Here is a 142066-nt window from a genome sequence, read left to right on the forward strand (position 1 = left end):
GTGTGTGTGTGTGTGTGTGTGTGTGTGTGTGTGTGTGTGTGTGTGTGTGTGTGTGTGTGTGTGTGTGTGGCCTGGCTCACTTTCTCACCCCACCCGGCCGTCACTGCTTCCTAATCCAGGAAGGCGACCATGAACTAATAACAGCGCTCACCCACATGCAGCCATATACACACAAACTCATCCCAGGTGGGTGACAGCTGCTGATGAACTGCGTTAAAAATACACATAGAGAGAAAAGCAAAAGAAAAAAATTCAAATGAACAAACGCCCCTCCAATCTCCTGTTTTGATTTCATCTGGCCCGTCACAGCTGGAACGCTCACTTCCTGTGAGATTTCAGTCAAAACTATCAAAATTCTTTTCCAGTTTTTAAATTAGTATTTTTAACGTTATGAGACGCAGACCTCCAGGCCTGCGGCACTCCCCGCTCCTCCTCCCGTCTGCTTAGTGCAACACCAGGCATGAGGTCAGCGTCTTAAATATTATAAACAAGAGGGATGGAGGCCTGTATAGCAGCAGAAGATGCAGGAGGCTGAATTAATGGATTTTCAGCTGAACCCTGACAAAAGTGAGAGTTTCCAGCGTGGGAAAACCCAGCGTGCCTCGCTATAAAACACTGTAATGAGATCTGCGAAGGACAGAGGAGTGTGAAGGGGCTGTCCGCGCCGCAGGCCGTCTCGACGGGCTGTTAGAAAGACGAGAACGGGTCTGCACCACGGGTCCACAAGTGGAAAGCATGTGTGTGTGGGGGTGGGGGGGAAAAGAGTGCATGTGTGTGTTCACAAACAGCTAGTGTGTGACGGCGAGAAACTTCCTTTATTTTAATGAAAACAACATTGACCACCTTTCAAGTTACAGGTGGGAAAACAGTGTAGCTATTTGTTTTTACTTTCCATGATGGCGTAAACGCCAATAAAGCGACCTCCAGGTTTGATTTGGAACATGCACCCGAGCGAACACACACACGCAGCGCTGCGTTAGAGTTTAATCAGTTCATCTTTTAAAAGTTTACTATTTAAATTAGTTTAAAAAGGTTAGAAAACCCATCAGATTATTTTGAGGTGTTGACTTGCAGCCTTTCACTCCTGTTTGAGAGCAGAGAACTGCTTGCGTTGTGTCATTGATTGACTTTTCAGCAATCCCTCATACTGAGAGGAAAAACTCCCCTTCAACAGGAAGAAGCAGAACCAGAACCTGGCTCAGTACAAGTGGCCATCTGCCATGGCCGGCTGGGGATTTGAAAGCACAGGAAGACGCAGAAGAACTGATCCAGGAGTACTTTCTATGTTAATGAAAAGCAAGAAGTTAACAGCATGATAGGGAGAATAATTAGTCGATGGCAGCACGTCTGTGTCCTCGTCTCCAGGAAGGCACCACAGCTAAACAGAAGTCCTTATGTTGTTTATGAGTTGTTGTTGTTGTGGAGGAGTTTAAACTGCAGTTAGCTTCGAAAACAATACATCAAGCCTTGAGTACTTCACTGAGCTCTGTTCAGTCCATCCTCTGTAAAGGAAGGAGGATGGCGCAGCAAAGAGCGGACACAAGGACAGGAATAATCAGAGAAGCAGGCAGAAGACTGATGGCGCATGTCGTTTCTGAACACATCACACCTGTAATGAAACATAACGGGGGAACATCCTGCCGTCTGGTTGCTTTTCTTGAGCTGGGACAGAGAACCTAGTCAGAGGCGACTAGAAGATGGACGGAGCTAAACCAAGAGAAGCTCTGGAAGATAACAAAAGATTCACCTTCCATCAGGACAACACCCCTAAACATTCAGCTAGAGCTACAAAGAGCATTCATGTGCTAGAATGGTACTTTTATTTCATAATAACGTGATGGACTGAGTACGTAGAACCCTTTCCATCAGATTTCCTTCAGGCTATTTCCCTCCTTGATTTTGTCAGGCGGACGTGGTCGTTCGTCTTATAGTTGATGGAACCAGTTTGGATCTTTTTTAACCACTGAGTTTGAATGGTGTGTTTAAGTATTATGTATTTATCTGGTTCATTTATTGCCCACCTTTTTAGTCTTACCAGCACTTTTGATGTATAAGTTTTGTGTTCTGTTGGTTGAAGCAGTGGGCTCAGTGAAGATCTGTTTAGTGCCACGCCCTCTGGTTAAACATTACTTGTTGGTGTTGTTGTTTTTATTTGTGACTTGCTGTAAAATTAATTCAAGGTCTGAACTGCAAAGACCCAAAACTTTGTCTTGTGATTGGTGGTGTGCGTCGCACGACCGTTGACGCACGTTTGATTCCATAAACTGAAAATATGGTTTTGTGGTTGTAGCAAGAGGATTGAACAAGTTCAAATGGTGCGAATACTTTTGGAAGGCACTGTATATATATTTGTGTATGGATTCACCCACAGAGGGAACACCAGAGTTCCTCCATCGGGATCGCGGTTCCGTCCCAGAGGCTGTTTACTCGGTCTTGGCCAGAGCCACATAAACACACACCGACTCACAAGGACATTAAAGTTTGCAGCTCGGCGATATTAAGAGGTCATTCAAGTGACGGCTGACGCAGGGTACGAAACAAGGCTGTTGCTACAGTCCAAACAGAGGGATCAAATACAAAGCAGGCATTGCTGTCTAAGTCTGGAGAATGCTGTGAAAAGGCTGCAAAGTTAGTAATAAGCTCACGCTACAACAAATGGCTGTCTAAACAGGATCTGTAGTGTAACACGTATGGCATGCTGTAAAACCTCCTGTTAGCATGCAGCTCTGTTTGCTCTTTGGCATGAAAGGGAACGGCAGGGCGAGATGAAGCCGCCTAGATGGCTATCGGCTTGTTTGTTATAGCGCTGTGTCTGCGTGCACTTCAACATCGGGAAGCACTTGGACTCTGATCCGTCGGAGTTCAAACGTGTCGTATCTGTGGGATTCTGTTCCTAATCCGCAACGTGTAAAAAGTTTAAACACGTCCCGCGCGATTCCATCTTCTACAAATTATGTTTGCTATTCATACTGCTCCCACGACGCAGGCGGGTCGGACAAGTTCTGCTGCCGAGTGTAAAGCCGGGTCGCTGATGGCACCGTCCACTTGTGTTTCGTCCACCATTACCCTCCCAACAATGTACAGATGGTTTTCATACATCGGGGCTTCGTTCACTCAAAAAACAATGAAACACCTTACTTTGAAACCTAATCCGACTGGGGTGTGTTCTGCATCACTGTTTGCCAGAAAAGGAAAGAATCTCCATTACAGTTCTAGAGTTATAAATCACCTTTATTGACTGTACTGTATTATGGTCCTCAGTCGTAAATGCATATCACATATACAGATTTATTAGACGTTATTATAAATAAACCACCTCAAAGTTTAGAAACGGCACGTTAAAAAAGTCAACTGTTGTTTCTACAGCAATGGCAGGCAACAAAATTCACAGACATCAGCAATAGTGATTACTTGTAAAAACGTAGAAGGTGTTCTGGTTTGCTGTTTCGGGTCATCAGGGGTTCAGGCGAGAAAAAAAGGCAATGGCAATGACCTTAAACAATTGATGCCAAATGATGTGGGAAGGTTTAAATGCAAACTCCCAACAGTCGTAAACCCATCATACCACAGTAAGAGAAATCGCTCACATGTGGTGAAACTTTTAAGACAGTTGCCAATCTTCTCAGCAGGAAATACTTTATCAGTTCAAACAGTGAAACGCTCTGACAAAACAAACCGTAGCTCCAACTCAGACTCTCTAAACCATCCTCAGAGAATGTTGAATATCAAAGCTGATGACGGTACAATAAAAAAAAAGGAAAAAGAAAAAGACAATCAAGTATGGACTGTTTAGAGGAGTTGGCTGGAGAAGGTCTGCGTTCTTCTAAGCAGAATGTGTCAACAAAAGTTATATTTAAAACATTTGAAGAAACCAACAAAAGCATCTGGATCGAGAAATTTGGACAGTGAGATGCTTAGCCATAAACGTACACTTCCATGTTTGGTCAAAACCAATCGGGTTATCGTGCCAAAAACATTTTCTACCATCTGCTAAGCATAGCGGTGGGGTGATAATGGAGATGTGGGCTTGTTTTGAAGCCACTAATCCTGGACACCTTGCAGTCATTGAGACGTTACTTTACATCTACCGTTTTGCATCTTGACTTTTTGAGAATAAAGTAGTTATATACCACAGGACGTTGTGTACAGACCGTCATTGTGGAATGATGGTCTGTCTTTGAAACACGTCTGTGGATGTGCCGCTCTGCCTCTCTGTTTGCCTAGATGTTTAGAAAAATGTCAAATTATTTTATGACTATCACCTCAGCTCACAAAAATGTCCAACTCAAATGTGTAAGACGTGGTTAACGGAGCAGAGCGAAACAGTAGGTACAAAGGATGCAAAATGTTTTTTTTTTTTTTTTTTTTTTTTTTTTTACAAAATGATAGGAAGAGATGAAAAGGCAACACAGGTGTACAAAATGAGGGTGCAAAATGCTAATGGGGTAGAGTAACACAATAGCTTAACTAAACTTGATCAAGAAAAGGACGTGCTTATATGACTCGAATAAAAAATATCCACCAGAATGTCACTGGGAGTCGGTAAAACACGAGTTCATGATCTATTATAGAAGAATCAACAGGGCCTGTCAGTGATCAGAACCGATATTAAAGAGAATAGTGTGTAATGCAAAGAGTTCAGATAAAAATAAACCTGATATTTGAACATGTCTGTGTTCATTGATCTCCACCATTTGTCAAAATACTTAAGTTGATTAAGAAATAGACTGGTATGTAATGGTTTATATTATGCATGTGAACATTAACACGTGCGATTAAGCTGAAAAGCTTAAAACGTTAAAACTACCTCGTCACTAGCAGGGCCCCCAAAAACGGGTCCGTCCTGCAGCACTTCTGCTAACAAGATCAGTCTAAGCACATGTTGCACAATAACCAATATAGGCTTAATTGCATATCCATGTAACGGGCAAAAGCTCATCTGCCTCAACAACACCCAGCTCCAACACTAATCAGCTTTAGGGAAAAAAAACCTTAACCAAAGGCTAATTAGACGCTAACGACTCACGCCTGGTAAACACGCAGCAACACGGTCCTGAATATGAAGACCTGGGAAACATTTCAAGCTTAAAAAGTTAAGCATGGTGTTAAGTCGTTATTAATCATATTTGATTAACAGCAGTAGTGAAAATGTGTGCAGGTATGAAATGGACAGACCCAAAGCCAGCTCAAACACATTAGCAAATGAATGGCCTGAGAGGAACAATCAAACCTGAGAACTGCACGGATTTTATGGTGGAAACTCAGTCAGGTATGAACACAAACAGTCCCCAGAGGTGTACTACAAGTGTAATTATTTTTAAGAATAAATGTCAGGAGAATCATAAAACTAGATGAGAATCTGCTTCCTTTTTTTTTTTTACCATAATTGACACCATTTTTTCATAAGATGTCTGATCTGTGAACGGAGGCAATTGTTTTCAGCCTCTCATTACAGGAGCATAACTATTCCTCACAAACAAAAGACCCTCTAAGTGTCAACGCTTATAAAACACCAAATTCCTTTTCAACGCTGTCATCCACTGGCAGTGCATTTTATAGATTTTTCCCGCTCCAGATTTTCAGAGCCAATCCCTGTCTCCTCCATTACACTCCCAATGTGCTCCCTTGTATTCGGTGTTTTTACTGAGAGAAAAACGTTGACCTCGTCTGCCTGCAGGTTGGCAGTATGCTCAAATACCATAAAGTCAATCAGAGCGAATGGTTCGTTCACGTGCCACTGAAAATGTCAGGATTTCTAGCTGTCAGCATGAAACTGGAAAATGAACGATATCCGGCTGCAGAAGGTGGAATAAAAATATATTGGAGCATAATTATCTGGAGATTAATTCAGCCTTCTGCTTTTAGTCTCTTGGGGCAGGGCAAACTGGCTTATTATTGGTCTATAAAGTTAATGTGACAAGTTTTGGCCAGAAGTATGCCCAATATTCTTCTTAGTTTGGTTTTGGTTTTGACGGACTTCACTGGAAAATACTTGGCTGTCTTGCTCTGGTATGCTACATCGCAGTATTTTAACCTCTGTGGTTGCACGGTTAGGAAACTGACCAAGGTCAACACAAGAAAACCACAGGAACCACCAGGTGTTCAATGCTTTAAAATCCAGTTGGAGATGGGAACATGCTCGGCTCAGACCGGCCGGGTCAGACTTTCCCGGTTGAACCTTTGGAAAACATTTGCCATCTTTCAGCACGACAACGTGCTCAATTTCAAAGTAGACCAAAGCACGGCGTAATTCTTTAATTTTTTGAAAGAGAGGGAAAAAAAAGAAGTATTATTTCTGGTTTTAAGGTTCAAATGTCTCCGACTCAGAGTTTCCTTGAATGTTATCTTTGTGTTGATGTTAACTTGGGTCATCACTTTCATTTTGTGAACAATAAATGTTTTAGAAACAGTTTAAATATTTAAAGAACACAGGTTTTTCTTGGTCAATTTTTCAACGTCTCCAACTCTGCTTTGTTCCAAATTGTGATTGTAGAGAAAATATGTAAAAAAAAAAAGAAAAGAAAAAAGGATTTTAAGCTGAACATGTATATTGTTTTTAGATTTAATCATTTTATTTTGTAAACCCCTGTTACGGCCTGTTCTAAGCTTGTTAAAAAGGACATTGTTTTTTTATTTTTTTTTTATTTAAATAAATCAGTTGTAAAACTGTCAGCCATAACTGTTGCTAGTATAAAGACAACTTTATTTTCTTTATACCAATAAACATTTAGCAAAAAAGGTTACACCAATAAAAATTGTTGCTGTAAAAAATACTAAAGCATGTTGTCACCCTATTACCGTGACAATATATTTTATTAATTTATTTTAATCACGCTCCGTTCCTCTGCAGCATGTCTCTGCTTTGTAATATTGTCTCTCTGAAGCTGCTCTCTGTGGTTTTCCTCTTTTAGCTCCTGCTAAAGGTCTGTCCTCATGTCTGTCCTTTTTGTTCTGCAGGAAAAAGAAGAAGAGGTCCCCGCACGTGACCTGCAGCGGTGTCTGAAATAGACCAGGCATGCCTTTGTTTGACCAAAGAAGGAGTCTCGAGTAATAAAGAGCGCACGTGGCCTTTTTCAGGAAGGTGTTGAAATGTACTCTTGTGCAGTTGTTAAAGTTTCTCTTTTAGAGTTTAATAGTGATATTCCATTCTGGCTGTTCAATCAAAGCCTAAATTGGCCTCGCCCTCGCGTTTGCTTTTTTTTTGACAACTGCAGCTTAAGAATTGCCAGGAGCAACAAATGCAGCGCTGAGAAAACATATTTCTCCTCCGACGGACTCCGTCTGCTTTTGCTTTTAGTCTCATTTAAATGTTTCAGATCATCAAAAATGATTCTAACTGTCAGAAAAGGAAAACCTGAGGAAATGCAAACCTCTGTTTTCAATGAAGATTTCTTTCATTCATGAAGAAGAAAAGGCTGTCTAAGTCAACCTGTAAAAATAAATAAAATAATAATGTTCCTGAAACCCGATAACTGGTTTACTGGATGGAATGATTGTCGTCAAGCTTCACTGAGGAGGTAGTGAGTCTCAAAGTTAATTCAATCACAATGGAGGGTTATCATACGTGAGCAACCAACTTTCATGTGGAAGTTTGGATTGAACCAACTCTCAGGTAAAAGGGGGTTGAACAAAAAATATAGAAATAGTTTAAAATGTCTTTTGCCCCATATATGGGGGAGCAGAAATATATGGGACAATTTGACCCTGCAAGGAATAAGCAAGTGGAGAAAACGGTTGGATGTTGAATGAGGAAGCAGCTGAAATATCAAACTATGCTCTCTTAGGGCCTGGTCTGCACAGATCCCAAATAAGGATGGGGACGTTTCGTGAAAGAAAAACAATCGGCATGCGCAGTAAGTGGGTGTGTTGCACGCGATCCACAAAGATTGGCTGCACCATCGATGAGAGCAGCAACAGTCGTTGCAGATCGACCCCCGATTTGAATGAGGACTTTGCGTGAGTCACTGTCTGTCGTCATGGAGAGCGTCGGAAAGCAGAAAGCCAATATGCTGGAGGTATAATAGTGATTATAATAATAATATTATTATAAGTAATAGGAAGAATACACTTAATTTAAATTAGTGCACAACGTACTGTGGGCACAGCAGTAGAAACATGCAGCGATCCATCAAAAGAAAGATCAAGATGTGCATTGCTGGAGGATATTTCTCCTTTTTTTTTTTACTATTTTTATTTCATATTCTTTGACCACAGAGACACAAGTCACACCTACTTGTCAAAAGTGTTAAATATAGACACAAAAACAGATCTAGCAGTCTGGTTCAGGGCTAGTAAATCACATTCACAAACTCATTACATTTGCATATGTAGCCATAGCGACCCGTATTGTATTCTATAGTATTGCTTTATTAATTTAAGATCAACAGTTCAGCAAGTCGTTTCGTGATTAAACACATTGCTGTTGGGGAAGATTTCACGGTCTTGGACAGAAACGTGAGCTCACTCCTTTGGACGAGGAACAACCTCCACACATGGCTCATATCAGGAGCATCACTGTTGGCACAACACGGGCCTCACGGGATCTCTCACCTTTTCTGTTCTGAACGAGACATTTTCCAGATGGCCCAAACGACGAGAGGGAGGATTCAACCAACAAAATACAGTGACTTCTATCCACGTTCCTGCCGTCCGTCCTTCGACCTTTCCTTGATGTTTGTCTTGGACAGAAGTGACTTTTTTATGTGTGTGTGTCTGTTGTTCAAAAGTCTGCCAGCGTTGAACAAGCTCTGCCACGGTGGCAAAATGACTCTGGTCTGGATCTATGATTACAGGTGAGGGGTGGAATATAGATCGCCCCTCACTGTATCTCTATCTCCACCACAAAAAACAGCCGAAGCTGTGTTTGTTTTCATTCGGCCATGCTTGCGAAAGTGATTTTGGTTTCAGAGTGCTGCCTTAAAGCTGCAGTATGTAACTTCTACATATTTGTTGAAATTGTCTCTATGCCGTGACAGTTTGGCATGAGACAAATAGTCTGTGAAAAAAATAATTGAGCTCCTCTGCCTTTTCCCAGTGCTCCCAGAAATAACCAATCAGAGCCAGGAGGCGAGTCTTAGCGCTCTCAATCATCCTCTGTGTTCTGCTGCTCATTTGCCCTTTTTTTTCCCACCTTGTTGTCTGCCTGTGGTGAAGGCTCAGGCTAGTTAGCATAGCCACAGATGACTAATGTTTTTCTTATGACTGCAAGTTGTTTCTTCTGCTATTAGCACGTTTAGGACGGAATAAATTAGCTTGACTGAAAGCAGTGAGATCTTCCTCCTGGCTCTGATTGGTTGTTTTTGGCCGGGAGCGGTGCCTTTCGTCAGGCAACACTAGTAGCTCAGGGAGGAGGTGGAGGAGATTGATCTAATCTATCTGTGATTAGATATTAGATATTATAGCAAAATATCTACCCCATAACTTTCTGTCACAACAAGGTGACAGTTTTAACAAATATGTAGACACCGGCTTCCTACATGCGAGATGCTTCACAATCAGGCATTCATGAGATGCTTGATGCGAAACGATGATGGCTGCACTTCTCTTTTAACTGAAATCTGACTCATTCAGCTTTAAAACACATTGAACAGTCTAGTGTTCCTCCACCAGAGTGGTTCCCATTCAATTTAACGGGGATAAATCAGGCTATTAACAATTATGCAGCATGCTCAGCACCAAAAATAAACCCTCAGCTGACAGATTTTGACCAGAAAAACAGGCAGCGTTTAGCGGGTACATGTTGAATTAAGACATTCCTTCAGTTAATTCCTGCATGGGGGTCTAAAGGAATCTGGATTAAAATGCTACGCCGCAGAATGGAAACATCTCATGCGCACCACCAATATAGAAAATATTTTAATTCGGAACCCCAACACTTCAATTTCAAATTAAATATTTGACTGGGGGAACTTTTAAAGGTCCTCCTTTAATTAAACATCTGAAGGATGTAGAATGGAAAAGTGGCTGTTGGGAGACCTGCTTTGTTTTAAATGTGCAGCAGAACCCTGCGGCCTGCCGTATTCTCAAACAAAACCTTGTAAATTTAAATGCAAGCTTTTTAAATAAAAAAACAAAAACAAAGCAGCAATGAAATCTGAAGTCCAAACAGGCTCTGCAGTGTCGCTCCGAAACCACTCGGCAGTCGGCTCTGGTTTTACTTTTCCCACCTACCGATGCGAACAGAGGCCTGTGAGACATCAAAGAGCACCGAATGCTCCTGCAGGGGCCAAAACATATCTGAGTTCAGGCAGCATTTCACCCAAACAAATCACCACCTGATTGTGTCCGTCTTATCATTATCCAATCTGTCAATCACTTCTTGAACAGGGGAGAGACGACGACGAGGTCAGAGTTGCCCTGGAGAAGCGAAGCTATCAGCTCTGAATGCTCTGCAGAGCAAAGAAAAGGCCTAAATAAGCCCCCAGATATCTGTTTGTTGACTTAATTCAGGTCATGGTTTGTATGCCTGCTTCTGGTCAGCACAAGTCAAATATGAGGTGAGCGTATTTTAAAGCTGCGACCTCCATTTCAGTCATCCCCGAACGGCGACGGAGCGCTCTGATGCTAAATAAACAGATTTCTGCCCCCGTTGCCTTAACGCGCTCACTGTTACGTTTGGTGACATAAGTTGTGATCTTAATAAGCGTGGAGGGGAGACGGCCTGTGTGAAAACATTTGTCCAAGCACACGGCAAGGCGTGTGGTTCCACCTGCGGTCGGGGGAGGAGAAGCCAGCTTCGACTTTTATTTTAGTCTCCTGGCTGCTCCACAGCAGGACAGTGGGAGCATTTATTGGAAGAGCTGCAGTCTTTAGTCCCGGCAGACGACTTGCTGCATATTCTGTGGATTCCTACCTGGAAGTAGAGTGAACCCTTGTCCCCAAATACACCCCGACGAGTTCATTCGCTGTTTAGTTTTATCTTGACCTGCAATTTCTTAAAGTTGCAGTATTTTTTATTTTTTTTAAACATGTTTTTATATACCGGTACATATTTGTTAAAGCTATCACCATGTTGTGTCAGTGAGAAGATTTTATCTCCTCCACCTCTTTCTTGAAAAATGCACCGCTCCCGACCAAAAGCAACCAATCAGAGCAAGGAGGAGGGTCTTAGCGCTGTCAATTAAGCTCATGAACTCGCTCCTCAAAGTTCCTTGTTTCTCCTTGTTGGGAGCTCTGAGGCCTCGTTATCATCCTGCTGACTCCTGCTCAAGTCATTCCTCTGTCTGCCAACCTCAGCTGTGCCACCGGTCCAACTATAGTGCCAAATTATTCCTCAATCTGCATTTATCCTCTCTGGTTAAGAGCAAATTGAGCGCTTCTTCCAATCCGCTGCCAGGTCAGTCGGGTTTTGGTCGCTACACAAGCACATCTATCTTCATATGTGTGAGACACAAGTTTGGGGCTTTTTGCGTGGAACCGTGTCTGTGCACTGCAGAAGTGCTGAAACCTGTGCCAGACCCAAACCTCTTGAGTGTTTTCTAGACAAATGGGAAAAAAGAAAAGAATTGACAGTGAAGCCTCTAGAATAAAGAGAAAATAAAATCAATCTTTGATCAGAAATCATAAACTGTTGGAAGAAATCTTTATCCTAACTTTAAATTTTTTTTGAAAAAACTGCAAAAAGTATTGTGTAATGAAACGTCCCAACAGCTGTTTTGCTTTTCAAAAAATTGTCTTCATTCTTATTGGTTTCGCTATATTTTCTTGTCACGGATCATCAGACCCTGACATCTAGCTAAACATTGAAGAAAAGCTGCGGTAACTCCGGCATCGGGACAACTCACAATTTACTCGACGCCTGTTTGAAAGCACAATGAGCGGAGGAGAAACAGCGACTCGCAGCTCTGGCAGTTATTAGCCATAAACCCAAGACCAATCACCCTGACAGGCTGTGTTTAATCAGTTATTAGGTTTGTCAGAAAAATCCATCCCAGCATTATCTGCAAATTAAACCTCTTACTACAGCGCATGGAAAAAAGGACAGAATGGAAATGAAAAACACACAAGGTTTCTCCAAGTAAACACACACACACACACGCACACGCGCACACACATACACACACACACAAAAAGAAAAAAAAATCTAGAAAAAACAACAGCTCCTTTTCTTTTGGCTCAACTGTGCTGCAGCCTGCGTGGTCTTTCTGAAAATGGGAAATGTTAAACCAAAGCAAACAAAGCCGAGAAAGAGAAAGCCCGAGATGTTTCACCCAGCTGTCTGCTCGTTTTAACTCGCCCTCCCTGGGAATGAGCTGAACATTAAGACCAAATGGGAATTTTTGGACCTGTTAAACGTCTACAAGGACACAAAGTGTTTTGATATTTGATGCTCTTGTCCTGCTACAAAGAACCGGCACCGCAGTTTCACGCATCACTGATTGAAGAATTCTGGTTTATTGTCACAAGTAGTGTCTTTTTTTTTTTTTTTCTCCAAGTTGGAAATTGTTAGCAGATTTTCTTCTTCTCTTTCAATGTCCAAACAAAGACATGAGAGGCAAAGTACTTTTGTGAGAATAACAGAAAAATTAAAATCAATGCCACAGAAAAAAAAAAAAAAAATCTACATGGCCACCATCTGTCGTACGTAACGTCTTTGGGTCTTGTTAGGCAACTCTCTGCTATCTTTTTGAAGTTAGCAGATGAGAAATCAACACAGAAAATTGGTTACTTCAACGCTTTAGAAAGTGCAAAAAAGAAAAAAGGATTATACTTTCTGGGAGATTATATGTACATTAGATAATGCAATAGGGACACTTTTAAACTTAGTTGTTAAACATCTAGAGTGTGATAAGACTGCACCGATTACTATTTATTTACTTTGGCTTTTATCTTAATATCTTAGCTTTGAACTGTGTGCTGCAGGCTAAGGAATTTTTAAAATATTGACTCCGGTTTTACTTCCTGGTTCATGTAATAAAAAAAAAAAAGTGAGCACAACTGGTTGGGGAAAATAAGGGTTTCATCTGAGTCCCTCTTCTCCTGTTGTTGCACCTGGCAGTTACCTGCTTTTTAAAACAGTACAAAACTCAATTTTTAAACATAAATGTGGATGAGATGAAAGTAATGTCTGTTGACTTAATTTGAATCATGCTAGTTGTGATCAATAACCAAACGTTTCAGCTGTAGCTGTCTTGCACATAACCCAAAAACGGTAAGTTTGTTTTCTAGTTTCACATTATAACATTTTGGCATTCATCTCACTGAGGATTACAGGAGATTTGCAGATACTTTCAGCACACAGTGCAGAGACGTTCTGAAAATCTTTTGATTAGAACAAGATCAAGCCAAACTAGTGCATACGGTTTACTTTAATAACCAATCAGTGGCTCTCTAAAGTGTGCACACCCCTGTTAAAGTGCTGCTTTTGCAACATCATAATAAAGAGACAATAAAACTTCTTCCACGTCTTATGTGATATTTATCCTGCACAGTTCGACTGAAAGAATCTGCCTTAAGATCAAATACCGCAATAACCCAGGTGCATGAACTAATGCATCTTTTGATTTAGTTTTCAGCCTCAGGTGACTCCACATACTGTCTGCTGGATTTGGACCTGGACTTTGTCTGGGTCCTAAAATGTTATTTTTCTCTGATGGAGTCGTTGTTTTGTTCATTTGGCGGTATACGCTCGGTGTCACAGTGAGTCCTGAAAGACAAAAACTCTTCATCTTCAGATTTTTAGGCACCCGAAACGTTTGGGTCGTACTGGTATTCAGAAGTGCTCATATGAGACCATAATGGCGCATTATGGTTTCAGTTCTGGGACCATTTGCGACCCTTGGAATAATTTTGGTATTGTGCTTATGTTTCATATTTGGGTCTTCAGAAAAACCAATGCAGATGGACACTTTTTGTAATTACCGTTGCAATTTCAGTCAAATTTATTTATCTTAAAGTGGAAAATATTGGGTATAACAGAAAGCATTTTTATAATTCTTTCCATGTTTAGGGGATTTTTTAAAATGTTGTTTTATTTTAACATCATGGGACATTTTACAGGCAACCCAAAAATTAACCAGAATGTACCTTTCTTTTCATAAGTGAAATGTCTGAGACTCTTTTCAGACTTACAGTAATTGATTTTCTTCTTTGTTACATGAAAAGAAAAATGCATTTTTAATTAAGGCAGATAAAAAGAAAAATACAAAGTATTTGCAAAAACATTATCTTTTTTCCCAAATTAATGGGGGGAACAGCATGGCTGTCAACTCTGCACCAAGTTTGGACATCGGCGTTGCACCGTCAAAATCGTTTAGATTTTGCTGGATTGGAGCAGGTTTGCTTTATATTTGTGTGTCAAGCGGGTGAAATCACTCCACATCTGAGTCAGTCCTGTCATCATCACAGCAGACAATCAGCAGCAGCAGCTAGCTACCCACTTTCACAGAACATCAAATCAAAGCCTCAATTACAGAAGTTAATCTGTTTCCTGCAATGCTGTGGTTCAGAGGAGGCATGAGTAGCACCAAAGGGAGTCATGTCATGTTGGGCGCTGACAAACAACTCCTTAATGGGGCTTGATAATCCCATGCAGCTCTCCTACTTTGCTTCGCTGGGATCCATTATTCTGAGGACTTTGCTTGCTAGCAGCAGGAGGCGTTCGGCGGCAGAATGGACCACGGAATCCCGACTGAGGTGGTTGCAAATGTAATCCGCAGTAGCTCAGAGCTCTGATTGACTCTAGGCAGATAAGGCTATCTTCAGGCTAACGACAGGTCACAGCAGGTACCTGACCCATCCATTTCCCCGCAATAAAGCCGAGCTCAGAGCACTGCTCCCCCGAGGCTTCAAAGGAAAAGTCCACCTAAACGGGGTGACTCTGCTGGAAGCCACAGGACTGTGAGGGCCAACAAAGTCGCAAAGCACGAAGACGGCTGACCGCCAGGCTGCCTGGTCGTCCATCTCTCTGTTAACGTAGCCTCAGCTCAATCACTCAGCACGAGGCGCTCAAGAGGTCAAAGAGGAATGTCAGAAGTCCCTCTACCTTCTGACCCCCCTCCAATCACCAGAGGAGGGCAGGGTGCCATTCAGGTCCTGGCAGCGTGTGTCCACGCTCTGAACCGAAACAAAAGTCAAAGGTCGGAGGTCGTTAGTAGGCACCGGCTCACTGTGTCGAGCACAGGGAGTCTTCTGTTCGTCCACGTGGAACTGGAAATGAGACGGCAGCAAAAAAAATTTAAAAAATGGCTAGCTTCTCATCGTGACAAGGAATGACGTCAAATCCAGCCAGTAGGGGGTCTATGTCAGGTTTTGGGGTTTCATTATTAGTCTGTGTTCTTTAGGCTCTTTCTTTGATTAGGTATTGTTTAGTTCAGTTATTCTTTAATGTTTAGATTCATTTCCTGGTCCGCAGCCTCCTCTCTCACCTGTGTCACAACCCCTCCTCCTGTTCACCGACTGGCCCGGTTTAAGGAGCGCTGAAGGGAGATGAGAATCGAGTGGCATTGCTTAAGAAAGTCATGCTTCAGTTAGTGTGAGGTGGTCTTTCTTACAGGAAACGTCAGTTTGTGAAGTCCGACGTCAGGATTCACAGAAATGAAGACAAACACGGACATGTTTGTTAGAAACTGCGCAGCATGCAGCACTGAAAAACCCAACCTGCCATCCGAACCACATTACAAATAACTGAATCAGGCGAGTCTTCATTTATTATCATTTGGCTTGAACCGTTTGTTGTACTTTTGCCCAAAATAGAAATCCATCAAACTGATGTGGAATAAATTCTTTGATTTGCCGATTTTAATTTTAGATCATATTGAAAGATAGTCTGTTCATTTCCTCCTTCCAGATTCAGTTTTCTCAGTATTTTTAGTGGATATGCTACAATGACATTTAGTGCAGCGGTTTTATAAACAGATTTCAGTGAGCTCACAATCTCTCAATGATCTTTTTGTTGAATAGTGTTAATAATTAAGCTGCAACAGTTACTGGTTGAGAATGTGGAGTTCAAGCAGCGAAACACCCAGAGTAAACAAACAACAACAGCAACAACAACAAAAGAAACACACATGCTTATAGGAAGAATGAACAAATCTTCTAGCTGTGATTTCACAGAGCTTGCACCAATCCACAGTCCTGTAATCCTGAAAATATGATTAGATACAAGTACACAGTAAAAAGGGAGCTAATTGTACACAGTTTCTTGTATCAAAGCAAACAGACATTTCTTAATTTTGTTCTCCAAATGTTGTATTTTTTCATTAAAACCGATAAATGTTATTTATACATGTCCTACCCATCTAGTAAATTGTAAAGAAGGACTCAAGACAGGAAATAAACAAGATATTGTGGGATTTTTAATAACACATATCAAAGACGCAGCATAATAAATAAGCAATTTTCCATTTTCAACACGCCATTTATTGATTCTTATTTATTTTTGTCTGCATTGTTCTAATATGTTCAAAATAAATAAAATTAAGATTTTTCTCTTTTACATTTCTATCCGAAACATTAAGAGAAACGGGGTGTTCTTAACCATGACGGGTTTCTCGTGTAGATTTATGACTAAAAGAAAACTTGAAAGTTGCTCGCACTGTTTGATCTCTGCTTGGTATGTAGCCAGCTTTTCAATTTGCAGCCAAAAAAAGAAATTCTCCATCAACAGTGTGGCAACATGGCAATAACAACATAAAATTATAATGTATTATTGCTCAGAAAAATAAACAGAGAAAAAACACACATACACATACACACACACACACGCACACATGCAGACCATAATTACCCAAATGTTCAGTGGCAGAGGATGCCAGTCAGACTGGAGTCCCTTCAAAGCCCTATTTGCGCTCACAGGCTCCTGTATCATTGTACGGCCCAACTGTCCTCCTGTGATGTGATTTACAGCCTCTCATTTGGAGCGTACAATTAGGACCTGTAAAAGTTGCTCCCAAAACGCTGAGCGCTTGTGTCTGTGCGCAGTTTCACCCCAGACCGAGCCGGATCTGTGTGCTAATAGCGGCAGCTCCCCCAGAGAGGCGCTGGATGCTGGCATGCAACACAACACACGCGTACAACGCGGCACGACGACCTCCTGCTTTGCTGATCAGGAGGAATCAAGTCGCAACAGCTCCGGGAAAAATTCACACTCACACTCAGAGGTAGCAATCGGTGGACAGTCTGGGGCCGAGCGGTGGAGCGTAACTTGCACCGATGGGGAAACCAATGTTTCACGGTCCCTCTGATAACTGCGCTGGATTTTATGATTGTAATTTTTTTTTTTTTACAGGTTTGCTTATATCTGTGATATCATTTCATTAGGGAGCTGTAAAAATAACCAAAGTTTGCACAAGCTCTCCCACGGTTACCACCTCATCATCCTGCTCTCTATTGCAGTGGAGACGAAAGAAATAAAGGAGGATCTAATCCTGCTCATTTGAAGATCTATTACAGACAATAGTCACACTTAGTCGGTGTGATTAGAAACAATCTGACCTGTCATTTTGGAAAAGTTTTCAAAGAAAAAACACAAGATTAAAGGTTTAAAAAAGAAACAGCTGTGTTTCCATTACAAACGTGTGCAAAACCTTGTCAATATTCCACTAATGTTGACAAAACACCATTTTGCAATTGCATTGTTTCCATTAAATAAGAAACACAATTTTTTTAAAAAACAAAATAAATATGTTTTTTTTTTACATGATAAATCATGCGGTCAACGGAACCACAGTCGGTACGCACCTGCCGGATTCGGTTCTATTTCGGATGCTCACCGTCTCTCTCTTTCTCTCTCTCAGTGAGTGAAGGCATTTGACCTCATTCTCTGATCACAGCAAGCTAAACAAATCATCCCTAACTAACAGCTGTGGGTGTTCTGGGCTCACAACATCCCCGCAGTGCTTTGCTAATAAGTGACCTAACAGATGGAAAGAAAGAGGACGTTTGAGAGCAAATGAGCCAGTTGAAAAAAGGAAACTGCATTAAAAGAAGATAAAGTGCTATTGAGCATTTTAACTGGAACTGCTCCCACATGTGAAGTTCTTTTAATTATGATGTCATGGAGAGAGAGAAAGAGAAAAAGAGAAATTTGGGAAAAACAGAGCTAAATGCTTACAGGGTACCAGTACGATAGATACAGAGAAAGTCCTGGATACTAAAGGGACATTTGTTGATATTAGCGGTGTTTGCTACCTGAAGTTAGTGCTTATTTTCACGTAATTAACCCTTTCATGCATAGTGGTCACTACAGTGGACATCTATCTAAAAGCCAATTTCTTGTGCTTCTTGTGGATTTTTATGTTATAAATGCACACAGACCACTGAAGTGGACACTATTGCATCATAAAAAACACCATCAACTACTGGCCATCAGCTGCAAATGCAAGATATTATTTTCGTTAAATTCAATATGGCCGACACACAAAAAAGCATGCTAACAGACACGGTCCCTCCTCCTACTGCAGGCGACTCTTGCAGGTAAAAAAACATATTGTGACATCAGATAACCCCTAAAGAACAATACTACTGATGTATTTTTAAAATAACTTTGTATTTGGAGAAAATTACATTTGATCACCTAAAAAAAAAAATTGTTTTACAAAAAAAAAATGTCCTACCTTTTTATTATGCCTCAAGAAAATTAAAAAAATTGGAAAGAAATCCTGACACCCATCCATCCATCCATCCATTTTCTTCCGCTTATCCGGGGTCGGGTCGCGGGGGCAGCAGCTTACGAAGGGAGGCCCAGACTTCCCTCTCCCCAGCCACTTCTTCCAGCTCCTCCGGGGGAATCCCAAGGCGTTCCCAGGCCAGCCGAGAGACGTAATCCCTCCAGCGTGTCCTGGGTCTTCCCCGAGGCCTCCTCCCGGTGGGACGTGCCCGGAACACCTCACCAGGGAGGCGTCCAGGAGGCATCCTGACCAGATGCCCGAGCCACCTCAACTGGCTCCTCTCGACGTGGAGGAGCAGCGGCTCTACTCTGAGTCCCTCCCCGATGACCGAGCTTCTCACCCTATCTCTAAGGGAGAGCCCAGCCACCCTGCGGAGGAAACCCATTTCGGCCGCTTGTACCCGTGATCTCGTTCTTTCAGTCATGACCCAAAGCTCATGACCATAGATGATCACAAAGGATCATAATTGAAAGGTTAAATAAAAAAATTTATATTTTATTGCAAATACTGAGAAGTATATTTTAAAGTAATTTACAGAAGAGTTTCCTGTAAATCAAATCGCTGTAGGTAGCTTGTAAAAAAAAACCATTGAGTAAGTTACCATAGCACCCTGTATTTCATACTCTGTGAGTAAACAGAGATCTTGCCTAGAGTAGCACTGTAATACTCTCTGGTGGCATGTAGGTACAATTCACTTCATAAAAAGTCTCATCCCTGTAGGAACCCGGCAAGTATCACTATAGACACATTTATTACTTTTTCACCAAAACCCAAACATGATATTGACTTCCAGGATGTCAAATACAAATCAGTGACCGTAACGTCTCTGAATCGCACTCATCTCTCAGGTGTAGTTCAAAAGCAAGGCCAGACGTGGCTACAGAGGAATGCTGTAGGGGGCAGGGGCCATCAGCCCAGCCCTGCTTGACCTCAGCGACTCTCTGCAGCAGGCAGATAGACCTTCACCCTGTAATCCCACCACAACAGGGAGCAGCGGGGACGGCTCTGGTAGCTCGGCCTCTTGAAAGAGAAGAAACTCCCTGCAGGGACGGACTCCAATAAAATGCCTTTGTTCCCCAGGGAGTGCTACATCTTAGGTCCTCATCAATGCTCTGGTTTGGGATTTCAAGAGAAACTAAACACCCCGTGGCTGCGTTTGTCTCATGCTCTCAGTGAAGGGAAAGATTAGAGTGTGTAGATTTATTAGGCTGCTCAGAGAGTTCTTACTGAGTTTATTAAGGGAGAGCTGAGTGATAACTTGTTAAAGAGCACAGGCGCAGGACGCCGCCGAGTTCACTTCCATCCCTTAGATTCAGGATTTTTACAAGTGCTGCGGTCGTGTTGGGGGCATTTAATTTAAAGCAGTTTTTAGTCTTATAAAAAGAGAACCATTCTGCTTATTCCTCGTGTGAAAACAACCATCACACATTTTCAAAGCCTGACACAAAACGCTTTGGACGCCTGAAGTGAATTATTTTGTTTTTCATCCAATATTGTCAGTTGTGCATCCAAACCTTTAGAGTTGGTGTTGGTCCAGTACACACACACTATATTGTTGCTTTTGTTCAAATAAACACCATAGAGAGTAAAGGCTCTCCCATATATCACTGAAAGCCAAACAGTCGATGAGCGGTCAAGCAGAGACACATCTCTAAGTTTCAGGTCAGCAGAGTTTGAGACCCAGGGTGTGTAAGGATCAGTCAGTATTACCAGTGTTTCATTGGGTCGCTGTAGGTTTGTATGAGCCCTGGTGGTAGGATGGTGCAATTGCCCAGCATGTGCTGGGTACTTATAACAACGTGATTCATGATTACACAACTTGTGGGGACGTCAGTTCCAACATCTGGTCACAGTGACGTCCTTAGTTTCCTCAGTTGTACGATATGACCGCTATGTCTCACGCTAGACCAAAATATCACCACGATCAAATCTGTCATTTGTAGAGAAACATTTAGGGTCTCATCAAAGAGACGGCTGTCTCACACGGATCAATATGATGTCAACATGAAGAGGTACAACGGACCCCAGCATTCAAGGGGGTTAGGATCAGCGAACATCCAGAATCCATGAATTCTCGAGACTCCGTCTAAATACATTTATTACTGCCTATTTTAGTAGTTCAAATATACCTTAATACACTCAATGGAAACTGTCTTAGCAGTAGTGAAGAAGCTACCGAATAAGCTAATATCTACACCCCTCCCTGCCATCATCCATCCGTTATCGTCCACTTAACCCAGGACTACTTGGGTCAGCTCCTCCGGACAAATCCCTAGGCGTTTCCAGAGCAACCATGAGTCTTCTTAAGGGTTTCCTGGACCACTTCACCAGGAAAGCCAAGGATACGACGACAGAGGCAGGCAGAGTTGACCAAACCAGTGGTCTATTGGTTCGATCGCATGGTGGCAGTTTTAACAATTACGTTAATTATTTCAGCTGCATTTTGGGAGGTTAGGTGAATGTCGTCACTAAAACAGTAAATCAAGACTGAACGTTTCTCAACTCAACGTTGTCCACTGCAAAGACCTACGGATGTCCTTTCTGAATTACCAAACGCAGTGAATGTTTGCTGAGGACACAGCAAACACAAAACGTATGCAGATATATGAAACGGTGCAGGTAACTTGGGATTCGGTTTTATAAACTAGCCCTGCTGTTAAATGTTTCCCCAACGTTCTCCCTGATGTTTCGGCTGTATCCCTTGATCTTTGCGTCACTGTTTGTTTTTTAACAAAGCTCGGTTGCGAGGCTTTCATATTAAAGTTGTAGAGAATTTTCTTTTTCTCGTCTCTTGTTTTCCAGTGTCACCGAAGCAGCTGGAGTCATGAATAAAGGGCGACGTGGAATAAAAATCTCAACAGTTTCCAGCTGTCAGATCTCTGTTTGCATGCTTGCATTGGCCAGTGTACACACAGTTTCACAAATCAAAGGTGGAACTTGTCCTCTTGCTAGTTTCTGTGCTCAGACGCTTCCCAGTTATAAGTTTTTTTAAATTTCAGTCCTTTAACAGTTCAGATGATTGAACCACATTCAATCATCTGTTGTTCAAAGTCTAAAACATAGAACTGATCAATTCTGCACTGAACAGAGACCCCCTTAAAAAACAGCTCAAGATTCGCAAAAGGAATGTTATTTAACCCTTTTTGGTAACGAGAACACACTAAAATAAAAAATAAGGAAAAATAAAATCTTCTGGATTGAATTACTCTGCACTAATTAGAGAGGCTTTTAAACTCATGTTGGGATTTATGAAACCGTTCACCTTAGTTTTGAAGCCAAAGAAATTGTGGTTTTAACTTTTTCCAAATCTCTTTCTGTCATCTCATCCCATCTCATTCTTGTGAACCAGCAACATCCTGCGTTGCGACGTCTCTGGATGCATGTCAGCCATTTGCAGTAAATCACAGTGGGACCGGACTGTTCGTTCCGGGTTCATTACTAATATGACAGACTTTTTCGGTGTTCAGCACACATGCACATTATGCATGGAGACGTGATCTGACTCATTTGCACATTCCTTGGATCTATTTGTAGTGAATGCACATTATTTTCTGTTACAGTCTTGTACAGTACACTATCATTATTATTATTATTATTATTATTATTATTATTCCCACTGCTACTACTGTTATTTTTGTTGCAATTTATTTTTTTCTATATTGTTTTTAACACTTAAAGAACCTTTTTTGCATGAATCTTTACCCCTTAAGCTACTGTAACACCTGAATATCCCCTCTGCATGACAGTAAACACTGTTTCTATTCTACTCTATCCATCTTAACAATAATAGAGTTGGGTGTAAACAAAAAGAATCTGTTTATTTCCGTATTATAAAAACAGCAATGAATTAAAACCCTTAATGTTGACTGAGAGGGGAAACAAATAGTGTACAACACAAAATGTGTCATTTCAATAATACACATTCAAATGATTGTAATCAACAGTCAATCCAGTTTAAAACTTAGTCAAAATTATTATTATTTGATAGAAAAAAAATCCTCTTTCATCACATAGCACGAATAGCTTCGTAATAACAGTAGATGTGCTTCAAACCATTCATTTCTTTTTTGAGGTCACTCAGAAGTCAAAAAGCGTTGCATACCATTTTTGCCATGAATACCCAATAAACATAATAGTAGTCGTTTAAAGTCTTTGTTTGGACTAAATTATTAGGTGCTAACAACTGCTCCCGTTTGACTCCTGTCACGTTTTTATTCTTTACAATAAAATGTCTCCCTGCAGGCAGAATGACAAATAATCACGACATACGTAATTGTGTATTATTATGGAAAATTGTGACTTCCCCCCTTTTTTTAAAATGCAATTTTTAAAGTATGTTTGGTTTCGTCGCCTTGGAGACGACCGAGGAGCTTCTGCAGGTGAATGCAGTTCTTCTTTTTATCAGATTCTGCGTTTCAGTAGGCAAGCAGCTGAAACCATCTAATTATCACCTCTTCCTCTTTGGTAAAGAGCTCAGAAGAGCAGAGAGGAGTTTCGTTCGCCAGCAGAAACTGCAATAATATTTGTTCTGCTCCCGCCGCATTAGCCCTGCAAGTCTGAATCCGCTCTGCTCGTTTATCTCTCTATCACAGGCTGACAGTGGTCTAAGCTTCATTAAGCCGAAAGGACAAACACAGAGGAAACTACCATAAAAAACTGCCAGATTGCATTTGTTAATGATTCGTCATATGGGCCTGTTTACATCTAATGAATACATCAGCTTGTGAAAGAGGGGAGGCCACCAGGAGAACAATAGCGAGAGTAAATATTTGATCCATCTTTCATCTACTCAGTGTCCAGCTGTCAGTCCGAGTGGAGGATGGCGGGACGAGGGGGGTGGGGGGGGATTTGGAACAATGCGTGCCGTATAACGACTCAGAAACAGCTCGTGTGAGAAATGAAATATGGTTTTAATTGGAGTCTAAATGTTTATTCCTATATGCAAGACACATCAAAGCCACGGCCGAGGCTCTGTGTACAGCTGCGGTCGCTATCAGAGACGGCTAATAGTGTTTACCTTCAGCTGATGAGCAAATTTTCATTGTTGAATCCTTCAAGCAAACAAACACATCTTGTTCAATGGCTGTCTGTCAGCAGGGGGGTGCTCTCGGCAGCCACTTTTCATTACTCGGCTCGGTTTCCGCTGAGGAGGGGGGACACTTGTAGAGTCCAGATATTGGGCCCAGAGGAGCCGGTTAGCTGGGAGCATCGGTGAGTCGTGGCGGCCTCGGCCTGCAGCGAAAACCGAGCCGGATCGCTCAGAAACAAACCGCTTTTGTTCTGTTTGTGCTTCTGCGTGTGCTTCATTCTTAATCCTTAAAGTCCAGCATCACTTTAAATTAGACTCTGTTCTCCTATGACTTCATTCTGGGCTGCAATGAAAGTCATCCAAACCTCCCGCGTTAGCTAGCTGAACGAGCACACACTTAAAACATTATTTTCAATTATACTATAACATTAATATTTATTTTAAATTAGAAGAATACACATTCTTGACCCAATTTGAATGAATAAAAATGTCTCATCCATTTTATTCAACTCAATTGATCACAATGACTTCTGCTCAGAAGCATTTAATTTGAACACAACGTGAGAGGACAGTGTCTTCAACCAGTGTAAACTGTTTTACAATGAATATTTGCCTTGAAAACACACGAGAGAGGTCAGTGTAACCCACTTCCACCTCACACGGTGCAACACGGGATACAGAAAACTGAGCCAGTTCTCACTCCCGCCTTTTTCTTTCAGTTATTTTTAGTGCTAACTTAAAAACCCTTGTTTACTCAACTCTTAGAGACATATTAATAAAAAGGTAACACAACTTACTACTCTGTCAGTTTATCGTTCGCAAATTCACACATTTAAGTTCAAAATCTAAAACTTGCAAGATTTATCTGATTTAAAGAGTAGAAGTGAGTAGACACAACTAAATGCTTTCTTCTATTTTTTAGACATACAATGTGAGTCAATAGAACCTAATTTTGCTGAAGTTACAGCTGCTCTTTTGCAGGATGTGTCAGTTTTGCACATCTGGGAAATTACCTTTCTTTTGGAAGAAGAAGGAGAGCGTCTGTAAATCCTTAATTCTTATTTGAATTTAGGCCTAGACTTTGACTGGGCCATCCTAACAGCTGACTGTGCTTTAATCTACCATTCCATTGTAACTCCATTGTCCCAGGAAGGTAAACATTTGCCCCGGTCTCGACTTTTTATCAGCCTCTAACAGGTTCAAGTATTGCCCCTGTATGAAGCGCAAACCATCTTCCTACCGTATCCCCCGCATTTAAACATGGGCCTTGTACCTTTAGGTTGTGACGTGCCACACTTTTCAGATTACTAGATGCAAAAAGATCATTGTGAAAAGCCTACTATAATTTTCCTTCCTCTTTATAATTGTGTTCCTTTTTTGTGTGTTTTGCTTAAAATCACTACAAAATACCTTTTTTTCCCCAGCCATGGAAATTGAAATGCAAAAGTTTTGAAAACAAGAAATCAATTTAAAAACAGGATTTCTTGAATGTATTTTGACTTGCGTGTCTTTGCGACTGCAATGTGAGTCACGTGAAGAAATGACAGTAAGCTAGTGTCAAGGCATTAAGCAACAAAGTGCTTTAACTATTATTATTTTAATGTCACAGTACATTTTGTTCTCCCTCAGCCTGGGCCTTTATAATGTGTGCAGGGTGTGGTTTTATTCTGTCGGGTTCAAAAGTTAATGGATGTCCTGAAAAATATGTAATCATGCTTTGCTTTGAAAACCCTTGTTCTGTTTCTGCTTTATTCCCACCATCCTCGGTAATTCCTAAAATTAAAATGACAGACAATATAAATTAACCACCCAGTAAAATTACAGGACCTGCCTTTTGGAGTCGCTGCTGATAGCTGTCTGAAGGGTCCTCTTCATGTTTTGTCCAGAATGTGTCTTCCGTTAAAATGCAGCGTTATCTGACCACACTCCACTGCTCTACTGTGTGATTTGGGCACATGTATGATTTATTTAAATGATGTGTGCTTCAAGGGGTGCATTTTATCTAACGGAAGAAACTATCAAAGTCACATTTACAGAAAGAAGTATTGAGAGTCAATCCAGACAAAATCTGATTAATAAATAAACTATCTTTATGATATTATAGTTATCTATGTCTGTCATAACTGCAACCCTTAGAGAAACAAATTACTTTCTTTCTATGCATTCCCACATGCCACTTATTTGTTGAATACTCCGTTTATTCGCATAGCATCTCTTATAACTAATGTTGTTCCAATACACTTTACAGGGCAAACGTGTAAAGTGAATATTCAGAAATATAAAGTCCTTTCTGTCCAATTATGTAGACAGATTCCTGCCATGTGTGTTGGTAGAATAAAAAAAAACATATTTAGTGGCTCTAAAAATGATATAAATAATGAGACATTTATGGACCATAACGCCCTGTCATGCCTTCAAAGTATGTGATTAAAATAGTGCGTGTATGCTGGCGTCAACAGCGTGGAGTGCCTTAATTTTACAGTGACGTCACCCAATAATTGTTTTTTCTCTTAATTGACCATCTGGGAATTAAATTTGAAATCTTCTGAGTGTCCCTAATTGGCCACTATTATAGGTATTCTCCAAATTAATCCTAAACTAAGTCAAGCCATCACTTTCAATTTCAAGCATCTGGCATCTCGAGGTGAGTGAATCTTCAACAGCACAGAGGAAAATGTTGAAACATGGAATTTGTGAGCTGCAAAAGCTTTTGTCTAAAAAATGCAGCACAATAACTTTTGTGGCAATCATTTTATTTATTCAAAATGATCAAATGTGATGGAGCTGAGTCGTTCTTTACCGAATGCATCATAAGTTAGACGAGCAATAGAGTGATGGTCTGTAATATCTGGTTGCATAGCAACCGACTAACCCAACCAGAGGCAGTATTAGCCATGTCCACTGATTTTCATAGGTCATCAGATAAGTGACGATGAATTTATGGTTAGGTTGTTACATATATACCAAAAAAAACATCTATTTTGGAAATAAAATGTATATAAATTTTATATTTATATATATTTATATAAATAATAATTAATTAAATGTTGATACATTTAAATAATTGCCTATTTATTTATTAAAAATGTTCACTTCTGTATCCAGAGCGGTTAGATTGGTTAGTTTTTTGGGTTTTTTTCTCGGTTGTTTCACTGTGTGCTGAACTGGCCTCAGCTGGGTTCACGTAAAAAGCCTCGCCTACTGGACCCATGAAATTACACCGCTGGGTTATTACAAAGTCTGAATATTTTCTGTGAGAACTCGTATGAAAGAACGAGTAGATTCAATCTCAAAACATACTTCAGGAAGGTAATTGCATTTTTTGTATGACAAAATAAGTTGAGCTAAACCTAACAGTGCGATATTTTTATTGTGCAACTATGTCACGGCAATTATCTGAGTAATTTATTGCACTCGTTTTATTAAGTAAATACTTGAAGAAGTGCAGTGCTCAGAGTGTGTGTCAGTCGCTGACACAGTTAAAAGAGAAAAAAAAATTAAACATACAAAAGAAATGTTGATTTATTAATTAGCTTGAACCTGTAATTATCACACACACATCATACTATTGGCATTCCTGCAAGAAGTAAGGAGATGTCCAAATACGAAACGGGTTATCAAATGTATGTTAGTATGTCCTGAAGGTTTTACAATTAATATAATATCTGATGATGGGGTGAGCGGGTTTGGATTAGATTTAAAAACAGCAGGGCTTCATCAGTTCCCAGCAAAGCACTGGTTGTGGCTCACCACACTGTCAGTCAGGCAGAGACAGTTTCGCCTGAGAAACCGTCATGTCACACAAATCAATACAGCCACATTGCTCCAGAAATACCAAGAAAAACCACCGACCCAGCGCAGTTTGTCATCTTCTACAAAACTTTAAGCTGCATTAGGTGAGAAGAAAGTCAAACAATCAATGCAGGAAAAGCTCTATTTTCAACCTTATTTCGTCTTTTCAGCTTTGTTTGTTTTTTGGGTGAAATAATAAGGATGCAGGTTTGAACGTGCTAAAGATTAGAAAGGAAGAGAGCCTGAACTTGTATTGGCAAGGTGTGCAAACAGCAGCAGTGGTGGTACGGGGATGTAAACTTCTATGTGTTTGACGAGACTTTTGAAAGAACGGTGGATATTCAGAGGCCTGAGGGAAATGGGTCGCTGGGTCCAGTCAGATTTGCAAACCAGGGAAGCAGGAAGTCATGGAAGACTAATTTAAAGCTGATTCTAAAAATATATATATCTTGTTTCTTCTTTTTTTTTCCCTACACTTAATAAATATAACAAGTTAAATGGTAGATTTTCTTCTTTAAAAAAATAAAGCACTGCTTTAAGTGGTTAAAGATCCCAACGCTGCCGTCCAAAGTTAGACTCCAGTCTTTGGTTCCTTTCCACATGTTTTACCTCCTTTTATTCTGTCAGTTTACTGTCATAAAAAAGCCAAAAAAATTATTTGAAACCCCCACAAAACATTTGATGCGCTGCGTTAGTACAGAGGCCTCGTCTTTGATGCAGCAGTCAGCGGTTTGAGTAAAAAGCTCAATGATCTTTCCACTTTTCTCACAACTCACTTTGCTGTTTCACAAATAAAGGCCACCGGAGCTAATAAAACTATAAAAACACCGAAGAGTTTTCCCTCTGAATTTGTCTTTTTAAATATGTTTACAAGACGTTGAAGACAGATTGCCAAAATAAGAACTACAATAACAATCTCATGAAATCAGCAAACTTTAATAAATGAATAAATACAGCTGAGTAAACCGCATAAAAAAATATATCATTTACAGATCTTAAAACCCAAATGACTGACGATCATCTATTTTTTTAAAGCATCGCTATCGCGTCGACAGATTAGAAAATTGCGTATCTCCCTCTCTGTGCAGCTTGGCCATTTGTTAGATCTCATGGCATAAGCCGAGGTTGTACGTTTCCCCAGAACCGTAGTTATTTCCAGGAGAATGTGGAGAACCACAAAAACGCTCTGATTACAATTTGTAGTCATATCTCAATTTGTCAGTCCACTTAAAAAGAAATTCCAAAGTGAAAATGACATGAAAGACATGAATTTCACTAAACATGGCTGTGGTTGAGTAAATATAATTTGCACGCTGACAGATTATTTCTGTTGCACGAGTTATTAATGATCCGGCGGGTTCAGAAATCTCAATCAGGGGGTTTAGCATACATCCCACGGATGTACACTGTACAAATAATTTTGAACCGTACGTGATGTATTATTCTTATTATTTCATTTCGGCCCCAGGCGTCTTCTGGGAGCAGAAGGTGCAACTGATTAATGTTTCTCCTGACTCTGTGAACATGTGTTTTAGCTATCCTCCTTGGGCAGCGGCTGCATGGAGTAAACTGGACTGTTTGTCCGACCATGCGTTGGATTATGATGGACGAGGGAAGTGTGGGTGTCATTAGATGCTTTGGAAATAGTTTTTATCTCACCAAGACAAATTCTTAATTTTTTTTTTCCTAGAAAGTACTTTATGTGAAATATATGACAGTTTTCCTACCCCCTGTTTCATGACAGCAAATGACTGAATGCACGTTTTTTTTCTTTTTTTTTTTCTTGTTGGCAGGCGGTAAGCAGACAGAGTTCAGCTAAGGGGATTAGAGCTGCTATCAGGCAGACGGGGCCAGGAGGGTCCACAGGAAATGATCGCGGCCTCATGCAGGCAGGTTAGGGGCCAGAGTCACCAGACTCGCTGCTGCAACCAGGAGAACAAGAGGAGAAACGCTGGGAAGAGAAATAACATGAGTGCTTAAGAAGTCACAAAAGGAAAACCTTGACACAGTGGGAGAGGAAAAGTTGGTTTAAAGAAGGAAGGAACTATGGTAAATACTGGAATCCTTTTCAAGCACATGACATACATCTACTGGGGAGCCTAATGTTGAGGTTTGACCCCTTGATTTATTAGGTTTCCTTGTTCTGGAGGTTTCTTGGGGTCAGGCAGGGGGTAGTGGTTCATAAGTGCTGATAAATCTCTCCGGTTTGGCTGCTCACACACATTGCTCAGGCATGTGGAGACAGAGGAAGTAAACCAGTTTGATTCCTCAGCACATCACTCCCCGTCCAGCCGAGGTGTTTTCTGACTCACTGAGCTTTCATGAGCAGCGGCCAGCGCCCGTAGAACGGGAACCGCTTCCTGCAGGAGGAATCGGGCTCACTGTTGGACCGGCGTGTGCAAAGTGTTTCCACCCCTTCAGCTTTTGACCACACACCAACCAGAAACGCTGACTATCTCGTAGATATTTAATGACAAAACACAAATGGTGCTCTGATCAGATGATGCCAAACCCGTGGCAGGAAGCTAACACAATCCCCACCATCATACATGGTAGTGGTAGTATCATAATATGGGAATGTGTACAGGGAAGCATACACCAATAGCTCCAGTGGAATGGTTTGGACCAATGCATACGAATCTCTTAATATTTAGATTAAACCTGTATTAATTGTAATTAAAGTTTTTAGTGATTGACTAAACATTCACGTTTGGTTAAAATGTTGTCTCATTAATTAATCAAATTAATTTACTTTAATGTTCTACAAAAATGCAGAATATAAAGATCCAGTTGTACAAAGATAACTAAGGGGTTGCTTTTAAGCGAGGGGGCGGAGCCTATTCAAACTTAGCCCTGCAAGTTCAACCATAGCTCTGAGTTTTTCAATTTTCAAGAAATTCCTTTGAGCACAATATATATACATATATAATAAAAATATAAAACTGATACTGGGTCACAACGCATGATGTGTCAGTGACGTGTGTCATCAGTCAAAATTTAACAGTTTTATGATTCGACGTTAATTACTATATTACCAAAGGGGGAACTAATGTTTATGATTAGATCTTTAGGGTCCCTTAATGGTTACTATATAAACAAAATATTATAAGTAGCTTTAAATAATGTTATACTGGTAATTTACTTAATGTGACCATGTAGGTTTACCTTAAAATAGTACTATTATGCGAAGAAATTTCTGTGAGCTAAACCGTTTTCGGTAAAGACTGATAAATGTGTTTGCTACAAAGTTACCACAGCTAAACCTGCTTAGTTCCATCTTTGTGTAAAAACTAGAATGGTTTGAGGCAACGTGTTCGCATGCAGTTTTCTAGTAAAGTCAACAAACTCGGGTTAAGAGTGTATGGTCTAGTCAAAGTTCAAACCGAAATCTAAATTAGAATCAGTAGCTTTAAAATTGTACTGTTCTGAGACACCTTCCATTAAATCTGACTGAAACTAAGCTATTTTGTAAAAAAGAGTTGGCAAAAAAAACTTTAGTTTAAAGCTGAAGGAAACATACCCGAAATACCCATAAGCTGAGATAGGGGGCGACGTAGCAATGCACAGCACATTTTTCGGATTAAAATGTGCAAATGAATTCGAAGGCCCATTTTTCTATGCTGATAAGAGCAACAAAAGTCAAAACTTTCTTCCCAGAAATTGAGAAGTTTGCCCTCGACCTGTTTAAATTTAACTGAGTAGGCAACACTCAGAGCAACTTAGCACAAGCTGACTATCATCTATCAAAACAAGAGCAGAAAATAACAAACAGAGAGGGAACCTGAGATTCCAGACATGCATGCAGGATCCCCTCAAGACGGGTCTGAATCAAAAAGCCACACAGTCACAATGTGGCCCCCCTTCAACTTCCACAAATGCGGCACATCTCTCACACTGACAAGATAGTTAGATAATTTCTTCCTCCACACCCTCAGGTCAACAGTTTAAGCTCGCAACTTAAAGTGTCGTTGGAAATAATTAGCCTCCTTCTTTATTCTGAGCGGTGCCACAGCTAACAGACCTTAGCAAACCCCCGGGCGTCGCTTGGCAGAGAGCAAAGGACAAATCTGAGAGCTATTGAGGTCACAGCGTTTTCCAGAATTAGGCACCCAAGAAAGATTCCCCGGACCTTCTTCCCGTAATCTATTTACCTTCGGCAACAATCTCTAACTGGCAGTTAAGAAAGAATGGCTCCCATTGCCAAGGTTTCAGACACAGATGTTTGAATCTAATTTAAATCCTGGAAGGAATGCAGACTGACAGAGCTGAAGCTGAAACGGTACAGAAGGGGCGTTCAGGAACATGTACTGTACTCACAGTAACAACTCGCCCCTTTTTGCAGCCCTGTTGACGAATTCAAAGGGCGAAGAACTGGTTCCCCTTTCCTTTCGGTGTTGTAAACAATCCTCTGTTTGTCATCTCTGGATCAGCATCTGCTGTAGTTGTTTAAATGGCATCACCGCTTTGACCTCCGACCGGTTTGTAAACTGTACCAGTGTGTGTTTGACCAGACAGCTCCTCTCTGACCAGCACAGGCTCAGCAGTCTAAATACGAAGTCAACCCAATTCGGTCTGATAGACTCAAGGCGTATCTGTGAAATATCACTGGGATGACTGGTTTCGAGAGCCATGCCACAGTCCTCATCAAAGCGCTCTCAGGAACGCCAGCCAAAACAGAGCCGGGCTCACAGCTGCAGCTGGTTGGGGAGTTGGCTTGATTTAATCTGAGCTAAACATGATCTGATTTAGAGTTAATTTGGCCCTGGTGTGGCTGAAGTTTGGTACGACAGACGAGCCGACAAGAAAAAGTGACCTCTGACGAGGTAAAGAACTTCGCAAAGGTCTTTAAAGGGATAAAAGTGCACTCCTGTCTGCAGCTGCAAACAAAAAGCAGGTACAACACTTTAGTCTCATCTCCCAGAGAAGCACTCAATGTTTAAGTGGAACCTCCACATTAGCAGTTCACCCCTGGCCCTGCGTCCACCTGTCACAGCGCAGCAGTGATCGAAACTCGCTGGCACGAGAGCACACAGGAAATCCCTCCAACAAAACGCCCGACAGGCTGGAATGTTGGCACCGTGTTGGTACACAAATCAAATGGCCCGTTCGACTCAGACTGAGCTCAGCGGCGGCCATGTGACACCAAGAGGAATGCTGCTGGAGTCTGATGTCGGGTCGGAGGGGTTCAGCCAGACGTGTGTGTGTTTGGAGTACACAGGTGGAGAACCAACAAGTTTAGCAGAGGTTTTTAAAAGGGGGGATTTGGGGAGCAGCAGCTGAGGCTGAGGTGCTAATTCCAAACTGTTCGGCCGGAGAGAAGTGTGAAGGTCTCAGTGTTGAGGACGCCAGCTGAATCTGAAACTTTGTGTCCTCAATGTCTAGAATATTAACCAGGTAAAAAGTAAGTAATATAATATAATTTTGCATTGTTTTGTTAGAAAAAAATCAGTTAAATTGTTGGTTAAAACCAGTTAAGTCAGTTATTTTGCTAGCCTAGCATGTATCGTAAAAAAGTTATAATATCTAAGACTTTTATTGACAATCATTTGAATTTGAATAATAAAATTCATATTTAAAACAAATAGTGAAGCCTAAAATTATTATTAAATAACTTATTAAAATAAGTTATTTTTTACTCAAATAAAACAATTATTTTTGAAAGAAAATTATATATAATATAATGATCTATTTTAAAATATGTATTTATCAAGAGAAAAATCTTTATGGGCGTTACATGCCATAAACCCTTTAGCAAGCTAGTGTTGCCAAACAGCATGCTAACTGGCATTAGTGAGGTAGCCCAAATCTCTGAGGCCGTCCTCCTTCCCATCTCCCTAATCTTTTGCTCTCTCCACAGATTTTCTATCAGCTTAAGTCAAGACTCTGACGTAAGTGTACACTTTGTAAACTACTGTTTTTTTTCATTAACTTTTTGATGCAAATGAATGCTAAACTAAGCTAGCGCTAGCTTGTGCTAGCTACTCAGCAAACACAACCCAGTGCTAGCTTAGGATGTCAAATAAAATGTCTCTATGTCATTTTAAGTGAATAAACTCATTCTTTATTGTGAACTAAAGTCCTTAATTCAACCCCACTGATGGATTTTGTTGTAGTGAATCATTTTAACATCTTACCTTTTACTTTTTCACTCTGGCGCAGAAGAACGCTGAAGTTTGATCAGATCTGTGTGCGGTTTTATTTCACATAATGCTTCTGTAAAGTTAAACATTAACTACCATATATTTACGATGGTGCAATGCTGCATTATTTGTTGAGGAAAATGTTCTTTGTGTCATCCTTAACGTTTCAAATGAAAAAAAATGTAAATTTTTATTCGATTGTTTTAGTTTTATTCAACGGCATTAAGAGCTGTCATCAGAAAGGATCTGCTGGAAGCCACGCGTGTTCCACTGGAATCTCAGATCGCGGGATGCTGAACCAGCACAGCTGTGAATTGTGTTGAGCTGCGGAGTGAAGATTGTGATGCAAATGCTTCAGGGAGCAGAGTCGTGTAGGAATGCACCGCTGTCCAATCCTCCCAGCCATGCTGTGTTTTCTGCTGCAGATCAGGGTGGAAAGGAGATGAAAGAGAGAAGAAATCTGCCATGAATCTGCAGCGGGCATGCAGCACGGAGAACCGGGGATTCTGCTGCTCTGGACACGACTATGTCACTTTTAGAGCATACTTAGGTGTTAAAGAACATCCTGAAAAGCGTGCAGTTTCCGCCGCTTGTGTTTATAAAAACCTCTTTGGAGAGAAAATGGAGGAGGAGGTGGCATTTTACCTGCAGGGACATTCACGTCTCAGTGCTGAGCGACAGCAGCGATTGGCTCGGCGCAGAGCGAGAACAAAAACGTGTCATCCTCTGAGCTGTGCTGCAGTTTGAATTATTTTAACTCGGGCGCAGAGATCTGTGACGATACCCCGACACGACCCATTAGAAGGAATCTCTCTCTCACACACACACGCACACGCTCATGCAAGGGCTCCTGCGCCTTTCAGTAATGCAAGACTCTGAAAAAAGGACAATTGTTTATTTCCCTTCTGGAGATCTAATGAGATCATTAGTTCCTGCCACCTCCAGCATCCTGCACACATGCACCACTCCATGCTTCTGCTTGGCCTCAGCTCAAAAACAAAAGATGTAAATATTAGGTTTTGGCCATTAAAAACGAGTTGGAAATGTGGAAAGAGCAGCAGGGCCACGAGAGGGAGAAGAAGGACAAGTGAGGAGAGCTGGGAGCCGTGGCAGAAAATCTGAGATACACACGATTTTTTACTTCTGAGCTCTCAATAATGATGAGCTGTGGGACAAAATGTTGCCTTCACCTATTCAATACTCGCACATTCAATATCCACAGTATACTTATGATTGCTATTCTCATATGCAATTGTTTTAAAAAAAGAAAGTAAAATAAGCCAATAAGAAAAGTGGCAGAGTGTCTTTCCCCAGTAATTTTTATGAACGATTTGTATATTTCAACATTTACAGCCGCAGTAAAAAAAAATACCCAAAACAAGCTTCCATGCAGCTCACCGCGTGTAGTTTTGTTACATGTCTTAACAAAATTTGGATTACCAATAATATGAATTAATTGAAGATTTAATTAACGATTAAAGACAAATTGTGATATCAAGATTGTTAAATGCTGAAAGGAATAAAAAAAAATGTTTTCTGTACATAAAGACATCAAATCGCCGTGGTTTTGTTGAGAAGTAAAGAAATCTCTTGCAATTCTAACAGCTAAGGAGACAGACAAACTTGTTTAAGAAAAATATTGGAGCCGAAAACGACTCAGACAGAAAAAGTACATATTTGTGTGATGCAGTTAGAGGATGATGCCCTATAGGCCTTCGTTGCTGCTGAACAATTTCCTTGTTACGAGGAAAATGCTGAATAAATTTTGGAGCGTGCTGCCATTAGTGTAACTTTGGCTGGATCAGGACAAATGCACACGGGATCAGGACTAAACTTAGCAAAGTGTTGAGAGTCAATGGCAAAAATGCTTTTTTTTTTGTTCTCCATCAGACATTAACATTTTCTGTTTGATGTGTTTAAATCACCTAAAGCAGCCGATTTGTCAGGATTTGCTCACTTTTCCTACAAACTCACAACATCTGTTCACCACTACTAAAGAAACTCATTCTGATAATGAGCTTAACCTCACCTCGCTTTAGAAAACCCGAGCTACCCCTAACCACTCGATTACATTTTGTTTTTGCCTTTTTTTTTTTTTCTACCTTTAATGGCAACCCTATCGTTTAATTTAGAGCATTGATCGGGACAATTACATGAGCTAATGCGGGGCAGTAAATGCCCCCGGCTTCCCCGGCTGCTCCGGTGCGTTCACACTTTCCAGCTGCTCGGTTATCATTTCATCAAGAGGTCCAAACAAGACCACACAGACTGCTGCGAAATGTTTTAGTGCAGGTTTAATGAGAGCTCTTCCAGGAGTATTTATCACTACAAGATTCTGTGACCGCACACATTAAAATGTTTATTGGTGGATGAAACAAGTTCCTCCCTCCATGATGTATGCCGAGTTGGACAGAGGGAGTCTGAGCGTTGCCTGCTCCCATCTTGATAGCGTAGACTCAGATGCCCCAGCTGAAGGTTTTTATTGCATCGCGGGGGACCAAACGCATGAACCTTATACAAATGTGCGCATCAACAGCGTGATTGCCCATTTTTCTACACCCTGCATGAGGGTATTTACAAAGGGGGAAGGATGGGAATGCACCTCACTCGGAAAACCGCGAAGTATTCGTGTTTTCCTCAAGTTATTTTCGCTCCATATGAGGAGATGGAAAAGAAAGTTAGAAAACAGTTAAATGTAATGAAGTAAAAATATACATATATAAAAAACCAAGAATTTCACAGACCAGGATCCTTCATATTATAGCTTATATTTCTTTCTTAGATGCATTTTAAATTTTAGCCATTTCAGCAATGTGCTTCAGAAAAGCTGTTTTAGATTTTCCCAGCATCACCCAAGTGTCACTTAAAGCTTCCTGATGCGTCTCAGTTTATGAACGTAATTTCACCACAATTTTTTTCAGCTTTTTTTAATGTGTCAGTCAGTTTTGTTTATTTATTTTTTTATCTGCTTATTTGTGTTTTTCAAAATAGATTACAGTACAGAACTTAACTGGGAAAGTTCAGATCCAAAGTCTGAAACACACAACAAACTGAGCTCTTCTCTGTCTTAACAAGTTCTACGGTAATTTTATTTATGTAGCACATTTTCAGCAACAAGGCAAGTCAAAGTGCTTTACGTGAATTAAAAGGAAACACAAACAAAACAACAAACCAAAGGAAAGAGCAAAAGAAGAAGAATCTAATAATGCTGATCCAAAGTATATAAACTAGATATAAGTGATACATACTTGTTGAACAGTCACTGTCAAATTATGTTCATAAAGGAAGAAAATTCACTGTTTCATTTTACAGACTCTTTATAAGTCAGGCTTCACGTGTGGACTTGGGCCCAGACCCAGAACAAGAGTCTCCAAACGGCTCCATTAGCATTTCTCTGAAATTGTGATCGATCGGCTTTTTCATTCTCCAGTTAACATATTGTTTTATAAGTAGACAGCCATGAATGAATTAAACAGATGAGGGATATTGTTTTTTTCCTGCATGAAAGATATTGAAGCAATAATTAAACCCCCCCCCTGTGATAAAGTGCTAAAAGAAAATACATTCAATTGCTCTTACATTTTGACATATTTTAATTCTGGTTTAATTTTAGAAGTTGGATCACTAGAACCGACTCTGTTGTTGCAAAACTCAAAGAAATCCTGCCTCTTTCTATCTGTAAAGCGGGGAACAGAAAATGCAGGTATGAATAATTAATCATGACTGAGATTTATGAAACAGAATGATGTCATCAATCTAACAACGAGACAGCATGTTTGTGTGCAGGAACATTGCTGAACATTGTGACGATGACGTGTTCGACCACATGACGTCCTAAGAGGCGTCCTGAAAACAACGTGGGCTGCACAGACATAACATAATGCTAAATTAAATACGAAAATAACATTGACAGGAGCAGCTCTCAGTTCTGGTTGGATGTGATTTTTTTCTATTCTGTGTATTCCATTGACAGCAAATGGTTACAAAGGAAGTCCAACATGTCTCTAAAGCTTCCTCAAGGCAGACTCACATTTCAAATAAAAGAAATTAAAAATAAGCTTAAGTGAAATCAACCATTAAAATCTCCTAAAAATATGTCAGAAGAAAAACCTGATTGGTTTTAAAAGGAAAAACTATGTGAATTGCGCTTTAAATTCAATTCAATTAAGTTAATTTGATGATATTTGTTATAATTTCTGACATTAGTAAAAGTAGTAGTTAAAGAACATTTAATCCCAGTATTTCAATGCAGTTTCTATTTTATTTTGTGGGTAATTGCCCTTTCAGCAAATTGAAGCATTTATAGGTTCTACATGTTCTACTGAGGTAATTAAATAAATTTTTAATGCACTCTAAAACCTTTCGTTACTCGATATCCCTCTGTTTTGATGGAAATCAGTTCAGCCTGTATGGAAACAGACGGAACCAGAACCAGAACGAAGGTTTCGGATTGACAGAACATGCAAAATATGTCAGCGCTGATTTGGCCTTCGGTGTTTATCCGGAGCTCGAAACCTTTCAGCAGCTGCTCCACATTCAGGAGCAGCTTATTTATGATCGATGCTGGCGCATTGTTTCCTGCTCGATGTTCTCAGAGAGTGAAAATAAAAAAGGAGAAACCTTTTATTTTTTCCCACAACACAGCTCCCTTATTCAGAAAAGTCACAAATCAAGTGTGCGCTTCAAGCATGGCTAATAGCACAAAATGGCTCTGCTGGCTGCCTATCGCGCTCGAATAAATGGAATTACCTCACCGAGGCTGAGAAATATGGAAGCAATTAAATCAAGGGGGTAATCTGGCCACTGTTCAGATGTAGCCCGATGTTAGAAACGGTCGAGAGAATGAGATAAATATACGAGCCGGGTCTATTCCTTTGCCACATCTATTGCTCGCTCGTTCTGTAAAATAATGGTTCTTGCAAATGAGAGCACAAGTTGAAAGATGTGTGAGAGCAACAGGCTGATTTGCTGTGATTCGCTTGAGAAGAAACGTCTGAATTTGAGTTCCCAGCCATTCGTTTGGACAACTTAACCGGATCGAAGGGAATTGGAATCAGCTTTTATGGCTCCCGTTGTTTACGCGCTCTAATTTAGGGAAGTCTAGTCGCAGTTTGAGCTGCCGGGCCTGGACTCGTGTCCTCCCGTTTCGGCCGGAGGTCAACAGAAAATCAGCAGCAGCCTCCCGAACGCGAGATAAAGACTGACGCTTACGTCTGCTGACCTTTTGGGCCGCGCGCGGTCTCCATGAGAACGGGGTATTCTTTGAGAAATAAACAAGAGCCACATCTGCTTTCAATATGTCAGTATATGTGACAAACAAAGAGCTCCCCCCCCTGACAGCGTCCAACGTTGTCAGTTTGTTTTATGAAACTGGAAACAGAAAGAGCGCACCGGAATCGCTTCAAATGGAGACGCACTAATCAGTAAAGAAAGGGACACTTTGTTTACGGCAGATGTTTCTGTTTGCTGCTCAGAAAAAATCTGTGACTCCCTGCACAGAAATATTAAAGGTGCAATTAATTATTTTTGAAGGGATTTCAAGGAATTGGACTAGAAAAAATGAATCCCAAACTAGAAATATATATATATATTTTTCTGTTTTCTCCAATCAGCTGCCTGTTTGAAAAGCAATTATTCTAAAAATAAAACCCAAAAAACTAATAATTACAATGTTTCATTTAATATTGTTCTCCTTATTCACTCCAAACAGATTATACCTAAATGACAATGATCAACTTTGCGTGACTGCAGCCTGTTAGATTAAGACATTAATGGGGAAAAATAACAAATGAGAATTTAAAAAAAAAATGCAGACTAACTATGTGCCTCACACAGGCTAATGGCCCGACCGCCTAGCTGATCTGTGGTCGGAAAACCGAGTCGGGCAATTGCACTTATCAGATTGTGTTGGCTGATCCCGGAGCGGCTGGATGGACGAATGTTTCTCTCTGGTCTGAAGCTCTGGGTGGCATCCAGTCTGTGGCTGGTAACACGTATTCCCCAGATCAGCCTTAATGAACGCTGCGTTTTCCAGTCTTCTGCTTCTCTAGAGTGTTTAAAGAGAAAGCAAAACAGGGCCTGCCTGGGCTCTTTCTGGTAAGTGGGAGATTAATAAAGGCAAAACAGAAAAGATAGAAAGAGAATAAATAAGTAGAAACATGCGTAGGCGTCAGTACTGATTGGTTAAAGGATCTGGCGTAATTATACTTTCCGTGTTTACAATGAAGATGAAATTTCCACACTTGAAGTTTGAGAAAGTAGAAAGTTCAAATTCAGGCGGGTACAGTTGGAGTCTTTTTTTCCACCAACACCCGACCTCAAAGTCCAACAAGGCTCCCCTGATATAAAACTGTTAGAAGAAGTATTTATTTATTTTTTTATGTATTTACAAGCCTGCTAATATTTAGCCTGGACATGCAGTGCAACATTTAGCAAATCCCACCAGTGTTCAAACTTAGAGGTTGGGTTCAATTGGATTTGATGTTCCAAATTTCAATATCTGAAGCACATGGAACAAACCTCTGGTTCACTGTTTTCATAAATACCTTGAAAACGATATCAGACTTTCTTCTTAGTACCACAAAAAGGGAACACAAGTGATACTTTTACTGCTGCTTGAGAGCCATGGTTCTCAACACTCTTATCTCACAAACTGCACTGACTCTTGCAGCATCAAGCCATGTTGGAGGAGGTACAACTCGGAGTAATTGTAAAACACAGCTTTACAAATTGGTTTTGAAGGTCTTGGAGGCTTCTGAAAACAGGACTTGAGTTGCAGGATGGTGAAGTGGAGCAGCCAGATAAAAACAACAGTCTGGGTCAGTGTTTTGACTGGATAGCACGCTGTAGGAGATGACGCTCTTGGCTTCTTCTTTTTTTGTTTTTCATAAAGTATGATGGTAAATCACAGATTCCACAGAATGTGTTCTTAATTCACACAAATTGTCATCTCTACAAACTGTTTTACTACAAAATGCTCTTGTAAGGATACGTTTCCATGACACAGTGTGACAGTTTCCCTTTTTATCATCCCAAAGCAGCAACGAGACGTCTGGATGACATTGAAATGATTAGGGTTTTTTATCGTGCCGTAGTGAAAACAAAGAATGTGATTTATCAGCTGTTGACGTTATTCCCGGCTCCAAGCTTCAATATCCGAAGAACATGAAGCACACGCTGTACGGCGTTTCTGTTGCTGGAATTTCACATCAAATATTTTTAGCAGAAATATGGGTAAAAGTTCCTATTTATCTTGAAAACAATTTTTCAGGACACACACTGTTTAGAACCAAGAGTCATCTTCCGATTTCTGTTGCTAAGGTTTAGCCGGTTTAACGCAGTAAGACTCTTTGCAAACACATCAGGGTTCTGCTGATCTTCACATGAATAAAGTCTCTTTAACCCTTTTCAGTAATGTTGCTTAGCTAGCTGCTTTTCCCCCTCCCGGTTTGTTGACTCCTTGACTGAAGGCACAGGCTGCTCTGTGGCCCCCCGACCAGATTTACTGCGATTATGCGGGCCACTGTTTACTTTTCCCAGCACACTTAGCTTCCTCTTCCTTTCATTCATTCATATTAATTCTGCCTTTGCTATTTCCTTTCCTGCAGGGCTTCAGTTCTGGCTTTCCTTTGCTAGCTCGACCACACACGTTAGCATCGTCTTAAATCTCTCAAATACAGTTTAATCTGTCCCAGTGTCTTATATCGTACTCAAAGAAAAGTACCTCGTAGTGGGAATAAAACAATAAAATACTGCAAAATTCTCTTGAAGACAAAGTGTTTTGAAACCGAGAGCCATTCCCAGATTTTCTGTGGGAGTTTGTAAAGGAGATGTTTTTTTGTTTTTGTTTTGTTTTTTTTTTGTGAATAATGAATCACATGCACATTTGTAAAAAATATTAGCAATATAACAAAAAGAAATAAATAAAGCTAAGTAAAAAGTAGAACGATAAAATGAGGTTGAAATGGTGGGCCATTTTTTGTAAAAGATGTCATATTAAATTGTTGGAATCACTGGTCTTCTTTGCCAATAATGTGCAGTTTTAAAAATTTATTTTTTACAATCTGAACTTTAAGTTTCTGCATGTAAGCAAGATATACCAGCTTAGCTAGACCTAAACCAATGTGATTTTTTTGTATATTGTTGCTGTTAAGACTGATAAGCTAAAACATAAAAAAACAAACTAATCTCTCCAGCTCAGTCCAGAGCATCCCAATTCCCCTCGAGGTCTGAGTCTACCGTAGGGTCTTCTACCAGAACTAACCCGGTCAGATCTCATTCTATTTGTCATTATCCGTATCACATGACCGCAAGTGAGGGTCTGAAACTTTTCTTTTTTGGCTTATCTCTCTCCTCTTTACAAAAAACTGCAGAGTTGCATAGATTACGGCAGACACAACCCTCATCTATTTACCAATCTCCTCCTCAATCCCTCCATCGCTGGTGAAAACGTGATCTGCAAGGAGCACGCCACATTTTTCTGATCTTATAGTCACATGACCACTAATGGGTCATGTTCCTCTAGGTTCGTCAGTGACATTGACCCGATGAGGAAAAGCCTCAGCATCTGCCACAGTGGGCTTCTGACTTCTCATTTGCGTCCACTTACAGGTCTTTATTTGAACTGGTTTGTGACTAAGCACCATCAGCTGCTGCTGGTGTCGCTGTTTGTATCTTGGCTGTCCACTTGTTTGTCTTTATCTAAAAGAGGTGCATGCCTTGCACGATCCGTGATCTCCCAGCAACTTGCCCAAACACAAACACCCACACACACACAGAGAGAGAGAGAGAGACTCTCAAACACACATAAACACCATTTAAACAGCACACGGTGCTGGGCTCTTTTTTTAAAGGTTGCAAAGTGAGGCTGGGGGTGATGGTCCACAAAAGTCCATTTACAGTACGGGTCAGTACATCTGAAAGGCTTTACTGCTGCAGCCAAATTCTTTGTGGCCCTCATTCACAGCCTGTTATGTAGACTGCAGGCTGCACAAAGGCAATTGGCAATATATTGTCCGGGTCAACATTAGCCTCCGATATATTTTCACTCCGCTCCATTAAAGTCCTCTTTTCCTCCTCCATTACCGGGCATTTCCCACAGAGCAAGGGGTCACGCAAACCATGTGCAGATACTTAGATATTCAGACAAAGAGAGACAGAAAGAAAACCAGAACAATGGAAGTAATTCTATTTTTAGGGTCTGTTTTGTACAACTGAGCGCTAGTTTTGAGGCTATTTGTTAAACGGTTTTAGCCAAATCTCTTCACATTCCAGCAAAATCTGGAAAGTGTAATAATACAACTGAGTAACAACAGGTTCTAATTGTGGCGGCACAATCGGGCCTCACATGAAGCTCGTTGCTATGTGAACTATCTGAAGGTGCGATAATTTAAGGGGGGTGAGGCTGAGGTCAGCTGAATACTTTCACGGCTTGATGATAACGGTGGTTGCTCAGGAGGGTAACTCGGCGATGTCCAGCGTTTCCAAACTGAAGCAGGTCAGGTGGGAGCACTATCTAATCTAGAGGAGGTGTGAGGGAATTAGTCAAACTTCATGCTTGGCTTTAGGGTAAAAAACAGGGCAGAAGACTTTCCCAACATTAAACAATTTACATTCACACAAATGGGTATTTCAACAAAAAAGTAAGGTCTTAGGATGAGAGCTGTAGGATCTTATGTGTATTCATTAGATCCTACAGAAAAATGCATGTTTAGAACAAATTAATCCTGGCTCAGCAGCCTAAGAAGAGAGGACTTTCCAAGATTTCTCTCTCCACCTGCCACTTGGGTCAGCTCCTCCACGAGGCGTTTCCAGGTCAGCCGAGAAACATAGAGTGCGTGTCTCTGGTCTTCCTCCGGGTCTCCTCCCGGAGAGACACACAAGACATCATTGCGTATTTACATCGCCACCATCTCCAGATTTGGGATGAACAATAGGAACAGAACCTCCCCTCCGTCTAAGTTTGATTACTGTTGGTAGTTTTCAAAGGAATCCTTCCTAAACTGATTTGCGCAAACTACAGCACTCTTGTGCAATATCCCAAGGACATTGCAAGCAAAAGTCAAATGAAGCCATGCAGCTCTGTTCTCCGTGACTGGGAGGAAACGCATGGACACGTGCTCTGTATTGCAGCCGATGATAAAAACATTTTTGTTGTCCAGCAGCCATTATGCAGCGGTAAATCCAACAGAACAAACATTAGCGTTGTCTTGTAATGAAGTGGGTGGGTTGTCAGGTGAGAGGCTAGGCTTGGCCGGAGTAATCTTGGAGACAAAACATGCAAAAATTGAAATTTGCATATTTGCATCATGATAGTGGCTCCTTAAAGTCGCAGTATGTAACTTTTATTAAAAAGAAAAAAAAAGTTTTTAACACGCCTGTTAAAACTGTCACTATGTCGTGACACTTTGTTATGAGACTATCTGTGGAAAGATCGAGCTCATCCACATCCTCCCTGAGCTGCTTCTGCCGTCTGAAGAAATCTCGCTGCTGAATGTGATAAAGGCAAAGAAACAACTTTGCTTTACAGGAAAACTGTTTATCTGCTGTGACCGGTTGCCATGCTAACTGAGCATTCATGACAGGCTGTGCTAGCTGGAGCATAACAGAGAGCAAGGCAGGAAGAAGAAAAAGAAATGAGCAGCTGCACACAGAGGAGTGATTGACAGCACTAAGAACCTCCTCCTATATCTGTTCCCTACGTCACATTTTTCAGCAGCTAAAGCTGTTTAATCCGTTGTTAACACGTCGTAACCTGTTTTTCAGAGCCGCCTTTAAACGCAACATGAGCTCTAAGACGCTCGCGCTGGGTTTACATCTGTGCGGCAGCGACGGAGACCTGCTGCTGCTGTTGGGCAAAGCTACGCGGTTGTGTGTTTGAATCATGGCAGCAAAACCCAACAAAACGCAAAGAACTTGGCACCGTTTTTTTCCCCCAAACTAACCGACTGAGTTGAGTAAAGCTGTTGGATGCAGGTAATGTTAGCTAAAAGATGAGCTAATACCGATACAGCACGTTAAACTTGTTAACAAATAGCCTATAAGCTACTGGTGTTGTTGTCTATGTTCAGCTACGTAGATTGATTTCTTTCCCCCGCACCCCAAAATAAGCCGATGCCCCCACTAGTAAACTCATCTCTGTCGGTGTGAGGCCTCTAAGCATTTGCTGCTAGGTTCCAACACCCAGTCACATTGTTAGCATGCATCGTCATTGGTTTCCTGTTGGAACATTAAATAAGTTTGTGTATTCAGGGTCTTGGCTTTGGATGTGGAGTCACTTTTCTTCTCATTACCTGAAATAGATCCTCCTAATGGGATCCGCTTAACCTGCGTTTGAAGCCAAGAACGCAGTAAAAGAAAAAAAAAAGATGATTACAGCTGTGAAGCAACTCCTGAGTCATTGAATATGCGGTTAAAAAAAATTGTGCTGGTGAAGAGATTCGCATAAGATTGATTCTTTTTAGTGAAGGAAGGGAAATACTCTGAATTTTTCTGCTTTCATAAATTTAGAAATCTACCACTAAAAATCATGAGAAGCCCCCTTAGAGGACCGTTTCTCGGCTTGTTTCAGGCAGGCAGAAGTAAGCTTTATGTTAGCAAAAAAATCAACTTGGCTTTATTTCATGTTGTAGTCGGAAGTGGGGGTCTCACACAGATAGGAAGCTGAGGAGTTAAACCTGGAGCGGAGGTGAGATAGTTGCTTTATTAATGCTTTATAAGAAGGTAAAACGTTCAGTTGAATGGACCTTACCACAGGGGCCGCGTTTCATTGGCTAATGCCCATTTCACGTCACAGCGCAGCTACCACATGCGTAACCGTCTTACAGACACAAGCTACAGTAGTAAACACATGCTAAAGTTTTTGCGTCAGGACTCAAAAAAGAATGGTTCTCCACTGTCAGTGGGGTATCTGTACAGGCGATGTCAGGTATCCTGATCGTATTTGTGGAGCTAAAATTCACAGATTTCCAAAATCTGAAACGGAAAGCGTTGCTTGGATCAAAGCTTGTGCACGACCGTATTTGCAGCTCAACCGTCATAGGTTCAATAAGAACAAAGGAGTGTCTGCTGGTGTAAGTATTATTGCTTTGCTTTCTTTGTGTTTCGTGAATGAAAAATAATAAAGTCAATAATAAACACATCCATTATGAAAACCTTTTAGCTAAGTACAGCACAATGGCAGTACCGATACAACATCTGCACCTTGAAGCCTGTCTGTTACAGTCTTACGTTAGCTGAACAGATGCAATTTGTACCGTATCTGACATACATTAAAGATTTTATTTTACCTGAAAAGACTTTTAACTAAACTGTAATCGTGTTAGCTACGCTAGCACCGAGCACAGTGTATAAGGCCTAGGCACACTCAAACATTTGCCAACAACAGAAATCACTGGTTTCAAAAATAACCCTCAAAACAATGAATGCCCGACTTACCCAGCCTTGCAAGACCAATAGGCATCAGTGATCTTGTCCACAGCTATATTTATGCTGAGGGTGTGAGGATCTGCTGTTTTCCTCATCGACCGGTAGCATTTAGCTGTGACGCGCACAATRTTGGAGGCATWGCRTGGCTCAAACACCTTGATGTCATCCAAAAAAGATGACATGAACTTGTTGGTTCCATTGTTGTGGCTGATATTTTGTGAAAATCCGGCAGAAATGCTACACTAATCGACTCAGAAATACTCTGAGAGAGTCAGTCGAAATGAAAGACGCCATGTTTACATAGAAACTAAGCTCCGCCAGGCTTTGTTTGTGAGACATGCAGCCACGTGGGATTTTAGAGGGCGTTTCTGGGCGGAGCTTGGTAAGGTCCATAATCCAAACAGCCTGTCAGATTGAACCCTTCAACTCAGTTACAAATCTTTTCATGTCTTATCACTGCACAACCAGAAACCTGTGTATTTCATTGGGCTTTTGTGTGATAGACCAACATAAAGTAGTGAATAATTGTGAATAAAAAATGGTGGTGGTCCCTCTAAATAAAAGGTCAGTTGTGCTAACTCATAAACATTAGCTCCGCTAACGCTAAACTGCTACATCAACACGCTATTTAGCAGAAGCTAATGCTGAAGCGCTAACTTCAAATCAAATGATCTATAACTTACATGCTCTATATCTTTATATCACTGTCCATGTTTTACTTTGTTCCAGTACATTTCTTATTTGACATAAAGTCATACGGGGAAAAACAGAGAAATTGAGGAGAGGAAACAAAAGAGCTGCATAAGCAGGATACATACTCTTTAAAAAAAAGAGCATCAATATAAACGTCCACGTGACCAAAAGTTAAACACAGATGTCAAACTTTATTTTAAACGGGAATTTCATAAAACAGTCAAGGAAATTAGCGATTTTAGGATTTGTCCTGAAATTATAATTTAATGGACGCAAAGAGCACTACACGTTTTTAAAATTAGCAAAGAGGAAGAGAACAATTATGCCAGCTATTAGCGGGAGAGGGAAGCTGGTCAGATGGAAATTTCCAGCAGGACAACAATCTTAAACATACATCAACTGTTCATAGAAACGCTCCGTACAGTCTGAGTGAGCCTGCGCTGATTTGAAAAGAAGGAAACGCTTAAATGTCCATCTCTAGATGTGCAAAACACGCAGAAAAATACCCCAGATCTGCTGCTGTAATTGTTCTCAAACAAGGCGTTGACTCAGAGAGAATTCATTCAAATCCAAACCACATTTTTCAGATTTTTATTTGAACCCATTTATCATTTTCCATCCACTTCATAATCATGCACTGCCTCGTGTTGGTCTCTCACATTAAAGTCCAGTAAATAATATTGAAGGTCAAGTGGTATGAATATGTCTGCGAGGAAATGCTGAGATGATCTGCTTTAATACAAAATATACTGCAGCTGCTGTAAATGGTATGAAACAACATGACTCTCAATGGTGTTTAATTTAAAATGCAAAAAGTCTGTAAGGTTATGGGATATTTTATAAATACTTATTTCTTTATTTCAGTATACAAAATAACAGTATATACACCCACGCAAAAGTGGTTTACAAAACCCATGAGTTACGCTCATATGCTCTGAAAAATAGAATATATTTTGATCTGCCTGCATGAAATTGAGATAATGCACCGTTTCACAAAGTTCTTTGATTTCTTCTCTCGTTCCACAGGGAATCAGGCACGTCATGGTCCAGGCGGGGCACGTGACGAGTCCCAGGCATCAACCGCAGAAATGTTCCGTGATTGAAAAGTACGTGAGGTTTTCCCTTTGTGTTCCTCCTCTGTGGTGTATTTCTCCAGAGGAAAAAAAAAAAGTTTCGATAGTACCTAAAAAAAGTCTGAATCCATGAGAGCCCTTTGATATCCAGGGAAGGAGGCCAAACATATCCTCCAGCATAAAATCCAATATTATTTCTTTTTACTAGAAATATGTTTACACTGGCTTTCCGTACCTCTGCCACAGGGTGAGGGGTTACGATTATTAACATGACAGCGGATAACACCCGTTAGGACGGTCCTCTTTCCACACTTTTCCCATCAACGAACCTCGAAGCCCAGTTGGAAGTTTTAGAGATGAAACGTGATATGGATACTGCACAAGAATATACTAACTCTTGTCGAGATACGCATGCTAAAGCTGAAGACTGGAGCCTTCTGGGTACTGTAGTGCTTTGGTTAATCTGTAGCATGGGGATGGAGAGGGGGCTCAATACGAAGCCGACGGGGGGCCGCCCACCGGTGGATCACTTGCAGACGTATCTCTCCACGTTGCGCTCACATTTTTTGCAGGTCACGTAGCAACACCAGTGGTACTTGCAGTGGCAGCGTTCGACCAGCAACTCCGTGTAGGGGTTGTAGCCACGGCCGCAGCACATCAGGTCACAGCTGTCGCTGCCGACGGAGGTTTTGTTGCACTGCCTGCAAAAACAAAAAAAATTAAATTAAAAAATGGGAAGACTCTCCATCAGTGAAAATGTTTTAAAATGAAACATTTTCACATCTAAAATAGAAATAAAAATACATTCTGGTACAACAAAGAAAAGCAAACTGAAAGAGTACTGAGCGTACGTTTAGTTTTAGCAAACAATGACAGTACAACTACAAAAATAACCTTTAAGCAGGTATTAAATATACTTTTCATCAAGTCCACATTTCTGTTTTTAAAAGTTGTTTTTTTAATGGTCTGTGCACTATTCTAATTTTAAACGTTTTTATTGACCGTAAGCAGAAAATTATTGTAATTAACATAAATAAAGACTGATACAGTCTTTGACGTAAATTAACTTTTTAATGTTTGAACTTATTGAATGGGTCTCACTGTATAAGCAGGTTTGTTTTAAGAATGCTTAACATGTCGAACGGTATTCCTCCAGGGTCAGTCCTTGGATCTCTACTTTTTATCATTGACATTATCAGTCTTCCTCCAATACTTACATTCATCTATATACTGATAATAGAGTTGTTTTATGTTCTGGCAGCACAGGAAGAGGCATTCACTACGATTCAAAATGATCTCAGTGCTGTTCAAAAATGAACTCTTTGACTATAAACATGTTTTATTGCAGAAAAATCCAAACTCATGTTATTTTGAGGATGTAGCTCAAAGTCAACACATTGCATACGATAGTTTCACATTTAAACTACACTTTTAGCTGCTGGTGTAGAAATTTCAGCTGAAGATCAGCCGTTTTATTTTGGAAATCATTAGGGGTCCAAAGATAAATCTGCTGAAATGTCCCTAATTTTGGGAGATCGGTCGAGACTTGCGTGAGAAGCACCAACCTTATCCACCAACCTTGTCGCCTTCTGCTCTGCAGTAAAAGAAGGCCGACCGTCAGACCGGGTCACGTCTGGTTGACAACAGTCACACCACCGATGCCAACTTTGCAACTATTGTCGCTATACTTAGTGACTTTTCAAACAAACAAAAAAATCTGCGGCAGCCAAATTTGGTATCGGTTTAAATATCGGTGTTCAGAAAACTGTAATCAGTGCAACCCCAGAAATCAGCCCTGTTCCTATTTGAAGCCAGGCAAGTATAGCTTCTAAGAGGTTGTACATGTTGGAAACATGCATCCTGCCTCTCACTGTCTGCATGTTAGACTCGGCCTATAGCATGGCTGTCTTAGACTTATAACAAATCTCAAAGCTCCTTCCACAGATTTTTTTTTTCTCTGAGCTGGTCTCCACCAGAAGACTAAATCACAGATTTATAAATCCATTTTTGGAAATCTACCTACGTACCTGCTAAGCTAAATCAACCAACAGACGGTGGGATTTTACCTATACCTTCTCCAATCTGAACTGAGGAAGAGGTTTTTGCTACAAACTGCTCCTATGTCTGGAATCAATTACAGAACGTCTGAATTATAACAGAAGTTGATCTCTGAACACTTTTTAAGGGGTTTAAAAGGATTAGATACAAACTAAAGGTAGATTGTACCTAAAAATGTTTCTGTCTTTGGAAAATAGATTTTTCTATCTCTAGTTAGAATGAGGTGAATGATGAATGTTTTTTTTTTAAATCTCTTTCAACTCAATTAACCCTTTCATGCATAGTGGTCACCACAGTGGACAGCTATCTAAAAGAGATTTTCTTGTGCTGCTTGTGGATTTTTATGTTATAAATGCACACAGACCACTGAAGTGGACACTAATGCATCATAAAATACACCCATCAACTACTGGCCTTCCACTGCAAATGCAAGAAATAATTTTTGTTAAATCCAATATGGCCGACAGAGAGAAAAGCATGCCGACCGACGCGGTCCCTCCTTCTACTGTAGACGACTCTTGCAGATAAAAAAAAAAAATATTGTGACATCAGATCACCCCTAAAGAACAATACTACTGATGTATTTTTCAAATAACATTGTATTTTGAGAAAATTACAATTGATTACCTAAAAAAGAATTTAAAAAAATTATTTATTTTTTCCTACCTTTTTTATGCCTTAAGAAAATAAAAATAAAAAAATTTGAAAAAAATCGTGACACAAAGGATCATAATTCATGCACGAAAGGGTTCATTTACACTATAATTCAAAAAAAAAAAAACTCCTGCGGCCCCTCGCAGGCTCTTCAATAATTTCTTCTGAGAGGTTGTGACCGACTGTCGGGCTTTAACCTTTCGTGCTCTCTTTATTCCAGACATTTTTTTCCTCCATTTTGTTGTCTTTGAGCAATGGCTACTTTGGCGCCTCTCATTCCAGAGGCCCGGAGGCATCCCGAATGAGCAAAGAATAGTCCTTTCATAAATCAAACAGGACACGACTCTCCCTTTCTTTGGCTCGCCCCTCCGAACGTAACTGTTTGGTTTTATGGTGGCCGGGTGTTAATGACCAGCGGGGTAAAAGAGCCTCTAAACTAATGACCGCTGCAGGAAGGAGGGAGGGAGAGCGAAGACTGAGCGTCAGGTTTGCTGCATCAGAGGGAGCCACACTGGTCACGTTAGTAGAGTCAGGAGTAAGAGGACAAAACGTCTGCAGGGTTAGATGCAGGCATCAGGATTCTGCTCAAGGTCAAAATATCTGGTCTTTCCAGGACATGACAAACCAATGCAGCAAGTGATCCCATTTCATCTATTGGGAATGCTGGCAGAATCCCACTTGGATTTTCACTAAGCAGGCGATAGTTTTTTTAGCTGACAGAAAGGGAAGAACGAAGTATGTCCTCTTTAACAGGGGTGTATTATGCAGAGTTGGCTCTTTAGAGCGTTTTATAACGTTATTCCCTCTTCAAAAACTTAACTGGAGTTTTGCTCTGATACATTTATGCATGTGTCAGAAATCATTGAATCTCTCATGGCAACCAATCAGAAGTGCCTAGATGCCTGCTCATACAATGCTCTGCCTATTTACCCACAGGTTAGCAAACACCTGAGCTTATACAAACTACAACATTCCTAAAAACAACTGCAAATGGCATCACAGAGAAGTATTGCTGTGCTGACATGCTAAAGATGGATTGTCGGAAATGGTAGGAGCTTCTTAAAGAGACAGAGGCCAATTTCAAGGCGTCAGAAATGGGCGTGCTATTTAAAAAATATTTTTTTTGTATACATAGTATTTTCATAACAACTGAAGGTCACATGGTTAATTAATTGTGCTATAAAATGGCACCATGTGCCTGGAAAACACATAATACCCCTCTGTGTTTCAGACATCTATCATAGGCCCAAATAAAGCAACACAGAACAAAAATCATTAAAAAAAATATTTTACCTTCAAATTTTTAACTTCTAAGTGACCCTAGTCACTAAAATATCACTAAAATTCATGAAACAGAGGTGAACTTTCCCAAGACCGGACGGCCCCCCAAAATCTCCCAGAACAACATCTATTGCTCTGCAGACCTCTCTGAAATAACATAGAACAACTAACTTTTAGCTGTGGCCTATTATATACGGTATCTGCAAGTTTCAGCAAGTCAGATTTAAAACGTTTTTAGATCTTTTTAATGCTACCTTGAATGACAATCCTGCTACATTACAATCAAGCCAAAATGCAAATTTGGCTTGATTGTAATGCAAAATGCAAAAATCTGGTGCTTTTTCACCACAGATTTCACCTGGCCTCAGAAGTCAAATAAACGAATGAATAAAATACAAAAAATGTAGTTATAGAAAACAATAACAGTTGTAAGTGAAGTGCATTCTTCAAGTTCAGTTTCAAGATAAAAACTATTTGCTTTCTTAAATATCTTAAAAACAAATTTCAGCTTAAGAAAGCGAGAGCGTCACACATGCCCAACAGGTCGAGTATCAGCCAGTAACGATGTGACAGTCATAGTGTAAACACTTGTGAGTATAAAGCATGATGTTATAAGCTGTGTTTCTGGTGTGTTATCACCATGCACTGCACTCTGAAAGTGTCCTCTACATTAAGCCGGTCCTCTGCTTATCTGTGATAAGTGGCACAAGATTGCAAGACTCATGATTTAACAGTCATGTGTTCTATGACATTTACAACAAAACAAATCTGTCAGCTGCTCAGACGGCCTAATATGGCAGTGATGGCGTCCGTACCAAAGCACGACCCTCCGCTTCCTGAAGGATGAAAGATTCATTGTGATCCGTAAAAAAAGGAAACAAAACGTCGACACAGGAGCAAATCTGGACTTTTTTGCTTCCACTTTTTTGTTTGTAATCCTCTGCAACAGAGACGTTCAAATTTAGCGACTTTTAATTAAATCTGGGATTCTACGGGTTCTCTCCTGTCTGATGTCTTCTCTGAAAACGAGAACGGCGTGGGTCCATCTTTATCTCTGACCGCTGCTGGCTAGGTCCCCGTTTCTGCCGCCCACTCAGAGCAATATCAACTCGAGGGGCCCTTGGCGCTAAGAATAACTCCATTAGTAATTGTTTTAGATAACAACACAAGCGCTCCATTCACAATGGCCTTTTCAGCGGCACATGCTCAGACGGGGGGGCGGCGGGGAACGCAGACGGCACGCCGCTTTTTATCAGCCGGGCCTGGAAAATAAACGCAGCCGAAAGGCACGGCGGGCGGCGCTTAGCTGGAGCTCACTTCCTGGATGAGCAGACGTTCGGGACTGGTCATTTCCTCCTTTGTCTGGTGCTGATATGAGTCACGCTTACAAATCTAAGCCAGAACCCATCGGAGGTTATGATGGATGTGTTTGTTTTCTTTACCTCAAACATTAAACAATATTGTTTTGAACAGTGACGCCTCCAGCAAAAAGCTGTGCTAAAAACTGTGGCGTTTATCTCCGGACCTCGTCAAGGTTCTTTGGGCGAGCTAAAAAACAAACGCTTGACGTGGTTAACGTTTCCACCGGGGAGTCCGTACAGGCAAATCATGAGATTAAAAGTTTTTATGTAATAAAGCTATAAGTGATAATGTTGTTATAGAAACTACATGTTAGACCTCCGTGTTCTTTTGTTTTTGTGGCGATAGAAGAGATTAAACAGCTGTGGGCGTGATTAAATCCCGAGGTTTTAGCCATAAATGTGATTATTTTACAGCATTTACACTGTAAAACCGTATTATAATCAGTTCAGTCAGAAGAGGCTCTTTCTTTCTTTCTTTCTTTCTTTCTTTCTTTCTTTCTTTCTTTCTTTCTTTCTTTCTTTCTTTCTTTCTTTCTTTCTTTCTTTCTTTCTTTCTTTCTTTCTTTCTTTCTTTCTTTCTTTCTTTCTTTCTTTCTTTCTTTCTTTCTTTCTTTCTTTCTTTCTTTCTTTCTTTCTTTCTTTCTTTCTTTCTTTCTTTCTTTCTTTCTTTCTTTCCTTCTTCCCTTCCTTCCTTGCTTCTCCACAGATTTAATCAGCTTTAATCAAGCACTGATGGTTTAAAATCCATTATGATTCAAGTTAACATAAAATATGAACTTTTCTGACTACTTCAAAGTGATATGACAAAATGATTATTTTGGAAAAATGCAGCCAATTAGAAATGCTTCGCTCTCTCCCTCCACAAAACTCCAAAGGTCCACAAGTCAGAAAAAGGCTAGAAAATCTCTTCCCCTGGTTGGTGAGTTTCTATCCTGATCTGAAAAACACGCCTCCACAGTTTCAGTCATTAACGGCTAAAGCTTTCATATTGAGATGATGGAGATAAAAGTTAGTTCCTGTGGAGCAGTGAGTAGGTGCCAACACCGTCCCCCACCTGTTTCTGAGCACTGCAGGTTAAAAACAACTCAGCCCAGATCTCCTGGTTAGAAGAATGAAAAAATAAAAAATCAGCTGTTTGGAAACATTTCTTGATCGATACAAGCTAAGCAGATGGTTACAAAAATAGATTAAAAGACGCACATTAAAAAAAAAACTAATTCAGATTTATGCACTGAAATGTGAGTTTCAGTTAATAAACAACCCGGTTGGAAGCACGCCGGAGACGACGAGAGGTAGACCAGATGGATTTTATGGGTTTCGACGTGTCCTCTTGGAAGTTCCGACGAGACCCGCGGTGGATGTATTTCCGGCGTGGTACTCAAAACACACCTTTTTAGATCTGCCTTTTGCACATGACACAATTGGTTTGCCTGATTTTACATAGATTTTATATAGATAACATTGTTTTGTTTTATTTATTTTTATCTATTTTTAATTGTTACATTTTATTTGTTTCTGTCACAGTTTTTTTTTTTTTTTTACTATTGTACGGTGTCCTTGAGTGCCAGAAAGGCGCCTTTGAAATAAAATGTATTATTATTATTATTATAAAATTCAATAACCTATCATTCATTTGTTGTTTGCAAACGATGCATCTGCAGCTAAAAAGATAAGTTTAATATCAACATGTGAAAATTTCTGTCCTTTCTGCATGACTTAGCATCAATACAGTGTAGGCTAATCTGTTTATTATTTTTTTGGATTAACTGATTTGTGTTTGGAAAGCAAAAGTTGCTTAATAGGAAATTTTTTATTTTATTTTATTTATTTTTACAAAACTTGGTGAAACTAAAGCTGTCTTTTCTTTTTATCAGTAGTACAAAATGTAAATATATGTATTACATTTTTGGCTTAATTACGTCTCTGGACATGTTTTTCAGCAAGTGCCATTTTTTTTAACAAATATGCTGTAACTACAAATCAAATACTCGATTAGTTGATTATTTTAATCGTCATGATTAAGCCGATTAATTGTTTTACTTTTCAGTTTAAAATAAAATCCTTTGGATCAGTACTTTAACACTTTATTGTATACTTTTGAGTAAATCAGATGGCAGGTTAATTTGTGGTATTTTGCCTCACTGCTGCGATAGTGGCCCATTTCTACTGCGTAACGGTACGTGGAGCTGCACAGGTCATTTTAGGAATGAAAGAGACAGAAACCCAAATGCTGCTCTTACCTGTCCTGCGTCCCAACAGAACCCAGTTTTTCATTCTTGGTGCAGAAGTCTGGGGAGCTGTGCAAATAGATCATTTCATTCTCCCGCAGCGGCCTGACATCAATGTCTTTGGGGACAAGATGCTTGCGCGTGCCCATGGTCCGGTAAACCACCTTGGTAGCGGACAGGTACTTGGACTTCAGGTCCATGGCGATCTCCCTGAGGTCCTGGAGGCCTTTCCAGCAGGTCCTTATGGAGCAGGACCCAGAAACACCATGGCATTTACACTTCATCACCAGCGCCTCTTTCAGTGCCTGCACACCAACGAATCTGGATTAACTCACCACATCTAGAAAGAACAACTGGGCAGAACTCCTCTCTAACACTCGCGTACCTGTCTCCCGACTTCGCTGTTGTGAAGCTGCATCAGTTTGTTGGCACTGGACCCGGAGCGCTTCACTTTCATGGGGGCGTCTGAAAACTTGGAGCCCATGAAGAGGCCGTAGTTGAGGTTGTCGGCACAGCCGCCCCAGCGGTAGCCGGGCTCTGGGATCTCTGCGGGGATGGGGCCACACGAACACGTCCGTAGATCCCCGGAGGTGCAGGCCTGGGCGATGGTGTGGCTGATGGTCGCCGCCGACAACGCGTACACAAAAGCAGCCTCCCTTGTTCCTGAGAGACGGATCAGAGTATTAGGAACAATATTTGTGTGGCCTCTCTGGCTACAAATGGACCTAATTTTTTACTTATTTTTTTTACTCTTATTTTAATATCATAGTTTAGGGCTGAAACAATTAATTGTGATGAATCAGTTGTTGAAATAATCGTCAAATAATTTACTAATCGATTAATCGCTAACTGCATTGAGATGATATCAGCACATTCAGAGCATTAATTAGAAAATATATGCATATATATTTTGCATTTACAATAAATTCCTTTTTGACTATATACACGTTCTATCCAAACTCCTCCAGTGGAATAGTTTTAATTTCACCTGCCACAGCATTTTAGGCAATACAATTTTTACCTTCTTCTCTTGAATTATTTGGTTTATTATGTTGCTAAAAATAGATTAAAAACATTTTCTGGGCCAACAAATTATAAAACATTTGACACATAAAGTTCTGAAACAGAACAACTTCCCTGTATTAGGACAAAATACCTTTTTTTCTACCTACAATAATTTGTTCTTTTCCACTTTGTTCCAGTAAATTATTGAATTTGCATTTAATTGTTGAGAAGATAAGAAAATAATAGACAATAAAATTATTCTGTGCCGTCAACTTTACAAAAACTTTGGGCCCACCGTAACTTTTTATGTGGACCTCTATGTGCTAGAGACTTCAAAAAAACAGTTGTGTGCTTAAATATTATTTTATGAATGAAATCAATGTTTTCATCTTCAATAAGTTTCTATTTTCACAAATATTTAATTCTAAGAAGAACTCATAAAACAGAGCGACAGCTATTTATTAACAGTGTAACAGTTAGTTTGGTTTTATAGATACAATCTGCCACAGCCGACTGTTTAAGGTCATTCATAATCTTGATTTGATCCAAAATGAAAATGAGTCTGACACCGCTGACTTAAGGCATGCCTCTGCAAGGCTCTGTATAAAAGCAATTAAAAGCATTAAATTGCAGCTTTCATAACGATTAACTCATTTAAAGATGCTCAGATGAAAATATCAAGGAAAAAGGATAAAAAGCCCACTTTTGATACCCATATTTAAACGCGCTCTGTTTTTTATTCTGCCTCTCTAATGTCCAGTCTGTTCTAACTTTTCTTGAGTGCTTTCTTTGGTTTTGTTAGAGCAAAAAAGCAGAGACCTGCATACACAACCACCGGTTCTCATGCTCTAATGTAGAGTGAGCGCTGATGTGATTGGCAGTGACGTGCACACACATAATGTCAAAGCATGGGAGCAATCGGAGGTACGGGAAGGAATCACGGTTAGATCAAAGCCAGGCCCGGTCAGCGATGAGCCATTTCCTGTCCGGTGCAGACTGCTCGTTAACCCCAGGGCAGCCATGTCCTGTTCAATGAGCGCTGTACGCCCCAAAACGCCGCCTCACTTTTCCTGACGCGCCGTCCCTGAAACTACCACTGACTGTTTCAAGGTTCTCTGGCGATGGGAAACTGCTGGATCAAACTGCAGTCCAAGCAGGCATGCGGCCTGAGAAAACTGTGCTTTCAGACATACAAGCCAAATTACCACACCGAGTAACAGCCTCGGTTCAATTCCTTTCTACGGGTTGTTCGTGTTAAAGCGATGGGAATTATTTTTCTGGCAGCAAAATTATACGGCGATCATGGAAAGCGTGCCTTTAATCCAAACTGCTGTGGCTTTAAATATTTGCTTTGATTTGGAACTGGGGCTGGGCGATGTGGACTTAAAATTGTATCACGATATTTTGTGGTACTATTGTGATAATGATAAAATTGACAGTAAGAATTATTTATTCATTCTTTTTAAGGGAACTTTAGCTGTGACTGCATGGCGCAGCAATCAGAGCTCCACAAACACAAATACTGCTCTCGAAAAAATGTGTGATGCGCTTCTTTAGGACACCAGTCAAAGAAAGAAGTATGATTTGTGTCACTAAATGCACATAGTAATTTAATTTAATCATATTTTCCAAATTTACTGGGAAAGAAACTGAGGAAAATAGTATAACTAATAATCCCAACAATATGGGCAATAATTTGAACTTATTGTCACGATAAGAAATTTATCACAATAAGTGATAAACGATACGATAAATGCCCATCCGTGTATGAAACACAGCGGTCTCTTTCTCTCTCGACGCCAGCTGTACCTCTCTCCAGGTCCGGCCGATACTTGGTGGCATTGACGGGGATTTCGATGGAGGAGCAGTTCCAGCGCATGTCGGCGAACGTCTTCTGACACGTTTTCTTGACTTCACGGGCGGCTTGGATGATGGTCTGCATGAGCTCCAGGTTGCTGCGGCACAGCTGCGCCTGGGAGGACACCATACCGGGGAGCAGCTTGCAGTGCTGCGTCTGGTTGACTGGTCTTGAGGCGGGTGTGTGTGACAGCGCTCTGCAAAAAGCCAGAGACAAAAAACAAACGCACTTTCAGTCAGTGTGCTCTCGTGATACGCTCTGTTTTAAGCCTGAAACGTTGGCGCATTTCGCCATAAAAACGATGATGTTGTCGTTTTGAGACCATTTTTCTTATTCTTAAAATAATAATAACAGCATATTGATGCAAGTACACCTCTCAAAGATTACAAAAAGAACATTGATTTCTAAAATTTATTTCTGAAACTGGAAGGCATTTTAAACATCCAAAGCAAATACATGAAACAACCGAAACAATAAATAAAATTGATTATGGAGTAAAAATAATACAAAATTGCCCTTCAAAACATGAGGCTCAGACAGGGAAAACTGGCAAAACTGCCTGTTTGGACTTTTGTAAAACCAAAACACAAAGTAATATCTTTGTACCATGTGAAATGTTTGCAGCATTTTTTTAAAATGGCAGCTTTTTAGTAACATTAAAGTGGAGCATCTCTTTAAAGATTAAGCAAACAATACAAACTAGCACGCAAATGGAAATGATTGCTCTCATTTTAATTTATAATGCGATTATTTGATTTATTGCTTATTGTTGACTGGTTTACACTGCATATTTCGATTTTGGTGCTGATGGTTAAAATATATTAATTGCTTGATTTGCGAAAGTATCACTTTTATGAAGATAAAATTGCGAGATTTATTCCTTGCATTGTGCCAAGTGTTTGATTTCTGTCTTTGCCTGCACTTTAACCCCTGCTCTGGCATGCACAGACAGAAAAGCACGGGTCTATCACACCCTGCAAAGCAAAGTCAGATGCCTATTCATAAAATACAAGTGACTTCTTCTTGGCGCAGGCATTTTCTTTTGTTTAAGCACTGAAGATGTGCCAAAAAAAGAAAAAAAATGAAGAAAACATCCAGAGAAGCTCCCAGCGCAGGAAGTGTGGTCCTCTGCGGCTTCAGTCTGACATGAATCAGCAGAGCACAAACAATGAGAAGTTGGACGGATTCGGTTCGCAACGTTCTCAGACATTAAAGCAGGTTAGGGACCGAGGTCGCAGCGCCTGTTCCGCATTAGAGGGGCCGCCGCTATGTGCTCGGCGATCCGGTGCGACTGAGCTGGGCTCGAACCGAGCCAGCACTCGCAGGTGTTTACAGCTGCATCTGTTTTGAGTTGCGCTGCTGAGCGCGATCAGGGCTCTCCAGCTTTCCCACTTAGATTCGCCACATGGCATTCAGGCTTCTCACCGGCACACCTACTGAGGTGTTGCCAGCGCGTCCTGCAGCCACGGAGGACGCACAACGGCGTGGATTCACGACAGACACACACAGTGATGCAGGAATCAATCAGCTGGTGATGGAAACTGGAAGTAACACATGTTTTGATGCATGAACTGATGCATATTTTCTAGTTTTGTTTTGTTGTTTTTCTGTTGAAACAAATTTTACACAATACCAAGGTTCTACTCTGCATCCCCAGAGTCAGAGCCAAACAGGCAGTGTTCAGTTTTTAAGCTTCACTAATAGAAAATAGCAAAACTGTCGAAACATTGAGTTATTTAAATCGAAGCTTTCCCCTTCATTGGTAATAACTGGAACGTTGATCAATATATATCTTTAATATTTTATTTAGGGGTTGTATCAATTATCATGACAAATTTCTTGTCATGATAAGAATTTTGATTTATTGTTGTCACGAGAAATTCCAGTTAATGTAAATGTTTTTTTTTTTATTGTTTTCTCCGCGAGAACAAAAACAAATATCGGTAAATTCGAAAATATGATTACATGACGTTCCTATGTGCAGTTTAGTGATATAAATCACGGCTCTCTAACTGTGTAGTGTCCTGAAGAAGCTTATTTCAAATAGGAATATTTTTCAGGGGAAATATTTGTGGCGCTGTAAAAGCTGTACCACGCAGTTACCTAAAAAAATGAAGTAACAAATAGTTTTAGTCATCACTTTTATTGTTTTTTTAATTATTATTCTAAGTCCACCTCTCTCACCGCTAATTTAATTCTGATTTATTTTTTGGCGTTTGTGATGATGTCATTTGTCAAAATATAATGTTTTTCTCTGGTTTCATAATTGGTGAAACCAGCAAAAAACACGTATTATGTTCTTATGACGTAAAGCACTTTAACCTGCGTTGTTGCTGAAGTGTGCTGTACAAATAAACTTGACTTGAAAATTTATATTTTCAAAACCATAAAACCTGTTTCAGTCTTTCAGATTTTCAGCGTTTTTCCCAACTCTGTGGAGAGAAGTAGAGCTGTGCTACCCTCCCCAACCCGTTGCTGCACACTTTCCCCCCCGCTTTAAGACAGATTCAGATCGCTTAATCTGTCAGTTTCAAACAAAACCAACTAGCATCATTATCAAGGTAGCGCCGTCTTAAAACCACGGCTATCAAGCTAAAGCAGCAAAAAGCAAAAAGTGGCCAAATAAAAACACAGCAAAAAGAGACCATATTCTGTGCAATAAGCAGTTAAAAATAACTTTTTCATTTTGCTCAAGTCTACACATTAAAATCATAATAGCACCAAACGTAATAAAAAAATAAGTTGTCTTCTTTCAGAAGCAGTGTGAAATTTTTTTGGCCCTTTATTTAAATAAAGTGATTTAATCATGCTATAAAAGTCCTTCTTTATTATTTAAAAAATCTATATTGTACCACAACTTTACGTTGTTGTGTTTTTACTTAAGGTTATCAAACCTGCTCAGTTTACACAAATGAGTTTATACGCATTAAAGTTATCCAGGAAAAAACACAGGATGAAAAGGAGCGGGTTTGAGCTCAAACTAAATCAGAAATCACATCGGTGCATCTCTGTAAACTCTGCAAAAAAGAAGAAGAAAATAGCAAACGTTCACCTCAAACATAAACTAAATCTAAAATAGCAAACTGGGAATTTTATGGACTTTCCAAATCTCTTGTGAAAATTGGTTGTTTGCTTTTACATTACAGCGAGTAAAAGCAATCAGCCTCTGCATTGCGTCTTCCAGCTACAGCGAGCCATTTTTTATAATTTGAGGCCTAACTAGACTACACACAGAAAGCGGTGACACCACCGCGGCGCCAACTCATTTTGCCCTCCTGCTCTTCTTCTGCCGCCAGAATTCGTCACGTTCGCCGTCTCCGACGTGAAAATGTGCGACATAAATTGTGTAAGATTTTACTTTAGGCCGCATTACAAGTAATGAAACAATTACGATTTCCTTTATAATTTCGATAACCAGTCGCTCTCCCCCGTCATCGGATACAAACACACAGAACACACAGTGGAGCTTCACGGAAAGCTGGTGTCTGTTTCCAAGCTGCCGAGAGCTTTTCCGCTTTCCGAAAACGTCCAGCAAACAAAGTTCCAAATCTTCAGTGAAAACAGTTTACACGTTAAGCTGGTGGGGAAGAAGTAAAAAAAAAAAAACCACACTTTCTGCTTACGGAACAGGACGGTTGGATTGTGGAGGATACTTACAGCCATTTGATGCCCGAGCAGACCTGAGACAGCAGCAGAGCAGTGAGCACACCGAGAGGCAGGATGTGAGAGCTGCTCCTCATGATGGCTTCCAGTTCACACGGGACGCAAACACAAAGAGCTCACACTCAGAGGTCAACGCGCATGGCCCGGCCCCCAGTCACAAAGTCCTGCAGCAAATCAGGAGAATATCAATGCAACGCACACAAGAAATTCAGCATGAGATGTAAAACGCAACTTCAACTTCAATTTGGAAAATTCACATTAGGATAAATTTAATTAAGTGCATAAAGTCGTACTATTTTCCATTTGGATTATTTTGCCTTTTTATTTTCAGGCTTGGTTTTACTTGGTGAAATCCGTCTCTAAAATATCAAGGGAGTCGACTCCCTTGATATTTTAGAACGGTGAGAAGAGCAAAAAATACATAAATAAAGCAAATATGGGGAAAACGTCTCAAGGCAGAGTCCACTAGCAGCTGTTGTAGGCCAAGTATTCAATCATTCAGCACCGAAAATCCTCTGCCGGAGCTCGTTCCAGCCAATAAACACAGGGAAAACAAAAGCAACAGCAGTGAAACTTGAAGACAAAGGAACAGTTTGCATTTTCACAAAAATCTTTATTCTGCAACTGTAAACATGCTCAAAACAGCACAACCAAAAATAATAAACTTACTCCAGCTTACTGTTTACATAATCTAAATCTGAACACAAACAAATAGTCCCATACTTTAATTTTTCTACTCATTCCAATTAAGGGAATCTGCAGTGGAGGATTGTTCCGTACCATGGCGCCATGTATATTCAGTTTATTTTCGCCCCTTTAATTCAATTTATTGTCACAAGGAAAAATGTGAGAAGCTCCAGATCAGGATCACATTAGCAAGACAGCAGCTCAGATCAAGGCAGTGATTTGTGTAGAGAGAGAGGGGGACGGGGCAGATCTTCTGAGGCCTGATCTGATAAAAACAGCCACTGATAAACTCAAAGCCTTTGAAGAGAGCGCGTGAAACGTGCACGCCGCTGATAAGTCGCGCACGTAAAAGCGCGAGGTCCGCAGCTCGGCGCTGATTGGTCGGAGTCGCTTTCGAAGCTGTTTTAACTAAATTAGGTGATATTAATTGTTGCCTTGGTGTAGATTTATGTGTGTGTGTTTGTGAGTGTGTGGCAGCGGCTATTCAAGCTCTGCCAAGTTTTCACTGTGAGGTAAATACAATACAATCTTTAGCTAATCGATGGAACAACTGGAAACCCTCGGGGAAAGCCTATTTGAAGCTTTTGTTGCGTTTTAAATGACTTTCCGATATTTACATGTGACCAAGACTGACCCAATAAGGTAGCTCCTGTTTAAAAGGTAGGTCTGCACACACACACACACACACACACACACACACGCAGACACACAGTATCTCTCTCCCCCCCTCTCTCTCTCACACACACACACGCACACACACACACACACACACACGCAGACACACAGTATCTCTCTCCCCCCCTCTCTCTCTCACACACACACACGCACACACACACACACAGGGAGAGAGAGAGAGAGGAAATTTTTTCTTTTCAATCTACATTCTCTGTTTAAGCTTTGTTTAAAATATCTAGGATAAACAATTGGGGACTAGCTAAGCAGGCTGTATTACTTTTAAAGGAAAGAGGCATATTTTTTTGTTCCGTGTTTTTTTTTTTTTTTGTCATTTTAACAGTTTTAACTACAGATTAAAAGTTAATGAACAAATCAAAATTAAATTAAAAAGACTTTTTAGGACAAAACATTCCGTCGAAGCAGACCAAATATTTCTACCGCCAGACTTCCAATCACCTCCATCTGAATGTCCCCTCACCTACCATCATAAACCGATAAATTGCAGGTTGCCGCCGCGACAGCAGGACCTTATTACAGCTTACGGTTCCGCCAATGCTGTTTAGCAGCACATTATTTAAACCGGACACCGCGCTCTTTCTGAAGCAGCAGCTTAACTTTTCCTCCAGCCGTATCTCCGCGGCTCACCTTTACCGCGCCGCTCCACAAGTCCGCACAAGCAGCCAGGAGGGAAAAAAGTTAAATCTCAGCGGGTCGCGTTATCCTTCAGGTCAGCTGTCCTGGTTCCTATCAGCTGGAAGCTTTAGTAAAATCCAAGACGGGGCGGTGGATCGGCTCCGGACAGGTACGCATGGTGTGTGTGAGCGGTGTCCGGCCAGCAGCCTGTGTGTGTGTGTGTGGGACAGACAGAGAGGCTGGAGTGGAAGTGAGCTGAATGGGGGCAGACTGAGCTCTAAAATACCCCTGCCCCGCTTTGATCTCACTGCTGATGTCAGAACCGCATTAGCATAAGAACGCGGGGCTGCACCGGTGTTTGGACCCGGAGCGAAACACCTTCATATTCCCACAGGGAGCTGGAGGGACAGACTTCCAGTCAGCCCCGATGATAAATAGTCCGTTCACGTTTCTGCTCTGTGACATCTTTATGGTTTCTCTGGTTTTATTAACAAACGCCAGTAAAAGTCCATTACAGATCCCTGCGAGGATATTTAGTGGTGTCTTATCGAGCTTTGCATTATGTCACCACTAAGATATTGTCTTGTAAATGTAAATGTTATTTATAGGCCTATATGATGCATTAGATCAGAATCGTATTTTTTACTCATGAAACGCCACACCTGTTTTAAAGGTTTAATCTTATTGTCCTCTTTGGGGAATAAAAGCAAATGAACGTTTTGCAAGACTACTAAGTTTTAATTATTTATTTGTGAAAACCTTGCTGGGACTTGAGCATTATAGTAAAGAAGGGGGGAAACTGGGTATGTTTATGTTGCATCACAAAGGCATCCGAGTCCAAAGAGTCCGCCGAGCCGATCCAGAAGTCCTGTTATTGTTCCAAGCACTGAAGCTCAGTAAATCCACTCAAATCTCAGATCAGTTGTTTTCAAACTGTTAAGCTTATGACTTGGACAATGTCAGAGGACAACACTCATTACTCTGAGAATCAGTTAAACGTTTTATTTATTTCTGCAAAGTAAATAATCTAAACAGGGATACAAAGACAGCAAAGCCAATATATTGTTTTATTCACCCTGAAGCGGTTTTCCGTCTCTTAAAATTTTTAGCCGGAATATGTATTACCAAGTGTTATTTTTATTATTTTCTCCAGAGGATTGTCATTCCACATTTGTTGATACCCAGTCTCAACTTTGCGAACCAACGCCTTAGACGACCAGGGCAACTAAACGCCTTGTACGGGGGCTAAAATTGTCTTGTCTTTGTTTTGTCTTTTCAACTGCCAGTCAAAAAATATATATTTATGTAGTTTTACTGTAAGGATGTATAATGGTTCATTTCTCATTCTCTACTAATTAGGCATGAACTTTGATCACATTCTCATGGTTTGATAACTGGGGAAAAAAAGCAACAATTATTCCTATAAATTGATAAAAGATTACTTTTTACGTAAAGGTTTCTATAAAAATGTATTCGTTTATATTTCTTTACCATTTTGATACACATAGTGAAACAAATATCAGGTTTTTTTTATGATTCGAAACATTTCCAAAGAGCCAAATTATATCTTTTTCTTTCTTGCAGACAAGATAAAAATGTTCTCTTTCAGTCAGCTGACCAGCAGTGCACAGCAACAGGTGGTGCTGTGTTACTCTGCTCCATACAGTTGGAGAACTTTCTGGGGACTCTTGGCATCTTATTTATGCTATAAATTGTATGAATGGTATAATAAAAAATAGTACTCCAGTTTTCAAACCACAATAACTTGATAGAGGTAAGGAGACCATTCCTATTAACGTGACATGCAGTTTATCTATTTTATTTTACATTTCATTTGAATGCAGAGCGGGGGAAATGGTGAACAAAAGTAGTGGTTCCCATCACCAAACTCAGACAATGAATGTAGTCAAATCATAAATATAAATGGTAGAACCGTGTAGGGTTACTGAAACTCTCTAATAACTACTATCATTAATGTCTTTTTTTATTTATTATTTAAAAAAAAATTTTTTACATTTAGACTTTGTGGCATTTCTGGATTCTTTGAACACATACACAACAAATGAACGAACTCAGGGACTCGGCTTTTCTAAATCGTCTTTACTTTCCCGAAAACCCGTCGCAATGAGCAATTAATTAACTCAAATGAGCTCGATAATTTCCAGTCTAATAATTAGTATTTTTCCAAGTGTTTAGAAACTTCATAATCCATTTTATTTATGGTTTCGGTTATGTGTGTGTGTGTGTTTTTTTTAATTGCTTTTGGTTGTCGTGTTTCATCTTCTATGTTCAAAATGTTGTATCAGTGTTAAATGCTCTGTACCAAATTAAAGTGTATTAATATTTGAGAGGGCAAACTTGCATTATTATGCCATAATTGTTATATTAATTCAAAAATGTTAAATGTTCTCAAAACTACAATATTATCGTTTATTGAAATATTTTCTGGGACAATTTATCATCCAGCAAAATTTATTATCATGCCAGGTCAATTTTCAGATGTGATCAAGTTAAAAAAATGTAAAGCTAATATAGAAACATAAATACAGATCAACAAATGCCAACTGAGATTAATTTTCTCCAAATTTTTCAAACCCAAGCTATTTGAAAATATGAAACGACGTTCTCGAGTTCCTCGCAAGACGACATACATCTTTCTTTAATCATTTCGGACACCATATATAACAGTTACAGTATATGCGCCGTAATGCAGTGTGACAGGATATTGTGGTCCGTCCACATTTAGACACACAAACACTCTCTAACACATGTTCTGTTTAAAAATCTTTAAAAAAAAAAAAAAAAAAAAGCAGAAAAGCTTCCTAATGTTACATAGCTTTCCTGCTCGGTCTGTTTTCCTCCGGTATTAACCAGGCTGTAAGCGATACGCCGCGGCTGCAACGGCTGTGGGAACGCAACGTATAGCTTTGGCTCAGGAAGTGACTGGAGCTGAGCTCTTGTCCAGGCCTTGACCTTGCAGCTTCCACTGCTGGCCTTTTGTGCCATCGGGGAGCAGCGGCGGCGGCGGGCCAGGTGTTGTCATTCTGCTTTTGACCAAAACAATCCCCCCCTCTTCCTCTGGGAACCCACTGCTGGCTTCAATACGTATTTGCCAAACAGCTTTACGACAGCTCCATATGCATGAACCTTGTTTAGAATACACAGGGCCAGCGTGGCGGGGGGATGGTGTCAGAGAGGCTTGATGTGTTTTACATGGCAGTCGGCTGTGAATGGGCAACGAGGTCAGAGTGTGTGTGGGAGTTGTGGAGCTTCCAGCAGGACCGGGCCTGTCCACAGACTTTTTACACACAGGCTCTCCATTCCTGAGCTTGGATCAACACGCAGCCCCTTGATCTTCACATCTCACCTTCCAAGCAACACAGAAGATGTGAGGGGTGGCGGCGGGGGGAGTGAGGGGGAGCACGGTGGTTTATTATAACGAAATAATTCACGTCATGGAGGACTAGGGCCAGAACGGAGTTATGATCGATAATCCACGTCGAAGATGAAAACCAGCTTCGCGGAGATAATGTTACATTTGCATTTGAGTTTTTAAAACTGTCACTGCAGCCGAGGCTTTAATAGAGGGGATTACTGGCGAACATGCATCAGTGTCTCTTAAACTTCAACTCCAGCTCCACGGTTTGGAAATGTTCAAATACATTTTCAATCAGATGCGGTTTGATCCAGAGCTTCGAGTTTATTTTCAGCTGCGATGTCATGTAATTGAGACAAGTACCCTCAGATGGGTGGATATTATTAAACCCCAAAGAAATATTTCAGAAACCAAAAAAATGTAAACTGCAATTTATTAGCCTTCAGTCAAACCCTTTATGTGTAACTATATTTTAGTTTTGCTGAGGAATTGTTTGTGTTGCGTAAATGATTTAGAAGGTTTTCTGTGTGCTAATGTCTGAGGAGGAAGAGGTTTCACAGCTCCAGGCTGTTGTCCCTGTAATCTCAAGTGGATCAAGCATAATATCATGAATGGGACGGAGGACCCTCAGCTTTCACCCAGGAGGATCCCAGCCCGAATGGTGCACAGTTACTTTCATGGCTTAGGATATATTCACAAAACCAACATAGAGGGCTGAAGAGAGTAGTCCAAATTCATTGGAAAAATTAATTATCCGTAGGTTAAAATTTCAAAAGAAGAAGAAGAAAACACCTTACGGAACTAGGAATTTTTCTTGATTAAAAAAAACATTGTTTTCCCTTTAATGTTGTCAGTGCCAGCAATAAAAAAACCACAACAATAAACTAATAAACGAACATATTTCACTTTCTGACGAGGATACCTTCATCGCTGCCTGCTGTTCATCATCGGTCAAGCCCCCAGAAAACCGTAGATAATTCTGCAGTCAAATGAAAAGCAGGACTTTTCTTAAAAGCCATCATTTCTGGATTGAAGCAAGAGATTAAAAGTGGGTTTTTCGAATGGAAACAGTCAGCGAACCGCAGCTGTAACGGTTAGCTTTCATTTAGCCTCTTATCTCCGATTCGTGCATGACACGTAGGCATGTGCATGTGCTGCTAGCTGGTTATTGACAAATAAGAACATTCTGGATTGGAGCTTAGTTTCAGATTGGGTTTCGAAATGTTTTTGTGGATCGCAGCTTAGTTTTGAGTGACGAGAGCCTCACATTCAATAGGTGAAAATCCCCAAACTTTGTTGTGTCTGAAATCTCCACAGAAACGAGAAGCGTCGTCCAGTCGTCTCACACACTTTATTTGCATCATTTTAAACCCTCGGCATCTTTGTGCTTTGAGTATGAAGCCCTTTTAAGTGACAGATGGGGGAAAGACTTCAGAACTCAACATGAGGTCCTTCACAAGCATTTCAGACTGAACTCCGGCACCATGCAGCCCATTTCAGACCTGTATCATCACTCAACAAATGCTTCTTGTAAACAAAAGCCGACATTGTGTTGCTACAATTGATATTTACATGCTAAATTAAAACGTTATGGGTAAAAATACTGTCTACATTCTTGATAAAGGAGTTTTGGGATCAGTATTTTCCTGCCAACACGGTGCTGTTGACATCTCCGTGAGTCCAACTCGAGGTTTGAGGTCCCGTTGTCAGAGCATCAGTCATACAGGTCCTTCATCACAACGTACAACGACACCCTACTATGTCTAAAGAGGTGTTTCTGAAGAGGAGCAAAATGTGTCAAGTTCCTTGGGGGTTACGATGGGCCATGAGGGGTGGGGAGACGACTCCAACCTTCTCAGACACTCAATTCATTTACAGATGTCTCTGCTCCCACACTTCCTGCTAAACACAAAGCCGAGGGGGCGACGGCAGGATCACTAATCTCGGCATCGACCGGGCCACTGGCTTCTAAACACCACGCTAGATAAATTGTGCAGATACATCTGGTTCTTGTGAATATTTACACTGTTAGATCGGAACACCAAAACATCCTCATAACGGATTAAAGCTTGGGTTTTTAAGGATTACAAAAGATTTGGACGTTCCTCTTCTGTATATTCACATTGCTCAGTGGAGACTTCTCAAGAGTCGAAAAATAACCGCTAACGGATGCAGATCGAGATCTAGGATTTGAAAGCAATAACTTCGGAGTTAGATAAATCTCGAGATCCCTCGTAAATCTAAAAACCTCTTACTGTCGATCCAGAGGGTAATTTATGCTATCCCATCTCACCAACAATACCTACACTATCCCTCACGTTTCACTTACTGTTTCAAATTGTACAGTTTTACAACTGCAAATAAAAACGAAGTGTTTCTTGAGGGTACAATGAACAAGCTGACGTCTGAATAACTCAAACCAAAAGTTCTTCTGCTTGTAGACGGGTCTGTGTTGCGGTCTGTGCTGTCAAATCTCCCTGAAAGAGAACCTTGAAATGAAATCCATTTAAGCCCCTCTGTCTTTCCTGCAAGTGTAGTTAAATCCCAGCCGTGTATGGATATGATTACAAGACTGCCACGGCTCTTATATCAGCACAGGACCTTGACATTAAACAGGAAGCCTGCTGCAGAGGTCAATTATGGGAATGCCTTGTTTTGCTTAGAGAGGGAGGATGTGTTCTTCACGCTCAAACGCACAGGCCACACCTGAGATTTTACCTGTAACAGCCTGAGCACAGACATTTAAAAAGGTCAACAAATACAGCATGGCCTGCAGATGTTTAGCTCCTGGTGAAGAGCAAAGAGCAGGGTTTATGAAAGGTTCACCAGGTTCAATTTTCTTTTAAAGTCTTCTTAAAACAATTTTGATTTCAATTTATTAAAGTTACTGATCTGACCTAGTAACTTAGATGTCACTGCAGTGCTTTTACAAATTAGCTTACTTTAGCACGTTCCGACAGTACAGAAACGTTTATTAGTAGTTATTTTAATACTGAAATCCCTGTTCCCGAGCCAACTTAAATAAAAACACATTCTCATGTCAAAGTACTCAGAGGTTAATGTAACAGAAATATTTTCTCTATGAACATAAAACTGAAATTTGTGGGGGGAGAAAATGAAAAACGTTAGAACTGTGACTAAACAAACTGAAGTGACGTTCTTTATAAAAATCAGCGATGAGTGAACAAACGCAAAAGATTTACCACTTACAGAAATGTAATTTGTAGTCTAATATTGATACCGAGGACCTTTTGGAGAATTTTTTATGTTTTTACTACAAGTAATGCAGGTTTTACACTTAAATTATAGCCACTTCTGTTTGTACAAGAAAAAGATCAAGAACTTAAATAAAATCACTGTTTTCAATAAATTATCATTTTTAAACAGCCATGCAGGGTTTTTTTTTTATTGCAATGCCTCCTTTCAGAACTGCAGGAATTCCTAACAAATGATTAACAGGAAAGGCAACGTCTAGCAGCAGACCTGCAGAATAAACTTATTCCTTAAATTACATATTAACTAACAGACAAAAGCAACAATGAATCACAGAAGAGAGGATTTGCATCTCCTGCAAATACAGGTTAAACAAGTCCCTCCCTCATACCGAGAAGCAGAATGGCCTCCTGCTCAACTGGCAAATAAGTAGCAACTGTAAACTAAATATTTACACACCATATAGAGATGAAGAATCCCAAATGTTTCCTCTGGACATATTCTTAGACCAAGAATAGGAACCAACAGACTGCGTCATTAACAACGGAAATTAGTACATTATTTTAGTCTTGTTTGGTAAATCTGGTTATGTGAGGAAACGGCTTTATAGTTAAAAAGTATTCTTACTTTTGAATCCCTGTAGTTTGTTACAAGACACTTTTGAATAATAGGGACACTGCGCCACCTTGTGTTGACTTTCATATTAGCATCCATACTTCAAAAGACACTTCATTTAGTTTTTACTTTGAAACTGTGGAGTACTCGTTACTTTTACAAGTTTAGAGAATACTTAGAAAGTCCAGATATTTACTTCCTTATACTTAATTTAGCAACCCAGAACAGGGATTAGAACAAATTTAGCAACTACTTTTTAGACTATTTCCAAGCCAGAAAAGGAATTAGACCAGAGGATACTTACTTATACTTATCTACCAACCCTGAGTAGGAGTATCTAGTTTATTTACTTTAGATCAACATTAGATTCTTTCTTCTTCTTTCCTTTGGTTTGTTAGTTTGTATTTCCCTTTAATTCCTGTAAAGCACTTTGTATTGCCTCTTTGCTGAAAATGTGCAATAAAATTACCTTTACCTTTTCATAGTCAACAATGAACATATCTTTTTGGATCATTTTATTATTGTTTTTTGACAAATATATATGAAGATTTTCCTATAAAGGAAACATTATTCTCAAAGATACGTTTACAGCAAAATCATTCTCGCAAGGAGATGGCAAACACAGAAAATAATCAGAGACATGACAGAACTAACGGTTTCTATTTGTGCCAAGGAAATATAAGAGTGAGTCTTAAAAAATAAAAAGTTGGTAAAAGTGATTAAACTCACTGTCATTTCTGATTATGGGGGTAGAAGATTCTCAAGTAAAACCAATGGGACAATGCTGACCATCTCAATTTCATGATAAGGGATAAAAATCAGTTTCTCATCAAGGCACAAGCACTGAGAACCATCACTGGGGCTTTGTGTTTTTCCATTATATTGGTCCCATTGGGAGATACAACTGTACAAACTACAAAGTGAAAGAAAGGAAATAACAGAGCATAGGATCGAAGGATGACAACCAACAGAAAAATTTAGTAATGTACAGGGACAATTGTCCGTGAAGGCTAAAACAGTCCTTTAGTTGGGGGGTACAAACGTCCACTTCCTCTCAAACACACTGCTCAAAGCTTCAACCAGAGGACCTGTAACCCCTACAGAGAATGGAGCTCAGAGAGGGATCTCTTCTCTTGCTGAATGAAGTCCTGCAGACTCCTTTTCCCCTGCCTAAAGTTGCTCTCTCGTCGCGAAAATGGCAAAATGACCTGAAGTCTGAGGAGAGTTTCAATATTACTAAAACTTCTGATCTGTGATGTCTTGAGCGTATCAAGCACAGTGGCTGGAAGGTAACCTGCCAGAGGATCCAACCATTTCTCCTTCCACGCCTTCATCTCAGAGTGAAGAGAGGACTGGTCTGGCAAGTCCTCCTTGTACAGGCGAAACACAAGACCACTAAGAATGCTGGTTTCCACTTTGAACATTGCATAAGGCACAATCTCCAGGCATCTTAAAGTATCCAGTACCTTGTCTGTGAAGAGGTCGTCAATTTCTGCTATCGAGTGCTCCACGACCTTCACGCTGACAGATTCTTTGTAAAAGTCACTCAGCGGCTCTAGAAGAACTGAATGCAGCATCTGAACGTTTAGCTTAGAAGCCAAGGAGACCGCTTCCTCAAACCAGGACTTGTGATGGACGTCAATCTCGCTCTTCACCTTACCGAGAGACGCTTTGAGATCAGGCAAGGTATTCACAGCAAGCAACATATCTAAAGGTTTACCTTGAAGAGACTGACTTAGCTTTTTAGTTAAGCTTAGGGCATTCTTCAGCACCACAGTTGAAAAGATAAACTCAAAGTTTCTGATTGCGTCAAAGAAATTTGACGCTTGTTGCTGGTCTGAAGTACTTCCCTCTCCTTTCAGCTCATTCAGGCAGAGCATAGCTGCTTCCAAAATTTCTACCATAACCTCATGCATATCATGACTCTTCTCCCAGTTCTTGATGAGTTTGTCCCTCAACTCACAGGCCTTTGCCTCATTCTGCTGGTACGTCAACATGATCATGTCTTCCAGCATGTTCTGGCGTTCTACATCCTCTGTGAGCCAGTGTAATAATTTATCCATGAGGACAGATCCATTGGCTGCTTCTTCAGCAGGAGAGGATCTCGCCAGCCAGACATTGAGGGACAGAGAAGAGCTAACTGTTCTAATAGCCTGAGGGTATTTTGTTGCAATGGCTAAACTTACAGCCCTCATCTGAGCTCCTGCTTCACCAACACTTAGTGAGGCCTGTCCTCTGCAATACTCCATGTTGAGTCCCCACTTCTCAGACAGGGCGGTTTCTATGGCCTCGGAAAGGACACCAGAGTCCTCGGTGAAAGGGATGAAAGCCAGTGTTTCCTCACACTGGATGTCCTCTTTGTTTAAGTACCTGATGCACAATGGGATATAGAGCTCACCATCAATTTCAACCACTTGCTCAGTTATGACCGTGAAGAACTGAGAGTCCCAGAGTTCCTTTAAGATTTGTTCACGTAGCTGTGGCTCGTAGAAAGACACCGCCGTTCTAGGTCCTTCAGCTACCTTTTGAGTCACTCCCCTATCTGGTGCTTTCACCTCTTCATCTGCAGGTTTCTCTGCAACACTCGTTTCTTGGGATTCTGCTGATTTCACATCAAGGTCCCCTAAATTTCAGTAAGAGAAAACAAAAGTTATACTCCTACCCTGAATTTAAACAGAACACAAAACTTGGTGATGATGATGATGTCACTGAAAAAGCAATACATCAACTTACTTCTGTCCAACTTCAATCTTTGGAGAACTTTCATGACCTAAAATGAGTTGAAAACCTCAGTTATCTAGCATAGATAACAACCACAGATTGTTCTCTTATCACTGCATTAGTCATATGAGCTCATTGTGAAAGTATTGTACAATTTGTGCCTTGCATTTGAATGCTGCTTCTGGATGAATACAATTTCAATACATACAAGATTTTGGATTTATAGTGGATTTTATCTTTTTCTAAAACCCTCCAATATATCAAAACTGTCCCATCCATTCAAGTTTTCCATTTCAGCACTCAATAATTTTACAAATTGAGTTTCCCATCGGCCTTTCAGGATTTTGGACAAAACATTGACCTACTTGGCATGGGTTATTTTCACACATCTTGAAACATCCAACATTAAAGTTGACTTAAGACAAACTTACTAAAACAGATTTGAAAAATCAGGATTGTTTAAAGCAAAATTAAATATTACTTTCATTTATCAGATTTTACTAGTTTAAAGTCACAGTTGTAACTGCATTCTTTTAGTGAAAATGTTCAAAAATGGGAGTAACAATGCTTAGTTTCACATCTAAATCAGGTCAAATTTAACGAATCACAGGTTTTACGGAAGACAAATTGCTTTAGCTTTGGCGAGTGCTTGGGACACCCAACCCTGTCCAGGTTTCAACCACCTGACCTAAACTGGCAACTGCGATAAAAAGGAAGTTGGATAGGTTGGAATAGTACCAACTCAGGGTCCACCACAGCCTGAACATGCTGAAACACCAGCAAGTTTAACATTTCTCTTTATTTCACTTCGCTTTGGGAAAAATAATGCATTTGAACTGAACTGAACAAGCAGAACGCCTGATCCAACATCAACACCTCTTAAATCTTTACTGAAATTTGCAGTTGTCCATGTGGACAAGCCAAATACATTCTGGATCAGAGTTTTATGGGCAGACAAGACGAAGATTGAGGCATCTGGCCACAACGGCAGGATGAATGTTTGAAAGATTAAAGACGAGGCTTTCAAACCTGAGATAACTGGAACAGCTGTTAAATATGGTGATGGTCCCAATGCCAACACTGGTTTTTGGATAGGCGGGTGGGAGAAACAGGAGAAGGCAGCCATCCTCTTAATATTTCTACTTCACCTCAAGCAGCTAAATGGTTGAATTCTAGAGACAACCATGACAGTAATCAAATACATAAAAACTAATTTTAGCCTTCTTTATCCAATTTAAAACCAATCTTTTGGATAATACGGACCTGGAAATCGGTGGATCGCGTTTAAAAGGTAGCTATGTTCCAAGATATGAGTAATCAAAGGTCTAAGCCAGTGGTTCTTAACCTTTTTTGAGGTACCGAACCCCCAGTTTCATATGCGCATTCACCAAACCCTTCTTATCCCCCCTGACCCCCGCCGACACACAAAATACTTGGCGGTGTTCTGATTTAGTAATGTAATTATATTAGCTGTGTAACCACCCCCACGCCACTAGAGGCAGTAGCAACCCCGAAAAGATGCGACTAAGGAGCAGATTTAGATTATAGAATTTGGTAAAAACCATAGACATTAATATTATAGACATTAATGTTATAATATTAATGTCTATGGTAAAAACGGTGAGTTTTGCTTAAGTAATTAAAGACACAAGTTCAAATCCATGCTGAGGGTGGAACTCCTTCAATTAGTGCTCCACCGCAGCTCTGATTGGCTAAGCAATGTAACATGATCCTCTGCAGCAAGTGATGGCAAAGCGGGACGCGTCATCACGACTTTACACAAGTGTGTCTTTATCTCCGCGRCAGAGGCTCCACCGAACCCCTGGGGTTCGATCGAACCCAGGTTAAGAACCACTGGTCTAAGCAGATCTTTGCCAGAATCGCGCCGATGGCAACAAAAAGCATATGGTTTCTCTCCTAACTTACCAAAATTAGACAGGGAGTGTATATATATCCGAGTCTATTTAAAACTAGCCCAACCAATTCTCATTTATAAAATGTAATGTTTATATTATATGAGCATTTCATAATGATTCAAATGAATCATTATAAACCTCAAATTTGGACATTCAATATTTTTCATTAGTATAGTTATTTGGCTAAAACATCCATGTGACAAGTGAACATACCTGGGACAGACATGGAGCGCTCTCTGGATCAACCTCCATGCACATCTCAATGACTTCTGGGAGTCTCTGCAGTGTCGTGGAGTGCAACAAAAGCATCACTTGACTGATCCGGCTGCCTCTGCACGTTGTGTTTTTAAACAGATCCCTCATTGAGTTCAGAGTGGTCTTCATCAGGTCACACTCCATACTGACACTCGGCAACACAGCAACCAGTCTGAGCAGTAATGTAACGGTTGGGTGGCTTTTGGATTCTGGATGAACAAGTGCTTCAGCGATAGATGTTGGAAGAGCACTATCTTGGTATTTCTCTCTCCAGACAGCAGCCCAAGCGTTAATTTCCTGCTCAGCCATGTCAGGCTCAGGAAGATCTGCAAGGTATAGGCTGAAAGGCTTGTCTGTGGCCTCTGAAAGTATGGGTTGTGGATTGCAAGAAGGAAGCAGTGACAGGACAGACAGAGCCTTTAAATGGTTGTCTGAGAAGCAATACTTCATCTCCTCAATCAGATTATGGAGTAGTGGAATACTCAGATTTTCTACATAGTAAATCTCCGGGGAATCATAGCTATTAACTTCCTCTGAGAAGCACACTTGTTCAGGAGCCACCTTGGTTGCTAACTGGAATGCCTGTTCAAACCAAGTGGTGTGCACAGAGCTCACATTTTTTAACATTTTCTCAAGCGTTGCTATAATGGAAGGAATTTTTTCCACCTCGCAAAGGATGTCAGCAGGGTTTCCGCAGCGGAAAACGGTGCTGCAGTTACGAAGAGGTGCACAGGCGTTCTTCAAAATCACAAGAGTGACGATGAAATCCATGTTCCTCAGAGCAGCAGACAGAACCTGAGCATGCATCGACTTGGCGCCTGTGGCACTAGAGCTAACAGCATCCAAGCAGCTGAGTACGCCCTCTAATGTATCAGCAAGGATGTCAAAAAAGTCCTCCCGTTTTTTCCACCTTGAGCAGCAAGTTTCTGGAATTTCCTCTAAAGCCTCTCTTGGCATGTTTAAAAGCCCATCAACAGCCTCTGCCAACTGTTCCTCTAGATCAGGAGATTGGTCGAAGAACAGCAGCAGGTCTTCTGTGATGTCCAGCATTTTTACCACAGAAGGACAAGGCACACTACTGGCCAACCAATGAGCGAGACCGCAAGACTCACTGGGTGTAACGATACAGAGCGGAGAGTTGTTGAGGAAATCTAAAGACATCTTCTTCAGACTTTGATAACCTGGACCTAAATGCATGAATGCTTGGCCTCGGCACTTCGACATGGGCAAGCCCCAGTCTTCAGTAAGAATCTTTGCAAGGTTACTTGCTTGCCTGTCAATGTCGCCATTTTCATTAAATGGTAAGAACCCAATCAGTTCCACTTTTGGAGTAGATTCGCCAACGTAACGAGTGAAAACAGGTAGGTAGGTTTTGTTAGTAACTTTAACAGGTTTATCGGTGATCAGGGAGAAAAATGGAGACTCCTGCATTTCTTTTAGTATGACATCTCTGATTCCGTTTATGAGGAGATTCTCCATTTCGTCATCACTAATCCATGGTATGCTTTTGCCTTCACTTCCAAACCAGTGGCACAACTTCAGCTCCTGAACAAGAGGTTCTCTGTCTTCCTCAGAAAGCTCACAGAGACTGCGTTTCTTTTTTCCCAGGAGTGCTGCCAGCCTAAAAACTGTAGCCAGGCTCTGACGGTTGTCTCCTGTGAGCCCATTCTCATCCGTGGCTTTCATTTCTTGGATCTGCAACTTCTCAGGAGACTGCTGAATACTGAGCTCCCCAACTTCGTCCTTGACCATGTCAACTAAATACATCAAGGAAAATGGTTAGAATTACCAGAAAAACAGGCAAAAAACTAAATTATAAAAATAATATCTTTACCGTTTACCTTCCATGTTATTTTCAGAATTCTTGATGAGACTCTTTGATTCCTTGTCCTGCAAGAAAGCAAGATAATCTTGTTAAATTAAAAAAGGCTGTAGAGTAAAACAGAACGGTCCCTCTACGTCACAGTAAAGAATAGGGGTACATACCAAACAGATGCCCTCCAACGCTTGTGGCGTAACCTTCAAACACTGGCTGACCATACGGTCCAGGTCCCTGCTGAAGTTTGTGCTGACGTAGAGCATAGCCAAACACACAGACCTGTCCTTGGGATACGTGCTTCTCAAGTAGTCCTGGAATTTCTTGTGGCGCATTACAACACCACAGTCCTCTAGCGTGGTGCTGGGAAGGACAGACATGATCCTCAGCAAGGTATTGATGTTCCCAAAGTACTGCATGAGCGGCAGGCGTAACGTGTGAAATATGGAGCTCGGGATAGTCACAGATGCCACCTTAGTCTTCCACGTTACTCTCCAACAACAGAGCTCTGTGAAGAAGTTGTCAGCGTCAGGGAGGTCGCTGCTATAGAGAGGCGGCTTTGACTTCAGGCTCTCGAACATGTAGCTCACTGTGACTGAGCAGGGAACAAGGGAGAGGAAGTTCAGAGCTTCTTTGTGGTCATCTGAAAAATGATCCTTTACGGCATTGATGAGGTTATCTACGAGGGGCACACTCAGGCAGTCTTTGTAATATGTGGCTGGCTTTATCAAGCCATCTTTTGGAAGAGAGTTGTCAGGCACTTCGATCTGTACTCTAAGGCTCTGTGCTATCGCACAAGCCTCATCAAACCAGTTCTGGTGGAACAATTTCATATTGGTTTTTACTCTGTTCAGAGTGGCCACGATACCACTGATTTGGCAAAGCTGGGACGCCGCACTGAACTGGTCCTTCTGGATACCTGCGCTGAGCTCTCTGGTGAAGGAGGAAGCATTCTTCAAGACGACCATGGAAATTATGAAATCAAACTCCATGACTTTGCGCAGATGGACTGCGGCTTGTTCAGAAACGGAGAGCTTCCATCTCTGTGGGTTGTTCTTGATCTTCTCCAGACATTCGCTTAGGGGTTCAAGCATCTGCACAAACACCTCATAAGAGTCATGCTTCTCCTGCCAAACAGTGCAGAACTTCCCCTGTAACTCTTGGACCTTTTCATAGCTCTCTCTCAGGCCATATGCTATCACATGGTCAAGTTGTTTTTCTAGAGCAGCACTGCTCCCAAAAAATGTCAGGATTTCTTCAAATGTATCCAGGGCTCTTTTAACAGCAGGTACTGGGATTGATTTAGACCACCATGTGTTGAACGAATAAGCAGAACAATGTGTGCTGATAGCAAGCGGATACTTCTCCTGCACTTTGCAGGCAAAGGCTTTGAGCTTGTAGGAAACATCACCAGAGCCAAGGTAAGCTTGACCTCTGCAGTTACCTAAATCCAGGCGCCAGTCCACAGTTATTTTTTGCAGAAGACTTTGCACCATGACGTCACATTCCAGATCTGCCTCAAGAAATCCTACCAACTCTAAGCGCATGACATCAAAACTGTCAACAAACCTAATGAAGATCGGGAGGTATTCTTTTTCTCCCAGTTTCACAACACGGTCGATGATGAGGGAAAAAAACGAACTCCCCACCTCTGTGAGGATCCCCTCCCTGACTGAATTCTCACACACTGTGAGAACTTCCTTCATTTCAGACTTGGTCACATACTCCACCTCTCCATCCTGAACAGGACATGCATCTGTGTGCAGCTTGCTGTGACTGCTGTAGGCAGCCACCACTGCAGCCTGCAAAGCAGATTTGAGAGCTTCCCTATCAGTTTCTGCACATTTCATCTCCACGAGCCTATCAGCATCCATCTCTAGATTTATCCGCTTCAGTTCCTCCTCAGCATCCTTTTCGGCGTGGTTTCCATGGACAGTCACTGAATCGAAAGATGAGATTGGACCTTGGTGAGATTACAGTGTTATGATAAAGAAGAAATCCATTGCAAAGTAAATTACAGATAATCTCAAATGATCCCTAATCGAGTCTTAATAACGACCATTGTTTAAAAAATAAATAAATGAAAGAACTGCTTAAAATCCAGACATGAGAAAATAAATCTCAGGGTTTATATGTCTACATACATTTATTTATTTTTGATATCAGCTTATATTTATTTAGACTTTGAATTCAGGTAAACTATGACAATTATTAGGGCCATATTTATTTTTTTTACTACAAGAATAACGTCACAACCAGAATACAGTCATAATATCAAGGGAATGAAGTAGTAATTTTTTGAGAACTCAAAAAAATAAAAATATATAAGAAATGTCGAGCATCTTGTGAAGTTATACTTTTTTACATAAGTTTTATTAGTAAAACCTAATGCTTAATAGAAATAGTTTTAACACATCAGCATTAAATTTTTTCCTTGTAATTTTAAGATACATTTCTGGTAAAATTATGTCTTTATTCTGCGAATCTGATGACTTTATTCCCGTAATTAAACAAAAATTCTCATAGCCTGGCCCTCATACCTGGTCTTACAACTCACAGAAGAGTTGATTGGAGAAAAAAAGCCACTTTTTTTATAATAATTTTGTCATTTGTAATTTCTTTTTGTTTTTTAAGAAATGTAAGCGATCTTTTTTTGTTTATATTAAAATCAGAAAATGGATCTGGTATGACATCTCAGCCTTTTCCAGACTTAGTCTGTATTTCTAACAAAATTCATTAACAGTGAAATTAATTTACGGTTTTAGGCATAAATGTAACAATGTCAATTTGATGAACTATAATATTGTGTTGAAACTGCAACAAAATAGCTTGAAATTACCTTGTGAAGGGTTCTCTGTTATGGCATCGTCCTGTAAAATAGCAACACAAATGCACTTTAGCTCAGAATGAACAGTAACCTTTTACATGTTATCTTGTATTCAGCCTGTGTTTATCTGCTCACCATCTGCAGCAACTTCAGGATGTCTGGATGCTTCTCGATGTACGACTCCACCATTTTTTCCACACTAAAGTGCACGTCCTGGTTCACGTACACAAATGCCATGTTGCACTGTCTTTGTTCCTGCGGGGTGGCTTTCAGATAGAAATGACATCGCTCCAGTACCATGTGGTACTGTCCGTACACATCTGCCTCCGCGTTTACACACGGAACAGTCCCCAACACCCTCAGCAAGCTCTGCACATTTGGGTAAAACCCGATATCTGGAATTTTGAGGGTAGCAAACACCGTGGTCGGGAGGATTCTCCGCTTGCTCGCGTGCCTCCACTTCACCTCCCAACATCCCAGCTCTTCGTAGAATGTGTCAGGGCGTGCGAGGTTGTTCAAGTTGGCATCAGCTACTTTATCCCTGCGAATGCTGAAATTGTGGTCGGCCATGTAAGACGGGACCAACGAGAGCCATCGGAGAATCCTCACCATCTCGGTGCTGAACACTCTCTTCACTTCTGCAACGAGGTACTGCAAGATGGGCCTACTCAGAGTCTCTCTGTAGAAGTCCTCCAGTGGGGTCTCGTTTGGGTCCACTTGGGCCATTTCTGGTTTAGTGATCTCCACGCCCAGTTTTTTTGCTCGGCCGACTGCGTCAGAAAACCATTTCCTGTGAAATATTGCTAGCTCTTGTTGGTATTTGCTGACCAGCTTTAAGGCATTGGAGATAGTATACTGCAAGGTACTGCTGATGCTTATTATTCCCCTGAGACTGGAGTTAAGTATGCTCACACAGCAGAGTGTGTTCTTCAGAACGACGAGTGAGATGATAAAGTTAAAGTTCTTTAGAACCGGCTTGAGCTTGGCCATCTGTTGGGCCGTTTCTTCATCCACCTTCGAAATGATCTCATTGATGCAGGTAAGGAATGGCTCGAGGATTTCTAGCATAGTCTGGAAGGCGTCAGTGCCGTATTCCCAAATCCCACTGAGAGCAGCTTTGATCCGGTCAACTTCACCCTTTATATGCCCATATGTCATCTGGATCTTTCCATCCAATCGTTTGCTTAACTCTGGGATTTGTCGGAGTAATAATGCCACTTCCTGCACAGTATCTGCAACCTTCTGAATGGAGGGCACGGGCATGCAGCGGATGATCCAAATGTTGAACGCGTACGGGTCACTTGGGGAGAGCACTACTTGTGGAAACTCTTGCAGAATTCTGCAGGTAAGATCCCGCATTTTCTGACACATGCTTCCTGTGGAGAGATAACTGAGTCCTCGACAGTGCTCCATCCTCAAACCCCATTTATTTCTCAGCTCAGAAAGCAGCATGTAGAACAGATTCTCTGCATCCAAGTCGCACGGTAAGAAACCAATCAGGTGCTTCTGGGGGAAACCTGCAATCGTTACCGACCGGATGAAAACCGGAATCTGCTCCTTTCCCTCTATGTTTGTCACGTCCTGGACAAGAATGGAGAAGAATCTCGACAGTCTGAGGCTGTTTTGGATCTCCTCCTGCATGAAGTGTTCGCCGAATTGCAGGATTTCCTTTTTGTCTATTTTCTCGACACATATCGGATTGTGAGCCCGCTGACCCCGCACACTGCCAATTGGTTCATCCGCACTGCTGTTTGCCCCATTGATGCTGAATCCCGTCAGAGCCAGGATTTCCTTAAAGTAAATTTTCAGAGTTTCTTTTGCTTTTGAGATGGCTACATCCTCTTGAGTTTGGTTTTCCTTTTGAGGTACTTCCATTTCTGTCAGCTCTTCTTTCACTTCTGGTGCATTTTCTGGTGTGAAATAATAATAGAAGCATAACTGAGAAGCTGAAATGATTGTACAAACTCATCATCTTTTAATGCATCGACATGTTCTTGGGATAAAAGCAAGAAATTCAATTTCCAGCAAACTGAACAAGTTACCTTTTGATTTCTTTACAACAGCAGCTTCCTCTCCTGACTGGATAAAGACACATTTGATCATTAGGGTTTTTATGCTTAAATTCCAAAAGGACTAATTTTAAACACTAAAATGTATACTTACTGGGTCTCTAGCTCGCTTCCTGTTGCATGATTCCTGTTGAGTCACAGGAGCAGTAGAGTCAAATATGGTAGGAACAGCATCTTCCTTTAACACACAGCTTGATGCAGTCTGAAAAAAAGAGATATTAAATGTTTATTGTTGCGTGCACAATGAAGATTCTCTGGTATTTTGGACATCTTATTAAATTACTCACAGTTTTTAGGATGGTACACAAAGTTAATAAACTTTCACCCAAAGTTAAAGATTTTCTGTACAGTTTTAGTCACACTGCTAATGCAATGTAACTTTAGTGTTAAGCAGTGAGTAGAATGACCACAAACAAAGTTATAAACATCACCAAACGATATTGGATTATTATCTGTTGAACACATTTAGACCTGATGCAACACGTAGGTGGTTCTGTTCAGACTGCAAACATTTTACAGACTGGTTTAACGTCGTAGCTGCTGAGAAATAAATAAACAAACCAATAAAGTCAACCAAGTCCCAGGAAAACATGTGCTAACACTAACTCCGTTATTCCTAGTAGATTTGTCATCATAATGAAATGAGCTTAAAAGTAAGTGGTAAATACCACTGTGGCTACAATGAAGATTGTAAACAAACCATGTTTGTTTACAATAGCATGCATTGGTAAAATTAATCATTCAAACAATAGAGCAGTCTACAAACGTAAAGACTACATAGAAAATGAATTAAGCAACCTGCAGAACACTCGTCTCACACATCTAAAATTATTACAAATGACAACACACCAATCTGGTTGGGCAGGTGACAGACAGTCTCTGTCTTCTGGTTTTGTGCCTCATAAACTCTCTCATGCAAGATCATCTTAATCTTTCCCGATCTGTCTGATAAAAATCTACCCTGGCTCTAATTCACCTCATTGTTTACTTTTCAGCATAAAGCCATTAACCTTGTACTGGCTCAGGTTGCTTCCTCCTGCTACGCTGCCCCCTAGTGGCTGCCTGAGGTGAGTATTCAGCTACTACAGCTTCCCTGTCATACATTAAGTTAATTGTCCACAAACCCAGTTACCGCGTTAAGAATTGACACCAGCTTCATTTGTCTCTAACTGCCGACAGGACAACGAGCTCAGTTTTGACTCTTACCTGTTGCTCAATCATGGAGGGCTCAAAGTGTTTTGCACAAACTTTGTACAGCTTGTGCAACTGCTCTGGCGGCTGCAATGCCAAATCCTGGCGATGGCAGTTGATCAACCATTGCTGGCATCTGAAAAATAAGCAAGATAAATAATGACATTAAGTAGCCTGCCGACCACAGACTCAGAAAAAAAACAACAACAGTAGTAATAGTTTCTCAAAAGTCTCCTTTGCACCAAGCCACCATGACTCTGTGTGCTCTTTATTCCATCTTTCCAAACATGTGATGAATTAAAAGTTGCATGCCCAATCTGACTGATTTCCCCAGATTATTTAGTCTGGACAACCTTTGATTGAAAAAAAAGAAAAAAAAATTTTTCAGCAGCATGCTTTTGCTGCTGAGAATATAACTTGGCAATACAATTTCTGAAATGAACTGTATTTTAATAAGTGAGATCCTTTTTATACTTTGGATTTAGCATGAATTACATACCAGTTTTCCTGCAGTCAAACTATTTCTGTAAAATATTTCAGGTTTAGTGTATTGGGGAGGATGTACAAGTAAAATAAAGTTAGCAAAACAAACAAGCAAAAATTACAATGAAAAAAACTTTTGAATTTGTATTTTAAAAATTGTACTTTTTGTGTCCCATGGCAACTTCCAATTTAATTTCGGCCCACATGCCAAAAATGGATAATTTGATTCTTCTTTTTTGGTGTGTTAATAATAAAAAATCGATATCCTGTTTTGTTGCATTTTGACAAACTAGAGGTTCCACAAATATTGATTTAGATCGCAAATAGATTTTACGTATTTTTAGACTTTGAACAAAAACTAATCAAAGGTTACTGAAAAGCTGTGGAATAACCCTCAACTCTGCCTGCGCGTACTCGGGAGATGGAGGGATTTCAGCCGGAATACAAACCCTATAGATATCTCGAAACAGAAAGCAGTTTTTTCTTCAACATAAAATTAGTCATAATTAGTCACTATAGCGTTATTATCGCCAGTTAACTCTAACTGCACAAGTTAAACTGTGCAAACTTAGCTTTTCACACTTGCAGTAGAATTTGTATAACTAAGCATGTTATTAAAACTGCAACGCCAAAACACTGCTACTCGAGGTGTGCTCTTGCCAAACTGCCCCCATGTCAGCCCGTGATACCCCTGTGGACTGTCTGTTGATCCGATAGCCATTTACACATTTGGAAGAAAAAAAAGACTCCATTCCGCCTATTTTCCTTGAGCTTAATCAATTAATCAAAGTCAGGCATGGCCTCTTATGAAACAGCCCTGGAAGTCAATAACGGCTAACAAACGTGTTTTGTTTCACACGGACTTTTCTTTTAAGAGTAACATGAGTCTGCGCCATTTTCCAGAGTTGTGTCACTATTAGCTAACATGATGTAAAGCTAACCCCATCGCTAACAGTCCAGGGCTAACATATTCATTTTGCAAGCTGTACGCGGCTTATTTCTGCTCAACTTTTCCACGAAATAAGACGAATCCTTACCGCTCCGGATCCAAAGGGAAGCTGAAAAGTGGAGTGGTGTTTTCGGACCCCTGCTGCTGGTAATCACAGTTCGCTGCAGCGCAGCAGTCAGTCATTTTGGACTGTAGTGTAGCTAGCAACTTAGCTAGCTTAGCTGGCGGTTGCAAGCTGGTAAGCCCACTAAAACCAAACTCTGTCTACAGAGCCATACCTTGGACATAAAATGCAAACAACACCTTATAATTTCTATTGTACTTTCGTCTAGTGCCTCTTTGGTAAACTAAAAACCGACTAATTCCATGCTTTCCGAAGTTGAAGATGCGAGCTAAGCTAACAGTGGCCGAAAGCGTGTTGTCCTATCAACCAGGAACTAGTATATGCTATACCACTAGTTCACCAGCAGAGGGCAGAATGGGACAGATAGCTTTCTGTTTTGTAAATGCACTCTGCAACAGATATGGCTTTGTGATTATTCATTTACATCTTGTAAAAAGTAACACGTAGTATTAGGGCCACGCTAATTATGACATAATTTCGGGGGTTTTTCTTTGTTTTTATGGCCCTAATACTCCGTCGTAAAAAAAATAGCCTTTTTGTATTTTGATAATCACATTGACTCTTCTAATATGGCTTCAATATTTATTTCAATATGTTGTTTAAAATATATACATCAGCAGTTGAACATCTGCTTCTGATCTAATGTGAGGGCTTTATGACCCTTACTCCACCACTGCCAGTTGAGAATATATTTATTGTTGCAATAAACCATAAAATAAGGCACTTATTTTCATTAAATGGAATATAAATGGAACTGTGGAAATGCTTATAAGCGAAATCTAGATTTCAACATCATCATTCCACATAAAATCACTGAAGTTTTTGACTAGTCCATTTTTTATTTTATTTTTTGCACTGATTTGAAAGAGAATAAAAACAGTTGTGTAACATTTTCCTGTCTTCCAGCAAGATTTTAAATAAAATACAAACCAAACTGGGGGGAAAAAACAGTTTAAGGCTGCTGGAGTTGAGACATGAACACACAGCATTAGCTGTAAACATACAGCATTATAATTGTAGGGTTTAGGTCAACACATTATGCGTTAGCATGGCTCCCTAAATGTTCAAACTTCAACACGATTGAGAATCTGGCTGAAAAAGTGATTTTTACAGGCACTCCATTCAATTTGACTGAGGTTGAGTTGTTTAGCACAAAATAGTTAGTACATGTGAAAAGTTAGTAAAGTTATTCCCAAAATACTTAGTCCAACTGGAATGACATTGAAGCATGGTTCTACAAAGTATTGAGACGAGGTTGTATTTTATGAATACAAACACACACTTCCCCAATATCCTCTTTATAATTACTTTTTCCAGTATGTTAACCTGTCACATGCATTTTTAACAAAATACAATGGTTTGTATTTTTGAAAAAAATTAAAAAATGTTAGGGAATATGAAAACCTTTCAAAGGCATGGAACATGTTAAATGTTTATAATGTATAGTCTCTGCTTCTGGTAAAATAATTAGATACTGTTTATTATCAGTGTGACTTTACAATCGCATCCAGAAATTATATTTTGAAAGCTAAGTAGGGAAAACCTAAAATAAAAGCAGAATGACAACAATACCAGTGAATTTAGAAATTCCTTCTCTTTAATTGCAAATTCAAGACTGGGCATGTTTTCTGCAAATCCAGACGAAACTCTCAAAACACTAGAACAAATTATAGTTTTACTACAGAACTGATCAACAGTGAAAAAAAAGAAAACTATGGAGACCTAGTGTACAGATCTGCCCATATTCATGTCTACACTTCAACATAAAAAAATAAAACCAAGTACAAAACGATCCATTTGCATTTGAGGGTCAGAAAATAAAGCTCAATATTTTATGGAAACTCAAGAGACTTCCTGCCTTTCAGGGCACGTCTTCTGGTAGAGCTCTACCATGGAGTCCAGATCAAACCCAACGTCGTAGTTTATGTTGAAGAGGGCGAGGCTTTTTGACTTGACATTGTCAGGCATATTCTCTATGTACATCCGGTAACGCTTGAACGCCACGTCGGAGCTGTCCTCCAGAGCCAGCGTGGGTAGGATGCTGAGGAGTCTCAGAGCCGTCATCACGTTGGGGAAGAACTTGACATCCGCCAGCTGCAGCGTGTCATGGAGGCTGGAGGGAAACGTCTCGCCTTTCCCTTTCTTGCTCCATTTGACCCACCAGCAGTGCAGCTCAGCGGAGAGACTTCCTGCATTCGGGATGTCGTCGCTGAACACCTGAATGCTCTCCTCGTCCGGCTGAGTGGACTTCTTCCCCTCTATGATGTGTGGGATCAGACACATACACCCCAAGGCCTTGATGTGATCCTGAGAGAAGAGATCATTCATTTCACTGATGACGTGCTTCACCGCAGGAACCGTCACATGCTCCTTGTAGTAGTCATCCTCCTGAGTGCTTCCTTGTTCTCCCTGATGCTTCCTCGAGAAGAACCGAGGAACCTTGACAGGGATCTCCATGGCTGCCGCTAGGTTGACGGCTTCGTCGTAGAAAAAGTCGTGGTAGACGTCGATGTTGTCGGACATTTCCTTCAGGGACTGCAGCACGGCAGTCAAGCTGGCTGTAGCTGAATGGATGTCCACCGCTTTCCCTTGGAGGTTTTTCCCAAACGCCTGGATGAGCACCATCACGTTTTTCAGCACGATTAACGCCATGATGAACTCAAAGTCAGTTAAGGCTTTGGAGATCTCTAAAGCACTGTGGGTGACTTGGTCATTCCACCTCATGTCTTCGTTGTCGTGGACGCTGTCCACACAGAGCAACAGTGCCTCTATGACATCCAGTGCCACCTCAAACCCATCATTCCTTCTGGTCCAGCCGGTCCGACAGATCTTCTTCAGCTCCTCAGCTTTGTCCTCTTTGTCTGGATAGAAGATGGAAATTGCATGCTCAAACTCCACCTGCAGTAATGGTGACTGAGAGAAAAACAATTCAATCTGCTTAAAGGTGGACAGGACGAGTTGAACCCCCGACACTCCCATGCTGTTGGCCAGAGACAGAGTCAAGGGATTAGTAGATCTTAATGTCAGTAAAGCCTTGGGGTACTTCTCAACCAATTTGGAAGCAAATGCTTTAATTTTTCTCGAGTGGGTCCCAGAGCAGGCGTGGGCTTGCGCTCTACACTGGCTCATATCTAAACCCCATCGATCGGTCATTTCAGAGAGTAGTTTTTCTGCCAGGTCATTTTCGTCTCCTTCAAAGGTCAAGAACCCCGCAAACTTCTCCTGATGGCTTTTCAACTGGTCCACATAACGAAGGAACACCGGAAGGCACCATTCTCCCGAGATCTTCACCGGTTCGCTGGTGAGTAGTGAGAAAAAGCCGCTTAGTTTGACTCCCTCGATCACCTTACTGCGCACATACTGCTCACAAACCGTGATTAGCGTGTCAAGTTCGTTGGAAAAGCAGTTTTGCCTTGAAGAATCAAACCTGTTCTTTAAGACTTCATCTCCACAGTTCAGGCGGTATTCCAGCAACGCCTGGAAGTTACAAGACTTCAAGCCGTCATCTTTCTCATTACATGGTGCAAATGGCGGAATGCTTTGCTCTCCGAGAAGTAGAAGAACCTCCAATAAAGTCTTGAGGTACTTTTTCTCTTCATCTTCCTCTGGTACATTCTGGACAGTTTCAGTAATAGGCTCTGCTGGAGCTTTTTTCATTCCTAAAAAAAAAAAAAAAAAAAAAAAAACCCAAAACATTTTGGTTACAATTGGAACACATTTTTTAAAATAAAAAAATGCATTATTTCATCTTACGTTTCCTTCCTCTTCTCTCTGTTTCACTATCTTTTGTCTTCAGAGAAAATCAGACAAATCAAAAGAGAAATTAGATCAAAAGCAGTTAAAAACTTTTTTGCAAATACATAAAAAAAATACCATGACAAATCATTCTAAAACGTCATCTCCCTCTAGTGTGATAATGCATTTGCAAAAAGCTGTCAAAAGTTTGAGACAATTACAGATGATGTAAACATTTAACATCCAGTATAATTAATTAATCATTCTTTTACCCACCGTCTCTTTACCACGCTTCACCTGTCCACTCTGAGGCTGGCCTGGACCATCAAACACAGACGGGACAGCGTCAGCTTTCAACACTGAACCTGGAGCATCCTGGAACAAAAGCACACAATGTAATCCCTATATATATATATATATATATATATATATATATAGGGATTACATTAGACTTCTTTTATACCACCATTGTGGTATAAAATGGTATAAAATTCTACAGGATAAGGAAATGTGGAACCAACATTGTGTAGATTAGCATGAAAATACTGGAGAAATGTGAAAGGATTTATAATGACAGAAATAAATTATTTTAAAAGCATACATCAGGGATGTCCAAAGTCGGTCCTCGAGGGCCGGCGTCCTGCATGTTTTAGTTCTCTCCCTGGTTTAACACATCTGCATCAAATGATGGCTCATTAGAGGCCTAAGGAGAACATTGACTTGCTGAGGAGGTTGTTACTATCACCAGGGAGAAAACTAAAACATGCAGGATGCCGGCCCTCGAGGACCGACTTTGGACACCCCTGGCATACATAGTAGAGATGTAGAAACATAAATAGAAATCTACATATATGTAGTGTTGGATCTCGCTCTAATCTGCAACATAGCCATTAAAACTGAGCACAGAACTTACACTATCAAATGCAGATGCTTCAAAATGTTTCCCACAGAGTCTGTAGTATTTGTAGAGCTGCTCCGCTGATTTCTCTTTCAGGTCATCCCTCTGGCACTGTTCAACCCACTTCTGCGATCTGAGGAACAAGCCAGGTATACAATGACGCTACATATTACAGAGTTCCTACATATTCAAATTCAAAAATACTTTATTGATCCCATTAGTAATAATTATACAGACTTTTGCTGAAAAAAAAAAAGTCCAAAATTCGTTTTGGTCCATTTTTAACTAAATGCACAAAAGTTCACTGTGAATTTACTGCGAATATTTATACAGATATTAGGATTTAACTATGGAATAACAGTAAAATCTTAATGGAGCTCACAAAGCCACACAATTTACATGCAGCGGGGCATTAAAAGACATTATTAGACCCGCGAAACCTATTTTATGCTAACTGATGCACATCTTCCTGGCTATATTAGCATCACTTACCTGTTTGGATCTCGTGGAAACCGGAAGAGCGCCTGAAAGTCCGAAATACCACTGGGACAGTCCAGCACGACGCAGTGGTTCTGCATTATGACTTTTTAGGACTAAAACTCTATTTTTTGTGGACTTTTTGAGGAAAGAGGCGACTGCTAACGTTAGCTGCCAAGCTATGAAGATCTAGCATTAAGCTATGAAGAACTAAGACTTCCGGTTATTGCCTTCAGAATAAAATTATAAAAGCCTCTGAAATGGGAACTTGAGTGCAGTGTGGTTCAAGAACTACATAATTTCAAAGTTACAAAAATTGCATTTTTGTTCATATGAAATTAATTTAGAGCAGCTGAAGTTCAATTAGGGTAACTTTGTAGCTAGGGGTATAATGAGGAAGATTTGGTCTCTTGGAGAGTTTATATTATGCATGCAAATAATAATAGACTTATAGATTGATTGGTCTGCCCTTACTAAAAGGTTTTCTTTGAACACGGGATTAGTTCTAATTGGTGTGTCTAGTATCCTTGGGGTTAAGGTTTAGGTCAGAGCAGATTACTTTGGCTTGAGAGGGATACTGCCATGATAAGCCCTTGTTAAAGGTTTGATGCATCAGATTAAAAGAACCTTGTAAAAATAAAAACCTTTATTTTTACAAGGTTAGATATATTTTTACAAGATTTTACATATATATATATTACATACATATTACATATATGTAATATGTAAAAAGTATATTACATATACTTTTACTAAGCCCACTACTCACATAACTTTAAGTGGAAAATCAGTCTGTGTATAATGAGGAGGATAATCCACATTATCCACATGTTTTACTTAGGAAATTAAGTTACTAAAATAAATGAACTTTTATTAATTTATTATATTAGAATTTACACATTTCTAATTTATTAACCCTTATCTTTAAAAAAACAAAAAGTTCAACAATCAGACTTTGTTTACTTTACGTTTTTGCTTACGTTTCCATTTTTCTTATTTTGAAGGTAAGTTAACTTCCGGTTGGTTTAGACAACGTTTAGCCGACGTAAAAATTAGCGCGAGATTTGTTTGCCACTTTCCCAAGGTACAAAAAACATGTCTCGGCATGTTCCGAACTTTGACTGCTTATGTTGTGGTTTTCCAGTCATATTGTAGATATGTAAAAAAACAAAAAAAAAACACGGCATCTAAATCAAAGAGAGCGACCATTGTTATACTGTGGATTATAGACAGTAATCATGGAGGCTGACCTGGAAACATAATTTACACACAAAGTATGAAATGCGCAGCATTAAGCATTTTGTGTAAAAACTCCTAATGTCATAAGTCTATCTTCACTACCCTATATTTTTCCCCTGCCTCAGTCAGAACTGCAATACAATGGGTGTGTTCCGACCAGTACTTCTGGAATTCTATTTGGGTTCAAACATTCAAATTGCTGTAATGTAGAAGCCGCTCAGGCTACGTAATGACGCAACTGTCGTTTGACAATTTATTGGTTAGTTCTAAATTCTCGCGATACTAGCCAGCCAATCACACAGCAATAAGCGCGAAGTCAAATGAAATTGTATCCGCGTGTTTTCCTCAGACAGAGGCTTACTGTGGAGGATACCAGTGGTGTAAAGCTGTTTGGACCAACCGTTGCAAGGTAAATTAAGATTTCTTGCAAGTCTGTGTGCGTTGTGTAATAACTGTAGTATTTTTTAAGGTGATGCAGGCATATATATAACATGCCAAATAAATTACCATTTGTTTTAGTCCAAAATTTTAAATACGTCAACGTATTTCTTCCAGATTACGTATATCTCGAATCGATTAGATGGCGTAATTAATTTTTAGATATTAAAGTCATGCTTGTGTATTTCTGCCGCTAACTGTCTGCAACTAATTTTTAGGCCACATTATGGACACCGTCACAATTTCACTACGAAAACATCCCAATCATAAGGTGAGTTCGGGATAAAAGTCTTATTATTAAATGAAAATATAACCAGCTTTTACACCCGATTTAACGCTCATGCTCTTTTAACGTTACTAGGGAAACAAGGAGAACACTCAGCCTCCAACTGGAGCAAAATCCTTTGTTAAAACGGGCCCTACATCAGCTGTGCCATTCCAAATCAAAGCCAACAAACGAGAAGATGTCTTCAACAAGGATGATTCTCTTAGGGCAAAGGGTAAACAGCTSGGTAGGAAGCCAGTGTCTGGAGAGACTCAAAGAAAGTTGCAGAGAGATACTAAAGATGTCAAAGCACAAATACTCAAACCTACTGTGGCTGAAGCTCCAAAGCAGACATTAAAACCTGCTCCAGGGATGTACAAAGGCAGAATTGTTCAGTCAAAAATTGGCTCTATTTGGAAGTCAAGTGATTCTTTGAGTGCAGCAGTCATTAAGCCACCAGCATCTAAACTAGAGAGCGAAAAGGTCAAAGACACAGCCATAAAGAAAAGGTCCAAATCTGTAACCGAGGTGTCCAGGCAAGTCGCCAAAAGGCCAGTGCCGATGAGGTCCAAGTCAGTTTCTGACCAATCCCATCAGGTGGGCAGGCCCCCCGTCGGTAACTGTCGCCCTGCTGGGTTCTGCTCTGCACGGCCTCCCACCAGAACCCTCGCAGCCACGCTACCACCTGCTACATCCAGAAGCACAACTGTGGCTGCCACTAAAGCAAGAGGTGGTCAGAACACAAAGCCGAAGATTCCAGTCACCGACAAGAAAGCCAGTAGACCTGTGATCTCAAGCGCACCTAGTCAGTACAGAGTTGCCACAGAGACGGCAGAAGAAAAACGGTAAAGTATTCATGCAAACAGGAACGAAAATTAGTTTTACTCAATCTTAAGGTTATTAAACCCCTACTTTCCATGCAGAGCAAAACTGGCCGAGTGGCTGGCCTCCAAGGGGAAGACTCTGAAAAGACCTGCCATGACAACCAAAGCACCTCCAAAAACAAAGCTTACTACAAAAGTAAAAGTGGATCCAAAGGTTCCAGAGAATGTTGACCTGGAGCCCGGTTCTCAGTGTGGAGTTGAACCCAACCCAAGCGTGCAGCATGAAATCCCAGCGCCCTCTGTGGAAACTCGGAGAGAAGGAGGTAGTGCACAAAGCCCGATTCCTGGGATCATGAACACAACACTGGATCTGCTGGACGACTCTGAGGTAGATCTGTCTGAATCTCCGGGCAGAGTAGATGATGTAAGCAGATTTCTTATGGAAATGGATTAAAAATGTTACACCAAGTTAGAAGGTAATCTAATCTTGTATTTTCATGTTGACAGATTGTTGTGAACCTTTGTGACGCCCTGGAGGCCATGGCGATTCCATCCGCAAGCTCTGATGGTACGTTGTCAAGGTTACTGCAGTGAATTTAAAGTCAAGATTTTGTGTAACTTCATAATACAACCCACACAAGATTATTTTAATCTCATTTTGCTTCATTTAGATGCAGATGCACAATGCGACCAAGCAGAAGAATGTAGAGATGAAGAGCAGAAGGATGAACAGACAGAGACTAAAGAGGAATCGGAAGTGAAACAGGAAGATGTTGAGGAAAGTGAGGATGATTCAGAAGATGATAGCAATGATGATGTGATGGAGACGACGCCCCAAACTAGCGCTTCAGTTATCAAATACAGTGTGAAGACCACCCCATACTTGCAGAGGTAAGTGCAGACATTTTTATTTGCACCACTGTTTACTTCCTGTCTTCATTCTGTTTGTTTTGTTTTTCCCCCCCCCAACTCTTGAAACCATGTAGTGTGAAGAAAACGATTGAAGGCAAGGTGAATGCGAGTGCATCGAGGAGGAAGAGCAACATCAAAGACCTGAAGTTTCTGACGCCGGTGCGCCGGTCCAGTCGCATCCACCATAAATCCTCCCATCTGCCCTCAATGCTCACCGATCACGATCCATGCGTGTCGTCGCTGGCCGAGCTGGTGAAGCTGGACGACGATCCTAACGCTTACATCTACAGGAAGAACCCTGCGCTTCTGCAGGAGCTGCCGGACCAAAATACATGCTAGGTATTTAGTTTTTATACGGAAATGTAAAGGACTTGAGCTATGGCACACTACATAGGTACACTTTGTTTTACTAACCTAATGTAAGTGTATGAAATTATTTTCTACAGTTACTCAATTTTTGTCAGTATAAAATGACACCTAATCTATTTCCTGTTGTGTTTTAAGAGTCAGAAATGTAAACTCAGAAAATCAGAGGATGTGAGCTCTACTAAGAGCTTGCAATGACTAAACAAAAAAGGTATTCAACACAATTCACAATCAATCCCACTTTAATTGATCACATTGTAAAAAACAAAAAATCCAAAGCACTCTTAATTGAACACTGCTTTCAGTTACACACCCAATGGAAAATTATACCTCCTGATATCAGACAGGATGTTTTGACTCCGGCTTCTGGTAAAAACGGACATTCTTAAAACCCAAATGACCCCAAAACAACTCAAGAACCAAAATCACTTTGATGCAGTTTTCTTCCCTAAAGTATAAAAAGTACTTCTCGCAACCGTCCGCCGACTCCCATGGGAAGATGTTCAGTGCTGTAGGCTGAAGAGCAATGTTGCTGTCTGAAGGCTTTATGTCCTTGAAAGGCCCCGGTTGTCCAGGTCTTTGACCTGAAACATAAGAGAAAAGTTGAATCCCGAAACAAGACGATGAGTTAATCTGATTCCAGGACTGACATTTTCAAAGCTTTCATTGATGTCGACTGTTCAGTGGAAAGCTGCAATGCAACATGTTCTATTTATGCTGAAGTGCCTGTGTACATTCTAAGCTGCTGCTTTTTTTTCTTTTTTTGTCTGAAACTGTTGCACCAATAACTTGAAGTTTGAAATAAATGCATTTTACCTTGACTGGAGTTTTCCCTCAAACAATCCCGACAGACTCACCTTATATATCCTGACCAGCCAGTGTTCTGTAGTGTAGGCCTCCTCCAGTACATCCAGCTCAAAGTCCTTGTTCCCAATCTCAGCATTTCTCACTCTGTCATAACCAGGTGGCCTCTCTGCAGAGAACAGCAGAATCTGAGTGGAAACTCTTTGCAGCAATAATCAGTATTTATTTTAGATCTTAACTATGTGCACTTGTATTTGCAACAACAGCAGACAGGTTTTCCTATAGTCCATCATTCTCAGTGGAGCCCGTCACTGCACAATTGGTGCCAACAGCTAATCTGGGCATCTGCTAAAACAAATACTTCCAGGGAGGATACTTTCACTTTTTCTTATTGTAAAAATAGTGTATGATCTAAAGAGAACAAGATTTAAAAAATTAGATGTGCCATGTTCAGTAATGTGAAGGTGTAAAGATCTTTTGAGAACTTTAATCTCAAAGATGCAATTCTAAAAATAAAGGTATTTTTATCTGAGTCCACCAGAGGGCGCACTGACGGCATAAATAGCTAATAGTAATGAACTAAATTCTGGCAATTCTTTGAATTTTTTTTTCAATATCTAGAGAAATGTTATCTTACAGGGTTCCTAGTATTTTAATTAATATAAATCAAGAATGTTACTTTGTTAAAGAAATAAAGTATTTTAGCCAACAGAACAGATCATGTAATAGGGGATTACGTCTCTAATTATCTGAGATTAGAGTTTTTCATTTACATAGAAATAAAAAGCATGCTAATTAAAGTGCATGAAATAGAAAATTTTAAGCTACACCATATATCATCAGAACAATCATTGCAAAGGACTGTATTGAGTGCAATCCCTATAGATACAATTTGCGTTAGTATAAAAAAAATTTTAATTAAAGCTAGATAAAATCCAATCTAAACGGTCAACATTTTCTTCTTTGGCCTGTGACTAATCGGTTCATACTGCTCGGATGACTTACTGCCCTCTGTGTAGACCTGTCCAAAGCGATAGTAGCACATCTTGTACATGAGGCAGTTGAGCAGGACAGGCGAACCCTCGCGGTCCACTCTGAACTCTCCGGTGGGAGTGTAGTAGTCATGCTCCTTGATGTGTCTGCCGGTCTCCGTGCTGCCGCCGATGCGGACCATCCACAGAAACTTATTGATGTCTGTCATGTAAAGAGATGCTTGTATCAGACTCAACACACAGTAACTAGAGTTATAAAGCACCGACCTGTAGCTTAATGACGTACCATCTGACGAATAGCCAGTCAGTCCTCCGAAGATGACCAAAACGTAGCTAACGTCTAGCTCTCTCATGATCTCATAGGCCTTCTCCTCAGTGGATGCCATGGCCTGCAGCACAGGAGACATCCGCAGTCGGCGCCGAAATCCTTTTTGACGCGACAAATCTAAACAGTAAAACTCACCTGTCCAACCCTGGAGATGTGCGTGTTGTTCCACGTGTTGTTGTCCACCAGAATGGTCCGGTTAGCCATGGCGGTGATCTGGTAGCCGTAATCCCACCACGACATCACTTTGGCATCCTGAGAGAGGAGAAAAATGCTTTACTCCAACAAACGTGTCTAAAGAAACTCAGAGGATGAGCTGCGTCCGAAGGCGGCACTGGGTCCACCCTGGGGTTTTGCACAGCTGAATGGTTGCATGGGAGATTAAAGGATTTCTCAAACACGCAAGAGAGAATCACAGCAACACTCCAGGTATGTTTTAGATGAGGGAATAACATTGTAACATCACGTAAAGCTTTAAAAAAAAAAAAAGTTGTTAAAATACTGCCCCTTTAACAATCACCACCTCCATCCCTCGTTTCTCTGACTGACCTCGGGGGTGTTGTGGCGGAGCCAGTAGTAGGCCTCTCTGAAGTCGTCAAAGATGATGCGGCTGCCGTCTCCGCCGCGGGCGGACAGGACGATGGAGGGAGAGGAGTAGGCTTCGCTGGTCACCCAGGTGGAATGGAAGGTGTAGGTGATGAGGAAGAAAGCCATGACCAGGATCATCCCACTGGCAACCTGCAGGGTACACACACACACACACACACATCAGAAACGCGCTACTGTTGAAGCAAGATGCTCCTTCGACTGAAACGCTAAGGATTAATGGTAGCATAAACAGTAAAGCTCACTGAAACGCCAAAGCATTTCTCCTTCAGTGGAAAGTGCTTTAAACAGGTGAGTGATTTCTGACTTCACCTCGTTTTTGATGGGGTAGGTGGAGTCCTGCTGCTTCTTCTTGTTCTTATCCGGCCGGCTGACGTCCAGGTTCTTCATGTAGGTCGTTAAGACCTGGGACACACCGATACCCGACAGGATGCACATCACTGGAGCCAGCACCAGCATCAGACGCACCTGGAAGCGTGAAAAAAAATGATCTGTTCAATTCGTGCGACATTTACACAACTTAAGAAATACGTTAAAAGATCCAAACAAGTTAATTACATTTTGGAATTAAGAAAATAAACATTTTAGTGCTTAAAATGCAGCAACATAGCATCCCTTTAATAAATCTGAACTAAAACTACACACATTTTGTGGAGTTTGGGACAAAATATATTTACAGACAAAGATGGGGGGTTTTTTCTATCTTAAATGCAAAATACATGTGTTTGTAAAGTTTTGGATAATCTACTGTTCTGAATGCGTTTTTTCCAGGAAATTACTTTTTGAGTCTGTATACTCCACTTAATGATTAATCGATTACTAAATTAACTGACGATTATTTCAACAACTGATTAATCATGATTAATCGTTTTATCCCTACGTTGATCTGACTCTTTAGCACTTAAAATCAGCAAAAAGATTCCTTTTCTACGATCCTTTGTGAAAGCGGATGTATTGGGGGAGCGTGCTAAAAACAAAACGTACCATGACGGCTGAGAAATACATGCTGGTCACTCCATACATGATGATGAAGATCCTGGCGTCGGATAAGTTGTTAAAACAGTAATAGAGGCCGACTGGAAGAAAGGAGGGAAAGGAAATCTGAAGGTAAATACACAGAGAGATCACGTTGTGATGACTGCATCCTCTGCTTCTGCCGACTCACCAGGAAACATGAAGACAAGCAGCTGGAGGTCAAAGTAGTACGAGGACCAGGTTGTCGGCTGGTGCTCCGACACCGAGGCGATGATGGGAATGTTGTTTTTAGCGTAGGACGGGTCCAGCAGAGAGTAGAAACGACCGGTCCAGGGAGAAATTTTACCTGATAGGAAACCAGAACAAGAAAAAAATATTTAAAAAATCCAGCATGTTCCAAATAAATCATCTCCCGTTTTACAGACCAGTCCTCAGATAGTCGTAATGCGATGTTTATATCCTTGAAATTGATTTGATTTACAGCTTTATTATATCAACTTCAAGGATATAAACGTGAAGCTGATATGATGACGTCATTTCCAATTTCGCCATTTCCATCCACCTTTTTCTAATGCAGTTCTTTAAAATTTGTATTAAAGAAAAAACACATATGTACACCACGTTGACGGAAACGGCATTATTGTCGGTCAAGAATGTCGTCAACGTCGTTTACCTGTGAGCATGAGAACGGCTCCCACAGACAGCAGGATGAAGCCCACCAGAGAAATGACGCTCTTGAACAAGATCTCAAACTGCTGCGCGTTGAGTTTGCTGCGCAGATAATCCACAAAGGCGTGAATCTGGCACAACCCAAACACTCCGAAGGCGGCCATGTGCTCCGATGACTGCACCGGCTGGCGTGGGAGGGGAGACGCACCGTTACATGGAAGCCTTTTTGGGTTTTTTTTTTTTATTACAAAAAGAAAATACTGCCACTGGCGATGCAACATACCTGAAAGCCGACAAAAGAGATCTGCATGGAGAGGATGGTGCCCAGGCAGTAGACGGTGCAGTAAGCCACGTAAATACGGTGAGAGAATCTGCCAGTGAGCATCAGCACCAACACGTGGAGGGGGATGAGGTTGATCAGGAACACGTAGCCGCCCCATGACGACACCTGAACACACACACACACACACACACCTCACAGTCACCGCTGTTTACTTTACAAACGCCATGCCAACACCTCACTGGCCTCACCATGTAGAAGTATGCCAGCGCACACATGGAGGACCAATAAACAGAGCCGGTCTTCACCGCTTTGATCCACATGTAATAGGTCAGCAGCATGCAGAAGATGGCAATACCTGAGAGGGGGAGGAGATACAGACATGGGCATCTTAACTATAACGTTGCTTTTACGAGTCCGATCCAGAACCTTTCTGCAGACTGTGACCTAACAGCTGAGCGGTCACAGCAGGTCCAGTACCTTCGTTATCATAGGAGCCGGCAACCGAACGGGAGATGTAACCAGGAACCACTGCGATCATGGCCGCCGCCAGGAGCCCAGCACCTGCATCCTACACACAAGGAGCATGCAGCTGTACAGACCAACCAAGAAGTATTGACATTTTATTTCAATTCCACCTGCATTGACAACTCAGTCAGAGTGCGACTGTTTACTGAACAAAGATCCAACATAGTGAGGGAAGACTAAGTCACTGAAAGTATAAAAGAAATAAATAAATGAATCAGTTGCAAGTTTATGTAAAAAAAAAAAAAAAAAAAAAAAAAGAAGTTTCCGCAATCAAAAAGGTCCCAAAATTACATAAGTATCAGGAGAAACTAACTTTATTTTCGTAAATAAAGCATGAACTCAAACTTTTGCATTTCAAAGTAGGAAGGAAAGAAATTGATTCTGTCCTTTCCTAATGTATAAAGCGCATACTACAAAGATGTAGAAATGGACAGTTGCTCTGTTTAAACCAGATAACATCTCACAGAAAGAAAAAGACCTTTCACTTGTAAGTTTCTGGATTCTTCACCGAGAGCGTGTTCCGGTGGGGGATGTTTTTACCTTCAGCTCCTTGGTGAGGTGGTAGGTGACGATGGCGGTGAAGGAGGAGAAGAGGGGAGCGAGGAACACACAGACGTTTCGGATGTCTATGGTGATGTGAAAAAAGTGGAGGACGTGGTAGAGGACGGCCGACGTCACCATGAGTCCTGGAGAAGAAAATGAGAGGAAGACGGTCAACTCATTATGTGGTATGTCTGATAAAGTTGCTTAAAAATATTTAAAAATGAAAAATATAATTTAAAAAATCCTGTGTGAAGAAATAATTTTGAAATGAATGAAACTAAAACATTTGTTTCTAGGAATTTCTAATTGGTATTATACAACTTTCTGTCTCCTGTGGTGGAAATATGACGTGGCACAGAGATCCATCTCTTTTAAACCCTGGACTTGCCTGGACAGGAGCCAATATTTAGCGTTCCAAATGGTACAGAGGGAAACCGTATGATTCTCTAAAGTTCACTGAAGCAATCAGGCATCTCCATGACAACCACTAAAGGCTCTCCCCATCAACTAAAAGCTGAGCCAGTGTTGGGTATGGTGAGGATGTGTGATGCTGAGGGCTTGTGGGAACATAATCAAGTTATTAAAATAGCAGGGCATTTTAAATAGAAACCTGGTGCACTACAAGTCAAGTAAACATGTGTTTTCAATGGACTAAATCATCTGTAGTCGTGGTGATTTCATCGAAAACCATTTCTTGACAGAATTTCTCAACGTGGTTATAAAGACTGAATATTTTCTACTTGTTATGAGCACAGCTCATGCTGCTAAAACAAAAGATTAATATACATTTTAAAGCTTTTTGGTCATCATGACCAAGTGTGACAAACGTGTGAATGGATTGTTCTAGTTTGCATAACACAAATAAGAGCTAGAAAAGGGAATGACTGTAAGCTCATCGTTCCTACCTGGGTAAATGGTGCCGCCGATGATCCTTCCCAGGGGATACCATGCTCGGTCATCGAACCAGTTGTGAAACTTATAAAATCCTTCTTCTGCCAGGAAGCGGGTGGTACGGTAGTTGAAGTATCTGATTGTTAGAAGAAAGTTAGGGTGAGCCAACAGCATGAGGACATCATTTCATCTAAAAGGCATCAATGGAAACTTACGGATCAAACTCATGGATGACGCTTTCGAACCTCAAAACGGAAAAGAGCCTGGTGGAGAATGCTGAGGAGGAGGAGAAACAACAAAAGCAAAAACAAAACATAAACACCTGTTCCGTTTCGTTTCCCAGCCATTCTGTTAGGATATAGGATGCAGAGGACTCACAGAGGACAGCAGCCATGGACAGAATGAGCAGCTTCAGCAGCGTGTCCTGCTTCTCGTAGGACAAACGCAGGAAGCCCAGCTTGGTCATTTTGGCGAGATCAGGGACAGCTCACCTTACTACCTGTTCAGGACAGAACAAGCAGCGGCGCACGTTGGTCAGATCCTGCATTATGAGACCACTGCAACGATGATCAGCAAGAGTCAAGATTCAGGGTCTGAGCTGCTGGTGAGAACTTCTGTCTCCAGTCCAACCAGCTAAGGCCACGCACTGCATATGGCGTCAGAAACCAGGAAGCAGCCACTCTGAAGCCCGTGCAGACCGCTGTGTCCAGCTTTGCACTCAAACATCTCGTCTAACGATTAAAGCGGAATCACATTTGAAGCGGAATCACATTCTATTTGAAAGATCTGTTTAAGCAGCAGAGTCATCAATCAAAGCTAGACTTAAAATGGCATTAACCCACTTCCACGGCAGCTGTAGTAAAAGCTAGCCAAGATATTAAAATGTTTGCTGCACTTAGACAGCATGCAGATATGTAGGGAAGAGTAGAAATTAGGCCGTATGTGTTAGTTCCCTTGCTGTATGTATATGTAGAAGATAAACTACAGAGGCTAACATGCTAGCTCCTGTTAAGTGAAAACCAGTAACGCGCCTTTCTTTTTTTTATTTATTTATTTTAAAACCTCCATAAATTCCAGATCTCAAACTGAAAATATATATTCCCGAGCAAAACAAGCACTCAATAATATATATATTTTTTAAACACTCACTCACCCGCTCCGCCGCTCCTGCTACTCATACACTTCTCACACACTACCTTCACCCTCAACGTAATCCCGCCTCCACTATCATTTGCGTGCACGTTTATTGGTCAAAAGCCAGTCAACGGCAGCCTACAATAAATTTGATTGGTTCATTGGTTGTCATTTAATCTTTGCTCTCTGCCTTGGCTCTGCGGTGTAGTGACGTGTCCTTAGAGTAGATGAAGAAGTGTGTCTCCACCTACTGGTCAAAAATGATATAGATGGAGAATAAAAATTGCTAAAAGGTAGTAGGTAAATCATGACATTTATTTATCCATCCATCCATTTTCTTTACACCCTTGTCCCTCAGTGGGGTGAGGAGGGTTGCTGGTGCCTATCTCCAGTTAACGTTCCGGGCGAGAGGCGGGGTCACCCTGGACAGGTCGCCAGTCTGACATTTATTCATGAATATTATAATTAAAATACAATTAAAATAAAATACAACTGGAAATAAATTATCCCAGGATCATTTCAGCGTGCCAGTAATGTATTAATGCATAAATATACAAATACATAGGAATTTAATGAATTCAGATGAAAAGTTTATATTCTATAAGTTAAACTCAAGTATTTCAATTTTCATTTGCTGTTGGGCACTACCAATTAAGTAATTTCTATGTTTCTAAAACCTGTAACTTTAAAAAACAAATAAATACAATTTCAGACTCTTAGTGAAATAATTCAGACATACATTCTTTCCCTTCATAGTCCAGTGTAAGGACTGTGGTGGGAAATTGAATCAAATAAGCAGTAGAAAAATAACAATAATTCCATGATGATAACATTACAGTAAATCTAAATGGAAAAGGTCAATTTAATTTCCCTCTGGGATCAATAGGATATTTTGAATTGAATTTGAATTCTTCATACAACAAAATAACATAAAGTGTTCGATTAGTTAAAAGCAAAAAAAGTCTGTTCAGTATTTTGCAAAACGTATATTATTTAATAAGTGTCAAATAGTTAACTCTGAATGAGACTCAAAACTGCTGCGAAAAATGCCAACTAATTTGTGGTCGCCTACAATTTTAACTCTGAATAAACGACAGACTAAATTCTATGAAAAATTAGGAAACACATCTAATAACACTAAGCAGCAGGGGTCTTCCTACCCAAAAGAACTAAAACACACTGTTATAGGGTGAAATAACCAGCTAACATTTAATCTAGGAATCGAAAAGACTTCAAATTCTACTGGATACCCCAAGCTATCACCTGAATTAATCTGACAATAATAAGTCCAGCAAAATCTTACTGATATGAATGTTAATAGAGCTGAGTTTGCTGGAAATAGGACTTCAGCTCCTCCCTGTACAAACACCACACCAGAATGTCCATCTGTCCCAGAAATCATCATGTAATTAACCAAACATTAACTTTATAATAGCAGCAGGAACTCAAATGCAACAAGAGCATCTTCACTAGTAACAACAATAATAAAAATACTTTTTTTATTTTATTTTATCTTATCCCGAGTAACATTAAATAAACCACCGCAACGTTCATAACTAACAATCAGCAAACAATACATGACAGCAGTTGCTGAACAAAAAAAGTAAACAACAAAAAAGAGCAGGGCAATATCATGGCAGAGGAGCAGAAGCTGTAGCTTACCCGCCGTCTACAAAAAATCCTCTATGTTGTCATTGTCAGTCAAGGTGGAAATTTTAGCTTTCCCTCAACTGGCGTTGTCGCCACTAGCAACTTTATCACCATGGCGACCCAAAACTTTCTGTCATCCACATATGGCAGGGGCTAGATATTCTGAGCGCCCCAAATATATTAAATTCAGCGATGCTGATTGGCCAAATGTTTATTTCTTCCCCTGGCAACTACACATGATTGGCTATTTAGCTCCACTAGATCTGTGGGGGAGATGCCTCCCTACTGACTGAGAGTGAGTTGTAGGAAATGTGTAAATAATGCAATTACATTTAGATAGACTCCATTAAGGAAAACAGGCTAATATTTTCTTTTTAAACGATTATAAGTAATTTCTGTTGTTTTTTTAATCCCAGAGGATCACTGAACAAGTTACTGAACAAGGCTGGGCTAGCTAGACTCTTCAGCAGAATCTTCACCTAACAATTATTGGTGATGCTCCATAAAACATTATTGAAATTTCATAATTAATAACATGTCAATCAGATGGCTAATCACATGGTTTGAAATAACCATAGAAAATTCTTGACCACTGACATGTTTTGGTTCCTGAAATACATGCACTTTTCTGACATACAGCAACTAGAGAGCAGAAGTACACATTAAAAGGAGGAATTTGATTGAAAAAAAAAAAACTGGATGAAAAATACAAATGGATTTACTTTAAATATCGCAATTGCCTTATTTGTGCCAGTAGAATCTTGTTTTTGGGAAGGTCAGGCCAGAAACGTCTGGCAGCAGCAGGTATAAAATAAATGCAAACTGCAACAGCAGCACATTTCACTTCACAATTCAAATCACGCAAAAGCAGAAATAATCACCAGACACGTTTCAAGCATTGAATACTGACCAAATTTTATTGAAATTAAATGTTACTTTTACAAAAAGAAAAGAAAAAAAAACCCGACAACAATAAAATCACTAACACTATACTCCTGTCAGAATTGCACACTTTTTCAAAATCATTGCCCCTATCCACAGCCATGAGCTTTTGATAAATGAAAGAGAAAAGATTACAGAGTGAGCTAGGGCGTCTGAAGAAAGAAGGTGCCAAAATTATGTACACCATAATCAAATAAAAATAAAAAAAATCTTTGCAGATAAGGTATAATGACATCAGCTTTCTGGGTAGGATAGGTTTAGCTAAGTGATGGAGATCACCTACTTGGTACTTCTAAAGAAAGGCCTCTTTATTATAGAGCTTCACATGGTTGTGCCTGAAGTGGAAAAGAAAACAGAACTGCAGTGGTTTGGCAGTGTTGTCTCACTATGACCAGCCAATGACACACAACCATTAAGGAGTGGGGTTAACCCTTCACCCTCTGGTGTCACTACATATACTACAGATAGTGGTGGTCTTCTGGGGGAAGAGAAGCCAAAAAACACAAGAGTGGCCATTTCTTATAAAAGGTAATCAACAGCAACATGGTGCCGCCTGAATTGATCTGAGATTGCAACGTAGGAAGGAAAAACAAAAAAGAAGAACACTCCTTTTAAAGGATTTGTTTATGAAACTCGTCGGATATCGACATCCATGTGCAAGACTCAGCACTAAGCAAAACGCTGCAGGTGGAACCTAAATGTGCCGTTTCTTCTCAATGCTCCTGCAAAGAGAGAAAAAGTCTATTTAAGGTATATCTGCTTAAGATTAAAACTATATGGTCTCTTGTGCTGTATTTGTTACGAAGCGTCACTCAAATGGCACATTATACAAAAAACAAAACAAAACAAAAAAAAAACCTATGCAGAAAGAAGACCAAACCAAAATAAAGTTACAGCTGTAAATATTCCTATAACGTGTTAAGAGAGAAGCGTGAGTCAAAATGTGCCTGGCGTGGATTTAAACCGAACCCAACCGCCGAAGATCGGATAATCTACGTAAACCCTTCATCTTGCGTTGCGTGTCGCCTTCTTCGAGGTCAACCCTTCTGGAGGAATCGCCAAACGTTGGTCGACATCGTTCCGTGCTCCGCGTGGATCCGTCACTGGCTGTGCTGCAGCAGTCTGTGGCGGTTCGGGGAGGTGTGGGGCGAGGCCAGCTTCTCGGACGAGGGCGACGGCGTCAGAGACGACTGCAGGTGGACGGTCTTGTGGAAAAGCTTGTTGCTGATCAGCACGACCAGAGAGAAGAGCCGCAGCTGGAAGTGACTGGGGAGGGAACGCACGTTATCAGAGACGCATCGGGTTTACCGACGGCGTCACAGGAAAGTCTGGAGCTGCGCCTCATTTCTGTACGTTTTAACCAAAAACCGCCAGAGCTTTTGGGTAATGTAGCGAAGAAGGTGCGACAAAGAATGCAAAAGAAGCTAATGTTTAAAAAAACACTAATTAGTACTACTTTAACAATTTTACAGCAACTTGCCGATGCCTTTTTAAACGCTTCGTGTTTTTGTCGTCTTACAACCACAAACGTCACTGTATTTTATTGAAATTTCTTGTGATAGAACAATAAAAACACATAATTGTGAAGTTGAAGGTGAAGTAGGACTGTCATGATATGAAAGTTTCAAAAACCACATTGATGCTAAAAAAAAAAATCATGATGCCACGAAGAAGAACAAGAAGGCAATTCGGAAATTAACAGAGTTTAAAAGTGTCACGTCCCTGCATAGTGAAACAGTAGACAAGATGGCGGCTAGGATAAGTATTTATATATTTTACAGCCACATTGTGTTCAAATAACCATGTCACTTCAGTTATTTTAAAACCGTTTTAATAAATATGTAAAACAAAACAAAACAAAAAAAAAACTGATGAGTGAGGGTTGGCTCAAGACTTTCCATGCATTTTAAAAGTAGCTGACACTCACTATAGTTTTGTTGGCGTTTTTGCCTCATTTGCACTGATGATGAACAGAGGGAAGAGGATGGAGAACAAGCAGCCACTACAAAGGGGGGGAAAAAAATACAGATCAGTTAGAAACTACTTCTGGTATTCTTTTTGAGAAAGTACTATGTTTTGTGTAATTTCATTATATCTAAGAAAAAAGAAATCGACTCTACAACTGACCTGATGATGTACGAGGAGGGCATGGCGGTCAGCAGAGCCATGGGTAAACCGAAGCCAAAGTAATATGGCCAATTCCTCTCGATGTTGGACAGTCGTTGGTGCATCTCGATGCCTTCGGCAGACAGAAGTGATCATTTTAGCTTGAGCCCCCTCTTAAATCCACACAACTCACTGCAAGGGTGGAAAACGAAGAGTAGTCTCACCGTGGTTGAACCAGCGATACTCGAAGCAATACAGGGAGTAGAGCAGAGACATGTGGAGGAGACTGACCATCTGTCCGATCGCGTCGATGGGGAACAGGCTGACAATCATCCCCTGATGGACCACAGCTTTCACTCATTGTGCCGTTCGTGGACGTGACATGTGTTTTGGAATCTTTGCTTGAGCAGGAATGTGGTTTCTGAAAGCGAGGAGAGCGTTTTACCTGAATGAGGAAGAGCGCCTGGAGCAGCAGGTTGAACAGCATGTCGGCGATGATCTTACTGACGCTGGGGAACGACTGGGCTTTGACGCCGGACACCTCAAACGCTAGGTCAGCTATGTCCTGCACAAAAAAAGAAGAAAAAAAAAAAAAACACAGGCTGACCTCTGACCTTTGGAGACAATGTCGCTGTGATGACCTGACCTTGATTTAATTGAACCAATAATTGACTCTATGCTTGTTTTTCAAAGTGTATCTGTTTTTTGTTCCAGTTAATTTTGATTATCTCCATCAACTTCAACATGTTAAAAATGATCAAAGTGTTTCAGCTTTCAATTGTTCCTGAAACGCTTGAAAGCTGAACGGGTTAGAATTGGTTAAAACCAATCTGATGGTTGGATAACCAAAATAAAAGATTAAAAACACAAACATCTTTGTGGTGTATCTCATATGTCTACTATTCAATAACTTGGTATCATAAAGCGCCAATGTTGCTTATTTTGTCAATGTATAGTTTTAGATTAAAATAGGATTCCTTAATTTCCGGCCCCTTCAATTTTTAGATCTAATCCCACCACTATTTTCTTATTTCTTATTTTTGATTTGAACACTGCAGACTGTGGCTCTGACCTGGAACCAGATGGCGTTCACTATCTTGCTAAGGACGAACAGAGGGAGAACCCACAGAGCGCTGAAGACGGAGGTCAGGATGAACTCCAGCCAGGACCACACGCTGCCGTGGAGGGAGGGGTCACCTGCAGCACAGACAGCTTCCATCAACAGCAAGCCCAACAATCCGCTCCGCAACTACCAGCGGCTGCGCGTACCGATGATTTTTGCCGTGAGGGTCTGCAGCAGGGGGATGAAGACCCGGTAGAAGAGAAACAGACTGAGCTGAGGAGATAAAGCACAGTGAGGGATCACGTTTGACTGCATCCTGACAAAAAAACAAAGAAGAAGCAAGAAACAAAAACAACAATTGTAAACCAAGGAGCTTCCAGAAGAGAAGAGAGAGCAGAGAAGCAGCTTACCCAGAACACTCCTCCATTCCAGGCACAGCACTGAAATATCCTGCTGGCTACTCTAGGCTCACTAAAAGATTAAAGACAAATTACAACCGTCAGGATTATTTATAGGAAAAGCGATTTTAGTTTTAATAAAGGTGCGTCTGTGCAGAGTGGAAATCATCGTTGACATTTTTACCTCTGCAATAAGTCAGAGCTGGCACATCATTCATTCGAGTCGCTCATTCATTCGTTTAAAGTCTCTGTTTATTAAATATTTGATCTTTTCTGAATGACGTCAGTGTTTATTATGCTGAGTACAGATCAGTTAAATGAGGAATTTGTCTATTATCTTTAAACTGATCACTTAAGTAGTTTGCCTTTTTCCCCCCCTTCAAGAATAAATAAAATTGGTAAAATAAAAGAAAGCTGGTGCTTTTGAGTACAACAGTGTAAATATGGCTAAAAATATATTAGGAAGTTTAAAATTAATATTTGAAAACCCTATTTTCCACTGTCTTTACATGAGACTCTTTTGGTGTCTCATGTAACTCAGGTGTTCGTTTCTGACACAGCAGAAAAACACCTGATGGAAGCAACAACCCAGAGCTGCTTTCACAATAAAACATCGGGATTGATATACGACACTCGTGAACGTTGTGACGACAACTGCAGTTCGACGTTGCGCAGCTCCAGACCTGGATAACATCTCTATCAAATTCCACACTCCAGACTTGTTTTTTTTTCCCCCAAACATCTTTTGCAGCATGCCGTGAATTCAACATACTACAATAAACAGATGTAACCTGTGTTGATGTGTTACGGTAAAAACCCAAACAGATGTGTCAGAACCCGACCTCAGTCAGAACCTGGTGTTTCCGACCTACTTGTCCGGTTTGCGTTCCTCACTCTGTGCCCGTCTCTGTGCGAGGGCCCCGCTGGCCCTCCTTCTCCGCTGCTCGTCCCTTTTCTGCTGGATGCGAGCATCCAGCTTGGAGATGGTTCCAATCCCCAATATGGAGTCCTTGATCCCCTGGCAGATCCAAACAAACAAACAAACAAATATATACAAACACGTATGTGGTTGAAAATTCTTTTAATTTTAACACTCAAATTTTCTCAGTGTTGGGAGAGGAATTCAACTTTTAGACTCAACTGCTGAGCTACTGCTACAAATAAAGAGCTAGCGTAGAGAAACCAGGTCTGCAGGGGAATTTAATAAATGACACACAGATGGAGAAAACGTAGAGACGCCTTTAATTCTTATCTCAGATGTCTAGCAGTCATGCTGATGGTATTAAATGATAACGGTTCTAGCGAAAGTAAGAAGCTCAATTCTGAAAGCTTATGCTGGCAGATGAGCATAAAAATGCACTAATCTCGTGTATAACTAGTAAAACTTACACACCTTCCTAAAATTCTACCCTGTTTGTGGTTCTCAGTTCAGTTTTCTCTGAACTGACAGTAAATTATATTTCATGGATCAACATTTCCCAACATTTGGCTATGGGAAAAGTCTAACGGTTTTCTTTATTTGAAAACCTTTAAGAATAAAACAATGTTGGTTCTCTAATGATAACGCTTTTTTTTAGTAGATGTTTTGTTTAAAAAAATTCTAAGCTGTTTTTTTTTTTTTTTGTCAAAAGGTCATGTAACTTCTGGGGATCTACGTGAGCCTCTCTTAGCTGCACTGAAAGCAAAAATGACTCTTTTGGAGTCTAAAAGTTGCATTTTTCACTGGGTTCAGATCATTTGAACATACATTTCTGTAAAGGTTTTTCTTGCTCGATGCTGGATCTTATTCTGATTAATTTGTTTATTTTTAACTTGAACATTCAAACCTTTATTATGTTGCACAGAGCACAATGAGGGACTGGATCTTCTTTCCACTTCCTTCCTACTCAAGTATAAGTATCACCGCTGCTGAGGAAGGTCATACACTCAGGTAAGCAGTCAAGCTAAACGACGGCATCGTGATGACCATCCTGCCGTGTCTCATGAGTGTGTGTCGCGTGTGTGTGCTGACCGTCGCAACATTCTGGAGGAAGGCCCTGACGCTGTCTGTCATCTCTGGACCAGCTGCAGATCCATCAACTGCAGAAGGAGGGGGGGCTGCTGACCTGGTGGTCCACTCTCATGGCAGGGTGGGGCCCATGTACTAACCTGCCGCAATTCACAAGAAAATAAATAAATAAAACTGTTAGGAACTCAATGCATTTCCTCAGAAATCCCTGCAAATAAATACATAAAAGACACAAAAAAAATAATAGTGAGGGATTCGTTTTATGTTTCCAACCTACTTTATGTACTTAACTTAGGCTTTAACAATGTTACTTTTTCACACAAGTGCAGGCACTTCAGATTTTTATAGTTCAGATTAATTAGAAAAAATAAAGGAAAAAAAGCCTGTGTAAAATGCCACAGATGTGTATTTCTCTAGGAGCCATTTTGTGCTGAATCACTAATAATAACATGGTGATTGGAACTTTGGAACAAAAACAACCCTTCCAAAGTCATCACATTAACTAAAACATCTGATAGAGATTTTATTCTACTTTGTAAGATATCATGAAGTCACATAAATGCTGACTTGTTCTTAGTTTTTTAAAAAAATGCTAGAAGTCTAAAGTTAACCATGAGACCTAAAACAAGTCTGAGAGGATCCTTTGTTCTCAGCTGGCGGGAGGGGGAACTTCTGCTTGTGAACTCAGGAAAACAAAGCTATTCCTCTTACCCGTTCATGCCGATTTTGTTTTATTAGCAACAACTTCAAGCATTTATTCCATGGAAATATCATAAAACCATAATTGCACTTTCCTTTTCCTTAAACTAGCTCAACAGCAAGGCACACCTGCTTATTTTAGACACATACAGCTATGGTTATTGTGTGTGAGTCAACATTAGCCAGCTGACTACAGGTAGTTAGCTTAATTTACTGGGATCACTCAGGCAGAAGTTGATCCCACTGACCTCCCAAAACGCCTCTAACTTGATCGGTCAACAGCCTCCTTGTGTGAACTATTTAACAAGAAGCCTCTAACTCCTAATATTTGACTTTCGCTGGGTTGTTCCAGTGTTGCTGTTAGCTCGTGTCTCTGTTAGCTCAGTGTTCACGCTGAGCAGCTTAATTTGTGCTGTTTATATTCGAGACAACACTTGTGGAGGCGAGCGAAGACAAAGACAGAGCACACAAAGAGCCCCATTATCTTCCTTACCTCATGCGACACGTTCACGGTTATGGCCCCGGTAATAAATGCGTCTTTCACTCTCCTAATATGACAACAATACCAAACATACACTGCCAAGAGCCAGGGCCGTGCAAAACATATTGCGCAAGCTCCGACCGCTAGGTAACCTGGGAAATGTAGTACTTATTACGGAAACTTGAACGTGCGTTTTGTCCATGGACGATTCGCTCGTTCCCCCCAATGTCGAACCCAATTTCGTTGCCATTTCGTTCTTCTTACATGTTGGGCCTAAAAATAAACAACTTCGTACCCCACGTACTTGTCCTCATTTTCTGTGTATAGGGAAAACACATACAAATCTCGGTCATTTTGACCCGAGGACAACAGGAGGGTTAAATCATGGTTAATCTGATCATATTTATTGGTTACCAAATATTATTATTATTAATTATGGAAAGAAATGTTATTACTTTCTGAAAACATACTAAAAAAAGTTCTTTAAAAAAAACTTGTTTTACATCCTACTTTTATTCTTTTTTTCAAATTCTAATTTATTCCAGCTGACTTCTAAAATCCAACAACAAGCAAAAATTATCCTGTACTCTCAGAACCGCCAGGTTCACTGATTACTAACCTTGTCTTTGTCAAATGAGAATAATTTTTCAGTGTAAGAAATGAGGGTATTAATAGGTACAGGGACAAATACTCTTATTTAAAGGGGCAGTGTTATGTAAATTCAACTCTTCTTCAGCTTTACATCCTATTTTCTTTTATTCCCTCATCAAAAACATACCTGGAATGTTAGCTTGATTCTTTCATGTTTGAGAAATCCTTTAATCAGTTATACATGTAACTTCAGTGCAAAACTGGTTAAAAGAAAAAAAACAAAAACGTTGACGGGTTGATAGAGGAGCGATGTGATGACTTCCTGGAGGTGAAGTTTCAGAAAGAGCAGGAGTTTTTACAGAGACAATGGCATTAAATTAGGAAGTAAAATTATTTTTAGTTATATTTGATACATATAGAATTTTAGAGCATCTGAAGTGGAGATAGTTACTTGACTGTGCCATGAAATGGCACTATGTCCCTGGAAAACACATAATACTGCCCCTTTAAATTTCTTTGGTGAATTTTATAGAACTGACATCGTCATGCTGGATTCAGCTGGGGGGTTAAACAGACAAATATGTTGAAATCTATAATGTTAATGATACCGAGTCAGAAAATTGTTAGTGTTAATAAGTAGACACTCAACATTCTCCCACTTTGTCTTTACCTCTTGGTGTCTTTTCCTTTGGCTTAGAACATTCTAAAAGGCAATACCTATTCTTACTTAAATTAGGTCTATATGCTTTACTCAAGTCTCACTAAATTGTTTATTCAACTCAAGTAATGTGAGTGTGGCAACACTATGGTAGGAGTCTAATACCTGCTCCTAACAGCAGGGTAACCAGAAGTTGTCAACAACGCCACCTTGGGAATTGCACCCAAGGAAATTGACTGGCAGCAGGCTCGAGGTTCGTGACCAAAGAGAACAAGACTTTTCCAAAAAAAATGAATCACATTTTATTGTTTCATGTTAAAAAGAGACAATCAAAACATAAGGAATAAGAAGGGAGTGTACAGTACTGAGGCCTACCAGCAGGGGGAGGGTGGTCCAAATGGGAACTGGTTCCTAAAATAAATGAATAAATCCAAAATAAATCACCCCAAAACACTTGTGAACAGGCATGCAATCGTGAAGAAATCCCAACACCAGCCACTCGCACAACACACAGTTCCAGTCTCCCAGGAGGCCCCTCCCACTACCTTCAGCTCTCAGCCTGGAGACAAAAGGGTGGGGTCAAACAAGCAAACACAAAAGGAAACACAAATACTACAATTTAAACTTGGCCAAAGACTAAAATGAGGTTACCTCCAGCATAACCAATTAAAATCATCAATACTTTAATAGTATAAAAGAACCCATGGCTGCTACCTGCAGCAAGGCTGGAGGCCACACAAAACAATAGAATGTTCCAAAGTAACAAATTTAAACCAAAGAAAACCCAAAACTAAGGAACTAAACAAGACAAAACAAATTGAACAAAGCAGTTACAAAAATGAAACATAGTCAACCAATGAAACAAGATAAACTAAACAAAAAAATGAAAGAAAACAGTGAAATAAAACAGCAGGGTCTCCAGTGAGCTGCAGCAGTCTCAGAGCTGGAATTAAATCAAAAGGTTAGTAGGTGATTTACAGAAGATGGAAGACAGAGGAAACCATCGTCGCCTACCAGAGCTGGATGACTTCATCCCAAACCAGAGGAACCTTTCCAGCCCACAGCAGGAGGATCAGCTTTCCAATATGTGCTATATATAAATAATTGTTATTTTTGGTGTTATGGGGCTGTATGGGTGCAATAAAACAATACATAGCCGTTTTATGTGCAAACTGCTACATGAGTAATGTACATGTTTGGCCTGAGAAAAGTACAAGACTACGTTATTTTGAGTAAACTGGATTTGACTATTTTTGTCACTGGAGTGAATGCTTGAAAAAGTTTTTCCAACATACTCATATATTTAACTTGTTCCTTGTGCCTTTGACCACTTAACAGATGAGTGAGTCAGCAGCAGCTCTAACCCACATCCCTGACCCATCCTCTCCTGAGTGAAATTAAAGCTGCAGTTTACCACTTTTATATAAATATTTTTTTTCACATATTTTTTTTAAACTGTCATTATGTTGTGACAGTATGGTATGAGAGGTAATCTGTGAAAAATCTATTTCTTCTGTCTTCTCCCAATGCTAGAAACAACCAGACAGTGGAGAGTTTTAGTGCTGTCAATCACAATCTCATGTGGTGCTGCTCATCCTTCCTCCCCCTCGATTTGTGCCATGCTGCAGCTAGCATAGCATAGAGCTGTGCAGATTCAAACTGTGAATATTCAGTTTAGTTAGCATAGCTACCAATGACAGCAGATAAAGGGTTTCTTGTAATGATAAGTTGTTTCTCCACCATTAGCACGTTTAGCAGTGAGTGAATGAGGATGATTGACAGCGCTAAGAGCGTCCTACTAGTTCTGATTGGTTGTTTTGGTCAGAACGGTGCAGTACTTTAACCAGTAATAGTAATTCAGGAAGGAGATGGAGGAGATTTGATTGTTTACACAGATTATCTGTCTCATAACAAACTGCTACCACATCGTGACAGCTTAACAAATATGGAGAAAACATATTTTTTATTAAAGTTATATACTGCAGCTTGAATAAAATGCAACTACATAGCAATTTTAGAAGTCTGGATTGCAAATGTGTGGTTGCACGTTGCTCATGGGGAGAAACATTTCAGTAATCTAAAACTAATAGAAAAAATGTAAGCAACCTACTTGCATATGTGGACTGTTGGATGTTAAATTCATGAGCAGTAAATATTGTGCTAATTACCAGTATTGAACCAAAGGAGGCAAGGCAGATGCAAGACTTTAAAATTGTGATGCTTTTTATGGGTCAAATAGACTCAAAGAATTGTAACAGCAGCTGCTCAGTAGGGTCCAGACAAAATTTTTTGTCAGGGGGTTCACAATTCCTGGCAGCGCCCCTGGCTTTACTACTCGCTTATATGGTTACAGGTTAATTTTTCTTTTAAAAAATGATGCTTAAAAGTCTTTGCAGGTTAATATGCTAATGTTAGCATGGGCTCATGGGTCCAACATTGGCTAAAACTGCCGCACCTTTTACTTGAGAGCCTTTAATGTTTTTGTCCATTATTGTGGGAAAAAAAACTCTTACCAAGCACTGTTCAGGTAAAATCACTCAATCAGGTTTATTTAAAAATTATGCACAATACAGAGAGCTTGTAGGACAATCAATCATGAAGCAATTCTGGATGGAAAGCTCTGCCAGGCAGAGACAACACATGAGTCTTTTACACACATTAAAGTTCATTTTAAATTGACTTCTCTTATGTCTAGAAGAATGAATTTCTAAACTCTTAAACATCCTTAGGAGTCAAACAACTAAGAATGATCATAATTAAGCTACCCAATTTCATGTGTTTTCTAGATAGAAAACCCCACAAAAAACAAAAACAAAATAAATTACATTAGTGCAGTGAAGGTATAGATAAGTGTCCGTTCAAAACCCAACAAGAAAGCGCAGATTTTCCATCTGGAAAGTAGGTAAAGCGTAGAAGCAGGAACACAGATTGTCTCTTTGCTCTGGAGGATTTGTTACCTCCTGTCATTAAAGTCTAAAACTTCACTCTGGACTTCGGTCACTCGACAGTGGATCAGCAATAGTTCTCTGAGTGGAGAGCCTTTCAGAAACATCCAAACTAGCTGTTGCTCTGGACATTGTCCTCTTTGGTGTCAAAAGTTGAARTACTTGATACTTGGTAGAGTGAAGTTTTGCTGCTCACTCTTGCTCTGTTGTTTCAGATTTAAAGTCGTGATCTAGATTGACATTAGACAGGTCGTCCTTCACAGTGGTTGATGTGGATTCTCACAGCTCTGAAGCATGTTTAGCTTTTCTTCCTCTACGCTGATACTGGACAGCAGACCAGCGGAGGTTGTTAAAGCTCAGTCTCTTGTTAAAGCTCACACAGTTTTCAGTCCAAATGCCCAACAGGAGACTGACAGTTGGAGACTGGCTGACATCATCTGGTCCATGGGAGGAGTTGAGGTCAGAGGTCAGATGCACCGCGCGAGGCTCAAACAGAGAGAAAGAGAAAAAGCAAATAGAAATCGATTAGAGTTTGTTTTGTCATTTTTCTTGTTCTTTTCTATACATATGCATTTATATTTCTGAATCTTATTTTAACCTTTTACGTGATCATATAGTATTAGTCATTTATTATCCATCCAGTAATATGGCTCCTGTTTGTGGAACAGTTTGCCAGAGAAACCCATCCATCCATTTTCTTGCACCCTTTTTCCCTCAGTGGGGTCGGGAGGGGTGCTGGTGCCCATCTCCAGCCAACGTTTCGGGCGAGAGGCGGGGTACACCCTGGACAGGTCGCCAGTCTGTCGCAGGGCAACACAGAGACACACAACCATGCACACACACACTCACACCTAGGGGCAATTTGGAGAGGCCAATTAACCTGACAGTCATGTTTTTGGACTGTGGGAGGAAACCGGAGTACCCGGAGAAAACCCACACACGCACAGGGAGAACATGCAAACTCCATGCAGAAAGACCGGGGCTGGGAATCGAACCCAGAACCTTCTTGCTGCAAGGCAACAGCTCTACCAACTGCGCCACTGTGCAGCCCGACTTTAACATAGATTCCTAAATATTTGTTGATTTAAGTTTCAATGGGCCACCAAACTCCAACCATAATGTATGCAGCCATAGACGGTGAAGCTAAAGCAAAAAAAAAAACAAACTTTTGACCACAGCAACTGTTTTCAGAACTTAAACTGGCTCTGTCTTTCAGTTACCGGCGTGTCACCTGTAGCTCTGTATGTTTTTCTTTTTGTTACCACCATTTGGATCACAGCCACGGCGGGGGGGCATCTGCCTGCGCCTGCTTACCAGCAAGTTTCTGGAGGTCCATATGGTGGCTAGGGTGAGCCACATCTCCATTAAGTCTTTTTTTGCTGTTTTCTGGTGGCTCACCCCGTGCAGCACTAGCTGCGTGTCGAGGACCCCCCTTGCTGGCAAGTATGGGAATTGTAAGGAGCCGGCCTTTGCCCACAGGTCCACAGCAGCGCTGCACTCCCACAGAAGGTGCCTAACCGACTCCGGGTCGGGGGCAGATGTTGCGGGAGTSCATGACKGCTCTGACCGGGAGGATCCCATGAGCCACCATCCTGGAGTCTGTTTGGAAGGACGGGATGGCTCGCGTTGATGATTTGGCTGAGGGGGTTCAGACCTATGCAGAACAGCAGTGGGGCAGAGAGTTTCCTGGAAAGAATTATGATTCTTTCCAGAGTTGGAAACAAGTTGTCTCGTTTTGATGTTTTGACAATTAATTGATTATAAATTGATAAGTATGAAAGGGGCAGGACATTATAAGATATTATATCTTCTACCTGCTCCTTTTCGAACTGAAAATATAAAATTTGCATGTCATTTGGGCATAATAATTTGTTTTACCTCTTATTTCTTTAGTCTGTTTCATTCTATTTTATTTTATTTTTTTCTTTCTTGATTGTCTTTTCTGTCTGTTAGAAACAAACAAACAAACAAACAAACAAAATAAATAAATAAATAAATAAATAAATAAATAAATAAATAAATAAATAAATAATTAGCTGGCCAAAGGAGGAGATAAACACCACAGATGTTAAGACTTGGAAGCTACTAACCATGCATGGAGGGTCCCACCCCAAATCCAGCACCCTGAGACTAGCCGCAAGGAAGAACGCAGAGGACTAGTGAGTATGAGAGCCACTGTCCAGGATGAAACATCCAAGATCCATAAATACACCAAGGACAAGGTCTCAACAGATGATGTGCTCAATAAATGTCTCAGACAATGGGGAACAGAGGACGAGGTGCTGGAGGTACCATCATGGGAGGACAAGCCCCTACATGGGATGAACCACCGACAAATAACAGAAGTGGCTGATATCAGGAAATCCTACCAATGGCTGGACAAAGCTGGACTCAAGGACAGCACAGAGGCACTCATCCTGGCTGAACAGGAACAGGCCCTAAACACCAGAGCAATAGAGGCTCAGATCTACCACACCAGACAAGACCCAAGGTGTTGGTTGTTCAAGGAGACCGCCACACACAACACAGTGTGAGAGCTGCCGAAATCAAATAGGCTAATCTCAAAGCTACTTAATGAGGCCAGAGGCAACTGTTTACAAGTAAAACTGCTTTTAAAAACAGTCGCTATACCTCCACCGGACCCTGACATCAGCATTAAAATAGCCGCAGTTCTGCGGTACAAGTTCATTAAAAATGCTGGAGTCACTAAACCACTTGTCCATGATTCTGTTAATAAAACATCCAATCAATAAGAGGAAAAGAAATCCCTAATGACCAAAGTTTTATTTGTCAGCGACCTGGCAATTACCAAACCAATCCTGGCAGAAATCGGCGGGTCTACATCATCAGCTGGCGTCCGGTGCTCCCGGCAAAGAGGCCGCAGGTTGCTAGGATTCACCCTGCGTCGACAGGGCCGAGGAGCGCAGGGACAAACACGATCCCAGGAACAGCATCAGACATCTCAGTCCAGAAATGTGCAGTTCTGGTAGAGGACCAGAGCTCAGAGGATAAGAGAGTCCACCTGCAGAAGGGTGAGAAGGGAATTTATATATATATACCTTGTCTGAGTATCTCCAAGAAGGTTTGATTTTAACTAGTGTCTCACCTTGCAGTAAACTACATTATTTTTTTCTTATGTGCACAACTATCAAACAGATCTGAACCTGTCCGAACAATATCATATGATACATAGGGTGCTCACAGAAAGGAACATTTTAAGGCTGCTTTTAAAGCAGGTGTTTCTGTTTTTTAACAGAATTCCTTTAACTCAAGAGTTAAAGCCAGTTCTAGGAGTTTAAGATAAATGGTGTTTTTTTTTTCTTCTCATTTCTGCATTTGCAATGATTCTGCTTAAACATCTCTTTCTGTACATATTTCTGTATTTATTTTGTAGCCTATACTTGGTATCACAAAACATTAGGCAATATCAAGATTGAATAATGGTAATATTAGTCTAAATGCAGCCAGTGGCATGTGGGCTATAACTAGCATGTTGTCTTACATTGACTCCCTCCATTCAGTGTGCTAAACATGGTTAATAAATAAACAAAATAGCTAAAAAGCTTATTTTAGAAAAATAAGCTTTTTTAGGAAAAATGCTACTGTTAATGTGGGCAGTAGTTACATTAGAAATGTTTGTGATAATGTTTGTGCTCTGCTTCTGGCACTTGGTTACCAGTAAACACACTCATCTCTTAGCAACAGATTAGCAACAAAAATTGTTATTGTTCAAAAAACATAGGACTTCTTCTGCTCTTTTGAAATACCACTTCTTTTATACTTGTTAACAATTGTGTAGTTGGTGAATTTTGCAGAAAAGTCCATTCTTTTCGTCATTAGTGGTAGATATATTATAAAACACAAATTCAACATAACAGTAAAATTCTCGATTTATACCTCGTGGCAGTTTGTTACCAGAAAAATACCCCGCTTATCTCTTAACACCAAATTAATAACAAGTTATATAGTTTATAAAACATAAACTCTTTCGAAATAACGCTTCCCTGATTAGATACAAGACATTTACCTTTGGCAAATTTAGCAAAAGTGAAAATCTGAAGTTCACTTTGTGGCACTTGGTTACCAGTAAACACACTCATCTCTTAGCAACAGATTAGCAACAAATATTGTTATTGTTCAAAAAACATATTTCTTCTGCTCTTTTGAAATACTACTTACTGTATCTACTTACACTATTTAACAAGAATTGTGCAGTTGGTGAATTTTGAAGAAAAGTGTTGCTTTTTTTGTCATTAGAGGCAAATGTATTATAAAACACACATTCGACACAAAAATAAAAATCTTGATTTATACTTTGTGGCAGTTCGTTACCAGAAAAAAAACCCGCTTATCTCTTAGTGGTAAATATATTGTAAAACAGACATTCAACACAAAAGTAAAAATCTGATTGATACTTCGTGGCAGTTCGTTACCAGTAGAAAACGCTCAACTCTTAACACCAAATTAATTATTCTGTGTTTTTTTGTAGGCGTAGAGTAATGAGTGCCTTACATGCATTATATGGAAGCTTTGGAAAACAACATAAACATTGGCGTTTACGCTATGACAAAGATGGACGTCGTTTATTACAGGTTACTTCTGAAAGTGCTTGATTTCACTCGATTTTATTTTGGGGTATCGGAGTAATAAAGACTGCACTCAAATGCACCCCAGATTTTTCAATTAAAAAAATAAATAAGTAAAATGATATAAGATTAATTTGATTCCCCAATAAAATATCAGGCTGCAGTGATTTGATCTACCAATTAAACTATAATAGTTAACCAATAGGAGAAACAAACTATGGCTCAGTTCAAAGGGTGTAAATAACAGTATTTTGTTTACTCCATTGCAGTGATGGAGAAAGACTTTATAACTGCAGATTACATCAATAGGCAGGACAATATTAGGGATAATCCCTACTCACTTACACTTGGTGGATAACTGAACACTGCTCCCTGACTTTGTGGATCAACTTAAGAGAAACAGTTTCCTGAGTTTGGACAAGGTTGCTTTTCTGTTCTCTGTTGCTGTTTCCTCGTTAGAGAGGCCAGCAGCACCTTGTGTGTATTTACATTATTATTTGTTTGAGATTTGATTAGATTCAGAAGACTGCTTATAACATCTAATAGCAGGAAAAACAACAACAAATGAACTCAATCAAGATGTGCAGTTTTTAATCATGACTTCACATTAACAGACACATACCAGATTTTAGCATAACGCCAATTTACAATGCAGATATCATCTATCTATGCTTTTGTGTCTCAGTTAAATATTTCTGTAAAACTCTGTAAAACACACATACACAAGGTTGTTTTTTTTTCATTTCTCAAGAGAAAAACGGAGATCCAAAGCAACTTACCTTTTAATTAAAAATAGTTGGCCCGTAAACCTAATAAGGAATTTTGCTAACACTGGGAAAAACTACTGATAATGCATGGTCAGTTATTTTTTAAAATTGTTATAGAGACATTTTGGCAGGCTCTTTTTTTATAGTATTGTTTTAATGTAGTCACAATCTGAAGTAAGTAGAAGCCTGTAAGAAGTAAGAAACCTGCAGGCTTTGCTCTCCGATTATAATGAGACACGGAGTAATTATAAATTATTCCACATTATGTTTTATATGTCTGGTATTTTGATACTCTGGCCTCCTCACTTTCTGTCAGCAGGAGCTAAAGTTTATGTCAGCTATGCTACTTTAGCTCTTCGCAGCTAAGCGTGGATTTTTTTGTCTCAATCTCAGCACAGTTTGAGTCTTTAATCCATAATAATGATCTCTGGGTGGTTCTTACAGTATCTGTTTTGCCCAAAAGGTTCCAATCAAATTCCTAAGTCATGTTGCTGACTGATATTTGTATATATAGTTTGTGAGATATTCTGATTTGCCTTTTACTTTATTCACTAAGTGAATGTAATTAAGTGAAATAAATTGCCTTTCGATTATAGTTTATTGACTTTCTATGTGTATAAATAAAATTTTTATTTTATCTCTACACAGGACGGAACGGCTGACTAATGGATCGGGTCTGGTGTTATTTCACTTTCTGGAGGATCTTTCAGATCTCATCTACCTTCTGATCCGATGGAGCTGCTGCAGGAACACACTGATCCTCTAACAGGATCCTCAGATCCAGGCATCGATGTCTGGTGTCCTGCAACATTTAGATACGTCCTGGTCCAGCACACCTGAATTAAATGGCTGCTTAGGACAGTCTAGTTCTCTAGAGTCGTGCTATTGACCTCTGATCTCATGATTTGACTCAGGTGAGTCAAAGAAGAGACATCTAAAGGTTGGGGAACACAGACCCTTATGAACTGGAGTTAAAGACCTGCTGTACAATTTTCGCTTATTCGTAGTCACATTTACTTGCATACAGTGGAAACTTCACCTGTGTTGAGGTAGATGAGGAGTTCACATAGTGTCTTTACTTTAAAACCATTTTGGTTTCTATTTGTTGAAAGTAAATTACAAACATTTAGCCCTAGTTTGACCACTGGGTTTAGGACAGAAAAAAGTTTGATGTCACAAATATATGATTTTAAGAGGCATCATTCGATTTATAATGTAGAAAGAAGATGACAAAAGTGTTTCCTGAATCAACTTTAATGTTCATTCCACTGCACACAAAGGACAGATTAAATATTTAAGATTGCAACAAATCTGTTGAATCTTTAACAAAATAGGTTCAGATTAACATGGGTGGTTTCACAGCTACCTAAACTTAACAAAGGTTAACTACTGTAGTTGTTTGAAAGGTGTCTTGGTTCAGTTGACGGCTCAGTTTGAAGCTTCAGGTTTTGGTGTTGAACCTCCCAGAATTTCAGCTGCTGCAGATTGGTTGAAGATGCAGAAAAAAAAAATACAATTAGACAGTAGTGTTAGAAAAAAATGATCCTGAACAGCTGATGCACCGACAGACCTGACTGTGACAGAACATCACTGAACCTGAAAATTACTTGAATCATCACAATGTATGTAGAAATGTTTCTTTTTATGTTGATCAAATATGTATGCATTAAATGTTTTTCTGTGGAGGCTACAAAATTAGCATAAAATAATTATTTTCTTAAGTATGTGTTTATTAGCTGTTAATTGTCTCAAAATATCAATTGAGAAAGAAATGTACTGTTTGTGAAAATCTAAACCGTCTGAATACATTTTACCATCTACATTAGTCAACTTGAAATGAAGACAAACAGGAACAGCAGGTTTGTCCTGGTTTGCAGATGAGGTATATATTTGTTAAAGGGCCGATAAAATGGGGTCTCTGTGGATTTCAGAGATCCAGATACAAACACAGTTTAATCTGAAGATTCCAGAGGATGTGTGAATAGGTCTGCCACCATGAAACATTTTACTGTACGATAAGTTGTTCTAGAAATTCTCGACAAACAATAATATTGTTTTCTTTTGAAACCATTTTTAAGTATTATAATGGTAATGACGAAATAATATTGCAAGAACACATTCTCAAATTCTAATGAACATTTAATAGTGGAACTGGAAGACATTTTTAAAATCCAAAATAAATAAAATAACTAATGAATTTTGAAGTCTTCGTAAACAAAATTGCTTTTCAAAATAAGGTCTAGTTGAGACCAAAGTACCAAACTGAAGACTTTTATCATCCAGTTTTTTGTAGAAAGAAGAAAAAAAAAAGAGAAACGATAAATCAGGCCAAATCAGGCCAAACTCAATCAAACTAAATCATTTGATTGAGTTTGTTTTAATTCATCATCCAATTAATTGATTGATTGATTATTCTGACAGGCCTATGTGATTTTAAGGTTTACAAATCCAGTAAAATGCGTATAAATTCAGAATAGCTGAATTTATACACAGATATCTTTACACACGCACAAATCGTTTTATGCACGAACAAATCCTTTTACACAAGCACAGATATTTTGAGACTATTTTCACTCACTCTATAAATGGAGGCAGTGAGCCATGTGCATGTCCTGAACTCAACATATCAGACAATTGCACAGGAACTTTGAGGCCTCTTCTGCTGAACAGGTCACGTTTGAAGTGTTTGTGCAGTTCACAGTGTGCCCTGTAGGCGGCACCATTGCAGTTCACGTGGACACATCTGTTTTAGTGATGTCTGGGTTTCAGGAGCAAGCAACTTACTTCTGTCCCATAAAGCAAGGTTTTGTTTTACACGTGTTTGTATTCATTTACGGTAATTCTGCTGCCTTTTCACTCATGCAGCAAAACTTAATACAGTGACTTGAAAAAGTATTCGTACACCTTGAACTATTCCATATTTTGTCTGTTTTTGTGTCCCTGAGCCAGACACTTCACTCACCTTGCCTGATCATGGTGGTCGATGGCGCCAGTGTGTGGCAGCCTCACTTCTGTCAGGCTACCCCAGGGCATCTTTGGCTACAGTCCTGTAGCTTGCCACATGCAGTGTGAATGTGCATCTTTGTCGAGAAAAGCACTATACAAGTCTGAAGTAGTGGGCTGCCGCAGTTGGTAGAGCTGTTGCCTTGCAGCAAGAAGGTTCTGGGTTCGATTCCCGGCCCCGGTCTTTCTGCATGGAGTTTGCATGTTCTCCCTGTGCATGCGTGGGTTTTCTCCGGGTACTCTGGTTTCCTCCCACAGTCCAAAAACATGACTGTTAGGTTAATTGGCCTCCTCAAAATTGCCCCTAGGTGTGTGTGTGTGTGTGTGCATGGTTGTGTGTCCTGTGTGTCTGTGTTGCCCTGCGACAGACTGGCGACCTGTCCAGGGTGTACCTTGCCTCTCGCCCGGTACGCTAGCTGGAGATAGGCACCAGCAACCCTCCCGACCCCACTAAGGGACAAGGGTGTAAGAAAATAGACGGATGGATGTCTGAAGTAATTTCACAGTTACCAGTAGCCAAAAGAACATAGTACAGATGCCTGTGCATGACTAGTATACAATATTAAATAGTCCGGCCACAACAACATTAAAGACCTATGCATTAAGGCTGACTTAATTTAGGGAAAAATGCAATTAAGACATTTTACGGCCTTAAATTTAGAACTTAATACTTTTTAAGCATGTGTTTTTTTTGTGGTTTTAGCAATACTCCTGTTTTTTATGTCAATGGGTTCCACAGATCAGAGAATTTAGGATTTTTTAAGGATTAGAACGTTAAAACTTTTTAAGGATGTTCAAGCAGACACTCTGCATATTGGTAGGTTTGTTTTTAGCAATACTCCTGTTTTTGTTTTTATTTCCATGGGTTACACAGATCAAAGAGTCTGTCTTAAACTTCACATTCTGTGTGCTGCGTTCCTTGGTGTTCATTATGGTGTTTGCTATCCAACGTTCGCTAAAAAACTTTGAGAAAATCTCAGAATAGCTGAATTTATACTGATTACATTACACACAAATATACTCATTAGGTCTATTCATGGAAATTCAAGTAAAGGGTTGAATAAAAATGCACTTTTCAAATTTGTAGGTTAAAAACTGGAAAGCTGTGCATGACGTGTACTATATAAAATACTTAAAATTTATGGTTGTACAACATAACTGTAGACCGTAAACATTGATGACCGTTTATTCAAATACAATTACAGTAAAAAACATTTTGTAAAAATAAGAAAATAAACATGTTATACATCAAGATGTGGATAAATTTCACACCAAGATGTTCACCCAATTTCTGCTTCCATGCCCAGATCAGGTGAATCCTCAAACAGGACACTGGAGTCTCCCCCCTTCTCCTCAAATACAATAATCTAATGAATTAAACAAAGGGAAGAATTACACATATAAACATTTGCTCTGATTTATGTTTGATGATTTTATGTCCAAAACAAACAAATTAACACAAGGACTGATAGAATAACTAACTAGAGTAGGGCACCGCTGGAGAACCCCTGGAAATGACAGTGTAAAGAGGGACTTTACATAAATTCAAGAAAATCATGGACAACCCTGAGCATCCTCTTCATGTGACTGTCATATATAACATAAATATAAAAACAGAGTGTCTTGAGTCAGAGGCTTCTTCAAATTCGCTGTAATGCAGACTGCTGCAGGAGATATTTTCTGCCCACAGTCATCAACCTCTGCAACAACTCTATGAAGAATCTTGAACATTTAATTTCCCTTTGGGATCAATAAGGCATGTTTGAATTGAATTGAATAACCACTGTATAGTGAATTGTTGGGCTGTTTAGGCATATTGAATATTACTTAAGATTAATCGATAACTAAAATAGTCATAAGTTGCAGTCCTAAACATTACACTGTTACACTCACAAAAGAAGGAATAGCTGCTGTAACTATATTACACCTAACTATAATAACATCAACCTTTTCAGAGCATGTTTTAAAATAAATGATATCACTTTTTACAACCTGTTTGACTGATTGATAAAAGACTGTCTGTGAGCAGCTTTACCTGGTTCATTCCACTGTGGAGAAAAGGCCCAGGGAGGTAGAGGGACTGCTGTGGACCCAGTGACCAATAGCGACCGAGATTCAGACTGTTTATGAACACAACACCTTTTCCCCAGCCCTAAAACATTTGCATTAGCAAACAGAACAACACAGACAAATCAGTGAGCATAAGTTGGCTTTGCAGCATCATTCACACAAACAAAACACTAAAGAAACCTCTGCTATTCTGCTTTTAGTTTTTCAATCAGTTTTTCAGTGTTAAAACACAAACAAACAAAAAACTAAAGTCTTATTTCACTTACTGGCAGCTTCACAAATGTGTCACTCGGATAGCTGTACACAAACAACCTTCCCATGAAAAATCCAGGAAAGCTGGAGCTTTCTGGGAGATTTTTCCAAGGTGCCTGATTAAGACTGAAAAAGATTCCTTCAAACACATTTTTAAACCAGATGGAAGTTGAATGCAGGTTGTTGGGTTCAATAAAGCACACAAACCTTTCAATAAAGTTGAGTTTCATATCCAGGCTGTATATTGTAAAACCCCGCAAGGGGATGTCATTGAATAAAATGTCCCCCACCAGACCTGAGAGAGCAAAAATGAAAAGAAACTCATCAGCTAACCTCTGACAATGTGAGTAATTTCATCGCATGTAAAGCAAAGAATCTGCAGGCATTGCTGCTGGTCACCTTTACGTTGTTTGTCAAGGTCTTTTCCTTGGTGAGCTCGTCCACAGTTTTCAACCAGGAAGCTCAAAGTCCGCTCTTCCTGTGGGGATGAAACACTTCAATGTTTACACCCAATCAGACACAACTTTGGGTTCCATTGCAGCCAATAAAAAAGGGACCTTCATTGTTCATACCTTACCATCAGGAACAGCCAGCTCAAGGATCTGGCGCTTCAAAAGACCAATATATTTTCTGTCTACAAACACCTGCAGGACAAAATGGGATTTTTCAATTTACTTATGAAATACCCATGTTCTGGTTCCCTACAAGAAAAGTGGTTCTGTGCCACAGTTTATGTGGCATTCATGCAATGTATAAAACTTAAAAAGTTTACTCAAACCAAAACGACAAAGGAACTACCCAGCGCGAGGCTGGTAAAAACAGCCACTTGTTCTATGCTTTGCTTCATCTAGAGGATCTGAACCCTCAGGTATTGTGAAAAGATTGCTTGCTGGAGGCGTGGACTCTCTTGACGTTTGAAATGATCGGATCTGATTTTACCCAACTGCTAACGTTTGGCCATGACGTATGTAATGCGCTTGCTCGATTGCTAAGGAAGCCACTGCAGGATCTTTAAACAATCCTGTGGGTAGTAGGGCCACTGGATTTTATCTTTCCAGAGACAAAATGTCTCCATACATTCCTCTTGCTCAGACTTTAATGGCCCAATATTTGGAAGAGTGCCCAACACGGACTGAATGGCTTCGTTCACTTCCTTTGCCAAACTACAACCATGTAGAGGCTGACTACAATTTGAAAACAGCACACAAAATTGATGTTATCATTCGTACCTCCCCCCTTTTGTTTGCTGATTGGCCCGGTTCAAATTCAGTAGAAGAAATTGAGCTCAATGGGAGAAATCCCTGACAGAGCACTGAAGGGAGATGAGAATTGAGCAGAATTGTGTAGACCAGTGGTCCCCAAACTATGGCCCACGGGCCGGATCAGGCCCACCTCCACATTTGGTCCGGCCCCCTGAACAATACCAGAGCATTCAGATTTTTTTTCATATATTGTATTTTCCGGTTTATATGTGGATTTTTCTTCAACCACCAGGGGGCTCTTTAGCAGGGAGTGTGTCCGGTAAACTGTGGGTGTTTTGTTTGCTGCCATCTGTTGGACTTTTAGGGAACTGCTTGACTTTTATGTTATTTAATCAGTATGGTTGTTTGCTAGCGGTAGAGCAGATGAACACACGTGTCTGTTATGAACGCCGCATTCCAGGTCGCGTTCTTCGAAGCAATGCCTGTAAGTAGCAGCTTATACTTCAAAACGAGCCTTTATGTTAACATATGATAAAATAATGTTAGAAAACACAAATCAGTTGGTGACTCTGACTGGAGAAAAAACTTGCGGATGTTTTATTAATGGCAGTGTTCTTTGGCAGAACTGTGAGGAAACTCACTCCCTTGGATAAGAACAAATAGATCTCATCAGAACGTCTCACGATTAGCATCGCGCAGTCCTCGTGGCGACTCATATTAGCTTTGCACCAATCTTCTGCTCTCCGTCCTTGTGCATTGTTCTTGAAGGGGATTTTTTTCTTTGCAGTTCTTGTCACACCACCTTTGCCCAAAAGTCTTCGACTCACCATGCATGCAGATGCGCTGCCATTTTTCACCCAGCCGTTTTTCAGTGCATGAACCATAATTCTACTAAGTAAAAAGTAACCCAACCTCAACAGAGTCTTTGCTCACAGCTTTGTGGACAGTAACGAGGACTCACCATGGCACGATCCCGAACATGGTCACCTGAGTGTAGCATCCCTCCGCTAGTGATGTTGGTCTCATACAGAGTGTAGCCATATGACTGGCCGTTGCCATTGTTTACAGGTAGGTTCTCCATGTTTACTGGCTTGGATGACGTGAAAGGCTGCAGAGGAGTTATAAAACAATAATCTGACTGGGAAACTAACTTCTACTTCGTTAGACTTATCACTGTATGTAAAACTCACATTCTCAGCGAAGCTTAAAGCATCCCATAATGACAGATACTGGAACATGATGGCAGTTTCGTAGGTATCACTGTGACGCAACTTCGGTATGTCTGGGAGGTTGTGTCCTTTTGCTGCACAAACATGAAAAGCAAATCAGACAACAATGTCTTTCAGTAACAGCACCTTGCAAAAGTTATCTTAACCCTTCAATTTTTTGTCAAATTAGAACCACAAACCCTGATATATTTCATTGGAATGGACCTTACCACAGGGGCTGCGTTTCATTGGTTAATGGTAAATGGACTGAACTTATATAGCGCTTTATCCGATCATTTTTGACCACTCAAAGCGCTTTACACTAGAGTCACATTCACCCATTCGCACTCACAAACACTCACACATTTATACACCGATATGCAGCTCGGTAAGCAATTTAGGGTTAAGTGCCTTGCCCAGGGACACATCGACACGTGGCAGGAGGAAGCTGGAATCGAACCTACAACCTTCCGATCGCAAGACGACTACTCTACCGACAGAGCCACAGTCACCAGAGCCATGCCCATTTTACGTCACAGCGCAGCTACTACGTGCGTGACCGTCTCACAAACACAAGCTACAGTAGTAAACACATGCTAATGTACATTGCGGACTAGCAGACCGGCAGAAAGTTTTTGCGTCAAGACTCGAAAAAGAATGGTTCTCCACTGTCAGTGGGGTATCTGTACAGGCGATGTCAGGTATCCTGATCGTATTTGTGGAACTAAAGTTCACAGATTTTCCAAAATCTGAAACGGAAAGCCTTGCTTGGATTAAAGCTTGTGCACGACCGCATTTGCAGCTCAACCGTCGTAGGATAAGGAACAAAGGAGTGTCTGCTGGTGTAAGTATTATTGCTTTGCTTTCTTTGTGTTTAGTGAATGAAAAAAAGAAAGTCAATAATAAACACATCCATTATGAAAACCTTTTAGCCAAGTACAGCATAATGGCAGTACCGATAACAATTTCTACACCTTGAAGCCTGTCTGTTACAGTCTTACGTTAGCTGAACAGATCAATATGCCATGTGTACCGTATCTGACATACATTAAAGATTTTATTTGACCTGAAAAGGCTTTTTACCAAACTGTAATCGTGTTAGCCAGGCTAATCGTGTTAGCCTCCGAGTACCGTGTATCAGGCCTAGGCACATACGAACATTTGCCAACAGAAATCACCCTCAAAACCATGAATCCCCGACTTACCCAGGCTTGCAAGAACAATAGGCGTCAGTGATCTTGCCCACAGCTATATTTATGCTGAGGGTCTGAGGATCTGCTGTGTTCCTCATCGACTGGTAGCATTTAGCTGTGAAACGCACAATCTTGGAGGCATCGCGTGGCTCAAACACCTTGATGTCGTCCAAAAAAGATGACATGAACTTGTTGGTTCCCCTGTCCATTGTCGTGGCTGATATTTTTTGAAAATCCGGCAGAAATGCTACACTAATCGACTCAGAAATTCTCTGCATAGAGTCAGTCGAAATGAAATTACACATAGAAACTAAGCACCGCGAGGCTTTGTTTGTGAGACATGCAGTCACGTGAGACTTTCGAGGGGCGTTTCTGGGCGGAGCTTGGTAAGGTCCATTTTATGTGACAGACCAACACTAAGTGGTCCATAATAGTGAAGTGGAAGGAAAAGGATGAAGGCTTTTCAAAAATATTTTACAAATGCAACATTTTTAAATGTGACAATGTTGTTCTGATAACTCTGAATAAAATCCAGTGAAACCAGCTGCCTGTAAAGGTTCTGTGTGTAATTAAATATCTTTATAAATGCAAATGTTCTGAAATGGTTGTTTCTTCAGCAAATGGCATTTTTTAGTCTGTATACCCCAGATAACAATTAATCAATTACTAAATTAGTTTATAATTATTTCAATAATCTATTAATCACAATTAATCTGAATAATTGTTTCAGCCCAACTCTAGATGCTGTGAGCTATTAGAGACATACCCTACAAGTTTTGCCACTAGAATAGTAAAAGATGGTTTCTATTTATCATTTTCACACACTTATTATTTTCCTTTCATTTCACAATTATTCTACACTTTATGCTGTTATATTACATAGAATACAATAAAATGTACTGAAGTTGTGGTTGTTCTCTGACGAAATATAAACAAATTCAAGGAGTGTGAATAATTTTGCATGCCACAATACCTGTACTTCATGCTGAAGGTTAACTTACGTTTGAATTGAGAAAATAAATCCCGTAGAAGGTGGTACTTTGCAGTATATCCCCCTGCTTCAGATAACGGAGCGTCATAATCTGAAACGCATCAAAAAATACAGTCAGTGTTCTCTACCGCCATCTGCTGGCTAATACACTCTGCTCCATATTTTAGACAGCAGAGCTTCATCATTTCAACCACATCTGTGCACATTTGCATGAACAACACGGCTGTTTTGTTTATGCCAGAGCTCACTGACCGTAGCTGGAGACCAAAGCTTTGTAGGAAGGATCAGGATCTGCTCCGCTCATGAAGCCAAAACTGGATCCTCCGTGGAACATGTACAGATTGACAGACATGCCATTTCTCAGAATATTCCTCACTGTTGACACCATGTCTGGAACAAAATTATATTTTCACAAACTCATCAGAACTAGCATTAGTAGCATAAAGATCAACCTTTTATTAGCCTACCTTTGCGGTACAAAGCAATTTTACATATTTAAAACTCTTTAAGAAAGGTTTTAAATAATGACCTAATATCAGGTGTTAAAGTAGTATGACTCCTTGTTTTAACATCTGCTTTCTCATAGTAACAAATCCAATTCAGTCCAAAATTATTCATACCTCTGTCAGATTTAGATTTAAATTAACCAGGTTTGTGTTCCTGATACTCACCAATCACTCATTCATTCAAGAAAATATAACTTTTTAAAAAATATCTGATTTTTAACTGTTATTAAAAAGGCATGCTGAGTAGTTTCTACCCATCTCAGCAATCAGTGAGAAGCGTCACAGTAATCAAATCCTTCTTACAATTGCTGAGTAGGTTTTTAGTTTTCATGTTTCATCGGTGTTCCGGTGATTTATCTTTTGATATGAGCTCCAAGTTTGAGCTCCGATAAGGAAGATTGAAGGTCTTCTTCACATCTACCTTATCGCTGTTTTCCTCGCAAATTCTTTAACAGATTCAAGTCAGGAGTTTGCCTATCTAAGACATTAATACTACTTAAAGTAAGAAGTAACATGTTGGAAAAGTTAAAGGATTATTCTAAATCTAAAAAGGTACAGTGCTGGTTGTATGAATATCTTGTCACAGTGTCAAAGTACTCACACCCTTGGTGTGGATACTTTATAAAAACTAATTTCTATAAATTAGTTAAAATTCAAGATTCAAGTGTTGCTGTAGTTTAATGTAGAAGACTTTGGGTTTTAAGAATGAGATTCCAGAGAATAACAAAGATTTAAGACATGTAAAATCTAACACTGGACAATGCACGTACAAAACAAAACTGCTAAGCAGCATAACATCAGCAGAGAGGATACAATTTAATGAAAAGGTCGGTGCTGGCATGAATTACCTTCTGGAGCTAGCACATGGTGAAGGTCCCCCCATGTATCATACCAGCCAGTCCAGTATTCCATCACAAAGGAAGGCTTGACGGGCTGAAAACCAGTACAAGAAGAATCTGAAGTGTCAGCTAACACCGATTACGTCCAATAAAAATCAGAGAGCTGACGTGAAAAGAAATATTAAAGACCTTGACAGAGTTCAGCTCCTGGACGATTCTCTGATTCAATTTCCATAGCTTTATTGCCCGGAGAGCTTTGAGACAACAGACAACTCGTTAAACTTTGGTTTTCTGTCCGTATACGTGTGCACACTGACACGTACCTCCATCAACACCCCCAGACTTAAATGAGTTGCTCTTATCTGATGTGAGAAAGACCTCACGGATTCCTCTGGACTGTAAAGCCTTTCAACACAGGAAGGGATAAAACACGTCAGAATGGTCTGTTGATGGCAAAACACTTGCCTGTATTTTGGGGAAATAGTCTTAATAAAAATTAATAACCTTACCTCTTTAATGAATAACATGTACCTTTGGTCCTTTGCAAAGGATCCATATTCATTTTCAATCTGCACCGCAATAATGGGACCCCCTTTGTTGAACTGGAATTCACAAACAAGTATTTTAGGCTATAGAAACAAAGTAGAGCTACATACAATACACGCATTTCCAATTTAAAACTGACCTGTAATGGAACCACTTTTGGTATAAGTTTGTCAAAATAGGTGTTGACAGCTTGAATGAAGCCAGGGTGCATGGTCCTTAGTCTCATATTCTCATCTCTGAGGAGCCAGCTGCATAAAAAAAGTTCCAACTGCTACTTATCTGCCTTTTTTTTCAGGATTTTATTTAGACAGTTTTACATACATAATATTGCAACATCGCCTTCCTAATCTTCAGACACTTCTTAAAGACATATCAATGAACTCTGCGACACGATCGTCTGAACTCTGAGACTTCCAGTGTGTACTACGCACCTTGCCATGTGTAGAGAGGCTCCAGTTAACGACAGCCTAACCTATTTTCTGACTACTTTTAGCTAAGAATTGTTTGCACTCTATGAACTTTCATCCTCAAAAATGTAAACGAGTCGGTGACATCACATCAAAGCTGACATATCCTATCCTGACTCACTCTAAACTAGGGCTGAAACGATTCCTCGAATAATTCGAGTACCTCGATTATTAAAATTCTTTGAGGAAAATTTACCTGCCTCGAAGCTTCGTTAATTTATGCTAGCATACCGTGTTGCAGCCATAACATTATTTGCGGTGCGCGGAGCTCTCACTTCCGCCTCTGAGTTGTTTACCAAAGCTAAGTTTTAGTGGCATAACGTCCAATTTTCAAGTTCAGCCTGTGGGGATTTTATTGATTGATGATAATGCCCGGGTTTTCATCGTTTTTGGGGACCGAAAAGATTGGCGCTATGCCTGGAGTACGGCAGCCTTTCTCTTCCAGGACCTGCTGGTTCAGACCGAACGGCGGGAAGAGCGCTGCAGGAGTAGGTAAGCGGATAGACTGAGCACGGCGGCCGGCTGAGTTGTTGATGCTTTCAGTGTAAGTGTAGCTTTACGGACGAACCGCACAATAAATTTCATSTCATCCMKGTMTGAATAAACRGGTGACGGAGCGCACCCGCGGTACGTGGCTTGTAGATGAGTTTCTGAGTGTGACGAACGAAGGTGCCGTAAATATTCAGTTTCTCCCCCCTGTTCTTATGTTCGTCTCCTGGTCTATCGGTCGTGTGTCTCTCCCCCCCGCCCCCATTAGGTTTGCTCGTTCGTCTTTCCCACTTGGATTTACGTTTGTCTACCCCCTGGTCTATTTCCTCCCCTCCACCCCCGTCTTACGTTCGTTCGCTCGCCTTTCCCCCCACCACCACCACTCTAAGCCCCTCACTCCAGGTGTCATTTCACGTATGAGACCTGGTGTCACAATCAGGTCAAAGCTCGACAGGTATGGGTCAAGGTGAGAGTTCATCTATTAAACTCACTGAAGATGAATACATAAACTAAAAGCTGAAGCATAGACATTTTTATAAGCGTATTTGTGAGCCTGCCACTTTATTATTAAATTGAATATAATTTGCGATCTTTGTTTAACTTTTCTTCAGGTTAAAGTGAACTATTATTGTTGCAAGTTAATTTTCTAAACTACAAAAACGTAATTGTTGGGGATGCTCAAATATGAAAAACTGGACTGATATCCGATAGCAACACTAGTGTTATGCCAGATTTACCAATATTTTATTTTATAAATTTTTTTTATTCGATTACTCGATTAATCGTAAGAATAATCGATAGATTACTCGATTACTAAAATATTTGTTTACAACAGCCCTACTCTAAACCATTCATCCCAATACACAAACACTATACAGAACAGAGGAAAGTCAAAAGCAACACATGCATTTTAAGGATTTATCAAATCACACAAACTGCTCTTCGTTCCGTCAAATTTAGACCCACCCACTTACCCGCTGTGTTTCCTTGAAACATAAACATGCATGACAAGATAGGAAACTGTGAATGCAACTTCAGATTTTTTTACTGCTTCAAAAAGAAGAAAACAACTAAGCAAGTCTGGCGTACTGAAGCAAACTTTCAAAAAACTGAGGATGTCTTTCGTCATGGTCTTAGGAGGTCATATGTAAACATTGTAAGTGTTACCTTGGCAGTCCTCCCAGGTCCATGTCGGCAGAAATATAGGGACCAGGACATAAAATAACCCACAACCCCAGCTCAGCTGCCAGAGATATGTATGCTCTGCAAAGAAGAGAAAGACCATGCTAAAAAGATCTAAAAATATTATACAAAGGGCCATGAAAAGTGCCTGGCAACAACAGTAGCTAACAGTAGTGTCATATCTCCTTGTGGGGATAATTGCTTTAATAAGTTACTGCTGTTGTGGAGATTAGGCAGTTGTCAGGTGGGACTCCCTCTGCCCTTCCCTTTATTGCTTGAGTCCTAGAGGTTGCATGATGGTAGAGGAAGGCGAATATATCTAACCAGGTTTCAAAACAGGTAATATTGTTAGGAAAGCTAAGGAAAGTGATGCAGGAATCTTGTTTTGGACCTCTGCAAGATAGCTTAATCAGCAACATCTATGGTCTCTTATTAATCCTACAGGCTCTACAGTTAAGACAAGCACACCAATGTTCTCCTTACTCTAAATCCAACTGCATGTGGAAGTTGAACACGTCCTTCTCCGGCTGGTGCAGACTCCATGGAACATATCTGTCAGGATGCGTTAATTACCATTCAGGTGATGGCGATGGGTTTGTGACATAAACAAACACAGTGCAAGTTATCTCCCTACGTAGTTAGGGTGTTGATGCCACAGGCCACCATCTTCATCAGCCGGTCTCTCCAGTATGGCCTGGGCACGCGGAAATAGTGAATGGATCCCCCGAGGATGCAGAAGGGCTTCCCCTCCAGGGTGAACTGGGAGGAGTTGGTGTTCAGGCCCATCTTCCTGATCTTCAAGTCCATTTGTGGCACGCTCTGAAAGAGTCTGTGCATAGTTCCAGTCACAATCAGGTTAAGGGACATACAGGCTATTGTTCTTGAACTGACCACATGATGTGCTCTGTAGGAATTTGCAGATGTCTTGAATTGGCAAAAAAGCATAAAACAAAGGAGCAGAAACACATTTTTGTGAAGTCAAAACAGACTTTGACACACTCATGTGGACAAATGTATTTAGTTCATGACAGGTTTGTTAAATAATTTCTTTACTACTTATCCTTTGTGTAATAACATTAAACATATCAGTAACAGAGAGACATTAAGCTACATTTTTTTGGGAAAATTACACAAATCTCCAAGTACCGGAGAGACAAAAATAGCTTAATATCAGAATCAACTGACACATGAAAAACAGACAACACTTACCCCAGATACTTGTAGAGGATGAAGCAAACTATGCACAAGCAAATGAATGCTTGTACCCGTTTCTGTTTATTTCTTGTCCTCAGGACACCCATGGGTGAGCTGTTGGTTCCCCTGCTCTAAAACAGGAAGCAGTAGTACTGAGTTGATAGCAGCATCTGTGTGCAGATCAACTCACAGAGCTTGCCTGAAACACGCACCGCCTCGTGGGAGTGGCTCACAAGGCAAGGAGCTCACCTTAGTAACAAGGCTGGACTACCATGTGTTCATTAGTTACATAGTTACATGTTGCTTTACTGTACGTAATCCCCAAGTACTATCTTCTCTGTATTTTTGATGTTTGAATTACAACTTTAAATGGGCCGAATTACACATTTCCCAGGCACATGCTGCTGTTTTAAAGCACAATCTAGTAACTCTGCTGTCTTCAATTCTTATAAAAATGCTGTATATGTCACACATGACTTAAGAGAAATTTGACTTTGCAATTTCAATTGGGCTTCTGTCTTCCTAAGAAGGCCCTGCTCTTTCCGACGCTCCGCCTTCCATCACAACAACCCTCCTCCATTCAGCCATTAACAAAGTTTTTGCCAGCGTTTCACAGAGAAGTAGTTTGCATGATAAAAAACAAGTTTAATTTGCCTTTAAAACAAACAAACAAACAAACAAACAAAATGCAGTATTTAATAACGAGTATTCCATTTGTATTGTGGGACCTCTGATAAAATAAACTGGGACATGAAGCTACCAGACTCAGATTTCCAACTGTTTAATGAGCCTCCGTGTAAACTGGGCCTAAGCTTGGGCTAAGGCCCAGTTTACACAGAGCAACTCTTCGGTTAAACCATAACATTTTTGTTGGTATCCAGCACCGCATTTACACAATACTTGTGAACGCAGTGTCTCACACTTGCTCTTTTTGGAACCAGGTCTCAAGAGTGAAGCTGTTTCATATCACCCTCCACTGAGATGTGAAGTACTCTGTATACTAGGGCTGTCTAATAATATAAATTTTGCAATATATATCGATATTTTCTTTTCTAGAAAAAAAATCGATATTCATCCGCAAGTATCGTAACATCCAACCTTGCTCACTCACTGCTTGCTACGCCGGGAGAGTGATTAGGTCATCAGGCTTAGAGTGATTCCTTCAGATGTTAAGTGTCAAGGTTAAAAAAGTATCAAACTATTCAGAGCAGGGTACTTGGTGCACTTTATTTACTTTACAAATGCATGTAAGMTACWGTTTSTACTGTTTCAATTAAAAGAAACATGTTTTCTCACCACTTCATTGATTCATTTTGTCCAGCTGTCGACTTTAAGTCTGTGTCCATGTCCAACCAGAGCCAGGTATTGTATAGTTGCTGCTTTTAATCAGTTTTCAGTTAAATTAATTAGATACGATATATATATATATATATCATATCGTGAGCAGAATATTGTGTATCGTATCGTGAGATTATTGTATCACTACAGCCCTACTGTATACGTTTCATGCCTACACAATATAATTGTCATGTTTATGCAATATACTTATCATGTTTATATACCATAAGCAGAGGTAGGTAGAGAACCCAAAAATTGCATTCAAATAAGAGTAGCACTACTTCAACATATTTTACTCAAGTTAAAGTAAAAAGTAGCCGTACAAGAACTTACTTAAGCAACAGTAACAAAGTATTTGGTAAAAAGTCTACTGAAGTACTGCGTAACTAATCAGATTATCACTCACTTAATATTTTAAAAATATTATCGAACGGGTCAAAATATAAAGTTAAATTGAAATTTTGGTATTTTCAGGACTGAAATGAGAATAATTCATATAAGTAACACAAAATTAAATCAGACAAAAGAACATTTCCAAATCTGTTTCCTTTGAAATAAAAAGTATGGAACTTTAACAAAAAGTGCAGGTGTGTCTTTGTCTGGTGAATTTTTGGTTAAAACATGCTTGTTTTTCATTCAGTGGGTAGAAAATCCAGAGATTTTACTCAAGTAAGAGTAGGTGACGCTTCATAATGAAATTACTCAAGTAAAAAGTACAGTGTAGAAAAAAAAATACTCCTAAAATAAAATAAAAAATTCTGAAAAGGTACCGTAAATGTAATTGAGTAAATGTAACTACTTATTACCTAACTCTGAACGTATCATGTTAGTACAATATATTATCGCGTCTGTACAACTCAAGTGTCAGAGGTATACAATAAATATCACATTTGTACAGCAATTATCCCGTTATACAGAGATATTATTCGAACATTTTGCTCCGTGATAGCAATACGCTTCCGTAGAAAACGACCGTAAAACTGCCTAGAAGCTAACGGTCGATATCTTTAAACTAACCCTAAACCGCACAAAGAGTCGCCATTGTCACGGCAATCGCTAATGGGGATACAAATAACGGTAGTTTGGATTTAGGCTAGCGACCGTTGATAGTCAACAACAGAGAATCGGCGCCAATAAAATACTGTTATAAATGTACAAACACTTCTAATAATGGTACACATCTATTACTTGTGCACTTATCCTACCTGTTTTAAACAAAAAATAGCTTCTTCGGTAAAGGTTTTGCTGCGATGCTACCTATTCAGCTTAGGCTTCCACTGAGCTTCTCCTACGTACTGTTTGGAAGTCAGTGTCTCTGTTATGCGCCACTACTGCCATCTTGTGGAATAAATTAGTATTGCACCAGAAATAAACTTACAAGTATATGTGAGTGCCACAAAAAATAAACAACCAAAACACAAGTATTAAAATAAATAAAATGTTGGGGAAGGGGAAGAAAGGAGCTGGAGGGATGTGTTTTTTAATGGTCAAATAGTCTTTGGGTGCCACATCAGCAATAGTGGATCATGTCAAAAGGAACTGCCTCATTCCAAACAAGATCAATATTTCTGTATCCTCCAAGTTTATGAAATAAACTGATGGCAAAAGGGGATTGTACAAAGTGAGGGCAGCAGAGATGTAAATAATTGTGGCAGAGGTGATTTGCTTCATGTGGACCCTATTATGCCTTCTTAGGGTAAAAAAAAAACATTCAGATTAAAAATGTTTATTGTGTACTTTAAAAAACGTAATATTTCAATCACACAGTAGCTTACGAAGAATATAATCAACCTTTCTCATCACTTTTGTTTTAAGTTGCTCTATTTGTTTTTTCCCTCTAGGTCGTGATATATGTGGTGTTTTTGGAGTAACCTTTTGAATTAAATCTACATTTAAGCCTAAAACATTTCATACCGCTGTCAGATCTTATGTCACCACATTTAGTTCTAAAGAGTTTGTGAAAATATAATTTTCTTCCAGACATGGTGTCCACATTGAGGAAAAACCTGAGAAAAGGCATGTCTGTCAATCTGAGCATGTTCCATGGAGGATCCAGTTTTGGCTTCATGAACGGAGCAGATTCTGGTCCTTCTTCAGAGCTATGTTGAGTGAGTCCTGGCATAAACAAAACAGCCGTGGTGTTCATGCAAATATGCACAGATGTGGCTGAAATGACGAAGTTCTGCTGTCTAAAATATGGAGCACAGAGTCATTCTGTTGCATTAGCCAGCAGATGGCGGTAGAGAACAATTACATGCGTTTCATTTTATGACGCTCCGTTATCTGACACTGGGGAATATTCTGTAAAGGTCCATCTGAGCCTCTAGTACGAAGTACAGGTATTGTGGCATGCAAATTTATTCACACCCCTTGAATTTGTTTTCACTTAGTCAGAGAATAACCACAATTTCAGTACATTTTGTTGTATTCTATGTAATACAACAGCATAAAGTGAAATGAAAGGAAAATAATAAGCGTGTGAAAATGATAAACATAAACCTTGTAGGCTATGTCTCTAACAGAGTTTATGCTGAAACAATGAATCAGATTAATTGTGATTAATCGATTGCTGAAATAATTATCAACTAATTTAGTCATCAATTAATCGTTAACTGGAGTATATAGACTCAACAAAGGTAATTTGTGAAAAAAACATTCTCAGATAAATATACATTTTGCATTTTAAATAGTAATAAAACAACATTTGTTTCTAAATGTTTTAGCCAAAACTCCTCAAGTGGGATACTTTAGCTTAACCTGCTACAGAATTTTATTTTAGGCAATGAATTTATTTTTTTTTTAATGAATTGAATTATGTATTTATTTGTATATTTTAAAGAGTATTTAATATTGAATAAGAAGGCATAAATGAAAATTCTGTAGAATGTGCCACTTCTTTATCTGATTAATCAGTAGATTACTAAATAAATCTTTAGTTGGAGCCCTAATCTGGAGACTAACATGATTCTGCATTTTGTTTGCTAAATACCTCAGGTGCCATGAAGATGGACTGAAAGCTTCCATGAATATTGATTTTCAAGTTTTGTCTCGATTGAACTTATAGTTTTGCACTTTTACCAGATCATTATAACTCATGAAGATGCTTTGATCTGGTAGGATGGTTTTATTTAGGATCCTGCCAAGAGCTCAACTACCTCCATGAACCTCGGAGTTTTGTGTGATGCTTAGAGTTCAGGAAATAGTTTTAGACATGTCCACAACTTCCCCCATGATCTGTCTTGTTCATGACGCTGTTTGTTATTTAACGTTCACTAACAAATGTCAAAGGCCTTCACAAAGCATCTGCATATATAATGAGATTTAATTACACAGAGATGGACTCTGTTAACGAATTTGGCAACCTTGAAAGGCAACTGGTTCCAATGGATTTTATTCAAGCTTATCAGAGCAACACATTTTAAAACCTTTTGTATTTGTAAAATATTTTTAAAAACCTTCATCTTCTTCCTTTCACTTCACTGTTATGTACAGCTTTGTGTTGGTCTGTCACATAAAATCCCAATGAAATATTTTGGGTTTTGTGTTTCTTATGTGACAAAATGTTCAAGGGCTATGATAACTTTTGCAAAGTGCTGTAACTGAAAGATGTTGTTGCCTGATTAGTTTATTCACGTTTGTGCAGCAAGAGGAGACAGACAGCCTTCCAGACATGCCGACTTTGCATTACAAGGAGCCCTACGAACCTGCCATTATGTTCCAGCATCTGTCATTATGGGATGACTTCACCTTCACTGAGGGTGTGAGTTTTATTACAGTGATAGGTAAATCACTATAACTGGGTAGAAGTTAGCTTCCCAGTCATATTATTGAGTTACTTTTCCTTTGGAGCCTTTAAAATCTTTAAAGCCAATAAACATGAAGAACCTACCTGCAAACAATGCCAAAGGCCAGTCACATGGCTACACTCTGTATGAGACCACCATCACAGGGTTGCTACAGTAAGGTGACAATGTTTGGGGTTGTATCCTGGTATGTCTAACCATTACCAGCTGTGTTAATTACACCTAAATTAAGGTGTAATTAACCCTTAATTAAGGGTTAATTACACCTTAATTTGACATGGTTTGTCTGATTTGACAAAACATGTCAAATCAGACATGGTTTGATTTAAAAAAACACAGATCTGACCCAGCATTTCTGCTTAATAGAATCTGTTCATACTGCTTTGTGAAGTATGTTGATTTGAATAAGCAAAAACTGAATCCAAATGATGGCGGCTTATTTTCCATTAGCTGGTTTCAGTTAGGAGCAATATTATGTGTTTTTCGGCCACATAGAATCATATTATAGCACAATAAAGTTACTAAAGTCAAATTGGTTTTACATTATTTACATCATATTTTATATATAT

General features: G+C 40.2%; 7 protein-coding genes and 1 long non-coding RNA gene across 11 annotated transcripts; 2 read left to right on the forward strand and 6 right to left on the reverse strand.

Moving 5' to 3' along the window:
* Positions 1-29207: 29207 nt before the first annotated feature.
* LOC103476125 (uncharacterized) lies at positions 29208-34683 on the forward strand. Its single transcript, XR_535415.2, has 3 exons — positions 29208-29478; positions 33287-33317; positions 33777-34683. It is a non-coding gene; the product is annotated as an uncharacterized LOC103476125 (long non-coding RNA).
* A 12830-nt stretch (positions 34684-47513) lies between these two features.
* Positions 47514-64126, reverse strand: wnt11 (wingless-type MMTV integration site family, member 11). Its single transcript, XM_008428247.2, has 6 exons — positions 63877-64126; positions 61864-62033; positions 58158-58402; positions 55729-56006; positions 55356-55648; positions 47514-48462 (listed from the first exon to the last, which is right to left on the reverse strand). The coding sequence occupies exons 2-6, from the start codon at positions 61944-61946 to the stop codon at positions 48288-48290; spliced, it is 1074 nt and encodes a 357-aa protein (XP_008426469.1). The 5' UTR covers positions 61947-62033; positions 63877-64126; the 3' UTR covers positions 47514-48287.
* A 7440-nt stretch (positions 64127-71566) lies between these two features.
* On the reverse strand, positions 71567-85756 carry LOC103476127 (uncharacterized). Its single transcript, XM_008428248.2, has 11 exons — positions 85384-85756; positions 83879-83999; positions 82767-82874; positions 82646-82682; positions 80739-82513; positions 80616-80646; positions 77947-79715; positions 77802-77850; positions 75919-77717; positions 73802-73838; positions 71567-73691 (listed from the first exon to the last, which is right to left on the reverse strand). The coding sequence occupies exons 1-11, from the start codon at positions 85476-85478 to the stop codon at positions 72166-72168; spliced, it is 7347 nt and encodes a 2448-aa protein (XP_008426470.1). The 5' UTR covers positions 85479-85756; the 3' UTR covers positions 71567-72165.
* A 1238-nt stretch (positions 85757-86994) lies between these two features.
* thap12a (THAP domain containing 12a) lies at positions 86995-90758 on the reverse strand. Its single transcript, XM_008428252.2, has 5 exons — positions 90545-90758; positions 90068-90185; positions 89431-89529; positions 89173-89209; positions 86995-89078 (listed from the first exon to the last, which is right to left on the reverse strand). The coding sequence occupies exons 1-5, from the start codon at positions 90628-90630 to the stop codon at positions 87262-87264; spliced, it is 2157 nt and encodes a 718-aa protein (XP_008426474.1). The 5' UTR covers positions 90631-90758; the 3' UTR covers positions 86995-87261.
* Positions 90136-94787, forward strand: LOC103476128 (cytoskeleton-associated protein 2). Of its 3 annotated transcripts, XM_008428250.1 has the most exons (8): positions 90136-90201; positions 92118-92177; positions 92425-92477; positions 92568-93316; positions 93395-93719; positions 93803-93863; positions 93967-94186; positions 94282-94787. In XM_008428250.1, exons 3-8 carry the CDS (start codon positions 92433-92435, stop codon positions 94544-94546), a joined length of 1665 nt encoding a protein of 554 aa, XP_008426472.1. In that variant the 5' UTR covers positions 90136-90201; positions 92118-92177; positions 92425-92432; the 3' UTR covers positions 94547-94787. The 3 variants fall into 3 exon arrangements, with proteins under 3 accessions (XP_008426472.1, XP_008426473.1, XP_008426471.1); XM_008428251.2 differs by lacking the exon at positions 90136-90201 and having other exon boundaries at positions 92066-92177; positions 93395-93683; XM_008428249.1 differs by lacking the exon at positions 90136-90201 and having other exon boundaries at positions 92068-92177.
* Positions 94788-95027: 240 nt separating this feature from the next.
* Positions 95028-104086, reverse strand: stt3a (STT3 oligosaccharyltransferase complex catalytic subunit A). 2 transcript variants are annotated; one of them, XM_008428253.2, is made up of 18 exons: positions 103983-104086; positions 101565-101685; positions 101402-101462; positions 101201-101322; positions 100293-100438; positions 99705-99795; positions 99476-99582; positions 99228-99392; positions 98949-99129; positions 98466-98621; positions 98285-98376; positions 97613-97768; positions 97244-97432; positions 96833-96949; positions 96656-96758; positions 96383-96571; positions 95431-95546; positions 95028-95157 (listed from the first exon to the last, which is right to left on the reverse strand). In XM_008428253.2, the coding sequence occupies exons 2-18, from the start codon at positions 101650-101652 to the stop codon at positions 95119-95121; spliced, it is 2118 nt and encodes a 705-aa protein (XP_008426475.1). In that variant the 5' UTR covers positions 101653-101685; positions 103983-104086; the 3' UTR covers positions 95028-95118. The 2 variants fall into 2 exon arrangements, with proteins under 2 accessions (XP_008426475.1, XP_008426477.1); XM_008428255.2 differs by lacking the exon at positions 103983-104086 and adding an exon at positions 102340-102423.
* Positions 104087-104866: 780 nt separating this feature from the next.
* On the reverse strand, positions 104867-111802 carry ei24 (EI24 autophagy associated transmembrane protein). The gene is made up of 11 exons (XM_008428256.2): positions 111680-111802; positions 110491-110627; positions 109352-109497; positions 108492-108552; positions 108288-108354; positions 108091-108215; positions 107464-107583; positions 107243-107354; positions 107040-107151; positions 106840-106914; positions 104867-106178 (listed from the first exon to the last, which is right to left on the reverse strand). Exons 2-11 carry the CDS (start codon positions 110530-110532, stop codon positions 106013-106015), a joined length of 1026 nt encoding a protein of 341 aa, XP_008426478.1. The 5' UTR covers positions 110533-110627; positions 111680-111802; the 3' UTR covers positions 104867-106012.
* Positions 111803-125387: 13585 nt separating this feature from the next.
* Positions 125388-140252, reverse strand: LOC103476132 (beta-galactosidase-1-like protein 2). The gene is made up of 20 exons (XM_008428257.2): positions 138900-140252; positions 136372-136487; positions 135797-135991; positions 135646-135714; positions 135148-135243; positions 133164-133272; positions 132988-133080; positions 132802-132883; positions 132668-132732; positions 132488-132572; positions 131386-131523; positions 131144-131224; positions 128932-129044; positions 128703-128849; positions 127112-127183; positions 126939-127017; positions 126747-126834; positions 126554-126665; positions 126253-126369; positions 125388-125584 (listed from the first exon to the last, which is right to left on the reverse strand). The coding sequence occupies exons 2-20, from the start codon at positions 136461-136463 to the stop codon at positions 125498-125500; spliced, it is 1920 nt and encodes a 639-aa protein (XP_008426479.1). The 5' UTR covers positions 136464-136487; positions 138900-140252; the 3' UTR covers positions 125388-125497.
* Positions 140253-142066: the final 1814 nt, after the last annotated feature.

This window comes from Poecilia reticulata, linkage group LG14, assembly GCF_000633615.1.
Source record: "Poecilia reticulata strain Guanapo linkage group LG14, Guppy_female_1.0+MT, whole genome shotgun sequence".
Lineage (NCBI taxonomy): Eukaryota > Metazoa > Chordata > Actinopteri > Cyprinodontiformes > Poeciliidae > Poecilia > Poecilia reticulata.

What these genes read in the sequence shown, in the direction of transcription:
- wnt11 (XM_008428247.2), bottom strand. Translation starts at nt 61,946, where the DNA reads ATGAGGAGCAGCTCTCACATCCTGCCTCTCGGTGTGCTCACTGCTCTG. An exon ending in TCGGCCGGACCTGGAGAGAG is followed by an intron (nt 56,007 to 58,157) that starts GTACAGCTGGCG and finishes TCCGTCTCTCAG; the next exon opens with GAACAAGGGAGGCTGCTTTT. An exon ending in ACAGCGAAGTCGGGAGACAG is followed by an intron (nt 55,649 to 55,728) that starts GTACGCGAGTGT and finishes GTTGGTGTGCAG; the next exon opens with GCACTGAAAGAGGCGCTGGT.
- LOC103476127 (XM_008428248.2), bottom strand. Translation starts at nt 85,478, where the DNA reads ATGACTGACTGCTGCGCTGCAGCGAACTGTGATTACCAGCAGCAGGGG. An exon ending in TTCCCTTTGGATCCGGAGCG is followed by an intron (nt 84,000 to 85,383) that starts GTAAGGATTCGT and finishes CTTATTTTTCAG; the next exon opens with ATGCCAGCAATGGTTGATCA. An exon ending in CGTTGGAGGGCATCTGTTTG is followed by an intron (nt 77,851 to 77,946) that starts GTATGTACCCCT and finishes GCTTTCTTGCAG; the next exon opens with GACAAGGAATCAAAGAGTCT.
- thap12a (XM_008428252.2), bottom strand. Translation starts at nt 90,630, where the DNA reads ATGCAGAACCACTGCGTCGTGCTGGACTGTCCCAGTGGTATTTCGGAC. An exon ending in TTTCCACGAGATCCAAACAG is followed by an intron (nt 90,186 to 90,544) that starts GTAAGTGATGCT and finishes CTTGTTCCTCAG; the next exon opens with ATCGCAGAAGTGGGTTGAAC. An exon ending in AGAGAGAAGAGGAAGGAAAC is followed by an intron (nt 89,079 to 89,172) that starts GTAAGATGAAAT and finishes TTTTTTTTTTAG; the next exon opens with GAATGAAAAAAGCTCCAGCA.
- stt3a (XM_008428253.2), bottom strand. Translation starts at nt 101,652, where the DNA reads ATGACCAAGCTGGGCTTCCTGCGTTTGTCCTACGAGAAGCAGGACACG. An exon ending in GCTTGTCTTCATGTTTCCTG is followed by an intron (nt 98,377 to 98,465) that starts GTGAGTCGGCAG and finishes CCTTTCTTCCAG; the next exon opens with TCGGCCTCTATTACTGTTTT. An exon ending in ACAGGTCTACACAGAGGGCA is followed by an intron (nt 95,547 to 96,382) that starts GTAAGTCATCCG and finishes TGTTCTCTGCAG; the next exon opens with AGAGGCCACCTGGTTATGAC.
- ei24 (XM_008428256.2), bottom strand. Translation starts at nt 110,532, where the DNA reads ATGACAGACAGCGTCAGGGCCTTCCTCCAGAATGTTGCGACG. An exon ending in CCTCACGGCAAAAATCATCG is followed by an intron (nt 108,216 to 108,287) that starts GTACGCGCAGCC and finishes TCTGTGCTGCAG; the next exon opens with GTGACCCCTCCCTCCACGGC. An exon ending in GTATCGCTGGTTCAACCACG is followed by an intron (nt 107,152 to 107,242) that starts GTGAGACTACTC and finishes TGTCTGCCGAAG; the next exon opens with GCATCGAGATGCACCAACGA.
- LOC103476132 (XM_008428257.2), bottom strand. Translation starts at nt 136,463, where the DNA reads ATGGGTGTCCTGAGGACAAGAAATAAACAGAAACGGGTACAAGCATTC. An exon ending in ACATGTTATTCATTAAAGAG is followed by an intron (nt 132,884 to 132,987) that starts GTAAGGTTATTA and finishes CTGTGTTGAAAG; the next exon opens with GCTTTACAGTCCAGAGGAAT. An exon ending in GTCTGGGGGTGTTGATGGAG is followed by an intron (nt 132,733 to 132,801) that starts GTACGTGTCAGT and finishes GTTGTCTCAAAG; the next exon opens with CTCTCCGGGCAATAAAGCTA.